This window comes from Neolamprologus brichardi, chromosome 8 (assembly GCF_056152115.1).
Source record: "Neolamprologus brichardi isolate AB-2024 chromosome 8, ASM5615211v1, whole genome shotgun sequence".
Classification (NCBI taxonomy): Eukaryota; Metazoa; Chordata; class Actinopteri; order Cichliformes; family Cichlidae; genus Neolamprologus; species Neolamprologus brichardi.
The window spans coordinates 8,364,503-8,483,036 of record NC_142111.1 but is presented as its reverse complement, the minus strand read 5'-3'; the positions used below and the strand labels follow the sequence as shown (position 1 = coordinate 8,483,036).

Sequence of the window (118,534 nt, the reverse complement as noted above, 5' to 3'; positions counted from 1 at the left end):
TGACGGCCCCTGTTGCAGCAACATTGTCTGCACACCGCCCGGCTGATGCACTTGAGGTCTCAATGGCAACCAGAAATGGCGTCACGTGACTGTGAAGGACAATCAGAGCCAATCAATCGGACAATGCCGAGGGACAAAAAAAACAAAAAAAAAAACAAGGATCAAATCATGACTAATGCTTCTTGTCACTTTTATTCCTGCTTTGCCAAAAAATGTCTATATGTGTGTGTGTGTGTGTGTGTGGGTGTGTGTTGTCTTTTGTTTTTTTTAATGTTTGTTTGTTTTTGTCATTTACCATTCTGTTCTTGTTTATGCAAGCCTGTGCTGGCTGTCTGTGTGTCGGATGTAAAGGGGGGAAGAACATGAATGCAACCCCCGCCCCCCTTTTTTTAACTGACTTTTAACAACATTGTTCCTGTTACACTGCAAAGCAAAAGCTTTAAATGGAAACTAATGTGAAACTCAGTTTGGAAATATTACTTTTATGGGTCTTTAATTTAAAAAAAATGAAAAAAGAGAGATTTAAAGCTTTTCTTTAAGAAACACTGGATTCAGTTCTAAACATCACATTTTGACAGAAGCAATTTTTGTTTTTGTTCTTTCTTTTTATAGACCCACTGGAACCTGTTTTGTATGGTTGAGATTGCCTACTAAAATATATTATGTGATTTCAGTCATGCTATGGAAATATAACTTAAATATTTCCTCATGTACAAAAAGAAAAAAAAATATTTATCTTAATTTTATTGCCTTTTTTGTGTTTCATTAAAAAAAAAAGAAGAATTCTTACAAAATAAAAGCATGTCAGTTGTTTCTTTCCCCACTCCACGCCCTCCCTCCACCTTACTGTTGGCTGTGAGCTCGTTGAATACCTCCCAGTGATCATCAATGCCGATCATTTGTCTGCTGTAAGAAAATGGACTGCAGAAGAAAGCAAGAATGAGGAGGCAAAAGTAGGTGGGGGAACACGAGAGGAGGAAGCAATTTGAAACTATAGCTGTAGCCGATAGAGGAGGAAGAATGGGGAGAGAAAGGGCAACTGTATCTTAGGGTGTTTCATGAGAGACGACGGGATAAAGTCTCTGCAGGCTCTACAGGTGGGTCAGGTATTCAGAATAATAAAAAAACAGAACAGGATCATTAAGAGAACAAAGGGAGGATATCAGATTTCAGCTGGCAAAGATTTCAAATCTGCACTCTGTGCATTTTTGTGCTAGCACACAGCTCATGTGAGAGTCTATAAACCACTATAAATAAATTATGTCAGTGCATTCCTGCACTGCATGGGTTTTCTGCTAGTGTGTGTGTGTATTACCCAAGAACAGTTGAGATTATATCCCCCCTGCAGGCTGTGGACTGCCTGGGCCAAAGTTTGCAAATTTGCTGGTGCTTTATTCGAGACTTCCTGCAACATGTTCACACCTTTTGTATCGCATTGAGCCTTTTGTTATGCCGCTCACGGCAAACTTCTACTTTACCTTTGACCTCAAATTACAATCCGGTTGCCTTGTGGCCCCTTGCATTGCCTTGAACATCGGTCATAAACTTTTTCTACTCTGAGCTGTGGTTTGTTTTTTTGGTTTTTTTAAATGGCAGCCCCTCCTTCACAGTTTTTTCCATTTTAAAACTCGGGCCAGCGTCTGTTTTGCTTGTCAATACATAACAACTTTACTCATGGTCCTTGGCCATACATACACACATTCAAATAGGGGCCAGTGGTATGTGTGCATATTTGCGTTTCTTTTGTCTTTTGCATTTAGCTGTTTCGGCAGTTTGACTTGTTATTACAAAGATATGAAACAGTACTCCCACCGCACACACACACACATGCTCCCTTTCTACTTACTGTTGGTCTTTTACATCCTCCTCATCGGCCACTCAATCAACCGACGCCTTCAAAACACACACACGTTAAGTGCAGTCTTTGACTCCTTATCAGCAGGTTTGCACTGGGCTTATCTGGTTGACATTGTTAAACTACTTTACCCAGAATGCTGCAGGAGATAGGGCCACAATGGGAGGCTCGGGTGCCCTTTAGGTTAATGAGAGAGGGCTTTCACATTGTTAGAGCAAACATGCTGAAAGCTGATTTGTGTGTGTGTGTGTGTGTATGTGTGTGTGTGTGTGTGCGAGCGCGTGTGCGATGGGTCAAGGTGTCATAGAAAGGTGTGGCAGTTTTCGTTGCATATCTCTGTTTTCAGGTGTGGGTTTGTGCAAAGGCACAACATCTGAAGCATGCTCACCTCAGCAACCACTGAGGTGAGAAACAGCGAAATTTGGCAGACTGATACAGGAAAAAGTGTGTACCTAAGATGCATACGTGTGTATGCATGTGTGTGTGATGCCAGGAGGTGGGGGATGGGTGGGTCCAATCCAGAGAAAGCCCTCCATTTAGATATAGCCCGAGCATGTCACCGGAGTGAATGAATGGCTGTCAGCTGCAGCGGGATGCTGCATGTGTGTGCAGATAGTTGGTACGTGTATGTGTGCGTGAAGTTTTATATGCGTGTGCGAGCATGGGTATATTCAGGTCACTCAGTGTGGGAGTGAGGAGATCAGCGGCTTCTCTGCATCACCTCATCCATCGTTCATCTGAGCCACAGAGAGCTCGTCACAATGATCCATCTAACTATCTGTGTGTGTGTGTGTGTGTCTGTGTCTGTGTGTGTGTGATACTGTAGATGTCCCTATAGCCAGCCTGACTCATTTGTAGTTGTGCAACGTATTCTGTGGCAACAGATGGAAGGCTTACATAAATCATGGATTCTTGGCAGTGTGGAAGTCATGTCCATGTCTTCCTACATTACAACACCAACAAGCGTCCACTGTTCCATTTCCCCCAGTTTTATGACTTGACTCTGGACCATTACATGGAATATTTAAAGGAAAACATTAGGCTTGTACTCTCTTCTGAATTCCCACAGATAACTGGCCAAGTGTAGATGATACGACCATGTTTTCAGCTTAACATGTGAGTAAAAATATTTGACAGGTTTAAGGCAGTAAATATCAGGATTTGGTGTCAGTTCCTCAGAGAACTGGGCATTCATTTTATAGCTGCCATTCTGCATTACTGTTCGGGGATCATAATAAACAGTGTATTCTGTACACAAAATACACTGTTTTTATACTTTTAAGACTTTTAAGACATCTACTGTACACTTGGCCATTAGATTATTCTATCATCATTAGATCATTAAAGTAGACCTAACGTGGCTCGGTTCTTTAGCTTCCTTCAGTCCAAAAACAGCTGGAAAAAGTCTTTAATTAACGCTTTTGAATGCAAAAAGGTAGGAATTTGTAGGTCTTTTGAATGCTGCTAAAATTGTTGTTCAAACAAAGGTTTTCTTTCTTTTTGCAGGTTCAAGTCGAGTTAAATGCGGTATGACAGGTAAGTGTTCATTGTTCTCTCAGGTTGCAGGCACCGGACGGTTGCGGTTACTTTCATGGGTAGAACTGCAAATATTTTCTGCAGATACTTGCTGGGAATGATTCCCTTTTCTTCAACAGGCTCGTGTTTCTTTGTTAGGGAGAGGGGGGGTCAGTAAAGTTTAACCAAAAGCAGAATCCCCAAACAGGTCAGGAACGTACGAGTTAGCAAGCAACACGGTGTTAAACTAAGAGACCAATATTACTGAATTAGTACACTGAGTAGCTTTACAATCCAGCGTAGGAGAACCAGAAAGAAGCAGTTCAGAACCTAAGGATAGAGAAGAACCATGACAAGATTGGTAACCTGTCCATGCTGTACTCTTCCTTTAACCTTGTGAAATTTTGGCTCCAGCCTCTCTGTAACCGTGAACTGGATAAGAAGATAGATGGATATGTACTGTTATAACAGTTGGCCCTGCTATTAAACATGGTCAAAATGTTAAATAAAGATGTCAGTACAACTACAATAAATTCCTGTGAGCCAAAAGTGGAAGGTTCCTACTGCTCTAAATATACTGTTATACTGAGAGTGTATCTCCTCAATATGGTAATCTCGAGCACAGAGCTCTGCCTGAGAGCTCAGAGCCCCACTCACCTGCTGTTCCTTTCTTCTGCCCTTCAAAATCAGGAGGTTTTCCAATTTAGAAACTTAGGAGAAAGTTAGCTTAAAGCAGGGATGTCAAACAAAAAGCCCGGTGGCCAGACTTGGCCCACCAAACACTCGAATCTGGATGATTCAACAGCTTTGGAAAATGTGGAGGAAGACGTACATTTTGGACATTTACCTGTATTTTCACAAGGTTTACAACTTTTCTACTAATTAAGATCTCCTCCATGGGAATTCATATCCTTCATGCACCAAAGTAAATGAGAACTAAACAATGAAATGACAGAGAGGTCCGATTTGAATGATTTTTACTATGGGTTGACTTAATAACAAAGAAAATAAAAGAAACAAAGGATATTATCTTTCAATTATTAAATAAAATACACATTTATCACAGAACAGTCTGAGTTAATGATGATCTAACAGAACTTCTTCTGTTATTTTTACTAATTTATTTCTTAAAACTAAAGCCAGAACAGTCATGTTGACAGACGTATTTCGTTTAATACAGCAGCTTTCCTTTTCTTTGTAGAAAAACTGACATGTATTGTTTAAATATCAATTCTTTCATATTAAAACACCTCAAGGGTTAATTGTGTGGCTAAACTTCTTTACAATTATAGAAAGGGGAGTTTCACTGGTCCAGCCCACTTCTAATCAAAGTGGGCTGTATGTGGCCCAGGATGTAAAATGCCTGGCTTGTTAGGATGCCTGGTTCGTTGACCCGGGGTTTTTGAGTTTATTATAATATTTATCATTTCTAGTCTTTGGTTTCTTTGAGTTCTGTCTTATGGTTTATGTCTCTGTCTTCTCTAGTTGCTCTGTCTCCCCTGGCAGCTGTATCCCCTTGTCAAGTTCGCATCTCTGTGTATCCTTAGTTGCTACATCCCCGTGTCCGGTCAGTGTCTGTCTGCCCTGGTCCCATGTCTCTGTTCCCTCTGTTGCAGTGCCTGCATGTGAGTCTGTGTCTTTAGTTCAGTCTGTGTTATGTTTCCTGTTTTACTTTGAAAGTCCGTGTCTCATGTATATGCGTCTGGTTTTGCTTCCTTTGTCTCGTTAGGCCTGATTTGCCCCAGCTGTGTTTCCCTCCTGTTACCCATTCCCTGATTGCTCCCTCTGTGTATTTAAGCCCTGTGTTTCTGTTTCTGTGTCTGTGTTGTGGTCTACCCTCGTTTATGCTGTGTGTTCTGTCTGCTTGCGCATGTAAGTTTAGTTGGATTTTTGTTATGTTTTGCCAGCAATAAAATCTGAGTTTTAAAATACACTTTTGCCTCCGAGCATCTGCACTTTGGGTCCTCCTTACCACCACTCCTGCCTGCACACAGCCCTAACCTGACATGGCTTAAAGTGACAAAAGCAAACACATTCGTGTTAACACATATTGTTTAAAAGAGGATGAACTGAAGGGCTGCGCCAAAGATCAGATTTGTTTTGAACTGCGAATCGTGTAAAAGATAGAAAAGGTAGAGTCCAAAATCTGCAGCTGGTAATGAGAGACAGCATGAAAAGCTGACGTATCAAAGCTGCCACTGGTGAGAAAAGCATATTTTACACATGCTTGTCTTGCTGTTTGTGAAAGCTGTGGTTTGTCAAAGCAATCATTGTTACATGTGGCACATTAAAGGCTGACGTCTTTAAATATATTTTGTTTTCTTCTTTGTCTGAATGATAAAGGTAACAAAAATAAATAAATTGATCCCAAAATAATGTTTATAGGTTGATCTAATGGCGCAATGCAAAACGCATTAAAGCAACTGTTATTTATTTGAGCACAATATGAGTTAATTGAGAAAATTCTGCTCAAAATAACTGCATTAAAATGACCAATTTAATCAATTTGTATTTTCTGATACACCGTTCCATGTCAAGGTAAAAGCCTTTATCATTACAAACATTGTGTACACATTGAAGCAGGGAAAAGAGTGACAAGAGTAGAAAGAAGAGAACAGTGACGACAGGAGAAGAAAAAAGAGGAAAGAGGGGCTGAGGAAGAGGCGAGGATCAGGATGATTTTGCAGCCAGGATGCTGTCTCGGGGTGACATAGTGCCAAACTTCTTTCATGAAGTCCTTATTTCACTATTAAACCACAGGAAAAGTAATGGTTTGCTTTCTGTAATGAAGCTAAAACAGACTCCACACACATACGTGCACACGCTGTACATTGCTTAGACTAGTTCTGGCGGTTATCACTGATGCTGGTATTTGATATTTGGAATAGTAGAGGAGGCTTGGCTGACTTGTGGCCGCCTGCCCCGACAATCAGAATAGGTCAAACATCTTGTAAAGTCTTAGTGGACACAGCAACCCGATCTGCAGACACCTGATAGCAGCAGTGCGGGAATGTGTGTGTGATATTTATGATAGGATCTTGATGCAGGCAGGAATTTACACGTATCTGTGTGTGTTTGTGAAAGAGAGGCACACTCGATTGCCAAACCTGCCAACTCTACCCCAGCGACAGCAGGAGAAAAGATATATACAGTGTATTTATATTAAACAACTAGTGTAAACCCACCCACCCACATACACACACACACGCACATATACATATCGCAAACAGGCCTGTATGTTCTTTCCTCTTGATCTGTTGTCAGCTACACTGTGGGGGTCATCAAAATACCTGTAACATTACACCTATCTGGATGTAACACGTACAGTAAATTAAAGCGAAACCTGAACTGTGTGGCAGCGTTGGAGGATTTATCACCTCACATGCTTCTATCACCACTTGAAATGTGAATTGATGCAACAGGCAGACAGTCGGGTCCCATTTCCTAACATTTCATCAGGTTTTTTTTAAAACAATATTCCATATTAAATGGATACTATATCACAGGATCACTGTAACAGTTTTCATCGACGTGTGGCGTGCTCACAAGTCCATATCGCCTCTGTGTGAAACTGTTTCTTAAAAGGCCACTTGTTTTATGTCATATGTCAGGATATCTGGGGAATTATGGGAGGTTAAATTATATACTGCTGTTGTTCTGTGTGTAAATTTAGACCGATGAGAAAACTGCTGTAGCTTTAAGTTGTGTATGGAAATTGTTTTTTTAAAAGTTCAAGAGAAAGTGAGTCTCTGGAGTTTCTTATGGTCATTAGGGTATTCCCAGATCGGTTGGCAAGCGCTTGATGGCTGACGCCTTTTAAAATAGTTTGCAAAAAACTTTCCTGTCTCTCCTTTGGTTGCTACTAGATTGCTGCAATCGCCCTTAATTACATAAAAGATGCTGATTTGTCTGTAGACACTATTCACCATCGTCACTTTCCAAGAAGCTAGCATGTTTTTTGGTCACTAGCAGTTTGCATGCTAGTAGCTGTGCCTTAAGAGAGCAAAAGGCCCAGCTTTGGACTTGTACTCTTCACAATTACACTATAGCTTAGAGACTAGTTTGCAAATGTTTGCAGACTAGTCTGCATCTTCCATACAAACTACTCTTGCAGCTTTAAGGTGGTTTTTGGTACCGCACCGGATAACTCTTTGCAACCAGTTTCACAGTACCAACAGCCAGCAACTACTCATGAACCATTAGCAGGTTACACACTTTTCCGCAGTTGCCTGGGGGTCACTGATTGTTGTCTATACCTACATGTCTAAGGCTTTAGCAACTGATTTTAAAATGACTGCCAGCAGCTTTCACGAACCACTCACACCCGACTGGGAAATGTCTATTCTTCCCTTATGATGAGTGAGCATACTGGTTGGCCAAGATCAACGGGCCCGACCACTGATCCATTTTCCTAACTCCTTAACCAGCTTAGTGTTTGTGGGAGTGCTAGAGTTTGTCTAACTCCAAACCTAACAAATTATTTTAGTTAATGAGGTTCAGAGGTGATGGGGTAGAATTTAAGACAAGCTACTTATTCAACCCTCTAGTCTTTAAGCTAAAGGCCCTCTGGGTGCTGCTTTGTATTTAGAAGAATGACTGAGGCATCTGTCGTCTTAATAGTTTTTATTATTAATAATATTTTTTATTATCTTCTCCTGTAAAAAACGCAGAAAACATGTTTCCTAATATATGTAACTTACAACAGGCTTCCTCTGTTGACTAGCTTGAAAAGCTGCCTGCAGTTACTTATAGAAGTCAGTTTGTCATTCTCATCCCACGTAGGAAAGAAAAAACACATTTTGAAAACAAACATTTTCTTGCTCTCTCTTTTTAAGAAGCTCTAATTACTGAGACACAAAAATAATATCACCTGATATCTGGTAAAATGTGAAAGGCAATGTGGGGTAGATTCTCTTTTCTTTCCAATTTATACATATGGGAGATTTGAAAGCAATTAAGAACACATAGAAACTCTGTAGTTGTTAGAAATCCCAAGATGAGCCAGGTACAAATATTAATAATAATAATAAACAGAGATGGTGTCTAGATGTAGTTACCATGGTGATAAGTGACTGAAAATGAATAAACAATTTAGATTTTAATTGGTAAATGTAATAATTTGTGCTCTGGAATTAGCCCTGATGGACCTGCTTCATATTTAAAAAAAAAAAAAACCCACACACTCTGAATATATAAAAGCCTGAGAGATGCATGAAGAGTAAGAGTCATAAAAGACAACTGCCTTTGTGTGTTTTAAAACTCACGCTTGTGGTCCCCAAAGATGAGATCTGTTCTTCTCTGTCTGTATAAATGACAATTCATCAACTGACAACAATCCTGAGAGATTAAGACGCCACACTGAGTGAGCAGGGCCGAACCACCAGGAACATACAGTACAAAATCAATGGAACAGTTGAGCCTCCTATATGTCAGACAACAGGAATCAAGACAGGCCCCGGAAACCCTGCTTATATTTTGGTCTTTTTGTTATCCGTGTTGACTCAGCAAAGTGTGTGTGCGTGCGTGAGTGTTTGCATGACAATGGGAGACTGAGGAGGATTATGTGAGAATTATTTGTGTGTGTCTGAGGAAGCTGTATGGAGAATTTGTGGTTGCGTTCTTGCAGTAGTGAAAGTAAAAACTATGTGTGTGAATAAGACTGAAGGTTTTGGATTAGTGTGTGTGTGTGTGTGTGTGTGTGTGTACCCCTGGCAGCTGTTTGCCCCACCCAGAGCGGTCTTGGCAGTGTCTCCTTGCAGTAACTGCTCCCACATGTCGGCACAGTCAGGGCACTCTCCTCAGGTGCCAGAGTTTCAAGTGTATGTGTGCCTGTGCGTGACTATGTGAGAGAAAGCAATAGAAAAACAAAGACTGATCTGATTCCTAGCCTGTTCGTTTTATACACTTGTGTGCTATATGAATAAAACATTAAATATTATCCGGAGAACTTCCAGGTTAGGCAAGGTACGGCTATGTTTGTGTCAGGGCCACATGGGCCAAGAGACCACTTAGTGACCATCTGGCAACCACCAGTCATGAGGGAAAAATGGGTATTTCCCCAGACAGTTGCGAGTAGTTGCTGGAGTTTTCTGGCAGTTGCTGTGAAATCAATCAATCAATTAATTGATAAAGGCTTATTCAAATAGGCCTGTGCATTCTGGCATAGTTTTTAGGCTGTTTTTCTGAAAGCTTGCTCACAGTTGTTAGCATGAAATTGATCACTTAGGCTACGTTCACACTCCAGGCGAAAGCGCATCAAATCCGATTTTTTTTTTTTTTGACCCTATGCGACCCATATCCGATCATGGTATGACAGTGTGAACGGCACGAATCCGATATTTTCAAATCCGATCTGGGTCACTTTCGTATGTGGTACTGAATCCGATACATATCCGATGTTGTAGAAAGCAACTGCTGTTTGAACGGTCAAGTCGCATTAAATCCGTCTTTTACGTCATTGACACAAGACAGATGCCAATTATCAGCGCCCGAGAAGACATCGTGAACGCTTCCTGGCCATCCAGTGTAGATGTCAGTGAAACTGTTGGGAAGACAACGTTGGAGAAACGTGAACTTTATTTTGTACTGTATAATCTGCAGATTCTGACGGAAATCTGCAACTATCCTTTGAAGCACCGCTCCTCTCTAAAACAGCAATAAGGATCATTATTAGGCCATATGTAAATAACAAAATAACTTTACAACTTGAAGCAAAACTGGGAAACGTAAAGTCTGAAACAGTCAAACAATACTGTTTGCTCTGCGTCTAAACAGAGCGCGTTGTGTGTGACGTATTCCTTTGCGCATGCGTGCTGCTTTGAGGGTTCACACTAGAGCGCGTTTGCTGTCACATTTTATTTGTAGTGTGAACGAGTCGAGCAGACAAAAAAATCGGATTTGATCAAAAAATCGGAATTGAGCATTAAGACCTGCAGTGTGAACGTAGCCTTAGAGATATATAGGCCTACTGTGTATTCTGTGCTGCAATGAAAACTTTGCTTGCTTTGGTGCTTTGTAACCCATAGTTTGCATTTAGGACGGCTCGGTTGCAAACCTTTGCCGACTACTCGCTAAGTGGTAATGAAAAGCAAACCAAAAATGGAGACCTCTCACCTGCAAAGTAAAAGTTGCATAATTTAAAATACCTCTGTTTGAGCAGTACGGTAGAACTCTCAGTTTGAAGTTGATTTTTTCCCATGTCCAATCTATGTTTCACTTTTTCAAGCTTCACTACAGCTCAGAGAGTAAAAGGACAAGCATTCGCAGGCAAGCCGTCATCTTTCCTAGAAACTAGAAGCAACTGTTAGCAATCACAAAGAGGCGCAGACACAGGACACAGCATCGGGTGGGTTATCAAAATAAAGAACCCTGCGCAGACTAAACACTTTGATTCAGAGGTGCACCTAGTGTAGGCCTATACCCATGGTTACATTACAGTTGGATATGATTACTTCAGGGTACGGTAATGTTCGGATTAGATTGGGGTAAATGTTAAAATATTAATGTTACAATAAGATAACATGAGAACGATAAGAAGTTCTTTATTTATCCCAAAAGTCGGGAAATACCGGAAATGACCCTATATTACCTTATAATTAGGATATGGTAATATAGAGTTTAATTAAAAGTAAATTTAGTTTTTATGTTTTAAAGTCTCCTTTCTGGAGGAAATGTTTGCATCAAAACAATAAATGATATGTACGAAGGATGGCACAAGTCTGTCTTTGTCACTGCTGTCTGAACTACTCAGAGTCCTGTCAGTCTTTATTTATCTAGCTATACTTGCATGTGTGTAAGCCTAAGTGTGTGTTTGGGAGCATGCATATGGTAGTACAGCCTCCCGTGTGTTATTCATGACACGTTTCCATTGGCTCAAAGAAAACATTTCATCTCTAAACGTCCCTTTATCTTCTCCTGAGGTGTGTGTTCGAGTGCCTGTGTGTGTTTTTGCATAATGTGTCTTTGGTTCTGTAAGTTTTCTTGTCCCTTCAAGTAAGCATGAACGTGTGATACCTACACGCACAGCACAGGCCTCACAGTCGTGGGCTTTGTCTTTCGGTGTGTGTGCTGATGAGCGTGCATGAGTCAGTGTTTGCGTGCCGATGCCTCTTCACCCTTTCATCTCATCAAGTGTTCATCGGTCTGTCCTTCATCAATCACGCCATACGGCAGATCACTCATCAGCCTGGTGTCCTGCTTTAAAACGATAAGATCTCTATCCACATAATCTGTCTGTACACGCACGCACACACACAGCTGCGCACTCACGTGACGTCGACTGTGATCATAGAGAGTTTCGAAGGTATTCTTGCTAACGTGGTAGGAGGCCCGCCGTTCGGCACCTACACATTATTACCCCTCCTAATAAGCACACACCCTACAGCTCAATGTTAGTCACCAGTGCACACATACACAAATGTTCACACACACACACACACACACACACACACACACACACACACACACACACAGTTTCCATGGTGACGGATAGGCAGCCATGCAGAATGAGTGCATATTCCCTTGGGACATCTCCTTTGTCCATCTTTCCATCGCTCTCCTTTAGTGATGACAAGATGTCTCCTCTGTGTCTCTCGTTTTTTTTCCCCCTCTTCAGTCTCTGTTCATTATGCATAATGCATGTGTTTCGATTCATAAGCCACACTTCATATAGCCCATCCAGTGAGTAACAGCAGAGGTGGTCTTTGTTCCCAAACTCTTTCCTCCAGATTTGCCCATTGTATTACTCAAAACTCTTATTCAACAAATGCAACTGAGACGTTAAGGTAGCTTGTCCTGTAACCTCGACGGTGTTGCAATAAGTGCTGCTTGAAGCGGTTTGAGTGGCAGCTCCTCATTATGAGTAACTCTAGTATGGATGGAGGGAGGGGAGGAGAGGGGGAGAGAGCGGATTGGTTGTTCTGTCAGTGGTTGTGAAAAGAGGCATTGGTTGTGTTAAAGGTGAAGACTACCCCTCGGTGTCCTGTGTGTCACAGCAATCAGCATATTGAGGACATAGATGGACACAGAAAAAGTTATCTTTCTTGCAAAGTCAGTATTTTGGACAATAACTGCAATTCTCAGTGTCTCTTTTTTGAAGGGTTTGGTATAAAATATTGCAAGTGGGTACTCAGAAGATGAACATGCACAGTTGTTTGAGAGGGCATGGTGCAGCATGGTGTGAATCACCCACCAGATGTCATGTCGGAGCCTCATTTCATGTGACAATAAGAACTGAATTCACCAAGCAAAGGGTGAGAGAGGCAAAGCGTTATGGCTGACACCATGGGGGATGGAAGGCAGGGGAACTGGAAAACTTGGCTGAAAGGCTGAGAGGCATGGGAAGCAGATGAAGCCACTCAAGAGGGGGTCCCAGAAGTATGGAGAGCTGGCTGCAATGGTGAAAGCAATGCTGGGCAGGAGTCTGGCAATGGAGACAAAATCCCTCAGCAGACCGGCCAGGATCCTGAGCACTCCAGCTCACTCTTTGGAGCAAGCAAGACAGCGGTTGGATCTGGCTTAGAAACTAAAGAGGAGCCGGCCTCACGTCAATCAACCTTTGAACAGGCTTGGACCTGGTGACTATGAGAGATGCTGGCAGCAGCCATCCCAGCTAAAGGATAGTTATCAGCTGACCCACAAGCAGAAAACATGTTGTCAATGGTGTTCAGCAGTAAGACCTCCTTGGTGCTGGGAAGCAGTGAAGCTGAAACACCAGCAGAAAGGACCCAAATACACAGCTAATGTTAATGAGGAGGCGATAGGCAATCGCAATGCAGGCAAAGACAGGAAGTGAAAGATGCACAAGACAAATCGATTATAAAAATAAAACAGGAAGTCAAAGGAAGAAGTCACTCAAAGCACACACTGGAAAACAGACGCAGCATGGGCAGGGAAACACGGGAGACATGGGGAAAAGGTCAACACTAAGAAACACAGGGCAAAAGCCAACGATTACCTTATAAAAGTTAAGTGCTAAAGCCAAAAAATACACACTGCTTGTAATATTAAAACATCTGAGCTCTGTAATTCTGAGAAGCCACAACAAAACAGCAGCCACCACCGCAGTCCCCTGTACACGCATGAGACCGACTTGTTCTGCCCCATGAGCACAATACGTTAAAAGCATCATCATAGCCAGGTGGCTTCAGCTCTGTCATCTGGTATATATTTAACATCCTCTAGGTGTTAATTTAAAACAGTTTCTTATGGGTTTTGATATTCAAAGTGTGTGTATGCTGTTTTTCTTGGACCTCTCTTCACTGTCAGCAGAGATGTTTTATTGAAACAGTGCAACAAACTTACTCATCAGAGCAAAACGCAGTTATTTAAATGCTCAGGCAAACCATATGCGCCATGTGTGCAAATGAAAAACCATTGGTGCAGAGATAAATGAGTCTCTGCCTCTGTCATTTTTAGACACTTGAATACTCAGAGGCACTACACGATTCTTAGACACTTAATTCAAACCTTAAACATAAAAGCACGAGTTGCATTTTTTCCCACATCTAAGCTCAACATGGCATCATTGCACATCCCGTTAACTAGATAACAACGACAATGATAGAAAATAACATTTCTAACCAAAAAACATAAATCTTGACAATAAACTGACATGAGTGACATTACTTATTAAATATTTTCATCACTTTCATGATGATTCTACAACTAAAATAGCTATAGTTTGATTCTCTATGATTGAAGTTGGGGTTGTCAAATATTTGAAAACTATTCATATTGTTCGATATTCATTATTCAAATTCAATAAATAAAGTATGAGTTTGCAAAGAAAATTTACAAAAATTGTGACATGACAAACTGAGCCCAAAAGATTAAAATGTTCTATAAATCAAGACTTCCTTTCATAATAAGACATTTTAATGCAGCTGATATCATTTGGTGTCAATTTTCAACATGACAGATTCATGTAAACAGGCACATTTTAAATCAAACTATTAGTTTTCAAACACAGAAGTAAAGTAGTCTGGTTTCTAAACCTAGAGCTTCAATCACAGAGGCCTAGACTGGTCACCACCCCATGGCAACTTCCAGTTACTAAGGGAAAATGTCTATTTCCTGACCAGTTGACAAGTGTTTGTTGGAAGTTGTTGGCTGGTAAAAATCAGTTGTAAACAGGGTGCTGCACCAAAAACCTCTTTGTAATTGCTGTGGTTGCTAAAAGATTGCTGCGCTGCTTTGAGAAAAGTATACAAGTGTTTGCAAACAAGTTGGTGTCAACTGGAAGGAGGTTTTCAGTCCTGCACCGTATACCTCATTGCAACCAATTCTGGTCACCACCAGCGACCATTCAACCAGCTGGTCAGACACATTTTTTACTCATGATCAATGGTTGCTAGATGATCGTTATGATAGATGATGATCTAGGGCTGTATGATTGTGGGTTTAACAAAGCAATGACTGAAAAGTAAGTAAATAGAGAAAAGAAGAAATGTATCTTACAAAAGTGTACATCGACTACTTTACATTGTATCAAAGTTTTGTATCAAAGTTTTCATACCTTCAATGTTGTCCCATGAAAAGATATAATAAAATATTTACAAAAATGTGAGGGGTGTACTCACCTTTGTAAGATACTGTATATATAGTGCCAAATCACAACAGATTTCTCTATAATAAAAGCAAGCACATGGCAACAGTGGGAAGAAATAAACTCCCTTTTAACAGGAAGTAACCTGCAGCAGAACCAGGGTCAGGGAGAAGCAGCCCTCTGGGAGGGAGGGGAGGGAGACAGGACAAAAACTGGGTCTAGCCTTTTATTATTATTTTATTTACTATCTATTTAATATTTTATTTACTTTTATTCACTTTTATTCACTCCAACAAAAGGATATTTACAGTTAAATATATCATACATTTACATCATACATTTTTTTTTATATTGGGCAGATAAAAAACTGAATCAAATGAAAAGAGGATGATCAAACATGACACAGTTTATTCTAAGTGCAGCATGAATATGTGTACAAATTTGAATATCCATCTCTTAAATGTTTGATGAAAAGTTTCACCTAAAGCCTACATTGCAAGCATCACAACACATGGGTTTAGCAAAATATATTGGAAACTATCCAGCTGTTGCTGTCGAAATCACCGTCTTGATCAAGATAGTGAAGTAAGTGACTAACCGGGCCATGCAGCTCGATTTAAAAATGCTTCTCCCCAAAACCCCATGATCTGAATCACATGGTGCTGCTTCCTCACAACTGTGTATGTTCTCCATCTTTTATCTTAATAGCATATGAGTTAAGAATGGATTTATTGAAGGTCAGCAGTGTTCATTCAATATCTCCTTTGAAAATGTCATGAGTTATTCAATTTTATCCAACCATGTGGGGACCACAACCAAATCCACAAAGATGTCAGCTCCGATATCTGAAATAAAACAGACAAATTATTCATTTAACATTTCTGCTTTTAGATCACTTCCTGACAACATTTGTAAGTTCATCCTTTACGGTATGTTACATAGAAAGTTACTTTTTCTGCTCGTTTTGGAATGCAAAAGAGCAATACCTCTGCCAAAGGACCGTTAAGCTTCTGTAATCGTTGCTCGACCACACAATCCCCCGACAAAATGCAACAACACCAAATGTTGTAACGCTGGTTCAAAATTCGTGTTGAGACTGAAATAGGAATGAGAAATGAGGAGTTGGGGTGCAGAGAGATGGAAAACTTGTGCAACATTGGTTGTAACGCAGCAAAATGAAATCAGCCCTCCATTGTGGTTCACTGGACTGAACTAGAGGTTTGGGGATATGATACCAATGGGACATGGACAATAAAGGGCAAGGGGAGCAGAGGTGAACGGTGAGGGAGGCGAAGTCCAAGTGCTATCTGCCATTTCTCTGTGACTCAGTTTCGCTGTCATTAGTTGTTGCACAAACTACTTGAGCTCATTAGCTGCACACAAAATATCAGCGAGGGCTAATTGAGACTATGTGGTCACGAGTGTGAGGGTTTTAACAGGCTCGCCCTCCCTTACGGGGAAATGTTGAAAATGTGATTACGCGAGGGAGATGTTGGAAATTATCAGGGGAAATGTTAAGAAAACATCATCTGGTTTTACCCTGGGCTGATCTACTACCCAGTGACTGTTCACCCACACCACAGGATCCCTAATAAATAAGACTACAACTGTGCACTTCACTTTTATTGTGCGCGTGTGTGTGTATCTGATGTGTGTGTGTGTGACCTACCCTGTCCCTTGGCACGTGGAACATTTTGCACTGCTGTTTTTACAAGCTGCGCGTTAAGCTGTCCATCAAATGCCAGGAAAATACCCTGGATCCTTTTCCCCCTATTACACACACACACACACACACACACACAAATGCGCACACAGACATTGATTCCCCAGAAACCACAGTCGCAGTAGCGGTAGCTGCTCCTCTGCCAAGCTCTTAAACACACTGAAACCAACCTCTCCACTCTTTACAGCCTCTTTTATACATGAGCCTTCTCTCCTTACATCTCTCCCTCGCTCGTCCATCCTCCCTGCCACCCATCATTTATCTCTCTTTATATCGCTCCCTAAATATCATTTCTGCTTAGATACAGGCCGCGTTATAAAGCAAGCAACTGCTGACTAGATGGGCTGTGATACAGCCAGCCTCATCTGGCCTTACCACCTTAGATTGGCTTGTTGTGAGATACGCTTGTAAATGTAAAATACAGCTTGACATGGCGCACGGCTCTCTATTACAGCTGCTTTTTTTACAGTCAAAAGAAAGGGTGCAAAGGCTGCATGAGCATTTCAGTGTGTCTGTGTTTCTGCTTTATTACAGGTAGGCCAATATATCATGATGAAATTAAGCATGAAGGTTACACCTGAATCACAGCCACAAAATATCTGTGTCGCTGTAAATTTACCCTCGCGTGAGGGTTATATTGTGTCCTCGATTAACTACTAGAAATCCATTTTGGTCATGCTGTTGTAAATAAGCATCATCTTTCTGGGTGCAGAGTGTCTGTGTACTATTAGGATCTACAGTAAGTAATACGTCAGAGGTTTTAGCTGTTTCAGATTGTCCACAGGATTGTCCATTTTGCCTTTAATTGATAATGTAGTTAGCCAAGAGGAAGACAGGAAATGTTGCGATACATGCAACAAAGAGCCCTTGTCTTGTGCCACTTTAAACTTTTAGCATGGAGCATGCAGGAATGTGCAGTTTCTTCTGTAGAAATGTGGACACTGGCCTTGTGTAACAGAAATATGTAGATATCATAGCCTGTATTTAAAGGAAGGACGTAGCCATGGTGACATCACCCACTGGTTACTTAACACAACATATTTTAAACAGGAAAAAGAAGAGCCAGGAAGCTGGAGCAAGAAGCCTGAACTGTTTACCAAAATGAAACATGTGGCAGATGTTACTGCCCTGTTCTGGTATTAAGTTACTTATCTCTACTTCTTGCTTTAGTGTAACAGGGCGGCCCTTAGCGGCTGGAAACACAGTGAGATGGACCAAGGCAAGTGTAGTGGAACAAAAAGTATTTATTTTCTATACAGCTCTCCTTACAATAATTAACTCTTCGAGCTTCTTCACAGCACAGAAATCCACACTCTAATGACAACTGGCAGCCTTAAATATGTTCAGCTGTCACAAACTTAACCATTATTCCACTCTCAGGTAAGTTATTAAATCCCAACCTTCCACCACAGTATACAATATATCAATAAGAATAAATAAATACATAAATACATTTCACATTTACATATTAATAAATATTTCACACTTTAATATTACACCAAACCCAATATTATAAAAACCCAGAAACCCAAGCACAAAAAGATTCACCACACTCTCTTTACCAATGGTCTCTCCCGGAACCTTTAAATGGTGTCTGGACCCCCGGGGAAACATTTGCCCAAACACCTTGAAGAGGACACAGGCAAGAAAGGTGAGTAATTATTATCTTACACTTATTTGCACCACTTTTATCCCTAGATTTCACACACACATTTGCATTAGTTTTCCTTACTGGTAAACCTTAATCACTATTTCAATCACCATTCTTTTCTCCTGACAGACAACCACCACATTCCTTGATGAGGAGCAGCTGTGCAGGATCTGGAATAAGGCTACCAACTGATTTTAAAATTCCCAATAAATAGTCAATAAATATTTAAACTTCTTGTGTGCAAATGTTTTACTATGCAAATCCATGCTTAAAGTGCACTGCTAAATAAAGTGCTTGATAAGGTGCTTTTAATAAAGTGAAAGGTGTGCTCTAAAGTGCTATACAGATAATATAATATAAATAAATGTAGTAAGGGAGTCCTCTTCCTTACATTTAGTTACTGAACAATATGTATAATGTTCCAATAGTGTAAGACCTTTTTAACCATGATATTTATTCAAATTCATTCAAACAAATCCATTTAATATGAACTTAATCCTAAACTCCATGCCTATGGCATTTCTTTTGATGACCTGAATTTCCTGAAAGGCAGCTGCATTTTAACATCCCTATCCAGGAATCCAGATTTCTTCCACATTTAGATCAAGATTTCCATATTTGGTTTCATTTTGTATTTGACTTTCACAAAATGGTCTGCCCTGCCTTCTGTGAGTTTTAACTTCCAACAAATCATCACAGATCAGCTGCACAAAGAGACAGTTTTTGTAGTTTTGTTTCTATTTACCACCACATTGGATTAAAAATTCTGAACATTAGACTGAAGTGCAGTCATTCAAGTTTAATTCAATGGTTTTTAGAGGGGTTTAAGGAATTATTATTAAGGAATTAGACTTTCACACAGTCCACATTTTCAGAGATTCAAATTGAATTGGACAATTGACTGTCAGTCAGCAGTTTTATGACCAGCTTTCTTTGTTATTTCATGACAAATAAAGCAGAAATAAATGTTGAAATTTAATTTTTTTTAGCTGTTAAATGTAATTTTAAGTTATAAAAAGATGTCAGTGCAAAAAAAAAAAAAGGGCTATAGCAAAAGTTTTAAGAGCATTTAAATCAACTCTCTGGTAGATTTTGCTGTGACCAGCTTAGCAACACCAAGTGTCCTGAATGACCACAAAAGATACCTTAAGTGGAGGATAGCAGAATTATTTCCATGGTTAAGAAAAACATCACAGCTGTATCACTGTCTATAATCAAGATACACATTCATAAATGGAAATAAAGAAGATTTACAACACTGGTTACACTCCAGAACAAGAAGCCCAGATTAGACTTTGCCAGAAAACATCTAAAGGAACCTGCACAGTTCTGACAAACCTCTTTGAACAGATGAAACCAAAATTAACGTGAGGCAGAATGACATGAAGAGAAAAATAAGGAGAAAGAGAGAGAAAGTTCATAATCTGAAGCATACCACATCATCTGTCAAACATGGTGGAGGTAATGTTACAGCATGGGGACGTATGGCTGCCAGTGGAACTGGGTCACCAGTGTTTATGGATGATGTGACTGCTGATGGAAGTAGCAGGATGAATTGTGAAGTGTACAGTGCTATGCTCTCTAAAGTACTCTGCAAAACTGATTGAACGGCTTCAAAGTGCAAATGGATAATGACCTAAAGCATACTGCTGCAAAAAAAAAAAAAAAAATCAAGTTTCTCACAGCAAAGAAATTAGATATTCCTCAATGACCAAGTTAGTCACTTTCAGTTACTGAAAACAAAAATGTGAGCAAAGAGACCCACAAGCAAAAGCTGAAAGCGGCCGCAGTAAAGGCCTGGTGGAGAATCTGAGGGAGGAGGAAAAGCATTTAGTGATGCACATGGCTCCAAGACTTCAGGCAAAGGAGACAGCATTCAAGACAATCTTTATATTTAACCCTTTATTAGTTTATCCAATTAATTTTGAGGCTCTGAAATTGGGGTACATTGTATACAAATGTCTAATTCCTAAACATTAATCCACAATTTCTGTTAAACCCCTTGAAATAAAGTCTACACTTCAATCATGTGCTGATTGTTGATTGAAAATCCACTGTGGTGGTGTACAGAGGCAAAACTACAAAAATCGCATCTCTATCCAACAAATTATGAACCTAACTATATTTAATAGTTTCTCTTCTCAGAGCAGTAGTTGGAATTTTAATAAAGAGAAACACTACAAAGTTCAGGCATTTTAAAAATACTATATTTGTGTTTGTTTTAATCAAAAAAACATGCCATGCTTTCCTCTTAGGCTATAATGACATTCTTCATATGAGTTCAGCAAGAAAATGTTTGTTTTATAGATATTCTGTGTTGGTATATGCAGTTCACTGGCCATCAGCACTTTCAAAAAATCAGTATTGGCCTTACCCTTCAAAAACTCAGTTAAACCCCTGGTTTATCTATACATCTGTGTGCACGAGAGAGCCTGTACCTGGGGAGAAAACACTGCAGAGAACCTTTGACAAATAAAAGGTGGGAGACAAAGGGGAAAGCTAAAAGGAGAGAAAGCATCACAGGGGCCATGATGGAGGGGAAAAACATCAATACCGTGTGCATTTAGAGGAAGTGAGTGAGAAAGAGCAAGAAAGACAGAGCCATGGGAGAGAGGCAGGGAGCTCCGCTGAGAGAGAGAAGGAGGCTTGAAAATCAAGAGAGGAAGTCTAAATGAGATTATCTGAAAGAAGTCGAAGACAATGAGAGAAGCATTCAGAGAAATAGACAAAGGGAAGAGTGGAAGGCTTTCTATGACTTGAGCTGCAGGAAAAATCAAGCCTTGTCCATGAAGTGCATTCTGCTCAAGCCGATCTTCAGCTTTGCTTTTAGCACAGACATAAAGACTTCTAGTCTCCATTAATGTGCAAACAGTAATTGACATCTTACCTGCATACGTGCATGAAGTAGCCACGGTGATAGGATGAAAGACCGTACAATGAAACAGACTTGTGGCAAAGAAAAAAACAAAGAAAAAACCCCACATATCCCTGGAACTCTGCTAATGTGCAAAAGCATAAACAAAATAGTTCATATTAAATAATATCACAAGATAAGACTTATTTATTTGGTATTATGTCATTATCAACAAACTGCAAATTTGTGAGTCCATCTTTCAGCATTTTCTCTTCCCTGCCTTTATGCTTTTTCTAGTTTTTGACCACAAATTGAGCTTTTTGCATGTTTGCACAAAGTAAACTATAGCAAGAATATGTCAGACCAAACAGCAGTTGTTAGTGTCAAATGTTTGTTTGTTTATGGTCTTTTTGTTAGATTTGTTGACCATAAGAACAACATAATATTCAAATGAACCTATTATCTCAAACAAAAACAGCTCTTGAGCATATATGTTGGTTAGTTCTACATCGACTGTCTGAAGCAAACTAATCACACTCCAGCTAGAATTTTTAAACACATCAAATATCTAAACACATATCAAGTTTCTGGTCAAAAAATATTAAAAAAGACGCACTTAAAATAAACGCAATAATGTGTCTAAACCATATGAGCTACCAGTCTGTCTTATGTCTTTTAGGTCAGTTAAAATCTGTTAAAAATACCGGGGTTTTTTTGTTTCTGTTACTCCTGTCCTGAGGTCACATAAATATAAAAAGGTGATTACACAGAAATAAACTTAAGGATCTGCACAGCTATGTACATTAAATCAGCTGATTTGTCCACCGTGCTGAACAGATTTACATTAAAATTACCCAAACAGAAGGAAACAAACCTATAAACTTTCTCAAACAGCACTGTGATATCAAATGGTGACCTTTAACCAGGTCAACATGGACAACGATACATCCTAATCTTGTAAAAAGATGAATGTAATGAGTAACTCACCGATATTCTTTTTCGTCCCATGGCTCCCATCCAGTAAGTTACAAACTAAATTTGTGTTTTTCAAGGGTTGTTTTAAGCATGTGCGTTTGCGCGTGTGTGTGTGTGCGTATGTGCAAAGGTTTTTGGTGGGGTCACGTCAACAGACAGTCAGCGATATAATTGCACCTCATTAGTCGTACAGATTGGCGCCTTTCACTCCCCTTCCATTTTCCTCAGTTTGGACGACCCCATAGGATGGCTGCCACTCAGAAGAAAGCCATTAACCAATCACAGCGTGGCATTTGTCACTAAGGGAAAAATAATGATAATTGTAATCCTTAGGATCTCCCAGATAACTAATTTATTTCATTTAAAAGCCAAATTACAGTGCTCAAATGCAGCGGAGGCCACAGTGGCACTCAAAGCAGAGCGTCGGAGAGGGATGAGCGACGTGTCGTGTCTTCATTAACTGTGCGAGAGGGAACCAAAGACTCTGCACGCAATTAATGCAACATCACAGTGCTAACGCTTATCACTCGCCCCCACAGAAATACACACACACACACACACACACACATTGTGAGTGACATAGACACAACAACACACTGCTCATTACTCCTGTGCAGGTCTGGTCTCCATGGTCTAGGTGATGTGATGGGGGCTCTGGGAGCAGCTACCCAGTTGTCTGACACACACACACACATACCTATACCCACAGACACGCACACACACATTCGCGCACACGCTCACAGGCACATAGTCTGCTATAAGGGATCAGGATGAGGGAAACCTCTGATTTGCCGCCTTTTATCTCAGGCGCAGAAACATGCACACGCACACACACACTCCGTCTCTCCCGCTCTCTTTCACACACAAACACACGCGCACACACTCATGCACAGTGGAGTCATATCTTGATTAGGCGGCTTAGGTGTTCCCAGGGAAATACACTCATCTCTGTCTCTCTGCCTCCCCCTCTCTGGCATGTTGTTATCTCCAGGGTCCAAATGTTTGGAGATATCTTCACACACACCTGATGGCAAACAACCTCAGTTGTCTCCCCAGCCTGTCCTTCTTCTAACAGGCTTCTGCAGCCTTGACCGGACCCACAGCCTGTTTTACAAAGGGTCGTCCCCAACACCTATTTAGCCCAGTTTGTCAAAAAGGAACAGACGGAAAGGTAAATGCAAAGATGGTGAGGTTTACACTTGCAAAATCCTCCTCTGGAAAATTGGATTCCTCAGAAACTGAGGAATTGAATTTACATTTTGTTAAAATGAAACTGTGTTTGCACCCAACAGGGGAGGGGGGGAGGGGGGAGGCGGGAATGCCCGTCAAAGATGTCAGTTGTTAATTTTTTGGGTTTGTTGAGAAAGAGATAGTTCAACTCATACATGTTCCATGATTGTGTAATCAGTTAACTTGTTTGTGCAAAAGACTGCAAAAGGAAAGATTTGTTTTATATGAAATGTCTCTTTGTAGGCTACCAAGCAGTTAGTTTTACTGCATGGCCACCATATAAATATCTGCAAAGGCTATCTGGTAAGTTGTCCCACCCCCAAAACCAACACCGAAGTATAGAGAATCTTCAAACTGTCACAGCTATGCAATGATTTCTTTTCTTTCCCTATCACTACAACTGCTTTACACCCCTTTGCACTTATCAAAAACAACAATAGAAATTGTGTGTTCACAGTGTGAATACATCCATTACAGCCTTAGAGAGATAAACGCCCTCAGAAACTAGAAGAGGAGTTACACAGATAGTAAACCGAGTTATAAATCAACTCATCTACACGCTATGCAAAACGCAGAAAACACGTTCATTGGACAACTACGGTGTGTTTCAGATAACATGATGATGGAGGGAGAAATGGAGAAGTCTCTGCATGACTGACGGCGTGTCGACTCTTGTTGCACCTCATTTTTAAATGAAATAATCACTCACTAGAAACTAAGACTTGCCAAATAGTCATCCTCTAGTATCAGAGTCATACACTTTGCCTCTCATACACCTCTCGCTTTCAACTTAACTAGTCACAGTCAGTAACCCATTTCTGGTTTATTTTAATGCAACAGGTAGCCCGTCAGCACCTGGATAACCATTTAGTGTCAATCACATGGCCTAAAACCAGAGATAAACTTTTTCCTGACTTTCATTTTGACTTTGGCTTTTCCAATGCTGTTTGGTTAAAGCAGTGTGGTCAGATTTAGGGAACAAAAATAAGCACCAACCTTAGAGAAATGATCACACACAGGCATTTTTACAAGTTAAACACAAGTTAGGATTAGAGTAATTACACTGTTAACATTAGTAGAAAATTGTCATTGGTTGAGCAAGTCACAAATCAATTCATACTAAAAGTATTAATAATAATTAGTACTTCGGCTGGAACAAATCAGCTGAAGACCAGTGATTTTTCCAGTATTTCTGATGATCCTGTCCAGTTTGTTCCTGTCTCAGTTAGGTTGCCATACCAGACTGAGGTTTTGAAGATAATTTAATTAATCATCACAATCTAACCATCTGTAGTGGTCAGTATCTATCAAAAGTGGTCAAAGGAAGGAACAGTGGTGAACCACCGACAGGCCATGGGCAGTCAAGGCTCACTGATTCATGTGGGGAGCGAAGGTCAGCTCCCACAGAGAGTGGGAACAGACAAAGTGAGTCTTGTTCAGATTGCTGAAAAAGTAAATGCTGGTTCTGATAGAAAAGTGTCAGAATACACAGTGCATACCAGTTTGTTGCATTTGGGGCTGCATAGCCACAGACCAGTCGGGGTGCTATGCTAACCCTTGTCTACCTTCAAAAGCACCAACAATGGACACATGACTATCAGAACCGGACCACAGAGTTATGGAGGGAAGTGGCCTAGTGTGATCAATCACATTTTCTTTTACATCACATGGATGGACAGGTGCATGTGTGATGCTTAATTGGGGAACACCTGGTAAGCATCGGCTTTGATTGACGTTCTGTACGGCAACCTTGAGTCCATGTGGATATTATTTTGACACGTGCCACCTACCTAAGCATTGTTGTAGACCACGTACACCCTTTCATGGAAACGGTATTCCCTGATGGCTGTGTCAAAAATGCTTTAGGAATGGTTTGGTGCACAACAACAAGTTAGAGGTGTTGACTTGGCTTCCAAATTCCCCAGATCTTAACCCAGTCGAGCATCAATGGGATACGGGAAAAACATGAAGGCCCCATCTTGCAAAAAGCAGGACTTAAACAATCTGTTGCTAACATCTTGGTGCCAGATACCAGAGGGCACCTTCAGGAGTTCTGACGGTGTCCGTGCTTTGATGAGTCAGTCCTGTTTTGGCAGCAAAAGGGGGATCAACATAATGTTAAGCAGGTGGTTACAATGTTATCCATGACCTGTGTAAGTAATATATTATATATATTATGCAATTTACAGTTTAAATAAACTTCTGCATGTATGCAACAAATTTCTGTTGGTGTGTTTAAACTTAGTTTACATTGGACCTCATTGCTAAAAATAGGTTTTCGGGAATTTCGTTATTATGATTACAGTGAATTTATTTATTTATCTAGCAATACCTTTGTGGCATCCTTGAACAACGTCAGTCAGTGCTGTTTTGTTGAGGTTCAGCTGTCAACGCTCCACTGCATGCATCCTTGTCTACAGTTTTCTGTTAACAAAGTCCAAGATCCTGTGTCATTCCTGTTTGTGTCTGTCTAGTCATGGTGGCTAACATTACTCAACACAAGTATGTGTTAGCCAAATAACTTTAACCCGCTAGCTGACTCATTCAAATTTCTGCAAACAGCTTTGAAAGCAGCTGGGCTGATCCAAAGGGGCTTCTAAATGGGACAGGACACATCCAGTGTCTAATTCGTTTTTTCGTTTGTCAAAGGACATTTATATTGAAATGCAGTCCAGGTAGTTGTTTTTAGCATCATTTAGCATGATGCCTTCAGTTACAGACATAATAGTTGGGCCACTCCCCAATAGCTTTGATAGTTTGATCACACACCGTGGGTAGGGTGTTTTCTTCCTGGTTGCAACACTTTTTCAATCAGTACCACTTTTGTCAGTGTTGTTAAAAACTAGCTCGGTTTGTGCATTGCTGTTCTGGTTTCATATTTCTCTGTAATGTAGCACAGCATGAAACTAGAACTATATGCTAACTTCCAGCTTCAAATTTTTATTCTTGGACTTTGAATAATTGCCAATTCATAATACTGTAGCAATTATGTTATACTTGATCCTGGTCTAGTCCTTCAGTTCATCCACACTCTGAAACAGGTGTTTTGGCCCCCGCCCCCCTTTTTATGTCAACTTTTGTTTTGATTGGCTGCTGCTCACAAACAGAAGGTTTAAACAGTATTTGGGCAGGGCATATTAAAGATAACACCTCTCCCTGTCTCATATAGAGCCAAGAGCAAAAGGAAGAAGGTCTAAAGAAGAGCACTCTGCAGCTGAGTTATTGAAGTTTTGTATTTTCTAATTAGCTTTCATTTTTTTACTTTTTTCAGTTAAGTTTAATTTCAGTCAGCTTCCAGAGAAGGTGTATTCATTCCACTTTAACTTTTTATTGTTTTAAAGTCTTTTGTTTTCATTCGTTTCGGTGTTGTTTTTAGTCTTTTGACTAATATTGCAAGAATAGCAATGCAGGATTTAAACAAATTACATAGTTATTACAATAAAAACCCAACACTCTTTGAAAAAAGTAGACTCACAGTCTTGTAAATCTCAGTAAACATGTCCATCAAAGCCACATCAGGCAGGTTATAAGAGATGTCTAAAGCCTCTAAATTTTTTGCTTTCCAAGTGCATAGATTTTTTTCAGGTGTTTTTAACTTGAACCTAAAAACTGTAACCTAAACACCTTCTAATGTCCCAGCAAACTCTATATTTAACGATCAAATCAATTTCATAAATGTGCTACTCAGCTTGGAAAATCCTTTGTCTGGAGCTGTTCTAATAATGACAGAGAAATAAAAGCTAAATAGATATATTTACCCATAAGCCAGTACATTATTAGCCTGCTGGTTTTTTGCATCATGCACTGAAATGACACCATCTGCTAGAAGTGGAAATTCCCCAGTTTATAACTGGCTTACTATCTTACTACTATTTTTTTTATCGCACTCCTGCAACACATCATTAACCAACTACAGAACAGAATGACACAGGAAAGATATATTTGGGGAACATTCAGGCTGTATGGGAGTTGGCATACAAGGCTTTTAACTTCACAGGACAACAGTGATTAACCTTGAATTTGCAGCCATAATCCTCGCTGTACACAGTAACACATTTGACTTTGTGTGACAGTAAGTAAACCATGCTAGGAACATTCTTTCAATAGACCGCCAGCACTGGTACTGATGAATGATTGACATAAGAAAACACAAACACACGTACACAGTTTCTATCGTTTTCACACACACACACTGATCTGGTTGAGTGGGCCCTGCTCACAACGTAATGACTGTGCTATGTGCTTTTTATTTTTCTTACTCCCGTAAAGTTGACTCACGCTCCGCTTCCTAGCGTGTGTGTCGAAACGCTAACACAGTTCACTCTTCTCATATTCACAATAGCTGATGATGTGGTGTGATCGGTGACTGGAGCCAAAACTGCTGCAGACACATTTCAAAATGAGTTTGAGGAGGAGCTGTTCAATTTTTCATCTGACTGGCCGTTGACAGCCCGAGCATGCTTGTGTAAACACACGGCTGCGCTGAAACCACGCTTGCGTGTGCATGCGCGCGCAAACATTCGCATGTGCGCAGCTTCGGAGCCAAATGAGTTAACTGATAAACAAAAAACAAAACCACAAAAAAAACTCAGCATGAAGATAATTCACGCTATACCTCATCCTCAATCTTTGTTTAGCTGAAGTCATTTTGCTCACGTGCCCAAACAGCGGCGGGAAAACACGCAGAGACAACGCGCGCGCGGATAGGTATATCATGCATTCTGGGCCTACAGTGCCGAGGCGTTCGGTAATTGAAAACAGGGCTGAATAATCGGGGAGAATGACAGCCCTGAAAGATTATGTGAACTCAAACATTAACACAATTAAGTGTGTGAGCACTGGAGTATGTCGCAGCATTAGACACTGTCTTTAATAGTCCCCCAGCACAAAGACAGGGGAATCTATGCATGTGTATGTGTGTGTGTGACAGAGAGAGAGAGTGTATGCATGACAATCCATATCACCGTGGTGCAGTGAAGAAAAACCAGAACCAGAGCAGCGGGCTGTTTTTTTAATGTTGGAAATCAAATAAATATGCTGTTGTTTTATTGTATTATCGGTTTGATGACAAAAACAGAACTCCAGCGCGGCCTCTCCTAAATCCTGTGAAAGGAGAAGCACAGAGATAACAAACAGTCTTATTTTTTCTCCTCTTTTTTTTTTATAGCAGTGATCCGGTTGTTAAAGACAGACGCTTTATAAGACAGTGAGCAAATGATTCAATTGTCTCCTGGTGATTCCACGCCTTAGCAACAGCCGCCGGGGCCGGCATGGCGGCGGCCCAGTTCTGATTTATCTAGCGGGCTGCACTCAGGTGCTGTTTTGTTAACAGGATTGCAGCCATTTATAACTGTGTTTCATTACTGTACTAAGAGCCGATAAGATGATCACTCACGCACGCACACACACTCGCACACACAGAGGCGCTAATTCAATCCGCTGACAGGGAAACACGGCAAACAACATCCATTATGGCCTCAGAGCTAATTGGTTATGTTGGGGGAGGGTGTGGTGGGTAGGCGAGAGAAAAGAGCTCACTTACCCAGGAGGAGGCTGGTTAAAGGAAGCCTGGATTTGGTGCGGGGATTTCTACAATGAGGTGGTGCCTTCGGAGAACGTTTCCTGTATTTTTCACCACCTATTGTTTGCAATTATTCAACACACTGATCTCTCACTTTACACCTACAAACAGGACAAGGTCTTTATTTTATTTTTAATTTTTTTAAAGAGTGCAAGATATAACATCCCTTCCTTCCTGCCCGTCTTTCCCTTTTGTACTTTTTCCCTTTTTGCCAATGCAGTGAACAGTAAGCCCAAAACAAAGATGGCATCTTAGCCCCAGGTGGCATCAATCAACTGGTGACATTTAATAATTTCTTTTCTCCCGCTAAACCTTCCCTCCCGCCCTCCTAGATCACCTGACTATTACTATTAAAGATAAATCTTCTTCTCTACGACGAAGAAGAACCGTACGCAGATCCTGCGTGATGAATTACTGTCCTTTATGCAAAGACCAGATCTTTTAGGATTCCTGGCTTTGGTTCTATTTATTTACTTCCTCCATCACAGCACATCAGCAGCAGAATGATGGTGGATGAACGGCTGGAAAGGAAGGCAGATCGTCAGACAGATGGAGTTGCGGGGAGAAATAAATAATGTCAGCGAAGGTGTTTCGGGGTGCGAGAAGAGAAAAAGAGGGCATATTATAATAAAGAGGGAGAACAGGGAAGAAAAGGGCTTGGAGTGCCCGAGGAAGGGAGACAGATAAACAGATAGAGATGAGTAGAGACAGAGAGAAATGGATGAGCAGATTTAGAGGGCAGGAGATAAGAGAGATAAAAGCATGGAGGAAAGAGGAGGAAGCGGGGGGTGGCTGCTACAGTGTACAGTGTTTACATGCGCCAATATGTTGTTGAACATGTCTGCTTACTTATGTCATTAGCTGGAGCTACCGAGTGTGCACAGACACACACGCACAATAAGAGATGCAGGTACGAAGATGGAGGCACAGAGAAACAGAATGATTGATGATATGATGACAGTACAAAAGTACGGGTTTTAGCAGTTGAGTAACCCTATTCATATTTTGAAAACTTAATGCTGTTTAATGATGAATGAGTATATGTGTGTGTGAGTGTGTGTGATTAACTGCTGAACATGGCTGCACGCTCAGTAAAAAGCACAAATTCGTGGTAGATTGTTTTAAACGTGGCTCTCATCTCACTCTCTTCTCACACTGTTCTGGTCAGCAGCCAAACACAGTATAAAGCTGTGCTTCCATGTACACTGCAGGCCTCAGTTGTTCTAGATAGTATATGACGAAGGTGCATACGAGAACACTGACCAGAAAATAAATAGTCTTAAATCTCCTGGAGCCCATCTGAAGCAAATGTGGGCTAAACTGTGGAGAATGGGGTGGGGGGAGCAAATGCCACTAGTGTCGTGGGAGTGAGTCTGTCGTTTTTTCCTGCTTTTTCTGTGTTTGTTCTGGACTCTGAGACAGTCAGAAATACAGCACTGTAGCTGTCCTCCTTACAAAGACAATAAGGCTGAGCTTGCTTTGCCTCTATTCAAACGCAGTATGTTCCTGAACCACATGTACTGGATTGAAGTTCAGATTTACAAGTCAGGTGATGACACAAAATCTATATCAGACCCTGTTTATACCCTAAAAGTCTCCTCCCCAAGGTTGATTTAAAGAGGGTAGATGCATACCTGAAACACTATTGCATTTCATGTCATCAGCTGTAATGTCACTTAAATTTTATGTGAATAAGTTTTTTTTTATTAAAGACATTTGTAAGAGATATATACAAACATTTATGGGACACTTCATTAGACACCTTCAACTGCTTGGTAATGCAAATATCAAATCAGCCAATCACATGGCAGCAGCCAACCAAAGTTCAAACCGATCATCAGAATGGGGAACAAAGGTGGTTTATGTGGCTCTGAATGTGGTACCAGATGTTGGTACCAGATGAGCTGGTTTGAATATTTCAGAACGCTTTGTAGAATTTAAAAAGAATGAAAATGGCAACAGGAAAGGAAGGTAAAAAGGAAGGTCTGATGGTAAATGGCCTGTATTTGTATAGCTTTTACTAGTCCCGCCTAGGGACCCCAAAGCGCTTTTACACGTCCAGTCATCCACCCATTCACTCTCACATTCACACACTGGTGGAGGCAAGCTACAGTTGTAGCCACAGCTGCCCTGGGGCAGACTGACAGAAGCGAGGCTGCCATATCGCGCCATCGGCCCTTCTGGCCAACACCAGTAGGCAACAGGTGAAGTGTCTTGCCCAAGGACACAACGACCGAGACTGTCCAAGCCGGGGCTCGAACCGGCAACCTTCCGATTACAAGGCGAACTCCCAACTCTTGAGCCACGATCGCTCAAGAGTTGGTGATGAGTCTCTGTTTCTGCTGTGCCATTTGGACGGTCGGGTCAGAATTTGATGTACACATGGTTCCATCCTGATTTTCACAGTTAACCAATCGCCATGCTCCAGTGGAGTACATGTGGGAAGTGGTGAAACAGAAGATTTGCATCGTGTGCAGCTTCTAAATGTGCATCAAGTATGTGATGCAATCTTAGTATTGTGGACCAAAATCTGTTTCTAGCACCTAGTTGAAAGTGCACATACTTGCCATACCGCAAGAAAAAGATATGAAAACTGTCACACAAATTTCATTCATTTAAAGTAACTGTAACATTTCAGATTACACATTATTATTATACTATGTTATTACACTGTATTCATTTGCTTTTTATTGTTTTTCACTATTATTTAAAATCTGTTGGCTTTTGTAACTTTGTAAAATTGTAATGAGCTAGTAAGACAGATGAGACAGACCCAGTCCATCTTCAGTTCTCCATACTTCACTCCACACTAAGTTTGGTAGTTTTGCATGATCTTGCTGAGAGACCATCAAGCAAACAGATAATGTACCAATTCCAACCATGAAATAGACTGTACCAGTCTCTTATTGGTAGCTTTTGGTTTTGTTTAGTATTCCTTCGGTGCATTGGCAAATTTTCATAAAGGTGACCCAGCTTTCCAGACCTCCAGATCTTGCCTACATCTCTGATCTGTTCAATTCCAGTGCATTTGAAGATGATCCCATGGCAGCCAGCTCCCACAGAGAAAAAGGACGTCATCTTCCTATATATTTTTCTAGTTAACCAGCTGCAAATATCAATATAGCTCAAGACACAAGTCATTTCACTATATTAGAAATGCATTAGAAAACTGTTTATATGGATATAATTTTATGAGTAAATGCCCCAAACTGAAAATGTGGGCTTTTAAAAACATTACATTGTTGTGTATAATTATTTTTGTAATTATCTTTTCAACACACAAAGCAGCTGTTCACTTAGCTGTGAAAATTATTTCATTAGTTAAACTCATGGTGCTAATATGCCTGCATGCTTGGGCAAAGGTCTCTCATGAGCCAGGGAATATCTTAGCTCTTGCCAGACCAGGGGCGTGTGAGTAAGAGCTGAAATAGCTGTGAGGACTGTCATTGCAGTATATCACTGCAACCGATGTGTCACTCTTTTTTTAAATAATACAAATAAGTGTGAGAAATTAAATAGAACAAATGTGCTGGAACAAAAATCTCATCAATCTTAATACCTTTTAAGTAAAAGTGTAGTGTGTTTCACTCTGAGGATATGCTGCTCATTGAAATAAACTAACACTGTTTGGATTTCATTTGTAAGATGTTATCTGGAAATTTTAAAGGTAAAAATAAAACTTTAACGTCTGGTAAACATGGGGAAGGACCTGGAGCTCAATTTAGATAGATAATAAAATAAAATATATATATACTAAATACACTTTTAATACTTAAGTAGAGTTACGTGCATTTGCTTGAGAGGTGTAATCAGAGAGTTGAAAATGTTATTTTTAACTTTAAAAGACGACTGAGGTTAAAATGTTGGGGTTTTTGTATTATTTTCGTTCTCATTATCCCTTTTCCACAATTTGTGTACAGTTTTGACTTTTGGGTAAAAGCCCATACAAACAAAAGCTGTTTTTTACACAGATTCCTGTGTATAGGGTCAGTGTTGTTTGCAACTGAAGAACTTATTCTGAATCTCGTGACACCGCTCTTCAATTCCTTTAATAGTGTCCAGACATCATCATCTTTCAGTGCGGGGGAAATCATGCACAAAAACACAATTTAGCTGATATAAAGCAACATAAAGGAACTCATTGGGCCCAGTGGACTCTGATGACACTTATAAGAGAAATATGAAGACAGCCATTAGATCACATTGCACCTGGCCATTGCTCGGGGGTCTGGGTTTTGTGGTTTTTGCACCAACTGCATCTTTGTGCATCAGCCTTGGTAAAAGACTATTTGTGAATGGCAGCCCTGAATACCAGCTTTGTGAAACTCCGTCATTGCACAGTGTTGGTTGACACTGTAACACCAGGGGTTGAGAGGTTGATTAAAATCTGCAATGAATTTGGGCTTTGTATCTCCACAATATTCAGCAGCTTTCAGGTTACAGTAAATATTTGTCTATCTCTGAGGCTGAGCTTTGACTTGAAACCACTTTATCTCGTTGCTCTATCATCTCTTAAATTATTGCATGAAAGAATTTAGTTGGTTTTGTTGTGTGTAGTTTAGACTCACACTGATAAGCACCCTATCATTAAAATGTCAACATTTTAGAAAATCTCTGATCAAAAAAGTAAATATCTTTTGTAAATAATTATAATGCTTTTATGCAAAATTTTTAGACCTTTAAGAAAAAGCTTCGCCCACTGCCTTGCCGCTGACAGCTGATCATATATCTGGCAATGCTTGCTGAGCTAATCCTCACCATCACTGTGTCACCTTGTGAACACAAATCTCCGATCAGCTAATCAACTCATTTCATTTAGCCATGTAGACATGGTCAAGATGACCTGCTGAAGTTATAACTTAGCATCAGAATAGGGATGAAAAGTGCATGGCTTTGAATCTAGCATGGTTGTACTGTGATTTTTATGCACAACAATCTCTTGGGTTCCCAAATAATAGCCTGAAAAGGAGAAAATATCCAGTGAACAACAGATCTCTGGGAGAAAATGTTGAAGTAAGAAGTCAGAGATAATGCTCAGACTGGTTCAAGAAGACAAACAGTCAACAGTAACTACTCGTTAGAACCATGATATGCAGAAGAGCATCTCTGAACACTGAAGCAGATGGGGTATAGCAGTGGAAGACCAGACTGAGTGCCACTCCTGTCGACTAAAAACATACAACTGAGACTAAAATTCACATGCGCTTACCAAAATTGGACAGCAAAAGACTGAAAAACTCTATTTCTGTTGCAACATTTAGATGGTAGGGTCAAAATTTGGTTTAAACAATGTCACAGCATGGCTGCATGCTGCCTTCATCCACTCACTCCCAGTCTCTGCAGATGTCCGCCCCTCCCTGAGCCTACTGAGGTTTCTTCCTGTTAAAAGGGAGTTTTTCTTTCCCACTGTGTCCAAAGCGCTTGCTCATAGGGGGTCATATGATTGTTGGGGTTTTCGCTGTTTGCTCTGTATTATTGTAGGGTCTTTACCTTGCAATATAAGGAACCTTATTGTGATTAAATAAAATTGAATTGAATTGAATTGTATCAACTGAGCGTTGATTAAACACCAACCTACCTGTCTATTGTTGCTTTCTATGCCCATCCCTTTATGACCACAGTGTACCTATCTTCTGCTTCCACCAGAATAACACACCATGTCACAAAGCTCAAAAGATATCAAACTGTTTCCTGAACATGGCAATGAGTTCACTGTTCTCAAATGGCCTTCACCATCACCAGATCTCAGCTCAATAAAGCAACCCTTGAGATGTGGTGGAATAAGAGACTCCCGTCATGGATGTGCAGCCAATAAATCTACAGCAACAGAGTGATGCCATCATATCAATAAGGGCTAAAATCTCTGAGGAATGTTTCCAGCACGTTGTTGAATTTGTAACATGAAGGATTAAGGCAGTTCTAAAAGGCAAAAGGGATCAAACCCAGCACTAGCGAGATTTTTGTTCAGCTATTATTCTAACTCTCTTGGTTCGGTAGTAGATTCAACCTTTTGCGAATTCCAGCCATTACATCAGGTTCAGTGCAAACTGAATCCAAAAAGCTCAGTCCTTCCCAATCCTGTAACCTCATCCATGGACCTCAGCTGCCAATTATTTATGACAGACTAGTGGACTAAGTTTTAGTGGCTTTCTTTTAATAAGTTCTGAACTAGAGCCAGTAACAAGCTTTTTCATTTATCAGCTACCATTCCCTGTAGCTGATTCAATTTGAAGGTTTGCAGTTAAAGATTTTCTTCTTCTTTCACCTTAAGGCTGTGGAAACATCTGTCCTTGACCTCTTCCTCTGAATTTGTTTTGAATAGTCGTCAATGTACTTATGGTTCATTCGCGGTTGCACGGTTAAAGTGCATCGGATAGGATCGCACATTTTGCTGAGGAGAAGGAGAGCAGGCTGCTTATGATGCTCTCGCTGCTTCCTGTCTTTGACTTCCCGACAGGTTTTGATTAATTATTGCGTCAGTGTCCCGCGTTAGCTCACTGTCCAAAAAAGCAAATGTTCCTCAGCAAACAAACAAAACCAAAAGTAAACCAATGAATTAATTTATTCTCGAGGCAACGGAAGCCCAAGAAAACACAACCAAACGCCAACCATGATTCAGAGCAGAAGCAAACCCATGTGGTTCGAGTTTATATCTCTATCTGCATGTAATTTGGGCCGCAGCTGATCCAAATACTGCGTAAACACAGGGGGAAGGAGAGAGAAGGAGATCAGGACAGAGACGAGTGACATGGTATCCTCCACTTGTTTCAGTGTGTGTGTGTGTGTGTGTGTTTTCCCTCTCTCTCCCTCACCCCTCTGTCTGATACTTTTGGTATGTTGATGGATAGCGCACACTCAGCAATATTTCATGGTATGATAGAGGTACAAAAAAAAAACTATTCATGGCAAAACAAACAGGCTTCGAGCTGCTTAGGCATGTGTTGACAAATGAGGAGGGAGCATTAAGTACAGTCAGAAAATGGCAATGTGAATCCCCTGAAGAATAGAGAGAAAATATCTGACTACTTGTTTGGACCATAACCACGAGGCTGGGTAAGGCTCACATTGATGAGCGCACACACAAATACACACTCACACACACACAAGCAAGTCCTTTGAGGAGCCCCGGGCCTAGAGGGAATAATGGTTAGCAACCTGAAAAATGCCCTCATCACAAAAGGCCTCCGACAGTAATAAATGAAATGGTTGAGCCAAACACATTAATCCATGCCAGTGTGTGTGTGTGTGTGTGTGTGTGTGTGTGTGTATGCATCCCTGTTTGTGTTTTTGTTTGCATATTGGTACTGGTATCGCTGAGTGTTTGTGTGCGTCAACACACTCCTGCTCACAAGCCCGTGTGTGAGTGAGAAGGAGGAGGGAGGCAGCTGAAAAATTTGAGACTGTAGTTTGAGACACTGAGAGGTGAGAGTGTAAATAGACTCGCTTACACTCTGTGGAAAGATCTGTTTAGAGATTTAAAAAAACAAAAAAAACAATTCGTGTTAAACCACAATTTCAGCTATCACACACTTTAAGTTTTTAAATCTGACTTACATCAGTATGTGTCCCATCCTCCAATGCAAATGAAGCTTTGCCTGAACTTCTTCACACATTCAGTAATTATTAACACTTATATGTTTCTTTAAAGATCTATTACAAAAGCCAGTTCTTTTGCTTTTCAGATGATAATCAGATGATAATTCATTCTTGTAATGCTGAAGAAGCTTTTAACGATCATCAGGAGCCCTACAGCAAATTTTATTTTTAAGTATAATTTTTTTGTGTGTGCATGTTGTTAACCTGTATTATATACCGAAGATTATATACACAGAGACACTGACATTTATTTAAAATATAAATGAATGATCATGAAGGCAAAAGTTTAACGTTAAATGATCAGCCTGCAGGTTTGGATTTGGATCGACAGCTAAGATGTGAATCCAATAAGGTACAACATGTATTACAATCGGGATCTTAAATTACTGAATCAAAGAAATCAGTACACGTACCAGGTTCCTTACATATCTTGTTAAAAATTTCAGGTTTCAGATTTTTTAGTGATTATCACCGGTCATACCAGCATTACAGTAATTTCACATAAACATCACACCCACGGTGTCATTTTGTTGATAACTGTTTATTAACAACCAAGTTTCTGTTATGAAGTTGTGTAATGAAAATATTCAGAATAGGTAAGATAAATCAGATAAATTAACCACATTTCTGTGATGAAAATGTGCTGCAGGCTTGGCTAGTTTAAATAAACTCCTCTAACCTAATCTACATATAGTCAGATTAAAGAGTGCAAGTATCAAGATCGTGCACTAGGGATGTCACCAGAGCTAATACTTATAATATATTTTAATGTCAAAACATTAAAAATGCAGTGATACTTGTTTTTTTCTTTAGTACTCTAAGTACCGTAGTACCGTAAAAGAAAAATGTACATAGGAGCCAGTTGCAAAGCACCACCAATACTCACTGATAACAGGAATGCTATGTGAAATTAGCTGTGCTTCATAGGCAAAAATACTTGCACATGTGGCTAACATGATCTAAACTTTTACGTTAATGCAGTGTCACTAACCTCATAGCAGTAACATTAGTAGGCTACTCAATAACTATCCTAACCTTTCAGCCTGTCCCATCAACAAAATATGATGCTAACGTTTAAAATAAATGATCTGTCACCTCCTTGTAATTTAAAATTACTTTTTAAATAGAGGAGTATATGTTTAAGTATGTGGGATTATCATTTTGTAATTATTTATTACTCATAGAGCTTAATAGCTGGCCTGGTGTTGTTTGAGTTACCTTGTGGGACTTTTCTCACTTCTGGGTCCCTGCTCTTCGTTGTGGTCCTTTTTGTTGTTGTTGTTGTTGATGTTGTAACAAAAGCAAACATATTTGTCTGTTTTCCACTTCTTTGCAACTTCCCTCATGTCCATTTCAACAGTTTCAACAATCTTCCTCCAGGAATTTGCTGATGTCAACATCATGATTGTTACTCTCTCAGGTTTCGCAAGCCTCTGCTGGTGGTAGCACCAGCAGAGGCTTGCGAACAAGTCTGCTGGTGCTATTTGATTAGTTTTCTCAGTTGCCATCTTGGTGTTTTTTTTAACTGGATGTGATGAGAGAAGGGCAGACCTCACTTCAAGTCTCTACACTCTTTGCCTGACAACTTGTCAATCACAAGTTGTTGAGCCAATGAAACACAGTGTTGCTAAAATAACAAACTGAGCTTAATATTTTTGTTTGTTTGTTTGGTACTTTGTATGATTTTTTCCAATATGACCTAAAATTGGTCCATAAAGTCATCAGGAAAGTGTTTACACAGCTCAAGTCAGAGAGTTGTTTTCCCATACATCTGGAATTCTTTTTGCAATCACAGGTATTACCCCTTGATGGCCATCAAAAAATGCAGGTTTAAAGCTGCATCCACACAGACAGCAAGTTGTTTGGTCAAGGCTCTGGTTGCCTAGGTAACCCTGTCATATGTCAGTCACTGATAATATACACTCTCATTGGGAGTCACTTTAATTGAGAAAAGTTTAGCTCAGGACCGGCCTATTTTCTGTCGCAATTGTTTTTTCCTCCACAGTTGCTTAAACCTTTAAAACCAGTCGGAGTGGGCACGCTCTGTTTTGCGTAACTATTTTTAAATCCCTGTAGAACCGGAACCACGTAAGCTAGCACAATAATTGTTTTTGCACATGAAACCGGAGGAGTTGTACTTACATCTTATGCCATCAGCTTGTCCTAAGTCACGGTTTCCTTCCACATATAGCTTTGCAAAAACAGCATAAAAAGCACTTGCAGCAACAAAAACACAATATTCCAGAAACACAATCCGATCAGCTGTCCATAACATTTCCTACGTTGGAATAGAAGTCAGCGCGAACTATCGCGTGTCCACCATTACCTGGCCGAAACCGGACGTGACGTCATTTTCGCGGTAAATGTAGATTTTTACCTTCAGGGCCTTATAAGCCTGTTTGACTTCATATTTTTTTGTATAGAACTCAAATTGCACTGCTGAAAATAGTTTATTTTGATGCACATGCTGGGGGTTTTTTTTGCAAATTTGCATTATAATATTTATTTTCGTTTTTCCAGCAGTATATAAAAATTGGTATATCTCAAAAATAAAACTATGAAGACATTTAAAATAAATTTTCTGTTGTTAGAAACTATTTTGTGCAACTTTTTTGTATTTACAGTTTTGAGGGACAAACCTCTTAAATTTCTCTAACTAGAAAGATATGGGGAAAAAAACAATTTTCAATTTTTTGTAGTTTATTGCACTTTTTTGCAATTTATGTAGTTATTGTAGACTTAATGCATACATATTATCAAAATTTGGGCTATAACGGTTATATTGATGTATAGCAACTTGAAATGCTCCCAAAAATGGCACCACAGCATGTAAAAATATTAAGATAACTCTGGCGGACTTGGTTCTATGGTAGGTCTTAAAGGGTTAATCATTGAATGTGACTGACTTTGGTTGGTCAATGCAAATCAGGATACTACTTCTTTGCTGCCTTCACTTTTGACTATTTGTTTTGTGTTTTTGTGGTTTAGATTACTGATTTTGTCCTGTTTGTCAACAGTATCTGAAAACATGAATAAATAACTGTCTAGGTTCCAACTACGTATGATATCTTCTTTATACCTGGAGAAATTTCTTGAGGGGTAATGTAGGCTTCAGCTTGCACAGTAAACGAGTGAAAGTCTAATGAAAAACATCATTGGTCATTATGGGAATTGTAAGAGTTTTGGACATTTTTCGAACTTGGTATCAAGTAGTGACTAGAAGTCTAGAATTTTCATCTGGTACTATTTTTAGGAGGTTAATATTTTTGCGCGTGCGTGGCGTTAAATCACTGGAGTACACTTTCACTTCAGCTTAACTGCACACACCCTAACCTGTTTTGGATCATTGTTTTTCAAAAGATAATTTGTCCTTGTCCACACATGAATGTGAGCCCAGTATTTAAGATTTATCCCCTCTAGTGACCATTTTTGAAAAGCATAAAGAAAAACGAGTTCTTAAATTCAGCCCGCTTAGAGCCGACATGAGCTCCCGCGTCCCTCGCCACTGCGCTTTGGCGTTTGGCCTCCCATTTTTTCCCCCCGCCCTTGCTTCTCTCATCTGTACCGCTTTCTAAACTGTATACATTTTCCCCCTCTCTTTGTTTCCAAACTGTATATTTTTAGTCAGCATTTGGCCTCACCTTGTTCTTCTCTTTATTCCCTTCACCATCGCTCTTTCGCTCTCCCTCTCCAAACTGTGTATATTTGGGTCTGTCTATGGGGAGTCAGGGGTCATTATTAATCTTGCTAGCTCTCCTACCTTCAGGCATAACAGCAGGGCCGCATTTCTGTGTGTGCATGTGTGTGTAAGTGAGAGAGAAAGGAGTGGTAGCGAATGAGTCGGTTACAGTGTGTGAGTAAAGGTGTGGGAGAACATGTTTTTGTGAGTGCAATGTCTATGCGGCTTCATGTGTGTGTGTGTGTGTGTGTTTGCATGGAGCATGTGCGTGAAGGAGAGGGAAAGTGTATTTTGCCATGATGGATCATGAGAGACCCACATTCTTAATGCACATTCGCACAAGACAGACACCCATGAGAAATGAAGGGGAGAGAGAGGGAGAGAGAGAGGGGGGAAGGAGAGAGAGACGATGGGGGAACACAGTTAGAGAGAGAAAGAGGATAACAGAGAAAGGAGAGAGAGAGCAAGCATGGAGAGTCCCTGTTCCTCCTGAACTCATTAACCGTTGTCCTCTCCGCCCTCCCTCCCGCACTCCCACAATGCCGAGCAGCGGCGTGCATCAATAACGCCGGTGACAGCACGAGGGGGACGGGTCAGACAAGCAACTGCCATCTCCCTGGCAACCACCACTATGGCCACCATCGCCACGACAACAAGGGGGTAGCGGGTATCCCTACCCCCACCCCCTCCCTCCCCTGCTGGCCCAGCTCACCTCCTGCAGGCGTCACACAGCGAGGGCCGCTGTGCCCGCTGCTGCTGGATCAGAAGAAAGCTAAATCCACAGCACGACTCCAGCATGGGATGAGGCGAGAAAAAGCTGACTGATCTCGATTCCGAGGTTGAACTGAATATTGACAGGAGACTCAATCTGAGCTGAGGTTAGCGGCATTATTCAACATTTCAAGAGGAGGACAAAGGGTAAGGGATGCTCCAGAGGAAGAAATCCCAAAAGGAGTCACTGCGGCTGGGTCTGTGAGGCCCACTGAGCAGTGCTGCCTCCGAGGGAGACACAAGCCCGAAATAACTGCTCTCGTCCAAACAGTAAAAGCTTTAGATGAAAAATAAGATTACATAGCATACTGGTGATTTATCTGTCGGCATCATAAACCATTACCACAGTATGAAATCAACATATATGAATGCAAAAAATCCAGGAAGGGTGGAGATTTCCACCTCTGGTTTTTAGCCTTATCTTATTTTGGTTTTGCTGACCACATTTCACTAACAGCCGCTTACATAGCTCAGGCAGCTTTCATGCAAAAAATAACTCTGATAAGCCTACAGCATGCAACTTGCCTGGCACCAGACGAGTTCAGGAGTCAGTTAAGACCAATGCAAAGAGTGGGGACGGGAATCAAACACTGATATGTCCAATGTATCGGAACAATATGTCTCCAAAGCTTATCAGCCCCTTTTACCAGTGCTGGCATGATTCGCTGAAAGTTGTTTATTTCAAAAACAGTTGTGTCAAACTCATGGCAGAGGAGCTTTGTGCACAACACTTACTTCTTTTGACACAGATAAGACAAAGCACCCTCCTTATTGGGGATGAATGATCAATAACTGGACCTGTAATGGAACTGAAATCTGTATAATCTCAAAGCCACATTCACCAGCTATGCCAGAAACATGATTCAAATGTGAAAACAAACAAACACATGCAGTCCTATCAGTTTGCTTCGTTATTTCAACTACCTCGAGGTTAAAAAAAAAGTTACCCAGTTTTGCCATTTGATACTGTCTAAAGATGAATGAGTCTCAAACAGGCTGCGGCTCACTTCATTTCAATAGCCTTTGATTGACTTTACAGTGGAGGTTGTCACAGATTTTTCTGAAACATGAAATACTAAGACTACTGTGCTCTTTTTCTTTAAAAAAAAAAGAAAGAAATCAACTTCCTGGTAAAATCTGAATCCGTCATCATTTCAATCAAACTGAAAGAACAATTATTTTGTTAGCATTCAACAATTCCCAGTGCAGCTCCTATGAGGTTTTGACATCATGCCAATGTCAGAGCTTTTAAACTCTTAGGAGCTTATGCGCTGCACTTTTTTTTTTTTTTTTGGGGTGGGGGGGGGGTGGGGGGGGGAATGGAGAATTACCATTTTGTAATTCGATTTGAGTTTAAAGTGTTTTGTGAGCTTCTTGTGGGCCCTGAGTGCTTCGCTTTTTATACACTGCTTCACGTAGGGTTTTTTTTAAACTGAAATGTGCTTTGATTTAAGCTAATTGAACATAGTCAACTTTAATAGTACTAAACTAGCACTAGAAATATTTTTCAATTTTACTAATAGATGTCGTAAGTTGCTTATGTTCCAAATGAAATGGATGTTTAGTTTTTTCTTCCTTTGCTATCCAACCTTAAATAGTATTGAATGCTAATCGCAGACAGAAGCTAGTGTTCCTCTATTTAACTAAAATATATACTTTGCAGTTGACAATTAATAAAAACCTTTTGCTTCCCGATGCATGGAGGCGGTCGCCGACCCGGTATGGAAGTCTTGATGGTCCACATGTTTGATTTGGTGAAGATGCCCTTCCTGAGGCAACCATCCCCTTGGGATCAAAACTAGGAGTGCACTGGCTTGTAAATGGTAAGTGGACCGTTTCTTATACAGAGCGTTGCTACTCTTCTTGAGCACTCAAAGCAATTTATACAACTTGTTTCATTCACCCATTCATGCAAGCACTTTTTTTAATATGTGAAAATACTTTCTAGATAGCATTTGCAAGCATTCATGCACCACTGAATGCATCAGTGCGCACTTGGGGTTCAGTATCTTGCCCAAGACTAGTTTGGCATACTGGAAGAACCAGGGATCAAACAACCAACCTCGTGATTAGTAGATGAGATGCTGAGTTGCGGACATGGAAAGTATAATCCAAGTTTTAATTCTCTCTTTTTTAGGCCCAGACAGGTTAATTTGTCCAAGTAAGGGCTAGCCTTCTTTTCCAGCAATCCTGGCGTTAGTAGTTAAGCTTTGATTATACTTTACACAAGTCCACTAGGACCCAAGTGATGCACGAGGGTCCATGCTATCATCTGTATGCCTGCCAATTTTTTGTGACCATGAGGACTATTCCTGCGAAGACTTAATGCAGCAATGCACCATCTGCGCATGTGGTCCAGGCAGTGGACTTCGAAGAAATATAACAGGAACGACTATTTACCCATGTCCAGCTATCTGTGTTCACAACAGAATGCAGTCAAGGCTCACCTGCATGGCTGGTGCAATACATAATAACAGGAATACACTGCCATCATCATCGACGTTCAGTGCAAAAACAGTGTATGCTGTAATAGAGGTTTGATTGAAAAATAAGGTTCACCTAGAAGATTAACAGTTTGGTGGTTGTGTGATCAGGATGGCCTTGGATGGGGTCAGATTCCTGAATTATTGTTACAGTTTGTTCTTATTAAAAAGTGAGAAGGTAGCAAGTGCTGAGCTTGCAAATGCAGACTGTATTTATTATACATGGATGTAGCTTCCAGTTCTGAAAAGTGAAGCAAATGTGCCTTAAATTTCTACTGTGTCCAAAGCTTAGCACATGGCAACTTACTGGGGCTGCAAAAAAAAAGACACCTAGGAAGCCTCTGTAAACGTCTTATTTAATAAAGCACTTTGAACGTTATTACTTTATACAAAAACTGTACAGCAGGCTGGTAAATCAGTTTATTCTTCACTGAGTGATTGATAAGTTGCAAGCCAATGAATGTGTAGTATAACTCACAGTCATATCCGCCTCTGCACTTGTGACATCTGGTTTAAAAGCTAATCAGCTTTCACAAAGGGGCTGCAGTCTATGCTTGCATACTCTGTGCTGCGAACAAGGTGAACACTGGATGTCCCATAAGTGACTTTTAAAATTGTCATTCACTGTAAATAGATAAAATATTAAAATGTTCTCAGTTAGCTTCCAATAGCCTTCCCAGATAGATAGAAAGATACTCACGCAACAATTCTATTTGAATCTCCTTGCCTGTTAATCTTTTGTAATATAATTAATTTATTAAAGGTTAACGGTCGTGTCACTGCACATATAAACACGGGCAACGGTGCGCGCGGATATGTATGTGTTGCGGTGGATGTTCAGTTTCGTGGGAGAGCGAGTCGGCTGGCTGCTTTGGAGATAAGGAAACATCGCAACAGACAACGTCTCGTGGAAACTGACTGTAACGCGGACTGACTCTTCACCCACATGTCGACATACAGTTAAATAACATATCAGAGAACCATGGTTTATGTCGCAATTTCGAGCCGTTAAGAAAGAAGAGGACCGGAGCGAAATGTCTGTTCTCAGTTCGCGCGCCTCCTGATAGATGTGAAGCGATGGCGCAAGCGGCCGCGCGGTTGCCCGCGCGAGCCCACGGAGCTCGCGAGAGGGATATTTCCTTTCCTCTCGGATAGAAAAACAAGACAGAGAGGGGGAGGGGAGGAAGGGGAGTGTTTGAATGCTGAAGATTGGCCAATAACACTGAGAGATCGTCGATAGGCGGGTCTTAAATGTGGGGTCTCAGCCAGTGAAAGCTCGACTGAGGGTCCGTGCCCCCACGTGGGTGTTGAGTTCCATACGACAACGAGCGAGCTTTAGTCCAATCACGGCGCCACAAGGTGTTAATCTTGACGCGGATTGGCCCGCTGCTTTTCACAGAGTCCCCTCACTCATCACGTTTAGCCCATCGTTATTAACTCTTTCCTACCACACAGGAAGGAGCTACTCTGCCCATAAAACACAAACCCGCACTGTAATAGCCAAATGTGAATTAATGAATGATTCAGAGGCGGTTTGTTTTTAGAAACGCAATACATCAGTTAATCCGGACTGTTTCAAAGCCTCGTTTCAGACACATTTAAAAGAAAAGCGAGGGTAATATACTATACTACAGTAGAGCACATGGGGCTGCCCGGAGCAGCGCTGAAGCCTTTCAAGCGTGTGTGTTGCCCTGATCATAATCAAATCAGCATGCAAGAAAACCAATGAGATTAAAAGCACATGAGAAGTGCATGCTTAGCAGTGAGGTATAACCCACATTCACACATCCAGGCACTAAAACTGAGGGTCAAACCTGCTCTTATAATGCCACGTACACGCGTGGTTATACGGGCGCAGCAAAGGGGCTCAGGTACGGTGACGACTCGAAATCACCGAAACTGGGGAAATACCCCCCAACTCCCCGCCCCCTTTCATTTTAATTGCGCTGATGTTTTGCAGTTGATAAGGTTTGACGTGTTGACGCCTTTCAGTTTCTATAAAGTCTCGTCCGACCACTACCACCGCCCCCCATAAAGCAAGACACATTAAAAGCATTTTTAAAGAACTTCATTGCCTCCTACCCCATGCAGTCATACAGGCACCAACACTGACAAACCAAGCATCAATCTTCTCTTTGGGGTTTTTTTTTTTTGTCTTTGTAGCCTCCAAAAAATACATAGGCAAGGATCCTGTGGAGGAGCCGAAGTAGAAGGCTGACACCGCCCCTCCGCGGTGGCTTTGGGAATTAAAATTTCGAGCTTGCAGTGTGTGTCAAGGGTCAGTGTGTGTGCATGATGATACAACTGTCTAATTATGCAAGCCATCAAAAAGGCCTTATCACAGCTGCTAATTGAATGAATTATTGAATGAATTATTGGATGATCATTCATTTATTTTTAACACGAGGGAAAAGTAACAAAAATTGCAAACTCATTTGCAACATGTGACATATATTGACATTGTTTTCAAAGGTTTCCACCTTTCTACTCAGCCACTGCGTGACCTTTTGAACTGCTCATCCCAGAAGTGCGTGTGAAGAAAAGCGAAGCAGGGAAGAAAAAGGTGGACACAGGTAGTCTGATACGACGCAAGATGGGATGGAGAGCACAAATTTTTACTATAAAGACGCTTGAGCTTTCATATTAACTACAATGAGCACATTTGGTTCATTTGCACTGAAAGAACTGCCCTTTTTCACTTTACAGTCTCTGAAGTTGAAGTGAACTCTCAAGAGTTATTTACACCTATTGTTCCCGCGTTCCTGTCATGAAAAACAGGCACCTGCAAAAAACAGATTCTGATTTAATAGTTCATTTTTTTCAGCTGCCAGAGGAGGAGTTAAATCTAAATCTAAGCAATGCAGGTACATTTAGTTATTCTTAATTGGGTAACTCTGTAAAAGACCCCCCTACCCCACCAATATTTGATAGAAAACTGGGTCCTCCTGCTAGGTGATTTACAGTAGTAAAGAACCGTATGTTGTTGCTGATGCTGTTGTTGCACAGCAGCTTTACAGCTTGTTTTGGCGTGCCTTTGCACAAACAACAAGGACAACCAGTGGACTTAAAGACTGATCCAGTTGATCTCTCTTTCATTCACTTCACAACCTCTGGAAATGAACTGAGCACGAGAGTGGGGAGAATGGGGAAGACTTGGAGATAAACAAAAATAAACAGATAAATAGATATAAAGAAAAAGTGGAGATGACTGCAGGAGGAAACCGACCAAAGGGTGACTGTGTATTTGTGGGTGTGTGCCTGTTAGGATGGGGTAAGAGCAGGGGGGACACTGTGGGGTATGCAGCAGCACCCTGCAGTCCCAAGTAATGGCAGAATAGAACTTAATAGGGTAGAAAAAGGCTGGAGGCTGTTAACTCAGAAACGGTCATTTTGAATTCCCCATTCTCTCTCTCCAACACTTCTTTCCTGCTCCTCCACTTTTCCATTCACCTTGTATGTCTTTAACTCTTCCCATCCATGCCTGCCTGTGTAATTTCCCGATATCCTTAACCCACCTCCCGCTGCCTTCCTTCCTTTCCTTTCCTTTCGTTTCCTCCCTTCCTCCCCCCATTCTTCATCTGATTCTCCCACTCCCTCTTTCTGCCCCTCCTTGCTCCTCGCCTCCATCCTTCCCTGCTTCATCTCTCTCTTTTCCCGCCTTCCCTCCCTTACTGTGTCTCCTTGGAGGAGGTGTAATGATAGCTATTTGAGTGTCATCAGAGGATCGCTGTAATGGCTTCTAAAGCACCATCCCACGGTTGCCACGGTGAACCTGGCACAGCCGCTGTCCCAGAGTAAGAGGTGAAAAAAAAAACATCTGGTTGGGCTATGGACAGGCATCACCGTGCCGACAGCAGCAGCAGGAGCGGTGGCACATCAGCAGACGATGACGCAGCCCCCAGGGGCCACAGAGAGTGAGCTAATGATGCGTGGGATAGGATACATCTGAGGAGGAAGTACAGTACTAGTGATAATAGTGATAGTAATGAAAATAATAGCACTGATAACAATAACAGTTTATGGCTTTTTTGATTGGTGAGCAGCACGTCTGTCTCCCCCTCCCATCTCTTCCCCCCTCAGCCTCTGTGTTTGTACAGTTTGCCCATTTTAGGCAGAACTGAAGACAGATGAAGAAGGGCAAAAGGTCGACTGATGATGATTTTTAACGATGGAAGTGTGTTATATCTGTTATTTTTCTGTTCTTATTAAAATATTACATGTATGCACGTGCATGCACACTGCAGCAGGCTTTTTTAGCAGCAAGAGATCCAATGAAGAGCAGGGTGAACATTTCTAAGAAGTGATTTTTATCCACATCATTGAGTGTGTTTAAGAAGACGCCATTGAATTTTCAATTGCTTGCGCCCAGATAGAATGAACTGCAAACTTATTTTCTCTGCTATTGCTTTTTCACCTTAATGTCTCAGTTGTTGAATCAAAAAAACTCTCAAATACTGAAAATGATTCTGGCGGGTTTATATCAGACTGTGTGCAAAAAAAGGGGATGTCCTCCATAGGTTAAGCAACAGAGCGCTGTGTGTGGTACAATGTGGATGTGAAAGTAAATAGTAAATTCGTTTTTTTTGCTTAGTTGTTTATCATTCTAAAAATTTATCTTATTTTAATTTCTTTCTAAGATGTTGGCTTCTGCTTTGCATTGTGTCACCACCAGAAAGGCTTAAGGGAAAAATTGCACCACCCGCGTCCTTCAGAGCATGTGTGTTTGCAAGCGTGTGATTTTGTGTGCAGCGCGCATTGTTCATTACATTTAGTGTAGTTCAAGTCTGGGTCAGGAAGAGTAAATCTTTAGGTGGGTGGTGTTTACTATGAACCCTGAGACCCTCCTCTGACCTTTGTGTGTATGTGTTTGTGTGTGCAGTGATGACATGTATGTTGCTGTGGGTCATTGCACCTATGTGTGTGTTTAAAGGCACTGACAAGCAGAATGGGTAGTGTGCGTGTGTGTGTGGAGGGGGGGTTAGGGGACTGGGGAGGGGTTGTGTCAGTAGATTAGCCAGGTTGGGATGATTGGGTTGAGGATTAGATGGATTCAGGAACAGACACGTCTGTTTACTCCGCAAAGAAGACTTACAATAGGCTGATTGGCAAGCTTGATTGCACACACACACACAATTGCAGGTGCTTATGCCACACACACACAAACACATTCATTCAAAACCCCATATGTTGATTAGCTTGTTATTGTTGCCTTTCTAATCTCCTTTCCTAAATTCAGTTGTAAAGTCCAACTCCCCCTGCCTCTCAGACATAGTTCCCACAAGGACTGACCCAGAGAGCTTGCAATCAGAGAAGGAGTGTAACTAAAGCCGAGCACGGCCAGGTAAGGAGAGCTGCACTCAGGCAACTACTCCAAAAGCACAGGGAGTGCTCTGGTTACACGGGGCTGTGTGTGTGTATATTTTGTTTGCATTGTTTCTACTTGCTCCTCTTTATGCGTCACAGAAAAAGGTGAAGTGCCGAGCTCGGAATAAGGTGCAGAGGCAGAGAAAGGCAGGATTACACACATGGCAGGTTAGAGAAAGGCGGTGAGAGAGAAGGAGAGGATGGGAGGAAAAAGCGACAGAGAGAGGCTTAAGATTACAGAGTCGAGCACCTTTTGTTGCTGAGTTCAGTTGCGATGGACCGCTTAAGTTTAGGGAAAGAGTGAAGGACTTCTTCAATCCTCTACCATAAAATTAGTATGACTGTGGAGGATGTTATCCTTCGCTGATCAAACCTGTGCCTGATTTTTTTTTTTTAAAGAAAAGGAACCCCAGACTTCGAGGAAGGTGAAGAAGAAGAAGAAGGTCAGAGTACTTGATGTGACTGATCTAAAGATAGTTGGCAAAGGAGCCAAAGGAGGAGCAAATGCAAAACCCCAGAGAAGTTTAGTAAGAGGGGGGAACAAGTGATTGAGCCTTCAGGGTGAATAACAAGTCATGCAAGAACAAGAGTTAAGCCGGACAAGAGAGCACTGTTCAGCACAAGAGAGAGAGGGCGAGGGTAGGCTGCAGAAGCAGAGATAAGCAGTCCACAGCAAAATTAGTCTACAGAGAAAGAGGGGTTGACACCGGACTGAAGAGAGATCAAGGTTGACTCAAGTCTTTGCTGCCTCTAACCTGATTAGGGAGAATAGTAGCGGCAGTGGAGGCGAGCCGGGAGACCCGATCAACCGAATGTGAGAGCCGGCAAGAGCAAAAAGAAAAAGAATTACAAGAGGACGCTCGGTGAAAGAAGCCTCTTAAATCTGGGAGCTGGAATTAGAGCCGTAAGAACTGCAGAGGGAAAGCCACAAAACCACAGTAAGTAAATTAGGAGGCTGTGGCTGGAAAAATGTGTAATGACGCCATGGGCGGGGGAAGGAATTTGTGGTCTTGGAAGTGCTTTATATACTGTACCTTAATGAATTGATTTCCTGCCTTTGCAACTTTTATATTTCATCATCCTCGTGACATCACCACCTACCATTCCACTTTTAAAACCCACTAGTCCTCCATTATTTCTGTGTTCAGTTTTACCTCCATTTACCCCCAAGTTTCTTCCCCCTTCATCGCTAACTTTTTCTCCCTTTCCACTCTTCTCTCTTCTTGCTCTTCCAATTCCACAGGTGAAAATGCCCACGAATGGGAACCGTCCTTTGAAGCTGCAGTTTGGTCTGATCAATCACGAGGGTCGCTACCTTACTGCTGAGTCCTTTGGCTTTAAGGTATAAAAATACAATAAGAGTGACAAACTATAAGGTGTCGATTTGCATTTCTGCTGGTGATGCTTTGCTGTTGGATCAGAATATGCAAGATTTTCAAGTGATACCTTTTTATGCTCCTTAGGTGAATGCGTCAGCTCCCAGTCTGAAGAAAAAGCAGATATGGACTTTAGAGCAGGACTCCCAGGACAGCCAGGTGGTCTATTTACGCAGTCACCTGGGACGCTACCTGGCCTCCAACAAGGACGGCAAAGTCACCTGTGAGGCAGATGGCCACAATTCAGACTGTCGCTTCCTCATCGTGGCTCAGTCAGATGGCCGCTGGGCGCTGCAGTCTGAGCAGTACCTCCGCTTCTTCGGCGGCTCTCGGGACTACCTGTCCTGCTTTGCCCAGGTGATCACAGATGCAGAGCTGTGGGCAGTGCACCTGGCTCTGCATCCCCAGGCTAACCTGCTGTCTGTGGCCCGTAAGCGTTATGCCCACCTCTCTATGGAGGATGGGGAAATTGCTGTGCATCTGAACATTCCCTGGGGTGTGGCAGCGCTCCTGACCCTTGTCTACCAGGAAGGAAAGTATTGCCTAAAGACCTGCGACAGCCGGTTCCTCGGCAATGATGGAAAGCTCCTAATGGAGAGCGGGAGGGCCACAGCATACACATTGGAGCTGAAGTGTGGGAAGCTGGCCTTCAAAGACTGTGAGGGGAAGTATTTGTCTCCCATGGGTCCTACAGGGACCCTGAGGTCCGGACGATGTTCGAAGCCAGGCAAAGATGAACTATTTGACCTGGAGGAGAGTCACCCTCAAGTAGTTCTGACAGCAGCCAATGGGCGATATGTCTCCATAAGACAAGGTAGGAAAACACAGAAATATCAGAGGGACAGGATATTCTAGCGAATTAGATTTTGTCCTAAATCCTTGCAATGCACACACAAATTGCTCCCCTGGCAGCTTGCTAGTACCCTAAAGAATCCCACATGTCTGATTAAATGGACAAAGGCTGACCTTAGGTGCCATCAAGAGTGGTCACACGAGCTTTTGCTGACAGACAAAGACCTATGTGCATACATAATGAAGGAGAAATTGACAGCCGATAAGGGATGCATGGTAATTATGGGTAATGTAGTCTGCACATCAAGTTGCATCAACAATACGGTACGTGGCTGCATGTCTCAAAGAAAACAAGATTGCTGGGGCTGATATGGGAGACTATCAGCCCCATCGTTGAGACCTGAGACAAACAGGTCATTTGTGTTCATGGCCGCTGGCCTACATCAGTATCGAGCCTAAATTAATAAGTTATTTTATTTAAATAACAGACTTAATGTGCATACATTTCAAGGAGAATAACAGAAGCAGACTTCTCAAGAACAACTTGCAATCACTTTTTATGTATTAAGAATAAAAAAGATGGTTCCATACTCCTAAAATATCAGATACCTCATTGTGAAATGTTCAGAAAAAGGGCCCTTTGTTTTCATTTTCTTTCACTAAATAATCTATTACAAATAGAGCTCTTTTTGAAAATCCCTTCTCAATCCTTCTCAAATGTACCTTCTGGCTTTGTTGGGCAATGTTGTTAACACGCTTTTACCCCTTGAGCTTACTGAAACAGCTGCCTGTAACCAATATACTGCAGAGTAATGCTCTGTTGATACTGTATTATGTATTTACTCTTCAGTCTTGTGATCGGGCTGTTGGAGGGGAGTTATTTGATCAGCGCGCAGGCACGACACCACACTACTGTACTGATGGATTACACCTGCTCCTCATCGACGTCGACATTAGGCTTTGTTTAGCGCAGCAGAAAAACTACAAAAACTATAATTGTGAGGGTTACATTACATGTGACTACAAACGCACTTGCATTAGGAGGGACTTGCACAGAGTTTCAATTGCTGATGGTCCAAAGGGTTTGCTGGTCTGATTTGAAACTGGATTTGGGGCAGATTAGCATACACCCCCCAGTCCTTGTCAGCATACTTGGTCATGACAGCCATCCACAGGCTGCAGATTCTTGTCTGCAGGGTTGAGTTACTTCAGGCCTGGGTGCTGTAATTGAATCTCCCCACCACTCATTGTTCCTGGTTAGCAGTGGGGGCTGCAAGCCGGAACCAAAGCATTGAAAACTGATTGGTTAAAGGGAAAGGAAGAAAATGGTTAAACCCTAAACACATATATGTAGCACATCACATGCATGCATGCATGCAAGGATACTTTTTGCAGCATACTTTGTATCTGTTCTCTCCTTCCCCTTCCTACGCTTGTCCCGCACAAACAATAGCTTTATCTTTCTTTGAGACACTCGCCCACTCACTACCATACCATCCTACTGCGGCGAGTGGTGAGATGAGGTGTGTTGAATTATTGATGAAGTTGGCCCCTGTTCCTGGAAGGCAAGGGTGGGAGGGGAGTCTGCTTTCAGAAACCCAAGCTTCCTCATACCTGCGGCCAAAACTTGTCCCCCACCGAATCCCGCTCTAACCAGTTAATCTAACCTGTTAACCTCAGCCTGAGTCAACCTCTATATGCTACTGGAAAGAAAAATCAAAGACAGAGTAAATATGCTCTATTTAGCAAGCTATGCCATTGTGACAGGTCATATTGCTTTTTTTGTAGGGTTTCAGTGGAAGGTGAGTGAATCAAATAAATTCTTAACCAGCATCAAACACTGAAGCAAGTGTGTGTTTGTGCTTTTCCTTGTATATAGTTTACAAGTGTGCATGTCTTAATGTGTCATACAGATCTGTTATCAAACCTCTCATCACGTTTCCTCGGGCACAAGGGGCCCACTCTGCCCTGAATGTGAAACGGAGATGACAGTCCAAATTTTCACAAACTTTCCAGGTCCACAGACACATAAAAGCACACATACCGCATACATGATCAGGCGTGCAGAGCTCAGTAACAGATAAGCGGAAAAAATAACTGGAGTGAAATGCAGTTGTAAAGGATGAAGAATTTAGAGAGAGAGAGAAATAAGGTACATGGGGATAGTAGCATCAGCTTACCATTAATAATTGACGCCAGAGCCATCTATCGTTGATGGATTAGTTAGGCCTGCTCCACTTGCAGGCTCTGTAAGACAACATCAGGAAGTGAAGCTGGTTTTGGGGTCTGATCCAAAATAATGCACTACTGAATCTACCTGTTTGTCCTCCAGAGAGTGTACTGATATGTGTGTGCTGTGCTCATTGTTTGATGACAACATCTCACTTCTTATCCTCAGATTGCTGGCTTGGATTTCAGTATATCTAATCTCCCTCCCTATCTGTTCTTCTTTTCTTTCTCTTCCTTCATCCTTCTCTCCTTCCTCTGCCTCCCTTTCTCTCATCTATCAAATAGCAGCTGTGAGGTCCCAGCTGAGCCCTGTGTGAAGATCATTTCTGGGTTGAATTAGTGTGAAATGGGCACATGGAATAGGTAGACAAAGCATGACATTGAGTTGGGATGAGAGAGAATGGGAGTGATAGGCCCCCAGGCATAGCTGAAGAGTGGAAGGGCTAAAAATTATGCTTCAAATGCACTTAAGATCAATGATAATTTCACCAGTTGTAAGACTTCATGATACCACGTTTATCGGGTGTGAATAAGATGTGATTAAAGCATCCCAGTGGCTCAGTAACCATGACATCTTTGTCACGTGTCAGCCCCCTTTTCTCCTTCCAACAGTGAGATTTGAAATTAGCTGTAGAGGGAAGCAACAAAAAATTTGTCATCGGGCCTCTCACACATGCTGAATGTCTATCTGTCTTGGAGTATGCCAAAGTTATTTACAGATGTACATGCATCCATTATTAACCTTTAACCACTTGATGTCTTGATCATAATGAGCAGTTACAAGGTCACAAAGACGTATTCATTGCTGCACAAAAACCTCCTTGTTATTGCTTTGGTTGCTAGCAGTTTACCACAGTCACCCATAGTTTACATAGATGACAGCATCTTGGCAGCAAACACTTACAAACTACTCACTGCTACAGCTACATTTTTTCTTTTTATAACTTACTGACCTCACCCACGGCTGGAGTCTCAGCTGAAACCTCAGCCCTAAGATTTTGGTTACTGCCCTTTTGTTTTTTTGGACTCAGACGCTTGTTAGCTTATCAGCTTATTTGAGGAGAGGGTGAAGCACCAAGTTATCAGCCAATGCTAGCAAGCTTGGTTAGCTAGCTACATAAGTAAAGAGCACAGTTTGAATGTGCAAACAAGGCCAGCTGCTTGTTGGTGCTTACATACAAATAAAATAACTGAATTTTGCTCACCTAATGGGGCAAAAAAATTGCACAGCCTATTTGTACAAGTAATCTTAGAGCAGGCCCCAAAAACACCAATACAATAAACAGAGTTACAGTTCAGTGACTCGAATTAGTTGAGCAGACAGCTAGCAGTTAAAGGGATCATTTTTGAGGTGGCTGATACTACCACGAAATGAGTTAACGGGGTAAAGTAGAACTTGTACTATCTTATGTGTCTTCTTAAGAGTTAGAAGAGAATCAGTCATTGCTATGCTCCTTGTCTCAGATCCAAGCCATTGCTTCACAAGGTTAACAGCTCAGCAAATTAGTAACTCATTCAGTGACAATGTACAACATGGTCCTTTTAGGTGGAAAATTCAGTGTCAAACATTAATTTGTGCATGCATGTTACATACTAACCCACAGTGGTTAGTATCAAAGACACTTCTAGTGTAGTCTGACTTATTTCCTCTTGTTTTCCTCTTTTGCATGTAGATACAGTTCTATTTGACCTCAGGTCAGGGGGAAGCTTGTTCCAAAGAAAACGACCACAGGAACTGAAAGCACACATTAGATCAAATTCTGGGAACAGTTAAAAAAGCTGGACCTTATACCCTCAGAGGTCTAAGCATAGATACTCATTATGGACCCTAGCAAGTTATTGTAACCCTCTAGTGTAGTTTATTTATAACTAAACTGTGCCATTGGTTCTTTTGCATTTTTACCATGTTATCCCTCTGTTTTATCAACCGTGCTTCCTTCAGTTTGAGTTTTGAGAGGTTTTAGTAATTATCTGCACATCCTGCTAAGTGTGGACCATAAAATCCTCTGGTCTCTTCCTGTTTTTCCTTTATTCTTTTATTGAGGGGATTGAGGGATTGGACGGGTAGCACTCAAAAGCTGATTATATCAGAGCCCTGCTGTGAGGAGGGCAGACTGACAGGGCCAAAGGTGGGGTGAGGGTGGGAGGTGGGGCTTGAGGGGGGTCAGGGGGTACGCAGGAAAAGATCGGGGAAGGGATGAAGGTGGAGAATGATGACCAGGGAATAGAACAGGAAGAGATAAGAGGCATACAGATTAGTGTTGTTAAAGGATTAGGAAAATGTATTGGGAATACTTGGGAATGCATCTAATTTAGGCTTAGCCCTCTGCAAGCTGTCTTGCAGTTTGTGGCAAACTATTGTCTTCCTCTCTGCGTTCATGACAGTGTTAAAATGTGGCAATCAACAAAATAACTAAAATATGTATAGACAAGAAGCAAATTATCTACTTAAAACTAATGCGTTACATTCAGTAAATAACAGGATTAATCGTAAAGCTTGTTTGCCTTTGAACCTAGAAGACAAAGTACCCAAGTAAGAGTTTGTCACAGCTGTTTCTGTTTCACGTTAAATAATAAAAATACTAAAATAATTGATATCTTAGAGATTTTAATAAAGTGTTTTTCAATCACAAGTGAGATTTTTGTTCAGGTGTTAAGTGGTCTTGGTGTAATCAACACAAAGCCTCACGGTGAGAGTGCTGTGTCTCTAAAACAGCTGATAACACTTTCACTTTAAGAAGCATCTTCCTGCCTTGGCATAATTATTTTGTTTCTCCATTTCCTGTATGCTCTTTTCATAACTGCATCCAGAGCTGCAATCACTGAAAATGTATTTACCCTCAGGAAGATATTCGAGGACGACACGCGGGATAAAGAGTGCAGTTTAAGAGATTTTTTTAAAAATAACAGGATCAGATATAATTACAAGATCTTTTGTAGGCCAAGCTAAACAAATCAGTGCGACTCCATTTTTAATCACAGTGTTTCTACAACACTAAAAACACCTCACATTTTCCAGCTTAAAGCAAAGTAACAGTGACAGCATGTGTTTATTTCGTCTCTCCCAGGAGTGAGCCTTGCAGCCAATCAGGAAGATGAGACAGACATGGAGACGTTTCAGATGGAGATTGACAAGGAAACCAAGAAGTGTACGTTCCGCACCAGCCAAGGGAACTGCTGGGCTCTGGTGGCTCATGGAGGCGTCCAGTGTACTGCAACTGAATTGTAAGAGAAGACTTTTATATGTTGTATAGAGAAAAATGAATGAATTTATCACTGAAAATGAGTCAGTTGGACATTTTACGTTACATAAATTTGACTCACTGTAACAGAAGTAACTGATAATTAAGATGGAAGGGTTAACATAAGAGGAATGGTCGCATGAGTGCATGAGATAGCAAACAAGTGTATCACATAGAATGATAAATAACTGTTACGAGGGAATGGTCCCAGCAGATTTTGGCAATTTTCGTTTTATTTTACACATTATCCAAAACACCGAACTTCAAAAAAGTGTGAAATCTTTTCTACCACAGGTCAGCAAACACCATGTTCTCAGTGGAGTGGCTTGGCCACAAGGTGGCACTAAAAGCCAGCAATGGCAAATACATCTGTACCAAGAAAAACGGCCAGTTAGTCGCTGTCAGTGACTCCATCGGTAGGGGACAGTCCTTTATATTATAGCCCCTTTCTTTGGTAATTAAGAGGTGGCTCTTACCTCTCTTTTTTTTCTGATCATTACTATGTTGACTTTTGCCAGGGGATGATGAACAGTTCACTCTGAAACTCATCAACCGACCCATGCTTATCCTTAGAGGAGAGAATGGATTCATCTGCCACCACAGAAACTCGAACACACTGGATGCCAGCAGATCTGTCTATGACATTTTCACTGTGCAATTCAGCAATGGAGCCTACCATATTAAAGGTCAGCACATACATCAAACATACTTCTGGAAAAAGCCAGGTTGCTTAGTTTTCCTCTAATTTGCTTGTTTACTGCAATTTGTCTACTCTATCTGACTTTGGTGTATTTACTTTAAACCCCTGCAGGTGCTGATGGCCGGTTCTGGTACGTGAACAGTGCCGGGCTGGTGTGTTCAGATGGCGAGGCCCCTGAGGATTTCACTCTGGAGCTCCTTGAGCACGGTCGTCTCGCCATCCGTGGCAAGAATGGCAAATACCTGCATGGAGACCAGGGAGGCACTCTTAAGGGAGATGGACTCAGCCTGAGCAGCTCAGCCCTCTGGGAGTATTAATACAAACCAATATTAGTCTAAACCTGAGTCCTAGCTCATCTCATTGTTGGCATTAAGTGCTTAATGTGAATCTAAATCACTGTTATTCTTTTTCCTTTTGCAAAGAGCATTATTGAGAGAGGCTCACATAGCTAGGTGAACAAAGAGAGGACTGCATATGTATATATTAGGCCAAGAGAATCTCAATGAAGTGAACAGTGTTTTGAGTGAGGATTTTAACAATTAGTGTTAATGAACACTTCATGTTTTCACAGATTTAGTTATTAGTATGACATAACGTAACATGACATGACATCCTTTTATGTATATTCATCATTCCATCTATATCTTTTTTGCCCTTTAACCACTAAAAACAAGTATTACATGAGCAAGCCAGTAAAGTTGTAGTGTGGGCATGTAATGGTACCTTTCCTTCATTAGGTCAAGTGACACAGGGTGCCATTTGAGGCAGATGCAGTCACCATTAGAAGTGATGTCACCCTCTAGGTGGGTGAAGTCATGCATGGTACTACTGACTGAGGTTATTAGGAGACGAGAGTGACAAGGTTTCAAATAGCTGCCTGTAGAAACAGAGAAAGACTGTACCCGAGACTCGTACTTGGAGTGTGTTTTCTTTTTCTTTTGTGAACACAGAGATTTTTAAAAATGCATATCTTGCATTATTTTGTTTAGGTAAAAATTGTTTTATCAAAATAAAGGAACCAAGGATATCATAAAAAGCTGAAAATATGCTTCCTTCCCATTAATGTCACAAAATTAGCAGTACTACATCATGTGAGCGTGCCATAGGAGTTAATAACACTATGACCAATTTCAAAGTGTTTCCTCGTGGATTTGTGATGGACATTATTTCATTCTGACTACATGGAAACAATGCAGCTGGAAGCTTATTATCTACATGCAACTTCTTCTGTGTTAGCAGGGAATTATGAACTCACTCAATATACACTCGCCAGCCACATCATTAGGTACATCTGATCAAGTGCTAAATAGCTGAAATCAAGAAGTCAAAAACTGCACTTAACATGTGTGTGTTTTGAAGAAGTCGGTTGATTGGGGCCTGATGAGGTGAAAGACCAACAGTTGGCAGAAAATGACCTAATCAGCCAATCACATGGCAGAAACTCAGTGCTTTTGGGCACACTAGACAACCTGCTAAAGTTCAAACTCAGCATCAGAATAATAAAGAAAGGTAATTGAAGCTACTTTGAACGTTATATGGTTGTCAGTGCCAGACAAGGTGGTACTTCAGAAGCTGTTGATATGCTGGGATATTTTGACACTACTACACTAGTAGAGCTTACAGGGAGTGGTCCAAAAAAGAGAAAATATCCAGTGTGCACCAGTTCTCTGGATGGAAATGCCTCATTGATGTCATAGATCAGAGTAGAAACTCATAGGAAACAGAAATAACCAACTCTTTACAAACAAGGTATGCAGAAGGGCATCTCTGAACACCTCACATGGTGAAGCAGATGTACTACAGCAGCAGAAGACCACACTGGGTGCCACTCCTGTCACCTACAAACCAGAAACTGAAGCTATAGCGCAGACGGGCTCAACAAAATTGAACAACTGAAGACCGGAAAAATGTGGCCTGGTTTGATGAGTCTTGAATTCTCCTGTATCAGTGGTTCAGACTGCTGGTGGTGGTGGCTGCCTCTGCAGAACGTCACTAGTTTCTTGAATATGACAATGACTTCACTGTATGGCCCCCAGATCTCAATTCAATATAACACCTTTAGGATGTGGTGGAATGGCAGATTCACATCATGGATGTGCAACCTGCATATCTGCAGCAAGTGTGTGATGCTATGGACCAGCACCTTGCTGAATCTTTGCCACAATGCTATAAAAACAATCCAAGGGTACCATAACCCAGTAGTAGCAAGGTATACCTAATAAAGTGGCTGGTCAGTCTATAATCAAGTTTACCACTGACGTTTGATATCGTGGCCTGAGAGACAGAATGTATAAAAGTCAGAAAGTCGACTTTTGTTTTTCTTTATTAAGCTGAAAAACTGCAATGTTTTCTTGAGAGATTCATCTTTGTGGCGATTTCAAGATTTCAAGGGGTTAAACTGTTGAATGTCTTATAATCAGCTCTTATGTTTGCTGTTAAAATCATTTACATTTTGTTGGATCAAATTTAGCAATTTTGTTCTTCATCATCACCTGCTATTCTCAAAGCGGGTGCTGTTTTTGGATGCACCTTGGCTGCCGTAGTGAAAGAGTTTAGCAGCAAGGAACAGAACTCACCTGCTGCTGCTTTAGGCGTGTTGACGCTATCAGCTTTCGCACATCACACCATGATGGCAGCAGAAAATACCATCAGTTTCAGCAGCAGCAATGGTTGCTGAAATTATGACACATTTGTCAGGTGCTTACTGGCTTTCTCCTCCTGAATGCCCTTCTTGCTCTTTTTCAGTCCCTTCTTAATAACAGTGATTGTTATTTTGACAAGAATGAAAATGCCCTGGCAAGACTGCCCGAGCTACTGACCGCTGTCACTGTTTCTATGTTCTGCTCTAAATTAAGCAAATAAATTCTCATGTTCTGTTCATGTGTCAGTGTGCTCATTCATAAAAGTCTTGGTATATTAGATCTAAAGTCATGGTGAAAAGAAAGCAAAGGCTGTTTCAATTCCTAGGTTTTTACATGTGGGGCCATAATGACAAAATATCCAGTCCACGCCAGGGCTTAGACCTGAGCTGAAGAACAACACATGACATATTTAAGTGTGTCATTATTTATTTAACAGAACTTAGCCAACATGCGGATGTAGAGTGTGAACGAGCAGCCCACGTAGAATTTCCTTTAACAGCAATAACTTGAATGCATCGTTTTCTGTGTGACTTTATCAGTCTCTCACACTGTTAAGAAGGAATGTTTGTCCTCTCTTCTTTACAGCATTGCTTCATTGATTAAGGTTTGCAGGTATTTATTCATGCACAGCTCTGTTATGGCCCTCAGCACTTTGCACAGGTTCAGGTCTGGACTTTTAACTGGGCCACTGTAACACCTTGTTTTCTTTCAGCCTTTCTCTTGTAGATTTGCTGCCATGCTTGGGATGAGTGTCCTGTTGCATGAGCAGCCAAGCTTTAGCTGTCAGACAGGACCTCACATTTGACTCTAGAATATTTTGGCATTCAGAGGAGGTCATGGCCGACTCAGTGACTGCAGGGTGTGCAGTTGCTATGGCTGCAAAACAAGCCCAAATCATTACCCCTCCACCACCGTGCTTAACAGTTGTTAAGAGGTGTTTGTGCTGATATGCTGTGTTTGGTATTCTCCACGTGGTATCATGCATTGGGGCCAAGCATCTTTAGTTTGGTTTTATCTGCCCAAAGGATATTGTTTCTATTGTCTTGTGGTTTGTTCAAATGCAACTTGGTCTTGGTTTCTTCCATTTCTCTGAACACTGAATGGTCTGACCTTGGGGTGAATTTGCTGGGACATCCTCCCCTTGGAAGATTGTCCTGAATGGTATTGAATAATCTTCCTCACTGTAGGATGATGAACTTCAATCTTGCAATCCTTCCCAGATTGATGGGCAGCAACAACTGCTTCTGTAAGATCACCGCTGATGTCTTTAATTATTGGCATTGTGTTAACACAGACCTGCAAATCACCAAAATATCTGCTTTTATAGAGCTGCTCACATTTGCTATATATCAGTTAATCATCAAGTGCATTTAATTATCAGCACCTGGTTGCTACTTACCCTTTTAATTCCTTTGGAAGCAGTAATGTTGCACTTAGTTTTTCACACACTGGTTCTGCTTTTTGGCTTTTGAGTTTTTATGGAATAAATATGGACGCAGAGTAATATGTCATGTGTTGTTGATCATTTATGTTTGTATTTATCTAATTGTGAGACCTCCTTATGACTAAATTATTTGTATTATATCCTCATACATGAAATGGTGTAATTAAAATAGGGTAGATTTTCTTTCTATCATGACTCTAAGTGATCAAGCCCATTATTTCCAGGATATTTAAGTCACTAATCCTGAACATAGAACCTCAGCAGGCTCACACTTTAATCAGTCGGCTTGCTGTACTTATGAGACAATAACCCACAGAGTGTTGCTTAAGTTGTGAGTCTGAGCCAGACCTTTAAGGGACAATGGCTTTTAAGTAAAAAGGATTCAGTGAGTTACATATGTTTATAATGCGATGCAACAACATGACAAATACAATCCTGTAATCTACTTTATACTTCAAACAATCTGGAGTCATTTATTCAACTTCATGCGAAGCTATTTCTGCATGTTAGTTTCAAGACTTCAAACTGTAACAGAATAATCATTATACTAATAATGATTAGGACTAGTCTGGTTAGGAGTCACCTTTTCATTATGATTGAACCTAAAAAGAAGCCAGTGACACTAAGGCTTCACCTGTAGAAGTACTGTGTTACCTGCAGCAGGTGAGGGGAAAACAACAGGACATGGTGCCTGATCCACTCACACAGAAAAACCTCTGTAATTTAAATATCTGCTAAGTGCTAAGTATTTTAGTTTCCAAATGTACATTTGTGTGCCTTTTTCTTGTGCTAGTCCTAGAGAAAAGTAAAATATAGAAATGACTGATCCATCCATTCTCTTCCACTCATCCAGTTCAGAGTCACAGGAGGCTGAAGCCTGAAGTGTGGGTACACCCTGGACAGATCGGAAATGATACAGACTAAGAAAAAATAAACAAAACAAGTTTTCAACATAATTTAAAAAATGCAACCCTGTGCAGTCCTTTTAATTTTCTCTCTGTCTGGTCTACATTAAGAAAAATTAACCACTAAGATTCACTTCTTAGACTGAGTTCTTCATATCATAGCGCTCACAGCAAGGTCTACAAATGAGTCACAACTATGAAGTTATTAAAAATAATTGCATTTAAACTCAATTACTATTCTGCGGTTTGTATCCATTAGAAGTCTGTTTTATTGCAGGGATGTAAACTGTTTGAAACCACTGTACTGACTGTGTGAGTCTGTATATTAAAAGCTCATCGGAGCTTTAAAACAGAAATTGCTCCATGTCTCGGGCAATTAAAGGAATAGTTAATGTAGATCGCTAATAACATTCAATGACTTGCATCTCCCTGACCAGGTTTAGGGAGCTTATCCATCACAAGAACATTCAGTCCCTGCAATTATTATAGTGTCAGTTAAAATGGCTGTGATTTCCCATTTTTTGTCCTAAATGTACAATCCATCGCAAAATGTTAAGAAAGGCATAGGCAACTTTTTCCTCAGACAAGTTTCCACACATAAACATATCAGGAATGTGTTATTAATGCATTAAATGATTGGCTGAAAACATAACGATACTGAAATCTATCAGTTGTCTGTAAATTTTGTTGAGTCCATGTTTATTCCATGTTCAAGCACAATGCATCAGATCCTACACTAAACAGTCACTTCTTATGTATAAATATCTAACAGCCAATCACATGACAGAAACCCAGTGAATTTAGGTATGTAGACATGGTCAAGATGACCTGACAAAGTTCAAACCGAGTATCAGAATGGGGAGGAAAGGTGATTTAAGTGACTTTGAATGTGCCATGGTTGTTGGTGTCAGACAGGCTCCTCTGACTATCTTAAAAATTGTTGATCTACTGCTGCACAACCGTCATTAGTGTTTACAGGGAAAGGTCTGAAAAATAGAAAATATCCAGTGTGCGGCAGTTCTCTAGGTGAAAATGCCTTCTTGATGTCAGACCAAAATGCTTTACCAACAACAAAATGAACTCAAATATCCACCCGTTACAACCAAGCTACGCAGAAGAGCATCTCTGAATGAACGGCAGACCTTGAAGAAGACGAACAGCAGAAGACGGCACCGGTGCCACTCCTGTCAGCTAGTTACACGAAACTGACGCTGCAAATCACATGGACTCAACAAAATTGGGCAATATCAGGCTGGAAAGATGTTACCTGGTCTGATGAATGTGAATTTCTGCTGTGACATCTGGTAGAGTCAGAGTTTGGCTTAAGCAACATGAAAGCATGGAAGTTAAAAGAGGGGTTAATAAACCCAATCAACTAGCAAGGTGTGCCTAATAAAGTGTCCAATGTAGTGACTGTGTCACACACACACCTGAAATATCAGGAGACTGTAAAATTGCACTTGTAAGACAGTCCTGGAGCTTGTCAAATTATGTGGTCTTTATACAATTTTAAACCCATTATGAGCAAGCGCTTGGCAACAGTGGGAAGCAAAAACTCCCTTTTAACAGGAAGAAATCTCTGACACAGCCAGGCTCAGGGAGGAGCAGCCATCTGGGAAACTATACTTTACTTTATACAGTATTGTGTTGTTTTAAATGTACATTTTGCACCGAGTCCTGTTTGGAGGTTGTGTAGTAAAATATTAATACTTGAAAACTAAAACAGTTACATGAGTATAAACACAAACAGGAGCAAAATTACAGAAATACTTCACTGAATTTATTGTCATGTGAAAAAAACAAGAGAAACTTTATTATTAGACATCAACAAATTATAACCTCTTCAAAATCAAAATATACTGTAAAATGTCATATAGAAACCATCTTACAGTCTAAAGTATTACATGTGCTTTGCACTGTGAAAGGGCTGGCAGCAAAGTCAGATTACGCAACAACACCAAACAAGCGAGGGCAGCTGTGTAGGTGTTACACTATGAGCAGAGGATTTTGTCTGAGTTCTTGGTAAACAGTGAGAAGCAGTCGATCTCTCTGCACTGTGGACACGACCTCACCAAAGGCTCCTGAGATCTGACTTTGCTGGATCTGTTAACGCACAGAGGACACATGAAACAAAAAAAAAACCACAGACGAGCTTTAATCTTAACACACTTACAGACATCCCAAGCCCTCAAAAGCTCTAAAGTCTTGCTAATCAATTAATTGAACTAAGAGAAAAAAGCTGGATAATTACGTGTATTTAATGATACGGAGGGCTTTGACATTAATGGGATTAATCGTCAAGTGCGGGCCCACTTACCTCGGCCCGCTGCAGCGCCCGTCTTAATCCTAAAATCTGGACATTCTTTGTAGAGGCGGCTTTCTCTGTGGCGCTCTGCAGAAGAGTCTGCGTCGAGGAGCAGAGGAAAAATTCAAACCCAAAGAATTTCAAGTAAAACAGGGACATGAAGCGTTGTTCTCAAGCCCAAAGACACGATAAAGCTTCTTCTAAACCGACCACACTGTTTGCAGCACACGTTAAAAGAATCGTCCCAGTTTCCATGTCATAGCACTGACTCGCAGCTCTCCTGCATTTGCGAGTAGCTTAGTGTGTTTGTTATGCTGGACATCAGGGAGGCTGGACGTCCTCCCTGATGCAGCCCTCCCCTCCCCTTCCCAAAGGATTTGTGTCTCCTCCTGGAATCGAAGCGGGGGGTCTTTCGCTTGTTAGGCTAACATGTGAACCTGCACTAGGGAGCCGCTATTTTTACGCTCCTTCTATTTATGCCAATTCAAGTGGCTGGAAGGTGGAATGGCAAATTTGCACGTATCACAAAAGTCTAGCAGTATGTTCTACATCAGTGGTGTCAAACATAAGTGTCATGGTTGGCTGTGTGGCACGCAAGCAGAAGTGGTGGACTTTGGACTGCAGGACTCTGGGAGACGGGAATAAACTGAAAACACAGCTTTATTGCTGGAGGAATGATTCACAAAATAAAACTTACAAAAGCAAAACAAAACTCTAAACCGAGGTGCTGGAGGACTGGACATTACAAACACACAGCAAGTTGAGGGTACGACGCGACAGGGAGCACAGGAAAACACAGGGCTTAAATACACAGGGGAGTAATTAGGAAATGGGCAACAGGAGGGACATGCGACATGAACTTTCAGAATAAAACAGGAAACTGACACAGAGAACCAGAACGGACACTGAACTTGGCAGGCAGACTCACGAGCAGACACAGTGACACCATGGGCAGACAGAGGGAACACAGGCAGGCATGAAACAAACACACTAACACATAGCAAACCTAAACAAAAGACAAGGCAGAACAAACAAGAATATAAAGATGGTCATATGTCATGGTCCTGAGTCCTCAGACTCAGGACCATGACAATAAGACTCCAATCCGGCCCATCTAGACATGTTTGGCAAAGCTGAAAGAGGAGATAAATATTGAATTCTTGTGAATTAACAAAAACTATCTGCTTTATAATTGGGGAACAGTTGGGCCAATCAGCAACCAGAAGCTTTTCTGTTAATGTCTTACATTTTATCCCCTAAGAGTCACACTGACAGATTTCTTTCCTTTGCTATTGCAGCGTTTCTCTATCATGCAGAAAAACTGGGATAATATTGAAGTTGTACTTCTTTTTCTTATATTAGCATATCTCTGGGATTAAATGTGCAGTTAAACAGCTGGCCCACTTAAGATCAAATAGTGTGGCCCTTGATGTGAAGTGAGTTTGACATCCCTGTTATACACCTGTACAGTTTTACAAAAAGAAGAATGCAAAATATTCATAATCTGCAACTACCTAAGTTTAGCCAGAAATTAGCTTATGTTATATAAGTGTGTTCTGTACCTGGATCCGGCGCAGCACAGCATGGTGCAGGCCACACACCGCTGCTAAAGATGAGCTCTCGATCTGAACCTCGATTGTAGCCTCCTTGTCTGTGCTCTCCTCCTCCCCCACGTTTATCTGGAGAATAAAGGAGCACTGACGATGAGGATATAAAACATACCAATATATGATTACATCATATTAGATAACGATTCACCTCTTTCACTGTCAGTTTCATTGCCGCTCCGTTTGGACCACAAGCGTGGACCACTGAGGTGCTCAAAGCAATCTCGTCTCCTTGGCAACCCATCTTCACTCCTTCAGTATCTTCAGACAACAGTCGCTCAAGCAAAGACAGGCAGAGATCTTCGGGGTCTCGTATCGACTCTTTGGTATCTAAATTTGAACTCTTTTTTGGCTTCAGCGTATCCCTCACTATCTCTGATGACACCCATACGCTTGCTGAATACTTCTCAGGCTCAGGCTTTGCAGCACTTTCTCCTCCTCTGTTCGTTCTGCCGCTGCACCTGAGCTGGCGCGAGCTTAAAAAGGTCCGGATGCTATCTGCTGCGGCGCTGCTGGGCTGAACTGTGGCCATCTTATGAGTAGCTGTGGGACTGTTTAGCTGCAGAGCATGCAGCCAGTCCACTGTCAGTGTGGATAGGGGCAAACTGATGCAGCTGCTCTGCAAGCCTGCAAAGCTCGCCGCCACCTCCTCCTCTCCCAGAAGACTGGAGAGCGAGAAGATGAGCGAGCAGCTCACAGTCATGGGGAAAGATGCATCACCTGCAGCTGCGATAGGCAGAGACGCTTCGAATGTTTGCCCCGGACAGAGGTCGTGAAACGGGAATGAAAAATTAGTGGAGGAGCTTTCTCCTGCTGGGGAGGAAGAATAAGACAGAGGGGACACCGTAATGCTCAGCGTCCAGCCTCGTTCCAGGACAAATGGACTTGAATTATGCAGGAAACACACGAGGCTCAAGGAGTCTTTCTGAAGCAGTCTGCTCCAGCTAGTCTCGAAATGACATCTGATTGGTTTCTCCTTAATTGGAAGATCAGTAGTTGTGTCTGCCATCAGCAGGAAACTGATGCTGATGGCGTGATTCAGAAGCCTCAGAAACTGGTTTTTGGATTTGATGACTGTTTTCAGCACTGATGCTCTATATGAAGAAAGCAAAAAAAAAAAAAAAAAATCACATATATATTTATAGATCTTTGCTGTGTTTTATTTAAATGTCGTCGTTCACACCCGATCAGATACTTGACGGGCATACCTCTCACAAACATCCCCGATGGCAGACAGGAGGTCCCTGACACTGCGGGACACCTGTGTGGAAGGAAGCTTAGACGATCCTTCATCCACCCTCCCCGCAGGTAAGCAGATCCTCTGGAGCTGCCCTCTGGCAGACACTCCAAGCAGCTGTACATCACCTGCTGTGCAGAAAGCATTTTTAGAGTTGGGAAAAATAGTTTGAGAGTTTAAATTAGAATACAAGACAGAATTACATGAGTGCACAACGTGTAGAACCTGTGCATTTTTCTGTTTCCTAACTTGAAGAGCACATTGAAGCTGAACTTATAATAAATCCATTCAAAGTCAGCACGTCTATTCTGCTCACCCGCAGTGCTGCGTGCAGGCTCAGCCAGGGCGATGACTCTGCACACATTTAAACTGCTGGGGCTCTGGAGGGCGGCCGCTGTCGTGCCAGATGTCTCTTCCCCTCTTTCTTTGCTTTCTCTCACAAACGATCCCTCCGACAGATCCAGTCGGAGCAGATCTGCACCAGTGCTGTAGTAAAAACAGCTTTTATCCATGCAGCCGCACCACACAGGCCCTGGTACACACCCCTCAGTAAAAGCAGCCACAGCGCTTCCCCCCTCTGAGCCTGCCTTGTCAGTCTTGATCAGTACCACTCTGCCTTGTTCGCCCGCCGCCACCAAGCACTGTGCGTGACCCGTTTCTGTGACAACAGATGCACCGACAAAACAGACCGGCTGCTCCAGGCTGTGCAGGACTCGAAGGCGCGATCCCGGGAGACGCACAGGAAGGAAACACAGGCGCCCGTCTGCCAGGCCGCAAAGGATGACTGGAGATTTGGCAAGGGCGGCTTCAACTCCAAATAACAGTTTGAAGAGGAGAGGCTCCAGGTGGAAGTGGTCTTGAGCTACAGTTGACTCTGCAGAAGCATTGGAAGGAGATGATGCCTCTACATCACCCGAATGGATGCAAATTAGCACAGAGCCCTTTCTTGGTCGTCTATTTGACTCAGCAGCGCCACAGTCCACAGCTGAGACCACCGGCAGATGGAACGAGCCAAACTCCTCGTGGCTAGTAGACGCCGTTTGCTTTGGCGTTTTGTACAAAGTCAGCAGCCAGGAGGCATCTCTCTGGCAAAGGGTCAGGAGCACAGAGCCAACGAGGAGCAGAGATGACACTTCATCTGCTCCAACAACGAGACACTCTTGGGAGATTTTCAGCTCAGCTGGACTTGAGGATGCATCAGCTTGAGAGCTTTGATCCCTGCAGAGGACAAAGGTCATATTACATAAGAGCAATTTAGCAGAGTTGAAATAACAGCATTAATTAAAAAAGGTTTACTGAAATCTAACTATGAGGGCTCATACCTGTGTAGCAGAAACTGTAAGTTTACACGGTAAACTCCACTCCTGCATGCAACATAGATTAGATGCTTGTCCTGGTTTCCAACCAGGTCACTAACAGCAGCAGGTAACAGGAGGACAGTCTGCAACAGCACAATACGAAGCAACACACAGTATGGTTAATCCAGAGATATGCCCTGCAGTGTAGCTTATGTCTTAGTATAGCTTAATATTTGATTGATACCTAGATTTATTAGTATCTTTTTTTCCCTTTTTTTTCCCTAATTTATTAGTTAGCTTTTTTGATTTCTGACCCTTGTGGTGTTGTAACAAGTGAATTTCCCCGGTGTGGGATCAATAAAGTACATAGATCTATATCTATTTATCTGTGTCTGATACATGTAAATCAGATACTTGCCGTGATTTTCCTCTCACGTTTACTGAACACGTAGATCTCTTCAGTGCCAGTGCAGATTAAAACATCTGTTCCGAAACCACAGAGGATCTTCACTTTATAAGATCCTCCCGAAAACCCAAACTGTGCCCAAGTCTCGACAGCACACCGTCCCTCCATAACCTGGACCCGGGAGGAGAAGAAGAAAAAGCCGCTGAATGAGCATATGTCACGTTAAGCTCACTTTAATGGTACTATCAGCTCAGTGAGGGATGCTAATGTGAGGTTATGTGAACCGGTTGTTGACAGAGGATGTGACACTGTCTCATAAAATTCCGCGCGTTGTGCTTTCGACCAATAAACGTGATGAACTACATTGCCCATGACCACAAAGCGGAAGTGGGACGCAAGTATAACGGATGCTTGAACTTAAGGTTGACTCATGCTCACGTAGAAGGTAGAGAGTAATGAATGAGAGCAAGGTTTAGTTTTGTTTTTTTTTTTTAAATAAAGCTGAGTCAAACTTTAAACGTAGTTTGAGCGCATTTGTCTAATAAATTTCCTTATTTTTTTCTCTCGGTCAAGAACACATGGTGGCGCTCTTACGATTAACTAATATACACACGAAGAAGATGGGCGACCAATCAAAACAGCCGAATTGCAGTGTCGTCGAAATTTGAAAAGGCTTTGTAGTTTAGCACACGGGTTCGTGCGACAGCAATTAAATACAATGGATCCATACAACGAGGAAAACATCAAAATGTATTTTTTTGAGAATAGGATAAAAACTTATGAGGGGTGGCCATTCGACGAAGACTGCAAGTGCACGCCGGAAAACGTGAGTTAACGTTTAAACTGATGTTGGAAACAGTGAGCGACGCCTTACTGTTGACATGCTAACAGTACAACAGCAGCTGGCGTGAAAGCAAAAAGAAAAGCAGCTCAGATGAAATACAATCTAGCTAAACTATGGTTTGGCTGTAGATTTAAATGTAATACAAATCTTCTGACTCCCCATCTGTATGCCTAAATACACACTTGTTTTGGCTCCTAGTGCCTAAACCTAAATGTACTCAATTTACGACAAATTCTCACATTTAACGCGCTGAAACCGACGCATTAACTGCAAGGATCTATTGTTTTCCTTGCTGATTCATCCGAGTTATTTTTTTTTTCAATTAAAACTGCTTCAATATAAATAGTAATGGACATGTACTGTCAATTTATTAGGTACAAGTTGCTACTATCGTGTTGGGCCCCCTTTTGCCTTTTAACTCTGTTTTAACTCTTCGTGGTACAGATTCAACCAAGTGCTGGAAACATTCAGAGATTTTGGTTCCTATTGACATGATAGCATATTTGTAGACTTCACATCCATGATGCATCCACCACATCCCAAAATCTCTCCACTGGATTGAGATCTGGTGACTGTGAAGGCCATTTGAGTACAGTGAACTCGCTGTCAAGATTAAAAAAAAAAAAAAACAGTTTTACGCAATTCAAGCCTTGTGACATGGTGGGTTAGCCTTTTGGATGTAGCCATCAGTGGTTCTAAAGCGCTGGACATTGACAGGAACAATAATCAGTTGCCTGTGGTGTTGCCTAAATGACGCTCAGTTGGTAGTAAAGGGCCCGAAGTCAGCCCAGAAGATATCCCACATACCTGAACTGTTGACAGGAGGCAGAAGGCTTCTATGTTGTTTATGCCAAATTCTGACACTGAGATCTGAATGCCACAACAGATACTGAGACTTTATAGCAGAGATTTTAATGAGCCTCTGCGAACTTCTTAGCTGACAGGAGAGGCACCCAGTGTGGTCTTCTGCTACTGGAGCCCACCTGCTTCAAGGTTCAATGTGTTGTGTGTTCAGAGATGCGCCTCTGCAAACTACATTTGTAATTAGTGGTTATTTGAGTTAATGCTGTTGTCAGTAGTTGTTGTTGTCATTATTATTTGTGGTAGTAGTAGTGTTATGACAAAACAAATAGCTTCAAAAAAACAAAATAATTCAAAAGGGCTAAAAAAAAAAAAGAAAAACCTAAATACAGTACAGTCTCAAAAGATTAATATAATGGAGTGTGGAGCTCAATATGATGTACAATAAAGAAAAAATAAAGTGAGTAATAAATATATTAAATGACTCATTTTAATTAAATAAACCCGAGTGGTATGTGTGAAAAGCTGAATATGATGATTTTTTTTTTATTTTCGTGCAACATGACATTTTCATTTATTCCTGCAGATGGCCAAAGCCGGCTTCATTCACACACCTTCAGAGAACAGCCCAGACATCGCCATGTGTTTCTTTTGCCTGAAAGAGCTGGAGGGCTGGGAGCCAGAGGATGACCCAGAGTAAGAGCACACATCACATTACTGGGCTCAGAAATAAAAAATAAACTGCCCAATAGTTGTTAATTTCTTTCATAAATTTAAGCCGTTCTTGTTTTTACAAGTCGTTAATGTCTCCAGCATGTCTTCAGTATTATTAAGCAAACTTCAAACATGTTGCCAAATTAGTGTCAAAGTTATTGCCAAGTGATTTTTGCTAACATCTTACGACAGCTCAGAACCATCTGTGCTCACCCTGGGTTATTTCCCCCTTTTTGGCTCACTCGTAATAAAAACACACTTGTGTCAGCGATCCGGTGACACAAGTGTTTGGTGAGGCTTAGTGATTTATTATTTTTTTTGTTTTGTTTTGTTTTTCTCCTCCAGTAACAGCTGTTGACTCCTATAAGCCTTTCCTTTAATGTGCGAGAGTTTGCCTGTGACCCCTGGTCCCTCATTTTGACTCTTATTGTCATAATTAACAAGACTTGTGTTTCAGTGGCATTATTTAGGAATCTTTGTGACTACATGCCCACAGCTCTTTACTTTCCCATCTATCTCTTGTTTTTGCCAGAAAGGAGCACAAGTCTCATTCGCCAGCCTGCCACTTCATTGCCCTGAAGAAAAAAGTGGAAGAGCTGACTGTGGAGGAATTCTACAGATTGCAGAAAGAGAGGCACAAGTTCATCAATGTACGTTCTTTATAGGAAGTCATGAATCTGTTGTCTTGTATAATAACAATTTATTAAATAGTTTTTTGGGATATGTCTGACGAGCGAACACTTTGCTGACTAGAATAATGTCTGCTAATTATTTCCATGACAACAAGGCCTTAATTACTGACCTGCAGTTGATCTCCTTTGCTCACAGAACAAATCTTGTAATGAGGCCGTCACCAAGTTTGAAGAGGCAGCCAAACTGAGGCGAGCAGACATCATCAAGACGGCCATGGGAGAAGAGTGACACGGCGACAGATTCAGATGAATGACATGAGCTCTGTTTGTGTGTCTGAGAAAGATGGAGAGAATAATTGTAGCTGTCAGAATGATTGACTTGTTCCTCACCAAACTCATTTTCATGTTTCCTTTGTGTGCATTCATGTCATCTTTTTTTCACGTATGTGTGTTTATCTTTTAACACTTTCTGTTTTTATGTAATCTGATATCCAATAAATATTTGATTCTGTAACATAATTATTTATGGTGTCTTTAATATAAATGTAGTCAGTTAGAGCAACATGAATCCTCCACTCAAAAGGTCTGGCTTTATTTATAATGTATTTAGATTTTATTATATTTAGATAAGCCCTTGCATCTCTAGCTTTCTCCATACCACAGCTTGAAATTGAGGTTAGAGTGTTTTACTCAAACACAAATGAGTGCAGCCTCTTAACTCTCCGCTATTTGCTCCCTCCGTGTTTTGCGTAAACGTGTGCGTTTCAGTGTGAATCCGACTCCCTCCCAGACAGGAGCTGCTGGTGCTGCTCAGGCAGGTTCTTATCTCTTTGTTACTGTGTGATCATTCATTAATTGAAAACGGAAATTAATATCGATTCCCCTTAACAATTTGATTAGTCGATTGGAAAGATTTTGGGGAGGGATATTTTTTTCTGATTACTTAGCCGGCGGTGATGAGTGCGTAAAAGCACTCCAAAGCACACGCGACAGCAGAAGACCTCCGTTACGCATGAGCTGAAGCCACCGAGTTTCACGCGTGTCTCACACCTTAACCTGTCCAAGATGAAGGTATCTTTTGGCGCTTTCGTTATCGCAGCTGGCATCTGCGGGATGCTAAGCTTTGCCTTTTTGGCCACTTCCCTCGGCACCGATTATTGGTACATTATAGAAATGAATCCCATGAATGTCAGCGACTTTGAGAACATGAGCTCCCACTCGGGACTGTGGAGCATCAACGAAGGTAGGTTGCCACTTTTCTTAACTTTTGCCTCTAAATGCTGAGATCTAACCCTCCACCAACATCACCGTGTTGTTAAATGTGATATTCAGGTGGGAAGATGCACACGGGCTCTATCGACTCGTTCACAGTTGACTACTCCGGAGTCTCCGACACCGAGCTGCGCATGCTGAGTGAGTCCAGAAACACCACCAGCTTTTCTGCTAATGAACTTTCACTGTCAAGGCAGCTATAACTCCGCTGATGCTCCATCTGTTTCTACCCAGACATGCACAGTGCAATTGTGGTGATGCTTCCCCTCAGCCTGGTTCTGTTGCTCTTTGGAGGCATCTGTGGATTGGTCAGCTCCCTGGCTCGTAGCCCGATCCTCCTCACCGGCACGGCGTCGTACTTCTTCATCTGCAGTAAGTTCGGGTTCACTTTATTTACTCGGATCTATTTAACCTTAGACCCACTGCAGGGGCGAAGGTCGGTCCAGATGTCCAGCTCTGAGTATTGAATACGCGTGAGGTCAGCCGCTTTGTGAGGGCACTGCGGTGTGTGAAAACGGAAAACACTTAGTTGCTAAGGGTTTTAGTGCATCCATTTACCCTCCATTCAATTCTGATCCATTAAAACACAATTGCCACAGGCCAGTGTGGCCAGTGAGCTTGAAAATGGAGCCCTCTATCCGAAAGAGACTGCGCAATCAATCACCCAAAACGTGTCCGTCTAACACTTTGTATTTTTTATACAGTCTGTAATTTCACATCGTGTTTATTGGGCATCTTTAAAGCCTCATGAGACCTGCACATGAGTCAGTTAGACCACAGAAGTATTACAAATACAGGTCATGATTCAAATCGATACTTTCAATGAGAATTTTATATTGCAGTTGTCATTATTTTGATAAACACTGTATTATGCAGTAAATTCGGGCTATAGAAATTCTTTCATTCATACATGAAATGCATCGCATTTGGAATTAAGTAAAAACTACATGTAACCATATGTTGACGATGATACTGCTCTCCCCAAAAAATTATCTTTAAGCAAAACTTCACTGCAGAAATGTAAGATGTCTTAATAACGACACATTACTGCATTACTTAGGGAATTGTTTTGATTGACTTGTGATTATTAACTCTGCAACATTTATTAATAATTAACTTCTGACAGGAGGGGAAAATATGAATTAGTGTGCTGTTATTAAGAAATCGCAGTGGTTTTGTAACAGCGTGTCTGTGTATCTGTATACAACCATGGCCATTTCATTAGGCACAAATTGCTAGTACTGTGTTGCACCTCATTATGCCTCCAGAGCACAGATTCAACAACGTGCTGGAAACATTTCTCTGAGATATTTGGTCCATATTAACATGACAGCATCACAAAGTTGCTGCAGATTTGTTGGCTGCACTTCCATGATGAGACTCTCCTGTTCCACCACATCCCAAAGGTGCTCTATTGGATTGAGATCTGCTGACTGTAGAGGACATTTGAGTACAGTGAAGTCACTGTCATGTTTGAGGAAACAGTTTGAGATCATTTGAGCTTTGTGACATGATGCTTTATCCTGCTGGAAGCAGCCAATAGAAGATGGGTACACTGTGATCATGCCAAAAACAAAAAATGATCCAAACAACATTACACCAACAGCAGCCACCTGAACCACTGATACAGTCTCTGTAAATCTTGGAGATGGTTGTGAATGAAAATCCCAGCAGATCAGCAGTTTTCTGAACCAGCTGCTCTGGCAACAACAACTACGCCACATTCAAAGTGACTTAAATCACCTTTCTTCCTCTTTCTGATGCTCAGCTTGAACTTCAGCAGGTCGTCTTGACCATGTCTCCATGCAGTGTGCATCAGGTTGCTGTTACATGACCAGATAATTCGGTCTTCTCTGCTTACTGTGGGTCTTTTGCATCCTCTTCATCGGCCCCTCAATCAACCGACTCCTCCGCTAACAAGCATTTGAAGAGGCTTACCTAACAAAACGGCCAATGACTGTATGAATTACACAGATTAAAGGTCAGGCTGCCTCTTTTAGCACACATCTTTCGATTTTGCTCCCCCAAACTACTGTTCCTGCTTCAAATTCAGCACATCTTAAATTTTAAAGCTTTATAATTCAACTTCAGTGGGTTTGCTGAAATGGATATGTTCTCATCGCATCATTAATCAGTGAGGACCGTTTGCCTCAAAAAGATGGCCGGAGTAAACCGGCATGTGTTAAGACACCCCAGTTGTGAAAGAGACAAACAAGACGAAGATAATATTCCAAATGTTGCAGCCGCCATGTAAAAGGTTGAACCTGGTTATCTGATCCAAATTCAGAACATGATCTGAGTAAGAATAACTTAGTTAGAGCTGAATTACTCATTTGACTTTTGAATTAAACAGTTACACACCAGAGAGCTGTTTCTTTTTGGTGTGTATTGAATCTGTGCCGGGCGATAACAGAAGAAACTGAAAAACTAAAAAACAGGAAACTGTAATAAAAGTGACATTCAGGTCACAACTAAAACAGAAAGTGTTAAGATGTCATGTATCATGCACCTACAGTGATTATTAGTTTAGTAGCTCAAAAAAAGCTGTAAATGTGAGATAGTTAGATTACTGTTAATGCCATTCTCTTAATCTAGCTATTTCCAGTAATTAAGTTATTCTTGTCTGCATAAACCTAGTGCCTGAGCTTCTGGATCTCTTGGGCGCTCTTCTGCCAACACCTTATGACCTCCATAAATGGGACCTTGTGATAGACAAACACATACTTAAACAGACTCTTCATAGTCTCACTTTAACAAGCAGCACATGGTTAAGTGTGGAATAAAATAAAGTCTTGAATTAGATTGGAGTCATCTTGTGAACTTGTTGACTGTCGGACTTTTTAAAAGACCTCAGCCTCCGAGCCGGGCATTTCTTATGCTCTCTCGATTTTGCCGCTCTGCTCTGTCGTTGGGCGCTCTGCTTCTCTTAGTTGTAAGCATTTAATTAACTTTTAATGTCGGAGTATTTTTAGAGTTAGCCCATTAGTAAGTGTGCAGTGCATTTATGAACACGATTGTAACGTAGTGTGATGAGGAAGACAACAAGAGTTTTGCTATATTACAGGATGAAGTCTTTAATTGTTCATTTGCACAACACAACCAAAACATTAAAATTACCAACGGCTATTATTGGTTATCTCAGTGCAGTGTTCTCCTGAGAAGCCTCGGGCCTTGGCATTCGTGCAGATGTTTACATTAACCGCCCACTTTAACATTGTTCCCAGACTGAGCATACACACCCCCATGGCAACGGCGCTTCAGTGCTGGATACAAACCGTGTTTATGAGTAAATAACTATGAATGGCATTCTGTTGCTGTCTGATTTGCAGTGCCTGAATGTGACATTAAAACAAATGCTTCAGCAGCAGAAGAGGGGTTAAAAACAGAAACATTTCTGTAGTAAGTCTTGACCCACTCTTAATATTTTGCATCCACGCATTCACACTTTCTTGTCATTTTTTTAAAAAGTGGTCGTGAGCAACAGTTCTTGAGGCTTTTTGAAGGCCTTTCAAAGTTTTTCTTGTTCTGGACATTGACAGCTTTTTCACTCATTTTCAGTCCGATCCTCGTAACTTAAAAATTTCAGAGGAATGTTTTTTATTTGTTAAGCCACATAACACTGATCATTCAAGCATAAAAACATACTTAACTGAGACAGTGTTGTGGCTACAAATAAACAACAATTTAACAAGGTACTTTTGTTCCAGTTTCTGTTAAATCTAGCTGAACCAATGAAAAATGGAGAAGGAAATGCAGTTTGTCAGGCATAAAGTGGTGTTTTTGTGATTCACAGAGAGATATTAGCTAAAAACTTGGCCTATCTCAGCGTGGTTTGCAGTGTGGTGTCCTTAAAAAAGTCAAAAACTGGACAAGTGGAGGACAAAACAAGAAATGGCAGGTCTAAAAACTAAATAAACTGAAAATCATATCACTAAAAAATGGGGGGAAATCCAGCAAAGACCTGACACAGGACCTGAGGTTTGTATCTGACCCTTGAGGGGGCGATCGTGGCTCAAGAGTTGGGAGTAATCGGAAGATTGTAATCGGAAGGTTGCCCAAGGACACAACGTCTCGGTTGTTGTGTCCTTGGGCAAGACACTTCACCTACCGCCTACTGGTGTTGGCCAGAAGGGCCGATGGCGCTTCTTTCAGTCTGCCCCAGGGCAGCTGTGGCTACAACTGTAGCTTGCCTCCACAAGTGTGTGAATGGGTGTGTGAATGGGTGGATGACTGGGTGTGTAAAGCGCTTTGGGGTCCCTAGGGGGGACTAGTAAAAGCGCTATACAAATACAGGCCATTTACCATTTCCCATTTGATGAAGCCTCATCAGAAATGAGCTCAATGTAAGGGTGGCTGTCAAGAAATCATTCTTAAGTTAGAAAAACAAGGAAAAAGGTTGTGATGAATTTCAGCCATTGATTAAAATCATCAATCTGTTTGGTGGAGGTCAGGATAGAGGTACAAGTGAGTGTCCATAGCCATCTGTAAAACATGATGGAGGGTCTGTCATGGTTTGGAGCTGCATTTCAGCTAGTCGTGTTCAGGATCTTTTTAAAACTGATGGAATTGTAAATGCAAAAATGTATCATCAGATTTTGATCCACCATCTGGAAAACATCTTAATCAGAAATGGGTTCATTTTTCAGCATGACAATAATCCCAAACACCCCAGCAAATGTCAATAGTTTCCATGTGTTCATTCAATAAGTAGGCCTGAAACATTAATGAAACTTCTTAGTTCAGAAAGAGCTTTAAGGATCACTCCTAGAAGCCTTTCAAGGGGTAAAAAGCTGCTTAAGTGATCGTATCAAATATTGACTTTCATTTCAACTCATTAGAATTGCACCAACTCTGTTTTTGCTTTATTTACTGCATTTCTATGTGTCTTTGCAGATGTTTCGATACATCTCTGCAACTATTTTACCATTTTTGTGGCAATCTCTAAAGAAATGAAAAGTCCCTCAAGACTTTAGTAGCTGTTTATTTTCAATAAATCCCCCGATTTGTAAGATGGCAAATAAAAGTGGTTATTTGAGCAGATACTAGTGTTATTACGTAGGCACTCTCATTTTTGCACGATCAGTTGGTGAATATTTGGTCTAATGTCTGTGAAAAAAAAAATTCAAGACAGTCTAATAATCTGTTAAGACATCGAACAAAAGAAGCGAACCAACTCGACATTAAGATGTCTATTCTAACTAAATCTAATCTAAACTTCAGTGACACTCACGTCCTGTTACAGGATATAATGAAAAGCGATAGTTTTTACACTGAATAAAATATATCTTTGATTTGATTTCTTTATTTCTATTTTTTTATTTATTCTTTTAGCTGTCTGCTCGATTATTAAAACTGATTCCACACTTGATGAAAAATTATTCCATTACTTGACTTCCTTATCTCTGTTATGGTAAAAGTTGTCTTTCCTGTATTCATCAGTTCAATCATTTCCTGGCCGTCTCTCTATTTGTTTCTTGGCAAAGTACATAAAAATGAGGCGTCAGATGCAGTTTCCTCATCATATTCCTAGTTTGTTGCACCTTGGGGTGTAATTGTAATAAAATCTTTATTAGTCCCGCCCTGGGTAGCTTCATTTGCATCCCCTTAAAACCAGTAGCAAGCTGTCAGAATTAAAAGGGTTTCCAATAGCAACACAGTGGAACAGTGTGTGTGTGTGTGGGTGTGTGTGTGTCTCAGTCTAGTCTCTGATGAGTAGAATAACAGACAATCCATGCGTCAGTGCTGTTCCTGTGTCTCATAATATGAGATTCTGGGCAGCTTCATGAGTGGCTTGACGTTACCGTTCTCAGCTCTCAGCACAGAGCTCTGACTAGAACACATTTCCGCTTCAGAATTGCTGGAGTACGATGCCAGCTTGTGCGGGTGTTTGTTTCTAAAATGCTATCCTCCTCAACAGGGTGTATAATTTATTGCCACCTCTAAACCTGGAACCAAACTAATAGCAGATCCAAATAAGGATTTCCTTTATCTACAGGATGCAGGTTTGGTGAAAACTCTGAGTTTCTTAAACTTGAGATCGAGGAAAATGCAAAGCTTTCAGTTCCATAAAGAAAGTTAACTTAAATCCCAGGTTATCTACTGAGCTAAAAGTCTGGGTTTAATCTGTCTCCTCTCCTCCTGCTACGTCTGAACTTTCTGTTTCATTTCCTAATTCATACAGTCGATATCACAGCACCTATTTGCTTTGCAGAGACTGAGATCTTTACAAGCACTGAAATGTCAGTTAGATGTTAACATAACTTTTATAATAAGGGCAGAGAAATTGTGAATTTATTATCAGCTCAGAATAAAACTCATAAAACTAATCATTATGACGATTTAGACAAAAAGGCCTCTCAGTAATAATCAATCATTTTTCATGTCATAATTGGCCACACTGATGAAAACATTTTGTTGGAGAAAATGTTAAGTGAATGTGACACTAAATCTGGACAAAAAGTAACCACCCCTCATTCATGTAAGTTATTTTTTGCTTCTAAGAAGCAAAAAGCAAATGGTTTTGAGCAATCTTTTTCAAAACCACTTGAATGTAATTTGTTCCCATTACTTTAGTCGATCTACAAAAAAAATGCCAACGATAACACTCTCTGACAGACATAAAATAGTATTTTTGCACCGACGAGGTGATTCTGAAAGAGCTATTAGCCAAAAATTCAGCATGTCTGAGAACGGTGAGTAGTGTTTCCAAAAATCTTGGGAAAATTGAACAAGTGGGGGACAAAAGAAGTAGTGTTAGGACTAAAAAACAATTTTCAGCTGATTCAATTTTCGATTCAATGCAGTTTTACTTATATATATACAAATCACAACAACAGTTACCTCAAAGTATTTTATACTGTAATGTAAAGACCCTAAAATAATACAGAGAAAATGCCAACAATCAGACCCTCTATGAGCAAGCACATGGCAATAGTGGGAAGAAAAAACTCCCTTTAAACAGGAAGAAACTTTCAGCAGAACCAGGCTCAGGGAGGAGCAGCCAACTGCCATGACCAGTTGGGGGTGAGGGGAGGAAGACGGGACAAAATACGTCTGTGAAAGAGAGTCAGAAATTAATAATAACCATAATGAATAAATGCAGAGTGGTGTAAAGCCACATATTGTGAAAAGAGGTGAGTGAAGAAACACTTACTGCAGCATGGGAAGCCCCCAGCAGCCAAAATAAAGGGAGGATTCAGAGTTCCCCGATCCAGCTCTAACTATATACTTTAAATATACCAGTTTTGACTTATTTAAATCTGAAGACCCTGAACTTACTTGCCTCTTCCTGTGTGTATATGTGTGAATCTCCAGGTCTGCTGACTATGTGCGGCGCCAGTCTCTACATCATTTACTCGAACCAGGCACTGGCTGAGACTGAGAGGCTGGTGGGTCAGGAGGGTCTGGCCTACATTCACACGTCTTTCGGCTGGTCCTTCGGTCTAGCCTGGCTCTCCTACGGCCTGGAGCTCCTTACTGGAGTACTGTTGCTTACAGCTGCACAAATGGCCAAGCTCCAGCACACCAGTCCCATCATGGCCTAACATAATCAGTGCAGTGGGCCTATGGTGTTCTAGATGAGAACTGAACTGTGTGTGAATGCTAGAGAAAGGAAAGGACGACGATGCGGTGTGATTCTACCTTCACACAGACTCCAAAGGCTATCATAAAAATTGATGTGGAGCGAACTGTTTCATGGATCTATTTTCCTTGAGTTTGGGCAGTTCTGACTTTCTGACGATGAGGTCCAAGTAAGGAGGCGGATTTATACTGTCAATTACATTTGACCAATGACGCCCTCTTGTGGTGGGGGTTGAATTTGCACCTCATACACGGAGTGTATCTGTTGATCATACTGTTGTGCCAAACTAAACTTTCAATTCAGTATAATATAATATTTCTTTAACTTATCTCATATGAGTCGCTTTGTTATATATATATATATATATATATATATATATATATATATATATATATAGAGAGAGAGAGAGAGAGAGAGAGAGAGAGAGAGAGAGAGAGAGTTTTGTCATGCAGATTAATTTGATGAAAAGTGAAACAGTTTTTTTCAGTAAGTCTCATGTGTTGTTTAACACTGTTCTACATAAGTTACACGTTTTTGTATTAGTGTTCAGCGCGACTACAACACTGAGCCAACTGGCTGTCCCGTTTCTCATGTTCTTTTGGTATCTCTGTAACAAATTTTAAATCCAATGCAAAGTTTATTGCATAGTTAATCTCATGTCAGTATGAAATTAACTACATGGAAAATAAATAGATAGACTTAAACCAAGTTTTGCTGTTATAATAACTATTTTTTAGTAGTTTCTAACCCAAAAAAATCAAAAAGGGGCCACAGAAAGGTAACACAAGTATGTCAGTCCTTCTAATAAGTGTAAATGACTACTCTGCAGTGGACTATTAATTATCATAATTTTGTACTTTAATTTTCCATTGTCATTAGAACACATCACATTTATGAAATTATGAGCAAATAATTAAATCTCTTTCCTTTTATTGTTAATTTTATTGCCAGCCAATAGAACAATTGTGAAGTGGTTCAAAGAGGCTCAAAAACTACAGTCATGTGGAAAAGAAAGTACAGAAAGAAAGAAACAGTCATATGGACAATGAACTGGTACAACATTACCTCTTAAATTCAAATTAATACAGTAAGTAGCAGCCAGGCGCTGGTGCTCAAAGCCACTTGATTAATTTATCATCAGTGTCAGCATCTCTATAAAAGCAGATGTTTTGGCAGTTTGCTAGTCTGGAGCATTTGAGTGTTTGTTAAAATGATTAAAACAATATCTCAGACTCTACAGTCCTCGGTTAGCATGTCAAATGTTCATGTTTATAACAGCACAATTATAAAAATACTGAACAAGTACTGATGTTTGTTTGTTTTTAAAAGGATTGGCAGAAGAACATAGCATCGCAATTTAGGTTTGCGGAGTTGCATGTGAACAAACTACAAGACTTCTGGAAGCATGTCCTTTGGACAAAGAAGACAAGGATGGAGATGTTTGGTCACCACATTTGGTGGAAACCAAACACACTATATCAGCCAAACACCTCATACTAACTATTAAGCCTGGTGACCATTAGAGATGTGATCGTTTGGGCTTGTTTTTACCCACAAAAGCTGCACACCTCGCAGTATCAACACAATCACGAACTCCTCTGTATGCTGAAGGATTCCAGACTTAAGTGTCTATTCAGGTCAAGATGAATCCATGCTTTTTATGCTGTTTACACCAAATTCTTACCTTGCAATCTGAGTGTCGCAGCAGAACCTGAGACTAAACAGACCAGGTTACTTTTTCCAGTCCTCCACTGTGCAATTTTTGTGAGCCTGTGTGAACTGTAGCCTCAATTTTCTACTCATTTGCTTTGAGGTTCGACAAGATTATTGTCTCAAAGTGATGCTGAAAAACTAGATGATGCATTTGTTACTTTAAGGCTTGACTATTGTAAGTCATTATTATCTAGTTACTATTAAAGCTCCCTGAAAAGTCTTCATTTCATCCAGAACACTCCTGCAAGAAGACTAACTGGAACTCGAAAGGTGCATGTTTCCATGTTACCATGTTACCATGTTACCATGGTAAGCCTCTCTGTTTCTGGTTCCCTGTTAAATTCAGATTTTTAAAAATCTTTCTCCAAACATACAAAATCTTTATTGATTAAATGTTAAATACCTCATAGTACCTTATTATCTGAACAGAGCACTTTGCTCTCAGACTGCAGGCTTAGCTGTAGTCCCAAGGATATTTAGAAGTGGAAAGGGACCCTCTTCCATGAAACCAGCTCCCAGTTTGGATTTGGGATACAAACACTTTCTATTTTTAAGATTAGACCTAAAACTTTTTTTTTTGATGATGTTGATTGTTAGGCCTGGATCAGGTGAACCTGAATCCTCTGTTAGTTATGCAGCAATAGGCCTTGGCTGCTGAGGGGTGCTCAGCGTAATGCACTTAGCATTTCTTCTTCACTCACCTCTTTTTACTTTGTGTCTTTTTACACCACTTTGTATTTAATCATGAGCAATTATTGAACTCTGGCTGTCTTCTGTCACCCCCCAACGGTCACGGCAGATCGCTGCCCTCCCTGAGCTTTCTTCCTGCCATGGAGTTTTACCTTCCCACTGTCACTGAGTTGCTCAAAGGGAGTCCTGTGATTGTTGGGGGTTTCTCTCTAATATTTTAGGGTCTTTATCTTACAATAAATATACATTGAGGGGACTATTACTGTGAATTAGCAGCATATGAATAGAACAGAACTGAACTGAGCTGTTCTTCATATCTTGACTGTAATGAGTGGTTATTTGTGAGTTAGTGTTCACCATCTTGAAGCAGTCTGCCTGAACGACACCTATATGTCCAAGTGCACAGAATTGCTCCGACATGATTGGCTAGATTAATCAGCTGTTTAATGAGAGTATGTATGGTAATGGTTGACATTGAGGACAATTGTATAAACACACACTACAACTTCAAGTGTGACCTTGATTGCTCTTACTGCAGACACTGTGTGTGTGGTTCAAACATCATAGATGCACACAGCATTATTTTGAGAAAAAGCATGAAAAAAAGGGGGAATGGGTATTCCCTTGTCATAATTTTAATGAGATGACACCTTCCATGCACAATTACAAACATCAGTGATTTTTTTAAAAAAAATGGCACAGATACACACACAGGCATCAGCATTACAGATGAATAAAACAAGTCAATGACTATCATTCTTTGCACTGTTTAATCCATAAAATATTCTTTAAAAAAAAAAAAAAAAAAGGTGAAAAATCAGTTTACTACATCAATAAGATTAGTAAAACTAACAGAGAACTACAACAGGCTTGACCTTTTCCTCACTGATTATTCACAATGTTAAAAGCTTAAAACTCTGACATCTTTTAACAGCTCCTCTTCCTTCAGTGCGGACACATTTCACAGACTCAAGCATTACAAACTTTGGGCAGCTGTTGCTAATAGCCCATTTTACATTCCACTCAGAAATAGCATTTTTATGACTTCTTGTATCATGAACTTTATATTTATTCCATTGCAGTAAACCATCCTCAAGGCAATATGATCCACTTGACATAGCACTGGCAGAGAAGCTGGCCTTTTAAAACATACACTTCCAAATCTATCATATAAATAAAAGTAATGCAGCTTATATTATTTTGTAGCAGTGCTTGGGGGAAGAACAGACATCATACAGAGGTTGGCTGGCCAATATCAGGGCCTCAGACTGCTATCAGGCCTGACATGTCGAAACAACATCAGTGTGCAAATCGTCCCTGATGGTTCAGATGAGAAGAACAACAGCTCTCTGTCGCCTGTCGTGAATTTATAGGATGACAGCTCAGACGTTCACAATGCCCCCTTAAATTCCTCGAAAGCTCACATGTCACTTTTGCCATTTTATAATCTGTTTTCTGTTCACTGCCCTGCTTCTTGTTCACGAAGGAAAACAAGGAGGGCCGTTTCAGAGCTCCCTGCACCTGCTCGGCCTCTGAACAAACACATGCACAGATGGACTGCAGCGGTTTTGGCTCCGGTTGCGACAATTCGTCGGCGAGGGAAAGACAAGTACTTCTCAGCTTTCGGCGATGCTTCCAGCTCTGCCGCAGGAGAGTTCGCTCTAACGACGTTGGCTTCCAGTGGTAGCGGTTTTTTTATGCGTTTAAAAAGAGAACGGGAGTTTGTCAGCCGGGCAGGCACACCTTCCCGGCAAACAGCAGTCCCACTATGGTGAAGAATATGGACAGAATGAAGAGTACGTAGGAGGAGCCCACCACTGTGTTGTTGGGCAGCTTATATGGCTGTCCTCCAACCTCGTTGATGTAGAATCCAATTGGGAAAATGAACGCAGCCATACAGAACAGGATCACTGCAATGAGAAAATATAAGGATAGAGAAGCATCAGCACCAATGATTCTGCTGCAGAACTAATCGCTCAGTCATACCAGAGTAAAAACAGGACAGCAGCCCCGAAAATATTTTTGCAAGCGACCAAGTTGCTTCGACTGCTGATTGCACAACGTTTGAGTGTCCAACAACCCTAATGTTTGCAAAAAATTGCCGAAAAGCAACATTGCAGAAAGCCTGTGTTGCAGGATGGTTAAATCCCCATCCTGCAATAGTTACGTCACTAATTGTGGAGAAATTCCTGGAGTTTCAAATCTGTGGGTGCTGGCTGGAATATAAGTAGTTAAGGTGAATTTATAAGTATGCAACAATTTCCACAGTTGATTATGATCATAAACTGATTGCATGTAAAAGCCAACTCGACCCCATTCGGTTCCAAATTGACAGCATACAAACTCCATTTTACTGCAGTTTTGATTCACCAAAGCCGCTTTGAAGACAGTTGCAGCCTACACAGTGGGCCATTCTGGCTGTTGAGATGGTGGAGTCAGTGATGGAGTTAATCTTGGGGTCTCAAGTGTCACTTAGGAGGTAGAGTGCATCGCCTACTAATCAGAAGGTCAGTGGTTCGATTCCTGGCTCCTCCAGAATGCATTTTAAAGCATCCTTGGCCAAACTGCTGATCAGATTGCCCCTGATATCGGAGTGTGAGTGTGTGAATGTTAGATTAAAAGCATTAGATGTAAAAAATGCACTTGTATGAACGTGTGAATGCTCTGAGTGCTGTAATAGAGTAGAAAAGCACTATATAGCACTTACCAAAACACTGACCAGCTGTTATTAACCTGAATGTTTTTCTTTTAAACATTTAAAGTAATATGACACTCTCTAATGCACACTAATTATGTCTCTATTCTACGAAAATAAAAACTAGCAGCTATTAAACAGAGCTCCTTATATATATTTTTATCTTTTCATGATTACCAGAGCTTTCCCACAGTGAAAATAATTCTGATGCAGAGGTAGCTGAAGTTTATTTCACAGCTTTTTTCTGAATTTATTATATAATTTTGGTTTGGTACTCTACATCCATTAGCACACAGCTGCACTGCAAATCTCAGCAAGTTCAAGTTTAGCTGGAGCACCTAAGCCAGTCATTTGCAGAAAGAGAAAAAGTCCTTTTACAATCCCCGCTGTGAGTAACCACAGGCCTGTAAACACATCTCAGAGCCACGCTCGCAGGTGAAACTGAAAAAGATTAGTTTAGGCAGTGGATACGTACTCCCCGTGAAGGCGATCCATCGGGCATATCTGCTGGCCTCTCGGTGCCAGTGTGACATCACAACAAGACCACAGGTGACTGTAAGGGAGATGATGCCCAGGATGATGAAGAGCAGCACGGTGATCCATTCTCCCGGCAGCCGTGGGGGGGTGCAGGTCCGATCTCGGCCATGGATGGTCTGGCACTGCCGGACGAGACCCAAAGTCAAAGAGCCTGGGGAGAGGAAGGAAGGTAGGTGAGGAAGAGAAAAATGAGGTTTGTGATGTTGCATCCATCAACAAAGCAGAAAAACCACACTGAGACAAACAATAAGCAAACATCATTGTGTGGCATACACAATGGTCTCCATAGAACATGGTATTGATTATTTCAGGTGAATATCGATTCAGGTTTTCATCAAAGCAGTGCTGGTTCTGTACATTTTCACCAAAGAATGACGGGTAAAGGTACTCCAAAAAAAACCCTTTTGAAATACAGGATAAATCTTGTCATTGGCACAGTATGAATCATAAGATCTCTTCTCTACTAATAGGAGATGTGAGACAGGTAAGAAAGCCTGCTGCAAAAGAAATGTGACGAAATGCATGAGAACGGATCGTTGGTTAGTTTCAGTCAGTATATCACTACACTGCTATTAGACTTCAGTGCTGCACACTGATCACAGTATTTTACTAATGACACTATTTACAGTTCTGCTGTCATAGGCTTGTTTACACTGATTCATCCACATAAAAGTCACGGAGTTCCACAGGGATCTGTTCTAGGACTACAACCAAAAATATTATCAGAGGGCAACATGGGATACCATCAGGGCCATTTTCACCACAGAAAAGATGGTGGTAGAAGTACAACTTATTTAAAACTTTATGCTGGGGCAAATTCAGCATCTTTTTAATAAACCTTGACTCGTTTTATGTCTTGGTTCCCACTGAAATTAAAAGTCATTTAGACCCCAATACTTATCACTTTATATATGTTTCCATTGTGCAGATATATTCATCTATGAAAGATGAAAGAAATGAGTTAAACTAAAACTTTTACCTAGAAGCCTGGATGACCCACAGTTTTATACTTCTAGACGCAGACAATACTCACTTTATTGTACTTGGCCGTAAAAACCTCAAAAACACAAAAAGACTTCTCTACTGTTGTTTGTGCTTATCCTCTGAAACTTCCAGGTCTGGTTTCTGCTAGCAAGACACGCCCAGTTTTCCCACAACAGCTTTTGTTATTTCACTTAACAGACTTATGTATTTGTGTTTCTTTCCCCTTTGTAGCTGGAAATATATAACATTGCTTTGTTTTTATGGACCAATCAGTAACATCGGAAAGAAATGACATCACAGCTGTGCGGTGGGTTATTTCTGTAACACAAACCATAGACTTTAAATAGAGATGAACTTTCAGGTTGAGAAAGTTAAGCCGATGGTGAAGGACCTTATTCCTGCACTATTTCTAATGACCAGAAGGGGGCAGCTTTCAAAGACTGTATGCTCATTTGATCTAAGACCTCAGTAAACACCGTCTTGAGGAGTTTATGATTTTTATCACTAGTTTCACAGTTTACTGAGTGCAACATTATGTTCATTTTTTACATTCTGTCCCACATTAGAGACAAAAAGTACGACAAAGCAGTGTATGCCTTGCGGCGGGCAGCATGCAGTGGCCACACTTTCTCATTTCGATCAGATGGGTGAAGAAATGGAGGAGACATCTTTTATTTACAGTCTATGCCACAAACACACACAATCCACATGTAGTTACTGTGGCTAAATAGTCAGTATGTGACTGATAGACTCTTCCCTTTAAGCTTCACGTCTACTGTGAGTAGTGTTTAATGTTGTAGAAAGACACTGTGTTGACATGATGACCCTGCAGGAGTCTTTCTCCCCTCCCCACCACAGTCCACAGGGGCCCGAGAAACCTGCTATGAAAAACTGGTTGATCGGTGGAACACCAGCAGCAGTATGATATCAAACAGGTCAGGAGTTCTGGCACAAAACGGCAAAGCATCATGCACAGAGAGAGCAACGGAAATGAAGAGATTAGTGGCGCGAGTCCTCTGATGGCCTCCTGTCTCCCAGAGGCCTGGTGGGTGCTGTGATATCAGGTAGGAGGGCTACTGTCTGCACTTGAAGCCCAACAGAGACTGAATCTGCTCAACTTTACATCCACGCCAACAAGATAAGACTCCAAGCAAACCAGTGCGCGCACTGAGAGTGGAAAAAAAAAAAAGCTAAATAAAATCCTCCCACACTATCATTTGTTCACTCGCCTCGCTCTGTTTTCTTTCTTTCCCTGAATTATCTTTAGAAGAGAAGCTGTATACATTTTTAGCATTTAGCAATGCAATCAAGCTAATTTCGACCCAATGAGTGTAGTATTGACACACTTAACGTGATTATAAGCAAACAGCATAAAAAAGAGAGAAGGAAAAAACAGTGAAGCACTGAAACATCTTTTAATTTGGCAGGGAATTAAATACAATAAACCGCATTTGAATAAACATCTGGTACTTACAGCAATCAAGCCGCTGTCAATTTAGATTTAACTGTTAAGTATTTGTAAATGCACATGTGGTTTTTATCCTCACTCCACCCACGAGACAAGTACAGCACAAAAAGTTGCTTCACATAAAAAGAACTGAATACTTTAGACCATGCATATAAACAAAGATCCTAATGTTGGGGTGATGATAGAACGGCCGGCTGAAGGAAACATCAGGCCTGAGTCAGATCCCCCCGCAGGCTGACCTAGACCCCATTTCCACAGGACATCCTGTTCTTACCACAGGGTGGAGGAGTGTGCAAATGGTGGATCCATTTCCCTGGAAACTGCCCTAATGATCCGAAAATCAAGTCTGCTGTGGCTACACATTCACACAATCATCCAAACTCTGAAAGCTTTTGCCCTGAGGGACAAACATCTGCTCATCCGAACAGACCGGGAACACAAATGCAACATTCTGATTACAGCTTGTTTGGGTCACTAAACGCAATCAGCTGTCTACAAGAAACTGGAGAAAGAACTTCACAAGTAACCTTTCATTACCTAAAGGAAACGAAGCTAGATTTTCAGCAAGTATGCAGTCGATAACCTAACTAAGAAAATCAACACCTGAAAAGCGAACAGAATTGAAAGGATGGCTAACTGTGGAGGTCATATAAAAAGCACCTAAACTCAGGCACTTAACACCTGATGTGCCATTTGACCCTGTGGTGGCTGAGGATTTCCGTCTCGAGCACTTTTTGAATGTTTTGGCATCAATTGTGCTTGTTCGGCGTGTTCGCAAATGTTCAGTCATACATGTAGGATACAGATGGGAATCACCAGACATCCCATGATACGAGATTATTCCGACTTTTACCGTTCTGTGACATGCTTTGTCCATATCAGTTTTATCCAATAAGATAAGGTTCTCTAACTCTCACGGTTACTTTTTTGCTGCAAAATAAGACTATCAATCACATCAACACTGTCGCTAAAACCTGTCACAGATGTTCTCATAAAACAGTCAGTCTGCCATCAGTCTGCAATTAAATGGGGCCAAGTTGGCAATTACATGCAGTCTGTTTCTGATAATACAGCAATTAGATGGAATAAATCATTGAAAATCACATATCTGTTACTGTCTACATAGACAGAAATTCACATGTAACTATTACATTTGAGCTCAGCCTTCCTTTTCTGTTGGGATTAACCAAAATAAACCAGCTGAAACCAGTTGAATCCTCTCGAGTTGCACTCATTGACATATTTGCAAACCTTTGACAATCTCTTTGAGAGTGATTGCACTAGTAATTTAATATATGGTGTCCCTGTATCGATAAGAAGTAAGGAAAATACTGATTACTTCAAACTGAATCACCCGAATGAGGATTTTTACACAATACGATATATATTTATCAGTTTGAGGAAGAAGTGACTACACTGAGCACACACGGCTAAAATGAATTATGTCAGAACTGAGCATGTAGAACTTAATTGTCCGGGTGGAAAAAATTACTTTCCCAAGAGGTCCAATTAAAAGTCAAACATCCTCAGTCCCACACAGCACTTCCTGCCTTCAGGTAATTACCATCCAGCTAATTAGACAGGCACACAAGGCTTTTACTACAGTCATTTCACACTATTATTTACTTTGAGGAACAGGAGATAAGAGCTTCGCAATGTGAGCTCTTTCTGAGCTTCAGTTCGTTTACAACTATGGCATTTTATAAAAGAAACATTTACCTCATTCAATCGTGCAAAAATAACCGCTTCTTATATCCTTAACGAGCAGCTGAAACCATTTATTTTTTAAAGAACAAATTCAATCCTGTAATGACCACTCAGTACGACTGTTATATCCTTGTCTCTGCTCCTCTGAAGCATTTTGATGGAGGTGACAAGAGCCTCGTGCAGCTGTGCACACACAGTCGTTTGTGCCAGTTTTAGTCAATGTTTAGCTTTGGATGCTGCATCTGTGTATTGCTTCACTGCAATAAGCAGATAACCAGGAAGGCTGAAACTACATCTTCAGCTGTAGCGCGCGCTTACCAATAACCACCAATCATCTAATTTTATACAAAGAAACAGCTGAGCAAACCAAACTGAGCAAACCAAACTCTTAAATTGTATAATCGTTTAAAATATAAATGTTTGTCCTCCAGTGTACATTTAGTTACCTGTAACAACAAGTGTATGCATTTTTGCAAAAGCATTAATCTATCATTTGGAAGGGTTTGGTGCATTTGCTGCAAGCCTATCACAAACGCAGGCCAACTACACACTATCTGCTTTAAATTATCCTTATGTGTCAAAACCGTGGCAGGACTCTACTGTCAGCAAACTGAATGGACTGGACATCGTTTGTAAAACACATCTATCAGGACTTCACCATAGTCCAAGTAACTCTGTAGACATCCACAGTGTGACGCTGGTGAAACACAGATCAGAGAAACTGTGTTTCCATAAACACCATGACCTCAGTAATTGTGAAACAGCAGATGACCAAAGTGACCAAAAGAGTGAGTATGTCCTTATCAAAGAGCGGTCACCATAATGGAGCTTTAGGTTCCCCGGTAGAGCCAGAAGAACATGGGGGAAGAACAGCCATCTCAGCAGTAGTCCATGAAACAAGTCTTAATGGTGGGGCAGCAAAAGGAAGACACTTGAGTTCCCTGTTGTTCTTTCTCACGTGCTGAATAGCGCAGGAGAAAGGCCACTTTTTGCATGTTCTGGAAATATTCTGATTTAGGTGAGGGTGCTGCCAGGGTAGAAGGTGAAGAAGTCAGGCCTGGTGATCTCATGCTATGAACTTATTGGACTATTTTCATCTTAATAATAGAAAACAGACCAGAACCTGACCTTCCAAAGTTCAGGGATGCACTGCATGTGTGACAACAGCTGACAGCATGCCAGATGGTATTTAAAGGACTCTGAGAGCTGGAGGAAAAAAAAGATTCTCCAGCGTAAGAGACAAAAACTGCACCCATCATGCAAGGTTAAACTAGGTGATGCCCTCCTAGAGTAAAGCATGATGGTTGTGGCATCAGGCCATTTGCTTCTCAAAGACTTTTATCCCTTGAAACAAACAGGAAAGCCTTGCATACCTAAATAGTGCAACAGTGTGTGCAGCTGGTTGTTATTGAGCAGCTTTTTTTAAAATAAGAAGACAGAATTAAGAGTGCAATCTTCCACAATTGTTCTGCTGTCTGCTTATTTTTCTACAGTGGGTAAACTCTTTCATCTCATGTGGTTGTTGGTAGATTTGCTTTTCCTGTGTCACCCCGACTTCCCCACATGCAAAGCACAAAAAACAAAACACAGTGATGGAGTGTCCGCAACCTACCGCCTGATTCTCCGATGTTGATCCAGTCCGGGTTGGCAACGCTGGCGATGGCGAAGATGTCCGCAGCTAGAAAGAGACATCCTGATATCACCGTGAGTTTATCCATGTCGGTGAACACAAAAGGAGGGACCGAGGGAGACGGGGCATCAAGAAGTGACCTAAACCCGCATGTCGTGTCCCATCACTGTGGAATTTGGCCTGTGCCTCTTCCACGCCCTCTCTTCACATTGTATTTAATTTCCGGTGGTTTGATGTCCATGCATGGGGTGATTTCTCTTTGTTGTTCCTCCTAAAGTGGACTGACTGACCCGACCTGCTGGCCCAGGAAGGGAGTATCGCTGCAGGGGGTCAAGGGTCGCTCCACCGCATCTCGGTGATATTCGTGGGGAAAACAAGAGTGGAGATTATATTTCAAGAACAAAATACTGTTTTATGCATGCACTGGACTTGGTGCCTGAGTTTGCATGAACAGTCCGATCTCTCTCCCCACATATGGAAGCTGTTTCCTACCTCGGGAAGACCACAGGCGGAAAACGCCGCCCATGCTCACATTAAAGCGGCTTTCCGGAGCTTCGCCCCCCACACTCGCACATCCAGATTTCTTACTTCTCACTGAACGCCTTCTTTCCTCGCAAAATGACCCTGCTTTCTCAGAGGAAGACAAACTCAAATCCAGACAGCCTACCTCTACCCTCCCGTCTCCACGCCCGTCACTCTCGCGAGAAAATCCGTAAACTCTCGCAGCTTTTTTTTTTTTTTTTTTCCATCGTGCAGATTTATGTAGGTGGTAATAATTTCCTGGACACACACGGTGGGGACTAAAGCCCCATTCCCGAAAGCATGCAGCCACACTGTGGTTATTATCAGATCAAGTAAACTCAAGTCTGATTTGATCAGTTTCCACCAACTCAAACTTTTATTCAAGATAGATAGATAGAATTTATTCCTTATTTTACATCAGCTATACAGTTAACATGGACACATGAGTGTGATGCACCAGAGCAGCATCACCTGAAAGTATACTGTTTCAACACCTATAAATACCCAGTGTTGTTACAACAAACGTCTGAGGAGAACACCATTGTAAAATAATCATTTTTTTGTTGTTCAAATGTAGAAGAAACAAATTCTGCTTTGCTGTCAACCACGCTTGAGTGTGTGGTGATGAGGGTGGGATTTAGATCTCATCCACGAAGGGTGTTTTTACAAGATTGCCACTGGATGCCATGGTCTTCTTTCCAGATACGAATGTTTTGGCAGCCTGAAATAAAGAAGAGCTAAGTTTACACGCCACTTTTACACTATGACAAAGCACAGACACAAAAACAAAAAAACAAAGTCTTACATTAGCAACATCAGTCAAGGAAATGTTGTCAATTTTTTTGGAGATTTCTTCAGGGGATTGGTAGGATGCATCAGTCAGAGCCTGACTGCCCATGGCTTCCAGCAAACCCTCTGAGGTTTCCAGAGACATCAGGTATTGGCACTTAAGCTGAGCCCTGCAGAAAGAAACGAGGAGGGGAATGTATTAAACATTATGCAGTTAGCATAGTTTAAAATTGTTTACAAGTTTTTATTAAGGAACCCTATTTATCTGCAAATGTTATTCAAAAAAAAAAATACAGGAATGAGTAAAAAGAAAAAAGAAATATGGAGGTGGTGGAGGGCAGAGCTTCATCCAGTAGTGAGTCAGGTCCTAGTTAGGGGGTGTTTTGAACATGAAACCAGTCTGGCAAGAGCAGCTGCTGGGTCCAGCTGGCCAGCCTCCACCAGGGGACGACTGCAGCTGCAGACAGGTGTGAAGAAAGGCCCAAGTGGCAGTGGACCTGCATTCTTCAGTGGGGCCAGTGACAGAGAGGTGAAGCCATCAGTCAGCTATTACGTGCTACCAAAAGCAGACTGTGACACACCCCGAATCAAATTAAAAGTAATTGCAGGCCACCAGAACCGTTCCACAGACTCATCAATAAGACCCAAGACAGACTGTTCCTTAAAGACTCTAAACATCAGGTGGGTTTGAGCTTTTAGGGAGGGTTGAAAATGCACCACTGCAAATGAAAGGATGCATTTGGTAGTGAACACTTGGAAGCCAAATTCATAACTGAGATTAATGTCCAAAACATCTGCTAGCTCTGTATCAACAATGGCGCCACAAAAAAGGCAACAAGTGGCAGCTGTACAAAAAAAAAAAAACAGACATTACAAGCTGTGGGAGAAGTCTGAACTCACTTCCTGAAGGCAGATAAATCATACAATGCCAGTAAAAATGAGATGCTTCTCTCTACTGCAGCGTGTTTAAAGGATTTTTAAATTACATAACACAATCCAGTGCGCATGTAACGTCCTTCTTTTATACAGGCCAGCGGCCCCTTTCATAATTTTAATTACTTACCGATGAATCTATCAGCATTATTTGTCACTAGATTTTTCTTTCATTAACCTAAACCTGAACCTGAAAAAATCTTTAAAATAAACGCTAAGTACACGCCCCTCCCCCCCAGTGTTTCTATAGCCAAATAGCAGAAAATGTACATTTTCTGTCAGAGGTACATTCTGTCGGGTCTCTCTCATCCTGTTTCTGTCTGTCTAACTCACTTTGCTCGAGTGAGGTCAGCAGCTGTGACTCCACCGTCAGCAACAGCCTTCACCTGGGCAAGAGCAGCCTTGATCACCTGCAGAGAAGAGTGAAACAGTGCTCTCAATAGCAGTTTCATTTGGGGGAAAAGAAAAAATATATATTTTCAAGACTACGGGGCATACTCACATCACCAGCAGCTGCAGCCTGAGAGATGGTGTAGATCCCAAACAGACCAGAGTCAGAGTAGCTTGTATTGAAAGCAGTGACCTGATGTGGGAGACAAAGACTGAATTAGAATAAAGCTGGATTGTGTTTTTGTGGTTAATGTGCAGACACACTGCTCTGTAGGCGTATGGCTTATTTACAATTTATCTTACAAAACTGAAAGGCACTCACATCAAAGGGGTCTGCTGTTGCCTTGGAAACACCCTGGACCAGTTTACTGGCGACGCCTGCTCCTCTCTTGACGTGCGGCCCAGCTCCCAGTAAATGCTGCAGCACACTGAAGGCCAGAGCCTCGCTGGTGCCTGCTGCTGCTGACTGGCTCACCACGGCTGAATGGACCAGACTGCTGGTGCTGGGCAGGCGAATCTCACCTGGAAATGGGCACAAGGTCATGAGACAGGGAAGTCTGCAAGGTCTATCAATTTCTCAGGTTGGAATCATTCATTCAAAATTTGCTTAAATCCTATATTTTTTCTTTTCCTTCCCCCTCTCAGCCAGCTCGCCTCACCTCCACGATACTGTGCCTTAGCCCCTGTGGTGCCGGCTCCACTGCGGATGTTGAGGAACTGCTCTCCCACTTGCTTCAGCACAGTGTGGTCAACACCTAGTAGAAAGGTAAGCATTGTTATCGTTTATCAGAAATCTGGCTACTTCTTTCTTTATATGGAAAATCCTTTAAATCCTAACACTTACCAAGTCCAACAAGGGCCATTCTTGCACTGGTGAAATTGTTCTGGACAAACTGGTGCAGCTGGGAAAAATGTAAACATTGCAATAATTCATAATTGTTTTAGTTTGTATGTTTTGTACTGATAAAAGACAAACAAAAATATATACTCACATGCTCAGAGTGGATGTGGTTGATCATGTGGTCTGGGCAGTACAAGGAGTTACACAGGGCGTTCTTGTAGGCAGCTTCATGCAGACCTTCAATCACACCTGAAAAAGATGGATGGGTGACCGTTAGCTGCAGCGCGCTCATGGTGAAGAAAAAACAGAGAGAACATTACTGTCCCTATATGACAGTTTGGTATCTAGGCTCTACAGGCTAATTATTGATTAATCGAACAACCAAGAAGCTTTTTAAAATATTAATCAGGCTCACAGGTGGGAATATAAATTAAGTAGTTCTATATTAAAACAACAGATCCCTTAAAAATCTTTCAAAAAACTGACTGTTGTAAGAGAAACAAAGGGCCCACCTATCTGGGTGCTCTGTGCAGCTTGTGCCTTGTCCACCTTTACTTTTGGGGTGAGGTCTGACACCTCCCACGAACGGAATTCGGGGGCTGTTGTCACATTGATCAAATACTCCATCACTGTGTCACTAGAAACCAATAATAGAGCAAGTGGGAAAAGACAGTTATCACTCCTGCAACATCACATCTCAGAGCATTCATATGTTCCAGTGAATGTAGTCATTTCACTAAAATATGGAAAAGTGTGTAAACAGAAAGAGACAAAGTTCTTTAAGTATCTCCTAGTACTTCAAACATTTTCATTACATTATTATTACTATTACTCAATCATGTCAACACACATCATACACACAGGTGATATGCAGAGACTCACACGTCATCTCTTAAGCAGTCAACGGTGTAGGTCATATTCTCTCTGGATGAAGTCACGCTGCACAGAAATAAACAGATATGCAATTAGACACCTAAAAAATCAGCATTAAATGACTGTTTACAGGATAAACCTTTTAGTTACTGACCTAAGACTGCCTCCCACTGCCTCAATACCACGGCATATCTTGAAAGCTGAAGCTCCCTTGGTTGTCTGAAAAAGTAGAAAAGTTAAGTAACATGTCAACTGAAATGAAGCAATGTTACACACGATTACAAAAGCAGTGGTCTTAAGCTCCATTTGTTAACAACAGTTGTGCAGGCTTTTTAATATGTAAACACTGTTTATTATATTTCTAATCAAAATAAGACTTTTACCTAAAACTGAATAAAGATTTGGTTTGTATTCTGGTGCTTCTGCAGCTTTACTCATTTCTGTCTTTCAACAACACCAAAGGACCAAGGTTGATGATGACAATGCTTACTTCAAGCTAAATGTGATGATTTTTTTAAGTTACATACCAGACCGGACGCCAGCCGGAGGAGGTGGGTGACACCCTGGTTTTCAGGGGTTTCATAGCGACACCCAGCCTTGATGAAGACTCCAATTTTGGAGGCTGGAGAATAATTCTCCAGTGAAGCGATAACCAGCCCACTGGGAAGCCTGGTCACCTGGAGACATATAGAGATGTCCATTAGCATTCTTAGTACCCTGAGTAATAGGCAGTGTTTCAGTTAACTGGTTTCCTTGGCTTTCATTTATACAGTTCAGATAATATGGGCATTTAGTTAGATTACTTAACATTTTATATTCAGCAAGGTGAAACAAACAGATAAAGCTTAAAACACAACCAATATATACTACAATTCTCATCACTGCCCGACATACGTGGACATCCTGGTAGGAATGACCAACCCTGGGAGAGAGGCTGAGGCCAGCCAGGGGCTGAGCAAGGGACTGGTCTTTTCTGGCAGCCGCATAGAAGCGTTTCTGCAGAGAAGAAAAAGAAGTCAACAACCACTGACCTGAACATCCTGTGGATGAAAACCAGTGACCTCCACCTTACGGGCAGCCTGGGCTGCATAAAACCTTGTCTGGGGAAAAAACACAAAGAATACAGGAAGGCAGGACATTACAACTAATGTTTTGCTGGCCTTTTGGCTGATATGAGCACAAACTTTAAAATAATGGGATCAATGGCATTAGTAGGGCAGCCTGTACTAAAAGAACTGAATGTTGTGACTAAATATGAAGCTAGAATTATGCAGGTGAAAAAATAATCTTATGACAAGGCCCACTTAAGTCATGGGATGTTATTGACTTTCTATGGTTGCTTCTAAGCCAAGATGACTCGAGGCTGGCACTGATAAGGCCAAGTTCATGGTTTCAGTCCCCAACCTGGCCATTCGAGCCTTGTAGAGTCACTGTTGAAGGACATGAAATTGACAACAGCGTAGCAATTTTGGATGACATAAAGGATCCGAGGTCGGCCTGCTGCGAACAAACTGGGAACGCATGCCTGCTCTCAAGGACTCACAACCAACCACGAATGGACTCGAACCCTCAATCTTCTGATCCGAAGTCAGACGCCTTGTCCGTTAGGCGACGTGGTTTGGCAGAAGTTCCCACTTTTCATGAACGTTCGTTTGTTGCATTTTGTTTAAGCATATCACCTGGTTTAAATCTGCAGGTCAATTTTTCCAAATTATCTTTGAAAGTATCAAGGATTTGTAAGATTGTAATGTACTCTGAAGTGTAATAACAACCTCTATATGGTTCTTGGTGTGTTCCATCAGAATGATGGCAACAACATTACAAGCCTTTAACGACAAATGTGAAAAAGTAAGAACTTATCTTTTTAAAACTAGCTACAATCTACCATTTCAGGCTGCAAAGGTTCTCACTCAGTAAACACACATAAGTGTAGATGTTTACTGCAAAATCCAAACTGCAATAATTGCACAATATTGCAGATAAGAAAGAGGAAGATATAATTAGATAGTAAAATGGAAATGTAAGTTAAGCAACTCGACGGCTAGGTCCTTCATAAACATGAACCTAGCTAGCTCTCGTCTCTCAGACGTCAACTAGTTTGATTTCTCTAAGCCTTACTTGAATTAACTGAATAGACAGTATTAAGCTGGGTGTACAACGACTTAAAATCCACGGTGTTCGTGATGTAACTAGCAGGTTATTGCTGGTTATGCTCGGAGTCATTCATGACAAGACTTAGCTGACTGCTTCCTCGTCTGCTCCTCATCAAAGCCTGCCCGGACACGACCCGGAATTTAGACACCGTCTAACAAACACAGCCCACACCTAGGTGTACAAATATTCCGACACATAGACACGTAGGACACATTGCCCGAGTCCTCACCGATAGCTGACTGATTCCCCGAATCCCCTTCATCTCCCCTCTTGCCTTGGGTCAGGACTGTCTGAAGCAATATGGCTGGCTTCAAAGTGCCCTACCCAGAATGCTCAGCGCGTTCTTCGCTTGTAAACGGTGCATCTGCCTAGCCAGTGACCGCGCGCCTTCTGCTGCCCTGGAGATAAAATAAAATAAAATAAAATAAAATAAAATAAAATAAAATAAAACAAAATAAAATCTTTTTTTCATTGGACCAGAAATTATGTAAACGGATGTTGAATGTGGAGCTGCCAGGCAGGAGGATAAAATGAAAACCACAGAGGATGTTCATGGATGTAGTGAAGAAGCACATGCGGAGGGTTGCTGTGAAAGAAAAAAATGTTGCCAGGTTAAACTACTTTGGCATAGGGCAGATGTGCTGAACACTGAAGGGAGCAGCTGAAGGGAAAAGAAAAAACATCCGTGTATTTATTTTAAAAGGTATTTGTTGTTCAATAAAAAAAATGTAATCTCTTTCCAGGTCGTCTTTCTTTTGGTAAAAAAAAATAAATAAAAGTGACTTGTTTCGTTGTATTTTCACATTTATTAACAAAGTTTTGTTTCTCCCAAAGCACTTCCTGTGATTTCGCCAGCTTTGCCAGTGCGCATGCGCCTCACACCACACGTGTGGCAAACGTTTGGACTCGTTGCATGCGACGGAGCTTAGAGAGTTGGTACCGCTGTAAAATACATCACAGGAGATCACATTTTGCGTCGTATCGTTAATCTTTCAGAAACCAGTCGAATTAAAATAGTCCTCCGTGAAGCATTTCGCCGAGAGGGCCGGAATAGCACAAAAGCACCATGGTGAGTGTCTTCTCGAACGAACAAGCTAACAGAGTAGCTAGTTAGCTACCAGCGAGCATAGTAAATTAAGTGCAGAATTCAGTAGAAGTGACCAGAAACAGTGCTGGTGACTGTTTTTTTTTCCATTAACTGGTTTCTCTTGATTAACATGGAGTTACTTTGTTTCTGTGTGGTGAGCAGACTGAAGCACAAGTCAACCCAAAGGCCTACCCGCTGGCCGATGCCACGCTGACCAAAACTATCCTGGATCTGGTGCAGCAAGCCTCAAACTACAAGCAACTGAGGAAGGGAGCCAACGAAGGTGGGTGAACGCAACGTGCCGTGCGACACGGTCGGTGCAAATGAATATTTAAGTTGTTAATGAACGCATTTGAGTGGGCAGGCGACACCAGCATGCTCGAAACGTGGTTTCTCTTCACTTAAAACAACTAGCTTTAGTCACAAGCCTCTGATTTCTGCATGAATGGGATGCCTGTGAGAAGAAAAATAACTTTTAGTATTGTTTATACAGATAATTGTTAAATTACACCATAGCTGTGTCTTCCCGTGGAGGCTAATGATTAGCCAATGTTGAGTGCTTTTATTATATGAATTACTAAGTGCTTGTGAAAATTGTGTTAAACAGACACTTGTATTTTTGTTTTGGGCCACAAAAAGAATAACGGTGCAGCAGTAATGAAGGGCACTTTTTTGTGTAACCTGTAATATGCTGAGCATTGTTTTTTTTGTTTCCAAGAACAAACTTGCTGTATTTAAGGTGCTGTCTTTCTTCCCCAGCCACTAAAACCCTGAACAGAGGCATCGCTGAGTTTATCGTGATGGCTGCTGATGCGGAACCACTGGAGATCATCCTCCACCTGCCGCTGCTGTGCGAGGACAAGAACGTCCCCTACGTGTTCGTCCGCTCCAAGCAGGCCTTGGGCCGGGCCTGTGGGGTGTCGCGCCCTGTTATCGCTACCTCAGTAACTATAAAAGAGGGGTCTCAGCTCAAGCCACAGATCCAGTCTGTTCAGATGGCCATTGAGAGACTGCTTGTGTGATTTTTCTTTCACTGACAAAAACTCCTTGAGGGGGGGAAAAAAACATTTTAAATAGTCCTGTCCTTTGTTTGATTAAACATGAGGGGGAAAAATCATGTTTAATTGTGTTTTTGTTTTGTTTCTTGCTTTTTGGGACCGATGTTTCTCATCAGGAGTTTGTAGTAGCCCTGCTCACTTCTTAATAAAATAATTCTTTGTTATTTTTTAAAAACTGGTCTTGTGTTCATTAAAAAAATTTCAAGATGAGTTCAAACAAAGTGATTCCCAAATGGTTAGTAACAGAAAACAGGGCGTATCTCTGCATGGTCTGATGTGTGTCAGGCTTAAAAAGAAAATAGTAGATGAGCACTATCTGAAAATCATGCCCTTGAGAGACCTGACACAGGACCTGAGAGATGCATCTATTCTTCACTGAAGCCTTATCAGAAATGGTCTCAGTGGAAGGAAACATGGAGAAAAGGCTGAGGTACACCAGGTTACAGAAACACTGTGATGGAAATCTGTGGCAAACAGGTCATATTTAGTGATGGCTTTGAAATGTTTGGTTCAAACTGTCTTCAGTATGGCAGAAGTCAAGCAGCCTTGACAACTATTCTGAAAGACTACTTAAATAAATGACAGGCAAACTATCCTAAGAGAATTGAAAGAATAAATGTGGTCATACCAAACACTGACCTAACAAACTGTTTTTGCTGTATATGCTGTAATTCCGTATGTTTTTGCGTGTGTTTTGATAAATCGATCACCTCTTTCCAATTTTTTTCTGGAAAGTATTTAAAAGTAATTAAAAGTAATGAATTCATAATTCCGAATTTCTAAGTACAGTCATGCAAATACTAACAGCTGTGGAAGTCAAAGGACTTACAAACCTTCTAGGGAGCGTGAAAGCAGCATCTAGCTGGCCCCGTTACTGGTTATAATCTGAAGACAGGACATTGTTTCACAATCGTTTGCGTAGAAACTGCAACACTTAAACACGGATTAAGTGGGTATCAAACTGAGATTGGCTTGTTTGAATACTTTCTCCCCTTAAACTGGTGCCAAATCACAGACTACGGGAGCTTGGCGCTTGGAAAGCGCAGTGGATTATACAGCCTCCTCTGTGCGGCCCGCCCCTCTCCGCGCAACGTGTTTAAAAAAGCTTTACTGCGGCTCTTGAACGCAGCTTAAATGCCGCTCGATGTTGACTCAAACTTTGTACCAAACCAGTTAAGTCAGTTACGCATCAGCGTCTCAGAAGCAGCAGCCATGGCTGGGGCTCCTCCTGTTATCATATGGGAGCGTGAAGTTGAGACCCTGTTGCATTACAAAGAGCTGATCCCCCGTCTGGAGGAGGCTTTAGGTAAGTTCTCCAGCCGGGACAGCGCGGAGGTTATCCAGCCTGTGCGCTCCACGGTGCCCCTGCAGAAACACAACGGGTAAGGCCCTCCGTCTGCTTCAAGAGTGCTTCAGCACAAATCAACCATTAACAGGGAGCAGCTACTGCTGGTTGAAACTCGCTCTCGTTTCTAGGTTTCTGGGGCTGATGCCTACATACATGGAGAATGACGGAGTCCTGTCCACAAAGTTAGTGTGCTTCTACAACAGGGGGGCTGGCTCCACTTTGCCATCAGTGTCAGCCACAGTGTTGCTGCTGGATCCCGAGTCCGGGCATATGAAGGCTGTGAGTTCAATCCCCGCATGCACTTGTCTTTCTGATGGCTTTGGTTTTATGAGCTGCAGTCTCATGCTTCCAACCCGCAGGTCATGGATGGAGAGGCAATCACAAAAATGCGTACTGCTGGAGCTTCAGCAATCTCGGCTAAGGTACTTCCGCTCTCGATTTATTCACAGCATGCCTTTTCTATTCTGGAAATCCTGCTGAAGCTCTGAACTTCTGGGTCTGCCCTGGTGTGTCATGCAGCTGCTGATGCGCCATGGAGCCGAGGTTCTCACCATCTTGGGGACGGGCCAACAAGCCCTGAGTCACTATAAAGCCTTCACTGAAATGCTTTCATTTAAAGAGGTATGCTTCCAAAAAATCTATTTATTTTAGAGAACATGATATGTTAAGTACAGCATACTATTACATATTTATTAAAGAATAAGAAGTAAGTGCCACGTCTGCCCCACTAAGAGGCTTGTTTGCTGCAGGGGTTTTCATTTATTTATTTTTTCATTTAAAGAAATCTGTGCAACATAAGGGAGCCCAGACTTTTGCACAAAACTGAACATACTGTGAGTTACCTGAAGGATGTCGGCTCTTATTAAATGTGCAAAATGTGTGACAGCACAGCTCGCTGAGCTTCGTGGGACTGACAGAGAGGGACAGTAGCAAGCATGTGCACAAAACATTCCTTTGAGCAGTCCCTGCTGCCGGTCTGCTAGCAGTGTCGGTGAGAAAGTGATAAAAATGTGTTCTATATTTTGTCAGATGTCGGTATTTAAAATGATCTCTGACCAGTAACAGTAGCAGCAGTACCTGAACATTGTATGAATGACCCATACATTCATGTTAAAGGAAAAACCAATAGTCTTTTTGACGTGTGCCACCAGAACACCCTTAATGCTCCTTAGCATTAATTCTCCAGGTATTTGGAGCTGTTCTTTAGAGATAAGTACCATTCCTCCAGAAGATATTTCCTTATGTGGTGTTTTCTATTATAGTGGTAGAGTGATGTGTAAAATGTTGGTCCAAAATGTCCCATACAGAGTCATGAAGAAGTATTTTTCCCCTTCCTGATTTCTTCATCAAACAAATGTTAATATTAGACAAAGAAACCTCTCATGTTTTGTAAAAAGGTAACAATATTAGCCTTTTCTGCAGCTATGGGGCATATATGGTATCACTCTTGGCTGGAAGCAGTGCTTAAACAATGGACAAACACAAACTTTGTCCAAAAACCTCTCATGTTTACCTGTTTTCCACTTTTTCTTTGGTCATTTTAGCCTTTTTTGGCCAGGGTGAAGGGAGCATCTGCCATCAAACAAGAAGACAGCCGCATGTAACTACGACTGTATTTGCTAGTTCACCTTACATGTATTAATTTAATAACATGGTTAGCCTACTCAACGTAAATTACACACGAACAACATTAAGCTACTCACGCAGAGAAGAACGGCTGCTGCTGCCATCATCATCCGTCATCATTTCTGCTACACTGGCAGGGCCATTATGCAGAAATGGAGAAAATTTCCTTCCCTGGAGTGGCCAGCCTACCAAATTACTCCAAAAGCACTTTGAAGACTCATCCAGGAGGTCACAGAAGAGCCCAGAACAACATTTAAAGAACTGCTGGGTTCACTTGTCTCAGTTAAGGTCAGAGTTCATGATTCCACAATAAGAAAGAGACTGGGAAAAAATAGCATCTATGGGAGAGATCCAACATGAAAACCACTGCTGACCAAAAAAAAATAAAGGCTCGTCTCACATTTGCCAAAAACATCTTGATGATCCCCAAGACATCTGGGAAAATATTCTGTGCACTGACGAGAGAAAAGCTGAACTCCCATTAGCCACATGTAATGGGACTCAAACCTTCCCATAAAACTCAAAGCATTTCATAAAAAGAACATCAAACCAACAGTCAAACATGGTGATGTTGATGTGATGATCTGAGGAGGCTTTGCTGCATCAGATCCTGGTTTCCTTGATGTAATTCATGTAACCATGAATTCTGCTTTAGCAGAAAATCCTGAAGGAGGATGTCCAGTTATCAGTTCATGCCCTGGGCTCTGCAGCAGGACAATGATCTGAAACACACCAGCTAGTCCACCTCTGATTGGCTCAATAAACAGAAAATTACGCTTTTGGAGTGGCCTAGTCAAAGTCCAGACTTAAATCAGATTGAGATGTTTTGACAGGACCTTAAACAGGCCGTTCATGCTCCAGCATGGTTTAAATCTGCAAACAAGGAGACAATTACATTTTCACACAGGGCCAGGTAGGTTTGGATATTTTTTATCCCTTAATAAATTAAATTACTTAAAAACTGCATTTAGTATTTACTCAGTTACTGATGACAGCTATATTAATGCATTAACTGCACCAACTAATCAAAGATTTGTGTTTCTCGTTATTTATTATTGACATTGGTCCTTTCGCTTCCCCTGAAACTTCATTTCAGGTGCGGGTGTGGAGCCACAGAAGGGAGGGAGCGGAGAAGTTTCGCCGCTCAGTTGGCGGTCCCGTGACGGTGTGCGGTTCAGTGGAGGAAGCAGTGAGGGGAGCGGATGTAATAGTAACAGTAACCAGGTCTATAGAGCCAGTGCTGTGTGGCCGGTGGGTCAAACCAGGGGCCCATGTGGCAGGTGAGAAGTAATTCACTCACAAAAATATTTTAAGGGAAGTGGGGGAGATTTTTTTTTACATTGATGGTTATGCAAAACTGAGGAGACAGATGGAGTGTTTTTTTACCGGTTACTACAGAAAATAATTTTAAAAAGAAAAACAGTTTCTCTACTTTTCCTCTAACCAGCGGTGGGAGCTTGCAGGCCAGATTGGCGGGAGCTGGATGACTCATTGATGAAGGAGGCTGTGGTGTATGCTGACAGCAGGGAGGGAGCAATGACCGAGTCCGGTGATGTCATCCTCTCTGGGGTCAGTGTGTCATCTCCTGTTATGCTTACTGGAGTGTGTGTGTCACTGGCATCTTATGTGAGGAAGAATATTACAGCGTTTGTGCCGTTTGCAGGTTGAGGTGTTTGCAGAGCTCGGAGATGTTATTAATGGGATCAAACCTGCTTACAGAGAGAAGACCACCGTGTTTAAGTCCCTTGGTAAGTCTCACTCTTTAAAGCCACACAATCTGGCCTCTACTTCATGTTTTCATCTCATTACATTAAAAAATTTAATGCTTTGAGAATGTCTTTGTTTTTTCTTTTTTAATAACAGGAATGGGAGTTGAAGATGCAGTGGCTGCTAACCTGGTATACGAGCAGTGGAAAGCCAAAGCCTACAAACTGTGAAGCGGACATGTACTTTTAACCTTTACACATCACACAAATGACCAAGAATGAAGCAATACAAGAACAATTATCAAGGAGCAAAAGAAATATGTCTGGCCTTTCCTCAGAGCTTATTTTAATGTTGCGTTTAGCTGTTAGCCGATGAATCACAAGGTCAGGGTAGGGAAGAAAGCAGATAACTGACTTAATATTGAGGAACCTGAACAAATCTACAACTGCACAAGTTGTTAAGTGAGGCTGTGAGATTAACATGCTGATGTTCCTCTATTGTGGTTATAGTGTTCACCACATTGTTTAATATGGTACACTAATACTCGGAAATAATAAACCACAATTGAGGCAGACTCAAATGTCTGGTTTTTTAACTTTTGTAACACTTTCCCACCTTGGTTGAAAGAAAAAATCTGGAGTGAATCCAAGTTGAAAGGAAATGATTTATGCATGAAAAAAATGTTTGCTGAAGCTAATAAATTTGGATCCTTGTTTTGTTTTTTAATTTACTGTTGTTGATTATTAAAGTGTAGGGAGGTATGAACCATGTTCTGGTTCCAAGCGGGGACAGAATAAGTTGACAACCGCTGCTGTGCTACAAGAGATGGACAGACCAGCGGCTCCATGTCGTCTGCTAATTTACAGGAAGCTCTGAGACTCTTTGTAGTTTTGCTTCTGTACACCGCTGTAGGAAACTTTTCAATCAACATGTTATTGAAGTGCAGACTTTCAGCTTTAATTCAAGGAGTTTAACAGAGGTATTGCAGTAACTATATAGGAATTGCAGCTAATTCTATACATAGTCACAGATAATTATAGGCTGAAAGTAACTGGACAACCTAAGATAATAGTAACATTTCACCTCTAATCCTTCTTTAATTCCATTGTGGTGGAGTACAGAAGCAAAACTGAGTGTTAATGGGGCGTTTTCCCCCTTTTTAAAATTTGAACTACTCCAATCAAAGCATTTCATTGGAAATGGTAACATTTTTAAACCTTTACCTTGACAAAAGAATGTCTGTGGCATCATATAAAATGTAAAAACACAGAGTTCTAACAAATTTGCTTAAAAAAAAGAAAAAACAAATCACAGCAAAGTACAATGTGAAAATGAAACCACATTTATTAAGAAATTAAATCCAACTTCCTCTGTGCCAATGAAACACTGATAAAATGTAGAGTTCCCTGGAGCAATCGCACAACTTGATCATTTCAAAATAATAAATTTTCTGTTACTGAAGTTTATATTGTAAAACAAAATGCATTCAAATCAGCTCTGACCTTCAAAAATTACTTCACTGGCTTCATAATAGACAGTAATAGATGGGTTCAAAATGAAATGTTACACACTTCCATGATGGCTATGACACAGTGGGTATCACATACTAGCAAGAAGCATCGTCTGGGTAAAATTTGGTGAAAGCTAGGGCACAACTTTAAAGGAAAAATAAAGGAGAGCAAAACAAGACCCGCTGCACAGACACCTTCACATGTCTGACCGTCATTCATAAAACACTGTGCTCACATATGATGAGACAAGACCGATGGATACATTTAGAAAAAACATTGAGGAACAAGACAAATGTTAAAAATATTAACCAGACACCGTCTCTTTAATGTTTGATCACTGCACTCTTGCAATTATTCTGAGCAGGAGCTTCAAAAATTTATCGCAGTCATTTTAGGGTTTAAAGGTTTTCTTCACAACTGCATGACAACACGTTGTGCAGGTAAAAACAGTATTAAAGTGTTCACAGAGGGACTAGCAAGAGATGGCAGAGTTTTCGCAGCACCTCTAGTTGGATGACACGTGTAAACAAAAATGGTCCAATGAAGGAAAAAAATATTCTAAAAAAATTTTTTTACCTCTTAAAACTAAAATTTTATCAAGGCAACAGGAATCTCTTAGTGTGTAGGGAATAGAGTGCCGTGCAGAACTTCCTTCTTTTAGTGTTAAATCTATGGTAGTGTCACGAGAAATTCATCTTCAGGTAGTGTTTCTTCACAATGTCTGAGAAAACTGACGACTTCTGTTTTTCTTTTAGTAAAATCCTCCCTCTCTCCCCAGCTCAACAATTACATCCCCTGCCCTCCCGTTCCCCGAGGCCTTAGCAAAAAATCACTTCTTTCCTGTCCATCTGAAAGGACTAAACAGATGCAAACCCAGAGAAAAGATCTGACAGAAACTCTTCTGCGCCGCTTAAATCTGTAAAGTTCTTTCAGATGGAAGTCTGATCTACCAAAGCTTCTATGTAAGCAAGGACACAGGGTGAAAATAACCCAGCCGTCTTCTTCCCTCCAAGTAGGCGAGTTCTGATTTCGACCGCATTTGCTGCTCCCGTTACAACATGCTGCACTTCCTCCTCCTTCTCTTGACAGGTGGTGGGCACAGAACTGCCCTGATGGCTTCATCAAACACCGTTTTAAGGCCACGCTGGGTCAAAGCTGAGCACTCCAAGTATTTCACTGCACCTGGTCAACAAAAGGGGGGAAGAAGAACAGTCTCGTTTTTTTAGTCAAAACATATTTTAAGATCCTTCTACACTTTAGACAACAAAAGGCGGCAGAGGTTTCTAAATAGAAAAGAAAGAAAAGAAAGAAAGAAATGGATAAAAAACACAATTACAAATAATCAATGATGAAAAAAACAACTCAGCAATAGAAATGTTAAATATTGTAATTGCCATAATGAATTATAAGTTTAAAAAAAATTGTGTGCAGTTTTATCAGATTTCTAAAGACTTAGTTTCTGAGGCTCCATCTGGAAGGTAGAAGATGGTCTCTTCCAAATAACTACTATGTAACTATAAATAGACACAATATACTCGCCAGCCACTTAATTAGGCACACCTGTCCAGATGCTAATTAATAAGTGTTTTTATTTTTCTTATTATTATTATTATTAAAATGAGAAAATATCATCAACAAGAAAATGAAACAAAATGCCGTTTCTAGAGCAGAAAAAACAATTATAGGAGAAAAGTCACTACTTAAATACTGTAACAAGTGTAAAATGTCAATAAATATTCCTGAAATGGCAACAATGAATCAACAAACGAGCAACAAACAGACGCCAGTCGCTGCTGCTGTCAGTCTGCAGCCAAGTTAACAGGAATCTGCCAAATTTAAAATTGTCCCTTGCAGAGTTTTCCTTCTAGCATCCTCATCCTCTAAAATAATAGTCAATAAATTATTATTATTATTATTATTTTTTTAAAAAAAAGAAGCATTTGTCAAAGTGTGGAGCTACAACTGACTTATTTCTTTAGCCATGGCCAAGCCTTGCGGGTAGATAATAGGAGAGAGTTTCTTCTCCTTCAGCTTCTCAATGGTGTCCTTGTCGTCTCTTAGATCCAGCTTGGTTCCCACCAGGATTATAGGTGTGTTGGGGCAATGGTGCCTCACCTCAGGGTACCACTGCAGGGTGAGGACAGAAGTGTTGGCATGCATTATTATTAAATAAAAAGACGATACTGAATGCAAGTGCATTGTTTAAAACAATAGATTTCTTTCACAGTTTCCAGTTTCAAACAGTGTTACCTTTAAGAAGTGTGATCATTGCATCAAAGAGCTGCATTTGAACTAAAATCTACATTTTGCTTTTAAAACATTTTTTAATAGTTTTTTGGAAACCATTGTGACAAAAAAAAAAAAAAAAAAAAAAAAAAAATCCTAAAATTAAGCATATTTCTTTAGCTAGATTTAGAGTTGTGTCAAAAATGCACACCATCATCTGGCTATGTATCACACTAACACAATTACCCAGCCAAGCTGATCTGAGAATGGCATTTCATGGAAAACAGTTAAGTTAATATTAAAGAGCATGCTGTACTGACCTTGGCACGGACGTTTTCGAAGGAGGCTGGACTGACGAGTGAAAAGCAAATCAGGAACACGTCCTGAGGAGGACAAAACAGACACAAATCACTACGACATTAAGAACTTCACTATCGCTGTGCAGGCGTCTGTGTTCCAACTTTGACAATAATAACCAAAACTTACTGTGAGAACTAATTAACCAGTTGAGGATGAACATTTTGAACATAAGACTGACTAATGCAGATGTGAGGATTCACAAATAAACACAAACAGAGGCTGGTCCTGTTGGGTAAACAAAGTGACTCCCATTACTCGAGTCATTGGCACAGAGGCCAACTTGACTGCGAAGACAAAGAGGGCAAACAAGAGCTGCTTTTCAAAAGCAAGAGCTGCTTTTCACTTCCTCCAGCCGTCCCCCAGACAGTGTATAGGTACTGTGGATACAAGGCTCTACTCTGCAGAATGCACAGACCCTGTCTTGAGTATTAGAGGCCAGTGAATAACTCCAAATCGGTGCTGGGTAAGTGAACATTGTCTGGCTACACCAAACTATGCAAGACAATGGATAAACACATGTAATATATGCCTGTATACGTACTGTCTGCGGGTAGGACAGTGGCCTGAGCCTGTCATAGTCCTCCTGTCCTGCTGTATCCCACAGTCCCAGGTTCACTGGTTTCCCATCAACCATCACATTGGCAGAGTAATTGTCAAAGCTGCAGAGAATGAGAGGTGGATAACGTTTTTGAAACTATGCAAAAACGTACAAAACTTTTTTCTTCTGTAATATGCAACTTAATGTTCAAGATTAACTGCCACATGCCCTACCTCAGCTGGCCAGTGGGGGATTTTGTGTGTGTGATACTTACACCGTGGGGATGTACTCTCCAGGGAAGGCATTGGTAGTGTAGCTGATTAGCAGACATGTTTTACCCACAGCCCTGAGAGGAGGAAGGAGGGAAAGATGAGAAGTTGAGCACTTTACTTGAAGTGTGTGAATGGGGAAACTGTGCTACTTGACAGGTTAACATGTCAAGTTACAGGTTTCATGTAAAAGATCTGGCTTTAGATGACCACTGCTGACCTACTGCTTTAGCTTTGTTGTGATCTTTCAAAGAGATGTCAGGCCTTAATCGCAAAAGTTTAATTATGCTCAGGAGTGTCCTGAAACAGCTTTTATATCATATGATCTAAAACACACACAGTATAGTATAATATAGGGGATAAGAGCACATACAAATACATTACAAAATGCACTGTAGGCTTAGAAATGCATCATAATCCTAAGTATATCTGATCCATGATTTTCAACAAAGTGAGAATTTGTACACATACAACACCCAGAGATCATTAAATGCCACCCAGTCATACGGTGAACTATGATAGGTCTCAACTACTAAATAAAACTTTGTGCTGAGCACAGGTAAAGACATTATGTTTGTATTTGCATAAGTACTATTTCACTTAACATTTTCACTTTCATTTTCATAAAGCTTATTCCAATATATAGATTTGGTAGTAAATTGAAATTTTAGCTTCATATATCAACTATTATTCTAGACATTTTTTTTCTCTACGTCCAACCCCAACCCAATAACAACTTTGTAAGCAAGCACACTGCCCTAGAGGAGTCTGATAATGAATGTTTTACATTTAAAATTGGGGGGAAAAAGGCATTCAAAACGCCTTTTAATATCTCTAACAACACTGTAAACTTAACCTGAATTCAAAGATTCCTTCAGGGCTGTAGGTTTAGCAAATATTTAATCAAATTATTTGATCAGTATTAATAATTAAGAGCACCATCTGAACACTCCAGAATTTTGATCAATTTGAAATAAGCTAATTGGTGACATTTTTCTTTTGTGTAAAAAATTCAATTTTTTTTCAATCCAGCATAAAAAAAATGAGAAAAGAATACAAATATACACTATTGACAAATTATCACAATTTTTTCTGCTTTTTTTTTTTTTGCAATGTGAAGATTTTAATTATTTATTTAACTAGTGTGTGCGCAAATATTAATATTTTAACGTGCCAATATTCAGTCTTCTATGTGCATCTGTCCCTTATTACGGATCCTGAATCACTTTTATGGTAGGGAAAGGGAAATTTCAGGCCCTTTTCTTTTCTAGTTTTTGAGATATTCATGTTCAAACATTGACTCAGATTTCAATGTGCAGCAAAAAGGCCTGAAAGTGGATGAACGGGCATTTAAAACTTAATAAATATCTAGAAAAATATTTGAGGTATAAAGCTAAATTTTCACAGCAACCACTATGGGAGTCCAAACTCTGACTTGTAGGCAAATCTGAGATGTTTGAGCAGAAAATGTTTAAAAATGTGAGGAATTGAGAAGGAATGACCCCGCTAATTTAAAATTAAATGGCTTCTGCTGAATTTTAATGGTGGTTTGCTGTTTTAAAGCCTCAAACAACGAGTGAATTAAGTTTCTCAAAGGCCTTGGGCAGCTTCACAGCTGTTGTAAAACCATAATTTAAACAGACAAATGTAAGCACTTAATCATAACACTTTATAAAAAACGAAATGCCTGCTACATAACGTGCTGTGGAGCCTTTCAGTCATACCGAACCGGGGCATGCAGATAAATCTGTCTGACCCAGCTGGGCTGGAGAACAGGCACAACAACAGCTGTCGCTCATGTTGGCTGTTATCTTAGGCATGTTAGCCGCTAGCCAACTGTTGGTAACTGGGTCAACTAAAACAGCCATAAAACATCGTACTGTGCTTCAAACTGTGAACATTTAAGAGCTCAAATTGATAATAAAATTGCCCTTTAACTTACCCGTCCCCCACCACCACACACTTTATGGCCTGCATCGAACGACTCTCTCTCTGGCGACTCAGCCGACGTTACAGCAGCTCGGCGTCCGTTAGCTTAGCTGGCTAACAGCGGCTATAATAAAGCGGTCCCGTACCGTCTGAAAAAGTGCGAAATAAACAAAGCGGAGGGGCCTAGACGGTGGTCCGAAAAGTTTTAAATGTTGCTACAGGAAGTATCCGACTTGACTGTCCTTGTTAGCAGCACTCCGGTGAAACTCCAAAGTTGTAAAGGCAACACCCAAAAAAAAAAAAAAGTCAAGACTGAGAAGGAAAAAACGCCCACAACTTGGAAGCAGAGGCTAGGAGATTCCTACAAGGCATGAGATGGGTATGGTATGGTAGTCAAAATGTGCCATCTGCTGGTTAAAATAACAGCGGGATAGCCTCCAAAAAAGTGACAAAATAACAAAAACTCCATAAACATATGTTTCTTTGCAGCAATGCACTGTCATGTAAAAAGTAAGTAAAAAAAGGGGGGGAAAAAAAGTTAAAATACTTGGAATATTTTGGAATAACATCTAGCTATATAATAATGTTTCATATTGCCGAATATTTTTTTTTATAACGGCAATGTCTAGTAAGAGGTTGATAAGTGCAATCTATCTCTTAATATCTGAAGAAACGTCAGTTGTTAAATAACTGTAGGGACAGTTAAGCACATTCATGTAAATATTCAAGTGAGCATTCCTGCTGTCTTTATTGGTTAAATGTAACTGGCTGGGGTAAGCAGTGTCATTTTTATAAAACTAGCAACATGCACGTGAAAAATACGTTTAAGAAACAAAGAAACTGCAAAATAAAAATAAAAATAAAAATGAAATCATCATTTAAAACCTGCAATTTGTTTTCATTCTGGCTATCATTAACTAATAATACAATTTGTTTTGTGAGATGAAAATTCTATGCATACAAAGAGAAAGAAAGAAAGAAAGAAAGAAAGAAAGAAAGAGAAAGAAAGAAAGAAAGAGAGAAAGAAAGAAAGAAAGAAAGAAAAAGGCAAGAAATAAGGATGCAGGCAAAAACATTTTCGTGGCATGGCATATTTGATTTCCAGCCACTACATTATACAATTAAAGGGCATTAAATTAATAGGTAAAAGGCTTCCTGAACTAGTGTATTTGACAGAGAAGATGAGATATAATTCCCAGACTTGGGGAATTCTTTTGTCACAGTAATTTGAAAAACAAATTAAATAAATTACATTACATTACATTTTGATGTAGATTTTAATAAAATGAAAGCCAATATGAAATCAAAATAAATACACTTAAGTGGAATAAGTACATATGAAGCAATAATATCATGTACAACAAGTAAAATATTTCAGAATCAGCAAAGGAAGAACGTGTGTAAGATGGGTTACAAAATGTAGCAAAAAAATTATGTACTTCTTTCCATGTTTTGACTTATACATGTAATGATCTATTTTATCTTGTGGCATTGCTGTCTTTACTTAAGGGCCTGAACACCTTTATTACTCATCAACGTGGGACAATCAAACTGCAGTTGTACATGCACACAGCAGGGGGCAGTATTGTACATCTTTGTAGCTCTGTGAAAGGGAAGCCAGTAGTGCTGATTTTTTTCGTTGCCACTGGGGAAAAGTATGATAGAATCACAGATTGCTCTCTTTCTCTCAGCGTCTCTGAGCATCATCTCTTGACATTTATTCTGTGTCCATTAACTAATCACAGACTCCAAGGCAACCATGTCCCCGCTCACACACATTACTAACCATGTCTCTGGATTATGTTTTGGGGGAGATTTTTCCGGCAAACAACACATTAATAGGATAAACGTCACCATTAAGTGCGAGGGAGAAGGAGGGGAGAGAGATTAATGAAGGATAAGCAGGCCTGTCTCCATCACAACGGGGAGGCTGTAAAACACAGCAGAGGGGCGTCACACTGCGTGATTACTGTATGTCAAACTGACAAAATGAATGAAGAAAATCTTCCCCGAGGTTGTACTCATGCATCCTAATGAAGAAAAAAAACACAAAGAAAATTTGTTCTTAATGTTTTACTGTGAATTTTACACAGCACGAAGTTTTTTCATAATAGTTTCCTTTTTTAATATTTGCATCTAGTTTAGCAGCATGTTGTTAATATTTTGAGTCTGTTCAAGTGATATTACCAGTAAAGGCAGCTTTAGCAACACTGGATCTTACAGTATTTGAGCTTTTTGAATATAAATTCAGATATTTTTTTTAAAAATTACTCTCACCACATTTCTCACAATTTCTTTAAAACCTGTAAAGTTGCATTAAAGGTGAAAAGCTATTTTCTTGCATATCTGCTGTATTCTTACCGCAAACATGTATTGCATTGTGCTGTGCAGCTTTACACTCTAATATCGTAATGGATTTGTCCCCTCATTATACCATTATTCTATTATGTTCCTGTTACAATCTCCTTACTTATGTCACACAGTTCCTGTACTCTTTGGACAATGAACATTGGCTCAATACAGGTGTCCTATTGCTAGCTAAACATTAACACAGTCACATAAACACTGGAAACAGCATCATGCATCCCTGACAATAAAACATTTTAATAAACTTACCTGAAATAACCATCGTGAGACTTTAAAGTCATGATCATTTATAGCACCCAAGTGTATTTATAAAGAAAGGTACATTAAAATGCACACATTTCCTTTTTTCTCTCTCTCTTTTTTTACAGTAATGTTACTGTTGCAACTGGCATGACAGTTGAAGTAATTTTCTTATCTAGCTGAAAAGAAATGTAGCATTTCCCTGAAAGTTAAACTCTGTCTATATTTTATCATCTCTTTTTGCGGTTTTGCAACGAAAAGCCGATGTGGTTGACTTGTGCAATGAAGCAGATCACATGAAACCTAAGATTAAGACTGTAATCTGATCTCCGGTGCATTCACTGACAGCGGTAGGGATGTGTCATTACTTACACTATAGAATACAGTATCTGTTTTCTTCATGGTCAACTTTGGGTGATTTTTCTTTATACCTTTAACATCCGACCTTTAACAAAGATGTGAGGGTTTTATCATTGGGACTGTTTTGGCCTTGTCTTGCTGTATCACCTGAGTTAAGGGAGGTTTTAAAAACTATTCATGAACTTAGCCTCCAAGTCTTTTTTTATGCCATCAGTCCATATGCATTTTCCTTCAAATCGCTGCTCAGAGATACATATCATCAGATCATTATGCTGTCTAATAAGCACCGAGATTTAATGACTCTTGTCATGGTGTTGCCATTTGCATAGGAATCATATTGACAGTCACGCAGTCATCACTCAAGTGCCTGAGTGTAGCTTGCAATGGTGCATGTGGGGAATCACACAATGTGGGAAAATTCAGCATTTTTAATGAAGTAAAAGCTACATTCTCTGGATTTCCTCATTCCAGCTGAATTGAGCACATAAAGCAGATGGCTGATCCCAGCTGAGGATTTGCCATTTGTGCTGCTGCTGCTATCTCTCCTTCCCACATGATCAATGTAAGCCTATGCCACAGCGACAGGAGATAACCTACATAAATGATTCAGTAGCTCATGATGGACTTTCCAAAAAATTTAGCTGCGACTGCAACTCTGATTAAGTCACTGCAAATGTTCATTTGGAACTCATAGTTCGGTTTCATAACTTTACTTTTTTACAGCACAAGTCTATGAAGCAAATCCCCCCCATGACAATGTGTTAGAAACAGAAATAAATTCTGCTTTATTCTTTGAAACCTTCCTCTAGGTGCTTCCCGAAGGCTTCCTCTAGCATATTCTCCACCTGGATGTTGAGCTTTAACAGAAGGATGCATGTTTTCCTTCAGTTTGGCTTCAGGCAGTGCTGTGCACCTTGTTTATTAGCCAGTGGCAGCAGATGGAAAGCTCCCTAAAAATAAGCAGCGCTTTTGAAGTAGTCCTCTTTCTGCACCATCAATGACAAGCAACATGTGCATGCTTTAGTCGTGAGATGAAAGGGGACTTCCATGCAAATGTCCAGTCCCATTTCTTTCAAAAAAACATCTTTTAACAATGCAATTACATTTTAACAATCAAATACAAGTCAGAGTTTTTTACAATCAAATGTCCTGGTGAGTCACATGTTGCAGGGGTGGATGTGATGGGAAGCTTGTGTCTGCTCAAAGAACAGAAAAACTGCAGAGCTTTGCTCCCAGCTGGAAAGACGTCCCACGTGTTTCCCTTTGTCCCCTCTCTCTCATTCGGTGTGTGCGCATTTCTCTTTCTCCGGTTTCTTTTCCGGCCTTCACCAGCTTTGCCTGCTTCAGTCTCTCCACCATTGTGAAACAGGAAGTGTGTCACATTACTTGTGTGTTGGGATTTGCAGGAATGTGTGGGGGAAGCTCATGATGGTTTTCACAGGATTGAGGAATTCTTGAGAAACTCAGCAGGTTCAAAGCCAAATGATACAAATGAAACAAAATATGTGTTTGAAGAAAATAAATTCTGTATCTGATGACAGACATTGATAAGCAGGGTCATTGCAGTGGTAGACCGAAACACAGGAGGTGATAAATCAAATGCAGTACACTCACTAATTGCCTAATTACTAAACACACAAAAAAAATATCACAAACATTTCATCACTTTCATTTGTAAATCTCACTTTCTGGGATCTAAAATCCCACTACTTACCTAACAGAGCTCAGTAATCAGCATTTTTCTATCTTAAAAATAGAAAAAGCGTGGAGCTACATTGCTCAACCTATGCCTCATTATATCAGTATGGGTCAGGAAGCAGCTTACAGCGTTGCTGACTTGTAATTTTCTTCTTCAGAGCAACAAAAAGTTCAGGGCATAAAAGTTTGTAAGCTAAAAGAAAAAAGTCAACAACTTCCTGGAGAAAAACTTTTGAGGGTGAATGTGGATTAGTCATGGGATTTTGTGTGTGTGTGTTTTATTGCCAGAGGTGCAGTTGTGGTCAGAGGTTTACATACACTCATCATGGACATGAATGTCATCGTTACTTGGGGTGTTAAATGATTTCTTTGAACTGTTCTTTTTCCAGGGGGAAATGATTGTAAAGAATACATCTACCATAACTTTAAAAAACAAGAACTTGGTGGTTCTGAAGGTTCCATGATGTCTTTAACTTGACAAGGATGAGGCCTATTAACCTATTAACTAGTGATCCTTATTGATTACAATTGATAGATTTATATATTAAGTACATTCCAGGGTCCTTAATCATCAGAAACGATCAAGCTAGGTGGCTAATGTGTACATTTACACATGTAAATGTGGTAGCAATGTTAATAAAGTGTGAAATGGACACTGTGGACTGATGTGTTTATTACACCTTTTACACCTATTGGGTTGAATGCTCAGAACAAAGGGAAAATCCAAGGAACTCTAAGAGGAGTGAGGCCACAGACTTAGGATCATGACACTAGACGACTGTAAGTTGGACACAGTTGGATGTTCCAACAGGACAATGATCCCGAATACATATTAAAATGGTTTTGGAACGGATTAAGCAGACTAACATTAAGATTCTGGAATGGCCTTCCCAAAGGTTGGTGGTTGTGGAATACACTGGGAATTTGTGGAACACACTGAAAAGATGAGTCTGATCCGGGAAACCGGCCAGTTTAAATGAACTTTACAAATTCTGCTAAGATGAGTGATCAAACATCCAGTCAGAATTATGACAGAAGCTTGTTGATGACTGCCAAAAGTTTTGACCAAATATTAGTAGGGGTACATGTGTTACGACCTCCTCTGCTTCAGGGGAGGAGTAACATACACAAGCCCCCAACACAAAACTGAGTAAAGAAAAAGGTTTTAATTACAAACTTTAAACAGAAAACCGACAGGGCTGTTCAACAGACCACTGGGCAAACAATTATTACATAAAGAAAGAACAGTCAAGAGTAAAAGCTAAAGGTTAACTAAGGAAAGCTGGCCACACACAAAATAAAAGCTAAGGGTTAACTAAGGCAAGCCAGCATCACAAAATTCTACTCACAGCCAGCTAGCAGCTCAAAACTCTAATCAGGCTAAGTTCAAGCATGCACCAAGGTTTGACAAAGTTCAGCAATATGAACAAGTTC

The 118,534-nt window shown here is 40.9% G+C and overlaps 9 protein-coding genes across 12 annotated transcripts; 5 read left to right on the top strand and 4 right to left on the bottom strand.

The window, feature by feature from the left end:
- The first annotated feature begins 48,753 nt into the window (after nucleotides 1-48,753).
- fscn2b (fascin actin-bundling protein 2b, retinal) lies at nucleotides 48,754-60,010 on the top strand. Its single transcript, XM_006800963.3, has 7 exons — nucleotides 48,754-48,799; nucleotides 50,066-50,164; nucleotides 50,286-51,012; nucleotides 56,288-56,444; nucleotides 56,756-56,877; nucleotides 56,980-57,147; nucleotides 57,273-60,010. Exons 2-7 carry the CDS (start codon nucleotides 50,072-50,074, stop codon nucleotides 57,476-57,478), a joined length of 1,473 nt encoding a protein of 490 aa, XP_006801026.1. The 5' UTR covers nucleotides 48,754-48,799; nucleotides 50,066-50,071; the 3' UTR covers nucleotides 57,479-60,010.
- Nucleotides 60,011-63,994: 3,984 nt separating this feature from the next.
- faap100 (FA core complex associated protein 100) lies at nucleotides 63,995-69,340 on the bottom strand. 2 transcript variants are annotated; one of them, XM_006800961.3, is made up of 8 exons: nucleotides 69,018-69,340; nucleotides 68,624-68,742; nucleotides 67,618-68,519; nucleotides 67,273-67,432; nucleotides 66,216-67,158; nucleotides 66,020-66,136; nucleotides 64,470-64,556; nucleotides 63,995-64,255 (listed from the first exon to the last, which is right to left on the bottom strand). In XM_006800961.3, the coding sequence occupies exons 1-8, from the start codon at nucleotides 69,171-69,173 to the stop codon at nucleotides 64,139-64,141; spliced, it is 2,601 nt and encodes an 866-aa protein (XP_006801024.2). In that variant the 5' UTR covers nucleotides 69,174-69,340; the 3' UTR covers nucleotides 63,995-64,138. The 2 variants fall into 2 exon arrangements, with proteins under 2 accessions (XP_006801024.2, XP_006801025.2); XM_006800962.3 differs by having other exon boundaries at nucleotides 67,273-67,429.
- Nucleotides 69,341-69,482: 142 nt separating this feature from the next.
- On the top strand, nucleotides 69,483-72,515 carry birc5a (baculoviral IAP repeat containing 5a). Its single transcript, XM_006800960.3, has 4 exons — nucleotides 69,483-69,831; nucleotides 71,237-71,346; nucleotides 71,897-72,014; nucleotides 72,193-72,515. Exons 1-4 carry the CDS (start codon nucleotides 69,724-69,726, stop codon nucleotides 72,283-72,285), a joined length of 429 nt encoding a protein of 142 aa, XP_006801023.1. The 5' UTR covers nucleotides 69,483-69,723; the 3' UTR covers nucleotides 72,286-72,515.
- A 543-nt stretch (nucleotides 72,516-73,058) lies between these two features.
- tmem235b (transmembrane protein 235b) lies at nucleotides 73,059-81,005 on the top strand. The gene is made up of 4 exons (XM_006800959.2): nucleotides 73,059-73,239; nucleotides 73,329-73,409; nucleotides 73,503-73,640; nucleotides 80,583-81,005. Exons 1-4 carry the CDS (start codon nucleotides 73,062-73,064, stop codon nucleotides 80,810-80,812), a joined length of 627 nt encoding a protein of 208 aa, XP_006801022.1. The 5' UTR covers nucleotides 73,059-73,061; the 3' UTR covers nucleotides 80,813-81,005.
- A 2,692-nt stretch (nucleotides 81,006-83,697) lies between these two features.
- On the bottom strand, nucleotides 83,698-92,962 carry LOC102790013 (uncharacterized protein C16orf52 homolog B-like). 2 transcript variants are annotated; one of them, XM_035912142.2, is made up of 4 exons: nucleotides 92,767-92,962; nucleotides 92,257-92,625; nucleotides 86,424-86,636; nucleotides 83,698-85,163 (listed from the first exon to the last, which is right to left on the bottom strand). In XM_035912142.2, exons 2-4 carry the CDS (start codon nucleotides 92,360-92,362, stop codon nucleotides 84,979-84,981), a joined length of 504 nt encoding a protein of 167 aa, XP_035768035.1. In that variant the 5' UTR covers nucleotides 92,363-92,625; nucleotides 92,767-92,962; the 3' UTR covers nucleotides 83,698-84,978. The 2 variants fall into 2 exon arrangements, with proteins under 2 accessions (XP_035768035.1, XP_006801021.1); XM_006800958.3 differs by having other exon boundaries at nucleotides 92,257-92,962.
- Nucleotides 92,963-93,144: 182 nt separating this feature from the next.
- On the bottom strand, nucleotides 93,145-99,119 carry uqcrc2b (ubiquinol-cytochrome c reductase core protein 2b). Of its 2 annotated transcripts, none has more exons than XM_006800957.2 (14): nucleotides 99,006-99,119; nucleotides 97,654-97,722; nucleotides 97,150-97,299; nucleotides 96,777-96,841; nucleotides 96,632-96,688; nucleotides 96,262-96,386; nucleotides 95,901-95,998; nucleotides 95,753-95,810; nucleotides 95,568-95,663; nucleotides 95,231-95,430; nucleotides 95,021-95,101; nucleotides 94,852-94,928; nucleotides 93,602-93,755; nucleotides 93,145-93,517 (listed from the first exon to the last, which is right to left on the bottom strand). In XM_006800957.2, exons 1-14 carry the CDS (start codon nucleotides 99,036-99,038, stop codon nucleotides 93,434-93,436), a joined length of 1,347 nt encoding a protein of 448 aa, XP_006801020.1. In that variant the 5' UTR covers nucleotides 99,039-99,119; the 3' UTR covers nucleotides 93,145-93,433. The 2 variants fall into 2 exon arrangements, with proteins under 2 accessions (XP_006801020.1, XP_006801019.1); XM_006800956.3 differs by lacking the exon at nucleotides 97,654-97,722 and adding an exon at nucleotides 97,517-97,618 and having other exon boundaries at nucleotides 99,006-99,100.
- A 527-nt stretch (nucleotides 99,120-99,646) lies between these two features.
- On the top strand, nucleotides 99,647-101,054 carry snu13b (SNU13 homolog, small nuclear ribonucleoprotein b (U4/U6.U5)). The gene is made up of 3 exons (XM_006800955.3): nucleotides 99,647-99,845; nucleotides 100,026-100,146; nucleotides 100,623-101,054. Exons 1-3 carry the CDS (start codon nucleotides 99,843-99,845, stop codon nucleotides 100,883-100,885), a joined length of 387 nt encoding a protein of 128 aa, XP_006801018.1. The 5' UTR covers nucleotides 99,647-99,842; the 3' UTR covers nucleotides 100,886-101,054.
- A 991-nt stretch (nucleotides 101,055-102,045) lies between these two features.
- Nucleotides 102,046-106,304, top strand: crym (crystallin, mu). Its single transcript, XM_006800954.3, has 8 exons — nucleotides 102,046-102,303; nucleotides 102,398-102,548; nucleotides 102,629-102,691; nucleotides 102,789-102,890; nucleotides 104,992-105,175; nucleotides 105,343-105,464; nucleotides 105,559-105,643; nucleotides 105,759-106,304. Exons 1-8 carry the CDS (start codon nucleotides 102,056-102,058, stop codon nucleotides 105,830-105,832), a joined length of 1,029 nt encoding a protein of 342 aa, XP_006801017.1. The 5' UTR covers nucleotides 102,046-102,055; the 3' UTR covers nucleotides 105,833-106,304.
- Nucleotides 106,305-106,928: 624 nt separating this feature from the next.
- Nucleotides 106,929-112,783, bottom strand: LOC102788658 (ras-related C3 botulinum toxin substrate 1). Its single transcript, XM_006800953.3, has 6 exons — nucleotides 112,449-112,783; nucleotides 110,512-110,583; nucleotides 110,241-110,358; nucleotides 109,660-109,722; nucleotides 109,081-109,240; nucleotides 106,929-108,295 (listed from the first exon to the last, which is right to left on the bottom strand). Exons 1-6 carry the CDS (start codon nucleotides 112,481-112,483, stop codon nucleotides 108,165-108,167), a joined length of 579 nt encoding a protein of 192 aa, XP_006801016.1. The 5' UTR covers nucleotides 112,484-112,783; the 3' UTR covers nucleotides 106,929-108,164.
- Between the last annotated feature and the right edge of the window lie 5,751 nt (nucleotides 112,784-118,534).

Bases quoted from the DNA above. Each gene is read 5' to 3' on its own strand.
- faap100 (XM_006800961.3), bottom strand. From the start codon at position 69,173: ATGGAGGGACGGTGTGCTGTCGAGACTTGGGCACAGTTTGGGTTTTCG. The intron at 68,743-69,017 runs GCAAGTATCTGA...GTGCTGTTGCAG, and splicing joins AACGTGAGAGGAAAATCACG to ACTGTCCTCCTGTTACCTGC. The intron at 66,137-66,215 runs GTGAATCGTTAT...TTTATTCTCCAG, and splicing joins TGAAACTGACAGTGAAAGAG to ATAAACGTGGGGGAGGAGGA.
- LOC102790013 (XM_006800958.3), bottom strand. From the start codon at position 92,362: ATGGATAAACTCACGGTGATATCAGGATGTCTCTTTCTAGCTGCGGAC. The intron at 86,637-92,256 runs GTAGGTTGCGGA...TCCTCTCCCCAG, and splicing joins CAACATCGGAGAATCAGGCG to GCTCTTTGACTTTGGGTCTC. The intron at 85,164-86,423 runs GTACGTATCCAC...TTCTCATTGCAG, and splicing joins ATGGATCGCCTTCACGGGGA to TGATCCTGTTCTGTATGGCT.
- uqcrc2b (XM_006800956.3), bottom strand. From the start codon at position 99,038: ATGAAGGGGATTCGGGGAATCAGTCAGCTATCG. The intron at 95,811-95,900 runs GTGAGTATATAT...CATTTTTCCCAG, and splicing joins ACCACATCCACTCTGAGCAT to CTGCACCAGTTTGTCCAGAA. The intron at 93,756-94,851 runs GTGAGTTAGACA...TTCTTTCTGCAG, and splicing joins GCTGACCTCACTCGAGCAAA to GGCTCAGCTTAAGTGCCAAT.
- birc5a (XM_006800960.3), top strand. From the start codon at position 69,724: ATGGATCCATACAACGAGGAAAACATCAAAATGTATTTTTTTGAGAAT. The intron at 69,832-71,236 runs GTGAGTTAACGT...TTATTCCTGCAG, and splicing joins GCAAGTGCACGCCGGAAAAC to ATGGCCAAAGCCGGCTTCAT. The intron at 71,347-71,896 runs GTAAGAGCACAC...TGTTTTTGCCAG, and splicing joins GAGCCAGAGGATGACCCAGA to AAAGGAGCACAAGTCTCATT.
- LOC102788658 (XM_006800953.3), bottom strand. From the start codon at position 112,483: ATGCAGGCCATAAAGTGTGTGGTGGTGGGGGACGG. The intron at 109,723-110,240 runs GTACGTATACAG...TGTCCTCCTCAG, and splicing joins CACTGTCCTACCCGCAGACA to GACGTGTTCCTGATTTGCTT. The intron at 108,296-109,080 runs GTCAGTTGTAGC...TTTGTTGACCAG, and splicing joins GGCCATGGCTAAAGAAATAA to GTGCAGTGAAATACTTGGAG.
- fscn2b (XM_006800963.3), top strand. From the start codon at position 50,072: ATGCCCACGAATGGGAACCGTCCTTTGAAGCTGCAGTTTGGTCTGATC. The intron at 56,445-56,755 runs GTAAGAGAAGAC...TTTCTACCACAG, and splicing joins CAGTGTACTGCAACTGAATT to GTCAGCAAACACCATGTTCT. The intron at 56,878-56,979 runs GTAGGGGACAGT...GACTTTTGCCAG, and splicing joins CGCTGTCAGTGACTCCATCG to GGGATGATGAACAGTTCACT.
- snu13b (XM_006800955.3), top strand. The intron at 100,147-100,622 runs GTGGGTGAACGC...TTTCTTCCCCAG, and splicing joins GAGGAAGGGAGCCAACGAAG to CCACTAAAACCCTGAACAGA.
- crym (XM_006800954.3), top strand. From the start codon at position 102,056: ATGCCGCTCGATGTTGACTCAAACTTTGTACCAAACCAGTTAAGTCAG. The intron at 102,891-104,991 runs GTATGCTTCCAA...ACTTCATTTCAG, and splicing joins AAATGCTTTCATTTAAAGAG to GTGCGGGTGTGGAGCCACAG. The intron at 105,644-105,758 runs GTAAGTCTCACT...TTTTAATAACAG, and splicing joins CACCGTGTTTAAGTCCCTTG to GAATGGGAGTTGAAGATGCA.
- tmem235b (XM_006800959.2), top strand. From the start codon at position 73,062: ATGAAGGTATCTTTTGGCGCTTTCGTTATCGCAGCTGGCATCTGCGGG. The intron at 73,240-73,328 runs GTAGGTTGCCAC...TGTGATATTCAG, and splicing joins ACTGTGGAGCATCAACGAAG to GTGGGAAGATGCACACGGGC. The intron at 73,410-73,502 runs GTGAGTCCAGAA...GTTTCTACCCAG, and splicing joins CACCGAGCTGCGCATGCTGA to ACATGCACAGTGCAATTGTG.